Source organism: Phalacrocorax carbo, chromosome 8 (assembly GCF_963921805.1).
Source record: "Phalacrocorax carbo chromosome 8, bPhaCar2.1, whole genome shotgun sequence".
NCBI lineage: Eukaryota > Metazoa > Chordata > Aves > Suliformes > Phalacrocoracidae > Phalacrocorax > Phalacrocorax carbo.
In genome coordinates, this window is record NC_087520.1 from 29,702,573 (window position 1) to 29,846,751 (window position 144,179).

Consider the following 144,179-nt stretch of genomic DNA (forward strand, 5'->3'; position numbering starts at 1 on the left):
ACTCCTGCTTCCTAATGGCACATTGAGTATGCAAGGATGCCCTGGGCATGCACCGCACAGGAGTCCATACAGCACGCAGAGCAAGGATGGAATAAATAGCTCCAGACCCCGTGGTCATGGTTACCTATAAAGAACCATATCTATGACTTTAAAAGTCAGCACTGGCCGAGTGAGACCTTAATGCTAATTGCCATAGCATTTCACTGTTTATCTTAGTTGAACTACAGTTACCAGTCCTGGTTGTTAACAACCTCAAGTGGCACTTTATTCATCTATCAACAGTTTTATCCTGTGAACAAGCAAGTGAAGAACTATAAACACCCACTCCAAAGTCACTTTGTAGGTTTAAGCTAAAGCCCATAGAAAAAGACTATTCACAGAACTCCAGTGAGAACAGACAAAATACAACTTCCAAACCAACGTTTTAATCTACAAAGTTTTATTTGTCTTTTTAAACTTGTAAGCCATAAAAAGAGCTTATCAAATATCTGAAATTAGTACAAGAAAAAATGATGACTCATATAGCAAACGGCATTTGAAGGTCCAAATTCCAAGACATGCATGAGGCTCTTCTGGCTTCCATTTGTGAAGCTCAAGACAAATTTGGCCCAGTTTGTTAGGTGTTCTATTGGAAAATTCACAAAGCCTCAACACGCTATACTTCATGAACAGAACAGAATAGGAAGGATTAAGTGCAAGAATAAGTACTCAGCACCAGAAGGATCTGAACCCCATATCTTCATCCAAAGTACAGGCTCATCAAAACAGTATATCTCTTAGCTGGTAGCAATTACAGGCTAATTTGTCTATATGGACTAGGCACTCAAAGGAAGACACAAACGCTACTTCATAAGCATGTAATAAAAACCAGAAAGCACAGTGCACATAATTGCCAGTATTCCTGATATTGTTAATGTTTGCTCATTACCAAATCTATGAAGCCCCTTAACATAATGTCTTCAACATTCTCATGAAAATTCTGGAACTTCCTACTCTCAGACCCCGAAATGCTAGGCTGATGAGAAAACTGGTAGGTCTGGCCTGCCATTTCTTGTAATATAAATACTATTCTTTTTGTCAGTAGGTTTCACAGGCATAGTTAGTGCTTAGTGTTTAGAAAAATCAGAACAGATATTGAAGCTTTGGGCAACGTTTGATCAACTTATGCATGCCTGTAATCAAACAGAAAAAGAACTGATGCTACTATTCAAAACATATACTAAAGAATATAAAAAACATCTGTAGAAACACCTACGCTCTGAAAAATTTCCCTCGGCTTGGACAGGGACTCTGGAAACCAGGGCATCATTTCTTATTCTGCCAGAGCCCTAGTGGTGATTATTTACAGCTTTCCTTCCTTGCGCCTCCTGCTGCACACTGGAGATTGACCTCTTCTAGAAAGTGTTTCAAGCTTTCCCAGTGAAAAGCATTCTATGAACTACTGTTGCTGTTTTATGAGCAATAAATGTACCATAAGAGATTCAAAAAAGTAATATGAATATAGCTGCTCCATGCAGTATTTCCCTGCCCCTTGCCTGTTGCCCCTGCCCCTCTGTTGGACAGTTCTGTGCTATCCCTATGCTTCTCAAATCTTTCCATCCTTCCCTTGCTAGTCTTTCTTCAAAGCTCTAACCATCACCGTGATCCCTCACAGCTATTTTAAAACAAAGAAATTAGAAGACCTCATCCATATAATTTCTATAATTTTGGCTCAGTAGGATCAAATTATCTAGAATTATATAGAAATTTAAAAGTAAACTAAAGCATCATTGAAAACCTCATTATTTAATAACTATAATCCAAACTTCGAATAAGATGCAGTTCAATGACTACTGAATAATTTCAATATAAAGTTACTTGCTTTTCTACATCTGTTCCTTTTAGCCCATTTTGAGCATATTTTAAATGTACGCAAGCCAAAAAAAATCCCAAAACAGCCCCTTCCAAGTCAAATCAACAGAACGTCTGTCAAATATGCAAAGAAAATAAATCATTATATGATAAATTGGATAAATTGAGGCTGGTTTTGCTGCTAAGTGCATTAGAAAAGAAATCTTCCAGAATCTATTTAGGAAAAAAAAAAAAAAAGAGAGAAAGAAATCTGGCAACAAACAGGATGCTGAATATGACTTGGTTCCCAGCAAAACCATGAATAAGTCATGTTTAAAAACGTATTTTCAGATCTTGATGAATTGCATCAAGGTAATTAAAGGTGAGACTTGATTAGCTGACACATTTCCAAACAGGAACATTCTTGCCTATACTCCAGGCAAAAATTATGGTCAATGTTTTTGCAAATTTTCTAGCATGATGAATTTTTCTCAAGTATAATCTAGGCCCCAAGGGGCCTAACTTCCCTGTTAATTGGAATACAAATGAAATCTGTCATTCAGTAATTGAGGTACACAATGACATATGGAGAACAGTAAGCATTCATCATATCTGTGGCAACTTGTAGACTGTTCAGCATACACAGTACTTATCCCTTTATAAAAGATCACCTCTGACAGACTCCATCTTGTGCCATTCACTAACTTCTGCCAGAGGACACACACACACACAATATATACACACACACATACGTATACATGAACACACACGCTTATATACACACACCCACCCCCCTTTAAGGTACTTCTCCAGCTCTACTTTGCTGTTCTGTGCTGATGACGACTAGAGTAGGACGGCAGTTATAGAGGTCATGTATGTGGGCTTTTTAATTTGGTATGGCCTTAGGGGGCTTGTCTGCCAATATGCCAGGAGAACCTGTACTTCATCATCCAAGGGCAGAACTGGGTTTTAATGTCTAACAGTGACTAAATGATGTGTGGATGTTTCAAAGGCATTTAGAAATGCCTTGAGGACCTCCAATGACATGAGTATAAAGCACAGTATTTGCTGCTAATCTTAATTAATTTACCAGCTTGATCTCTTACAGTAAAACTTCCATTTAATATTAACTACTACAAAACCATCAGCAGTAAGATGTGTGAAAAATAAAAAATTAAATCAATACCTGCACATTACATAGACTTCAAACCCATATTCCTGGAATGAAATTATAGGCATCCTGAAGTGAGTGAGAATCTGGCAGTCTTGCCAGAGATTTCACTGGGAGACCGATTTTACTTCACTATCCTTAGCTTATTTTATTATTAGGTGGTCATGAAGTTGTGAGAAGAGCTTAGCAATCCTTTTCAAAAACCTGGCTTCCTAAAAATTACAGCTAGTAGAGCTGAGCAAAATTTTTCAGTTTACTTTTTTCCAGCAAATACTGCAAATTTTGGGATTGGCTTAATTTTGCTGAATTGCTTTGTGTAAAAACAGAAAAAGTAAGTTAAAAGGCTGGAGTTTTAATTTCAAATTACTGCATGCCACTCCATTTTACTTTTAAATAGTAATAATATACTCAACTCTTTTTTTTTTTCTTGGAAAGGAAATGCTTTGTTTAACCAGAAACTAATCTATTTTAAATTTTTATTCAGCCACAGTTTTGAGCAACTTAAAATAAGGTATATTTTTTAAAAGGTTTTCAGAATTAATAACAAACTGAAAAATCAGTTACTCAACTGATATAGCAGGGGACAAGAATTTTAACTTTGAAATTTGATAGTTTAAATATAAACCCAAAGCATACCCAGTCCATACCTTATGGCCTGATCCTGTTCCCAAAAATGTTAATGCAAGCTCTTTCATCAGTGGGATCTGCAGGCACTGACAACAATTGCAATAAGCCCCTGAAATCCACAACAAGAAGAAGGAAATATACTTTCTGAACTAGTAAAACTTTAATTAACAGGGGGTTCTCTTGGCACAGTTTTTGCTGTTAAATAAATAAAGCATTTAGTCAAAACCATCTATATTTACTATACAAAATACTGAAAAGCAAACGTTTTTAAAAGATACGGAAATATTTTGTTGTGTGAAAGGAAACTGTGCTACACATTATTCACAATTAATACACGTAACACAACTGCAACACAGTATTTAGATACTGTATGTTCATACATGGCCAGTGTAAAGTTGTAGTATGGGGATGCCACGTTATTAAAATGTATTTGTATTTCACAGAATCTGAGCAAGGTAGAATTTGTCTTGACTCACTAAATATAATAAACCAAAACAAATCAATGCAAGGTTGTAACCAATGGCCAGTTGTGTTATATTTTAGGTTCACTTGGCACAGTTAGTACTGCACACTTTTAAATCAGATGGGATTTTGTTATTGGTGCTGTTATCTTTTCCAGCAAAACATCTTTGGGTGAAAGAGCATTTATGTGCCTTTGCTGCCCTTTCTTAAAAAAGCACAGTTCTGAAAGCACTCTAGTTTTCCAGAATGTTTTCTGTTTTTCAGCAAGAATCTGCATTAAAAAAATTGACTCAGAAACAATTCCCACCTCCCAGTCTTGCAGGCATATGCTCTACTGAAAAGAGAACAGCTTTAATTATATCTTCAAAGCAAATAGCATGGCATCCCTTCTTAGATGGAATGTACACTTGTGTTTTTGCATGCGGTGTAATGTATGTCACTTGAATACATCAGACTTTGTTAACACTATAATATAAATAACTTTATTCCTTCTACTAGACATATAAATGCCTTTTGGGTTTTTTTTGTTGTTTTCTTTCAGTCCATAATTATATATACATTGAAAAAGAATGAGACACAAGCAGCAAAAAAGGCTTAGACTAGAACAACTCAGTGGTAACTAACCAAATTTGTGGCCTTTTCATATTTTCTATACAGAAAATTCTGCATATAAATATTTTTGGACTTTAGGAATTTTAAAAATAAACAGAACAGTATAGCTGTCACACAGATCAAACACATTTTAAAAACATTTTGTCAGCTTTAACAGAACATGCTGTTGACAGCTAAAAAAAAATAAAATAAACCAGATTTTTTAGAGGACAATAAGTCTAAACAACTGCTGATCCAGGGAGACAAGAGAGGGACCTAATTACCACAAAGCAGTGATTCTATTCCAATTCCAAAAGAAGGCAAGGTTTTCCACTTTTCTTTAAAAGTTGATATCTCCTTCAGAAAGTTCCTTAGAAAGAACAACATCTCTCTAAAACTGGTCAGCAGTAAGGTAATATCACATTTTGGACTGATCAAAACTCTAGACAGAAAAAAAATATCCTAATCATAAAGGGTTTCTAACAATGTGGGATAGTTACATTTTACTATATATACTATAGACAAAATACTACAACATTTAAAATAATTAAAACCAAAAGCAAATATGTTTATAGAACAATTATGTTTTTATGTGAGGAGTTCTCCACTTTAATGTTCCAATAGCAACACAGGTGTTCTTCAGTCACTTTCTACCTCCAAAATGGTGATCTATACAAAACCGAACTGAAGGTATCATAAATCTAGGCCCCACAGAAAGTAAAACTTGAATGTACTGACCCTTTTTTCACTTTTCCAATCTGCTTTTGACCTTCAAATTTCTCAGCAGCCAGTAAGGTCTTGTGAGCATGGTCTTAATCTCCTTCATGGAATGGAAGCCCTTTGATACAGAAAAAGTAGAAGAGGCCAGAATGATTGTGAATTATATTTTTTTTATGTGTTGAATTGTCTCTAGAATGGGAGAAGCACAAATTGGCAGGTGCTGGGGAAATTTAAATTGGAGGCACCTATAAAAATGCCATGGCATATATTTCTAAAAAGTCACTATTGTGGAGAAAAAAAATTATGTTAATATTCAAACCACAGATTTCTAAAACACAACAAAATGTACCTGAGAGTGTGCATATTTATAGATATTTATATTTATATTTATATTTTATATATATTTGCCAACATTTAAAGTGAGAAAGTATATTTTCCTCAATTCTTTCCCAAAACAAAGAACTGTGGATTTAAACAAAACCCCCAAACAACCCCTCTCCTTCTCAAAACCCCATGAATGATCTTATGGCCCAAGCATTAAAGTCTAGTGATGCTTTTGAAAACCCCATTTCACATCCTCCTCTTTTCAAATGGTTACCCCAAACAGAATGGTGAAAAAACAAAAATAAAAGTAGTATATTTAAATATTACTCAGTATATAACAGACTGTACTTGTGTCAGTGAAGAATCTCCAAGAAAATAAAGTATAAGTCATATCAATGTAGCTCTGTTGACAAATACAGCTAATATTTCCTTGTGATTATTAAGATAATTTGAAAGGATGTGAACACAAACAGGCTACATGAATGCAGTATATTAGAACTCCCCCCCCCCCCCCAGCGCATTACAATCAATAAAAGGAAAATAAAATCTGAATAATACTAGAGGTAGCAGCTGTTTGTATTTTCTGTTATTCTGAGTATCTCTGGAGTCCAACCCTTCGAACATTGCTCCCCTGATAAAAGGCTTGTGTGCAACCAGCCGACATACAGCAGAGTGGTAAGCTAGATGTCTACAACAGCATTCAAAGTATCTTTCCTACTACAGTGGAAGTAGTACTTGTAAAGAAGTGCGTTGACGACCTGTATTAAATCACAGCTCAAAAAGCTATGGCCGTTTGCTGTTTTACAAGCCACTTTAAAAAAACAATCCACAAGGAGTTTAAGCAAGCTATGCAGTTCCACAATGTATAAATAGGGTAAGTTTCAGGAGTTCCATATAAACTCTAAAATATATGCTAGCTGAATATTAATGGAGTAACGCTATTAATCATAGTAATGCCTTAGTTCTGGTATCACAAGAACACATTTCCTTCATATGGGATGATTCTTGGAGGACGGTGGGATTTCTTCTATGTCTGGTAGAAGTGATGGTAGTGGTGGTGGTGCTCATGGTGGTGGTGGTGTTCATGTCTTTGTATCATTTGTCCAACTTGGCCTTCATATAAAATGACTGTGGGCAGGTCTCTCACATGTTCCTTTTCCACAACTGTCCCTGGAGACTGTAAGGTTTTGCACATTTGGTGATTCTCCTTTGCCCTCTGCTTATGCTTCTTGTGAACCTGTTGAGATTGCAAGGGGAGGTAAGGAAGATTCTGGCCCACACGTGCACTTGGGGAAGCCATTGGCATGGGCACCCCTTGAAAAAGTTTATTTCTTACTGCCCTTCCAGGATGCACAGGGGCAACATTTTTGCCCTGGGCCTTGGGAGACCTCACAAAGTACTTGTTTGAGTCCTGGTTCCGGAGCCTCTGCTGGATTTCTGCAATCTTGGCATATGAACTCTCAGCTATATTTATGTGGCTCGCATCTACCACTTGAGATTTCCTATGGTGAGCATGGAAGGTTTCAGGTTCATGAGAACGGGATCTAGTCTGATTCATAACTCTGCTTGGTGGGTCATGTTTTTGAGCTGCTGGAGGAGATCCTAGGAAATAATGAGCCAAGTTAGTCATCTAGTATTTCAAAGTTTTAATTAGTAGCATGCACTTGGCAAGGATAGCATTAATCGGCAGAGTGAATTTTTCCTAAGGAAGTGAATGCAATTATAGCTGTCTAGTTTAATTACATTTAATAATTCTGACTAGTAAATAACACACACCCAAATATATGTACATATCTATATAAGAGAGCGTGTGTTTGCATGCACATGTGTGTGTGCACGCACGCGTATAAAAGTCTTTACACTACCTTCTTTTGGTCATCATCTATCTGAAATTCACCAAAATAACTGTAAGTGGAATAGTAAAATCTTGGCAGTGGACAAGGAAAGGGAGGAAATCCAAATCCCTTTAATTTGAGGACAGAAGCCAAAATTTGAGGTATGAACCTACATTCTCTAATTTTTGGGTCAGTAGGGAGTACAAAATATATGCTGCTATCATCTTGGGAACGAGCTCCAACATCCAAAAATCAGTCCTCACCTCACCCATAGACTAAACTTAATAATTTACATGTAAAGATTGTTCTCCTAGGCTCACCTCCAAGTTTAGCTACACAAACAAGTGCTTCAAAGCAGTCTTGTAGCACATTAGCCACTCCGTTGTGATACCACCTTCACGAGTAATTATCTTGCAGTATTCACACAGTCCTATTCCTTCCAGTAAGTCAGTACAGACAAATCACAGAGGTTCACAATTCACTGCCCCTGATGTGGAACATGCAACTGAAGAAAGAAAAAACAAAAAGATTGCAACATAAATTACCAAATTACCTGGGCCAAACTTTGATGTGTAGTTTTCTATTCCTGCAAGATCCAAATAGTGGTTTCTCCTTTCAATGTTCTCATCAACACAATGACGATAGCACCCACTTTGCTCTGGATTGTTCTCGCTCTGGTGATATCTGTCAGCAGGAAGCAAAATTACAATTCAGCAGAACTTCTTTAAAGTTGTTATCACCATCTGCAAACCAACAACTAATGGCCCCTTTGAAATGACAGGAGTTGCTCACAAAGAAGCAACAAACACTTGAAATTCTGGATGACTGGATTTGCTCAGTTGATAGGCCTGAACTGACCGTTCTTTCCCCTCACACAAATCAACCCCAATGTTGCAAAGCAAAGAAGGCTTTCAAATTGCATCACACTTGCAAAAACAAATAAGAATGCTCCTATGGTTTATTACATTCTGTCTTAGGGCCAAACCATCCAACTGATTTTCTAATTTGAACATGCCAAAGAAAACCTGCTGTTGGATTCATGACTGTTCCCACCACTATCACGAAGTGCTGGGGTGAGCCTCATGTCAGATAAACATTCATGTGTATCTACTTCAGAAAGACAGGCAACAGCACAGGTATAATAACTAGAGAGAGCCCGAGAAGTGAAGGTGTTGGTAGGACAGCCAGAGATAACTGCTGCTTTCCAAATTACAGTTAATAACATCAGATCAGCCGCTGGCTTCAGAATCTCAATTCCTTTTCCTGCTCAGCTTTGCAATTTTATTTATAGCAGAACTATTTCTTGCAAAAGAATGTTTGACATACCATTCATTTATGAGGCTGAAAAAAAAAATCAAGCAGATGTTTACAGTATTGTAGCCCACAATGCCAAACAATTTAATTTAGCAATTTAAATGGATGTCTGCAGATATTAACAATATTTTCAATATAACAAATAGGATAAGCAGAAAATTCTTGATTAAGTCACTGCCTGTCATTCAGATAGTTCAGTCTCCAAGACCACAAGATAGGCTTTGCTCTTTCTCTGCGTGATTGCACTGATGTCAACCTAAGACCAGAATTTGGCCTTGTATCCTACACCAATTGCTAAATATAAGCTCTGTACTGTACAGTGCCCAGTACTCTGCTTTTAGTCTATCAGCACATTTCCAGGTTTCCAGAGGCTGCTGATCCCACTGAGCTTTGGCACAAACTGCTTTCCTGGTCTAGGGTAGTACTGTTCAGGGACATCACAGAACTGAGTCCCCTGTGTCTCTGACAGACACAGGCCTACAGTTTCTTTGATAAAAGTCACAAGACTTGACCTACCTGGAAGATCATTTTTGCTCTACTTTGATAGAGGTAGAGTATCCTCAATGGAGGAGAGTCTGCCTGGAAAGCATGTAAGCTTTAAAGACTCTGAGTCAGCTTTGAACTCCAGAAGTGACACGGGGTACTGTCAAAACAGAGGGAATGTCCAGATATTCTTTATTTTTTTGGATACCTAGCCAACTCAGTATCTTTTGTGCCTCAGACACACCTTTACACGTTGTTACGCTTTAGCAGATCAATATAAAAGATCTCTGGGGCTAGGACCTGCCTAAATGAAGTTGCCAGGCATGAATTGCCCTCAGAAACCATTGGGACTTGCACACATGTGCTGATGACAATGCACAGTTAATGCAGAAAAAAACATCATTGGATTTGATTCAACACAATTACGCAATACTGTATATAGCGCTGTCCATTGAAAACTAAGTTAACAGGGAACCTGTTTTTTTATTACTGTAATAAATTCCACCTCTCATCAAGACAGTGAAGAAAATCTATGCCAGTATACTGCCACAGCACTGCATTCTAACAGCTTTCCTACGTGCAAGATGATGTTCAACAATATTCATGCAAATATACTCAGTGAAGCAATTATATACTGATAAGAAATGTGCTCCACTGTCAAAGTGAACTTTAAGTACTTCTGAGAACTGAACTGTCTGGCATCCAGCCCCACAAAGCTCTCCTGCATACACATGAGAAGACATTGGCATACATCAACTACGCATCAAGCACAGTGTGTAAAAATATACAGCGTTGTTACTCTTTTTTGGTTTGGTTTTTAATTAAAAAAGGCATCTGCTTAAGTGCTTGTGGAGAGTATGAAAGCCCTTTCTAAAATTCTCACACTGGAGTGTCACCCTGATGGTAATAAGCACACAGCAATACAGTAGGTAAAGGGAATAGAGGAGTGACAGGGTGCAGGTCAAAAATGCCAACATGAAGCTACGTTCACTGATAACAGAGTTTAAGCCAGTCAGGGAGAAATCACTTAAATGGGGTGGGGGGGGTGGGGGTGGGGGGAACAAGGGACCAGAGACAGAGAGAGGTGCGCATTATATTTTCCCTGTTGCACTAAACGAAATATAAACTGGACCGGCACAAAGATACTCAATGCACATGGTTGCCTGCCAGTGCTCTTTCACCATCCATTATGTACCACACACACCAGGCAAGCTAGCTATGAATCTCATTACTTGATCTTGACACTTGTATTAGCCCTACAGGTGAAAACTCCTGCCTGTAGCTTCCAGCAGATGAAAAATCTAACCCATCTATCTCCCACCTTCAGGATAAAAACATTTCTATCCATTTTATCTTGAATATTCATCACCTCTTGCCTAGAATTCCGAAGTGACTGAATTTGTGAAATGTGTGCACTTCTCACAAGTCCTCGTTGCTGTTTTCAAAGGGGAAGCCTCTGCATTAATATCATGAGATTCTGGTATGAGCCTCGGGGAGCCTTCCTGAGGTTTAGCAATTTGGCAAGAGTGCACAAACAACCCTACAACATACACAGTGTGAATAGGACATTCTTTGTCCTGTCCACATTTAATGAGATTAAGCAAAAACTGTCAGATGCTGACAGTTGTTTGATGCTGATCTGCTCAGCTCAAGGTACAGATTTGTTTTGTCTACGAAGCCTCTAACCAAAGGGATAAGACAAATGCAGCAGAGTCAAGATTCTACCCCAACATTTGATGCCTCTACAACTGTGAATTTAGTGGAAATGGCTGCTGTTCATAAAACCAATACATTTGCAAAACCAGGACTTTAAGGCAGATGGGAGGGGGACTTTAAACTGAAAGAGGATTTTTGCAATAGATTATCAAACAGAACCAGTCCACTGAATTCACACAGGGCAAACCTTTGCTAATGGGCAGAGTGAATCTGAACACCACACCTAGGCCAGCAAGCAAAACCACAGAGTATTCTTTAGTTCACAGAAGATTTTATACAGAGTTGCTAACAGAAGATTAGAAGTCATTTTAGTCATCTCTTAATCGGAAATTTCATTGTACTGGGATTTACTCACTGGGATAATTCACTAGCATTTTTACTCCATCCAAAATGGGGAGGCACTGTTCTGTTGTCATTTTTAATAAGATGGAATGCTCCTTCTCTGATAAATTTATTATGTATTTGGACAAATATCCCTAAATCCAAGGAAAGCCAAAAGTGAATTTTAATTTTTTTTTAAATTTGCAGCTGAAGAAACAAATGCAGCTAATGATTCAATGTCATTACTGTAGCATTTCAGCAAACACTTCCTCTGCCTTAGCGTGAAACATAAAATCCTAAACCAGATCAAACCTATACACCAAGATGACCCATTTGGAGCAACTGATCTACATTAAAATACAGCAGAATTATCTGCTTTTGATTTTTTTTCTATCCATTAAAATACCAAATTCAGAAAAAGAATAGCACACCTACATGTGACTAAGAGATTAACATTTGTCTTGGCTGTAAAACTTTTAATACTTGAAAAATACATTGCAAATGATTATCATATACAGAAACACAGAATCACAGAATGGTAGGGGTTGGGAGGGACCTCTGGAGATCATCTTGTCCAACCCCCCTGCTTCAGCAGGCATATCTAGAGCAGGGGGCACAGGACCATGTCCAGGCGGGTTTTGAATGTCTCCAGGGAAGGAGACTCCACAACCTCCCTGGGCAGCCTGTGCCACTGCTCTGGCACCCTCACGGTAAAGAAGTTTTTCCTCATATTGAGCTGGAACTTCCTGTGTTCCAACTTGTGCCCATTGCCCCTTGTCCTCTCATTGGGCGTTATTGAAGAGTCTGGCCCCATCGTCCTGACACCCACCCTTTCGATATTTATAGGTATTGATGAAATCCCCCCTCATTCTTCTCTTCTCCAGGCTGAACAAACCCAAGACTCTCAGCCTTTCCTCATAAGGGAGATGCTCCAATCCCCTGATCATCTTGGTAGCTCTCCGCTGGACTTGCTCAAGTAATTCCCTGTCCTTCTTAAACTGGGGGACCCAAAACTGGTCAAGGCACTCCAAATATGGTCTCACTAGGGCAGAGTAGAGGGAGAGAATAACCTCTCTTGACCTGCTGGCCACACTCCTTTTAATGCATCCCAGGATATTGTTGGCCTTCTTGGCCACAAGGGCACAGTGCTGGCTCATGGTCCACCAGCACTCCCAGGCCCTTCTGAACAGAGCCGCTTTCCAGTAGTTCAGCCCTCAACATGTACTGGTGTATGGGGTTGTTCCTCCCCAGGTGCAGGACCTTGTACTTGCTCTTGTTTAATTTCATGACGTTCCCCTCGGCCCAGCTCTCCAGCCTGTCCAGGTCTCGCTGGATGGCAGCACAGCCTTCTGGTGTATCAGTCACTGCTCCCAGCTTGGTATCGTCAGCAAACTCACCAAGGTTACACTCTATCCCATCATCCAGGTCATTGATGAATATGTCGAACAGGACTGGACACAGCGCAGACCCCTGGGGAACACCACTAGTGAAAGGCCTCCAACCAGACTCTGTTCCATTATCATGACCCTCTGAGCTCTGTTGTTCAGCCAGTTCTCTGTCCACCCTACTGTCCGCTCATCCAACCCACAACTCCTTAGTTTGCCTATGAGGATGCTATGGGAGACAGTGTTGAATACCTTACTGAAGTCAAGATCGACAAAATCCACTGCTCTCCCTTTGTCCACCCAGCCAGTCACACCATCGTAGAAGGCTATCAGGTTGGTCAAGCATGATCTTCCCTTGGTGAATCCACGTTGACTATTTCTGATAACCTTCTTGTCCTCTACATGCCTGGAGACGACCTCCAGGATGAACTGCTCCATCAGAGCAGAGGTGAAGCTGACTGGCCTATAGTTTCCCAGGTCCTCCTTCTTGCCCTTTTTGAAGACTGGAGTGACATTTGCTTTCCTCCAGTCCTTGGGCACCTCTCCTGTCCTCCATGACCTTTCAAAGATGATTATCGAAAACCTAAACACCTCATACCTAAAGACATGGGCCCTACTCCTAACACTCCTAGCCATATCATTCACCACAACCGAGTGTGGCTCATCAAGAACATCTGCCAGCTCCCTCAGCACTTGCAGGTGCATCCCATTGGGGTCCATGGATTTGCAAGGATCCAGTTTGCATAGGTGATCTCTGACTCAGTCCTCCTCAACCAAGGGTAAATCTTCCTCTCTTCAGATTTTTTCTCTCTTTTCTCGGGGCTGGGATGCCTGAGGGCCAGCCTTAGCAGTGAAGACCGAAGCAAAGGTGGCATTCAGTAACTGCCTTCTCTGCATCCTGCATTGCCCCTTCCTCGTTCAGCAGTGGGCCCACTGTATCCCCAGTCTTCCTTTTACTGATGTATTTAAAGAAGCCCTTCTTGTTATCCTTGACATCCCTCACCTGATTTAATTCCAAGTGGGCCTTGGCTTTCCTCATCACATCTCTGCATACCCGACAACATTCCTATATTCCTCTCAAGTGGCCAGTCCCTTTTTCCACATACTGTGAAACTCCTTCTTCCATTTGAGTTTCTCTAGAAGCTCTTTGCTCATCCATGTGGGTCTCCTGGCTCCTCTGCCTGGCTTCTTCCTCCTAGGGATGCACCGATCTTGAGCTCGGAGGAAGTGGTCCTTGAATACTGACCATCTCTCTTGGAACCCCCTGCCTTCTAGAGCCCTAGCCCATGGGATTCCTCCTAGCAGGTCTTCAAAGAGGCCAATGTTGGTCCTCTTGAAGTCCAAGGTTGTAACCTGACTTGTTGCCCTGCTTCTACCTCGCAGTATTATAAACTTGGCCATCTCATGGTCACTGCAGCCAAGGCTGCCCCCCACTCTCACAACCTCAGCCACCCCTTCCTTGTTTGTTAGGATAAGGTCGAGCAGCACATCTTGCCTCTTTGGCTCCTCCACCACCTGCATCAGAAAGTTGCCCTCAATGCTCTTCAGAAACCTTCTGGATTGTACATGGCTTGCTGTGTTGCTTTTCCAGCAAATATCAGGGTGGTTGAAGTCCCCCATGAGGACCAGGACCTGTGATTGTGAGGCTACTTCCGGCTGTCTGTAGAAGGCTTCATCAGCTTCCTCTTCTTGATCAGGTGGATACTCTGAAGTTCAGTGCAGGTAATGTCTATCAGGTAGGTAGAACTCATGATAACAGGATAGATATATATGATTACACATTTTCTGGGGAAAAAGGCCTGTTCTGGACTGGCATCCAAAATAATTAAAAGAACTAAACCCCTTTTTTTATCTAATCGGTAGATGGCTGCAAGTGTACCTGCAGCTCTTCATAAAAGAAACCACTGTGCTTCTGGTTTATTGGAAATGGATGCACTCTGAGTCACACAGGCTGGACTCCACTGAAAGACAACAGACAGGTATTCTTTCAAGTGGTGAAATATATTCTGAAACTTATAAAAAAAAGGTAAATTAAATTATCCCAATTTTCCTGCAAGATTACATTAAATATATTGGTTCTAAGCAAGAAGGCTAATTCCTACATGGGTTCTACCTAATAACCAATTCTGTAAGGCAGAAGTTGACCTAAAGCTAATGTGGCAGCAGGGAAGCACGGTTTCTGGCAGGTGGGAGCCAGCAGAGGTGGCCACTCTGCTAAGTCACTCTGAGGTAAGAAAGAGATGAATTTACTTCTCCTACCAAATGTACAAACAGACTTTGTAAGTGAAGTTGAGTCATCCCACACTTACTATAAGCCACAACCCCCTTCAGCAGAACAGAGCATGGAGCAGGTGTGTCTAAAAAGACACTGCATGTCCTCCAAAGAGCCAACAGAAAAAGAAAATTTTACTAATGAGTGCTACAGATTTGCTTTTTTGTTTTAGTATACAAAGTATCCACCCATGCAATCTGCTGATGGTTCCACAGTGAAAATCCTGTAACTCCTCTATTTTAACATGATTTTTAAAAATAAAGCAAGCAAGCAAAAAATCAGTGGTTGAGGTTTCCTCAGAGGTACCTAGTGCTTGTCAGGAGGCAGGGTTCTTTCCCCTTACCTGAGAGAAGCCCGCTGTTTTTTCTCAGAGCTTCTTACTTCTTCATTAGCTTTGCTTTCAGCTGTATGCCTCGCACTCTGCAAATCTGCCAACAAGAGAAAGTACATTATTCTCCCATTACTGTCCTTGCTGGTCAGCATAACTAACATGCTACATTGCAAATACTTTTTTTCTTGTTGGTAGATCAAGATGTAATATATCATTCCATGTAACCTTCTCAAAAGTGCTTTTGTCCACATGACAGATTTTAGGCAGCCATAACCTTGACTGTAGGACATTAGTCAGGGTTAGGCTGCAAGCCATGTGGCAGGTTAAATGGAGCCACATTCACACTGATATACTTGTCCCTCAGGAGGGCTTGGTATTTTGGAGCTCGATGCTGTACTAATGCATCACATAGCTCCCCAGCAGTGCAAATTTGACTATGGCTGCACTTGACTGAGTGGATATAAGTATTAAAACTGAGGTAACAAGGCTCTTTTTTTGGATAAGGTGCCCACATTTTCTACTGAAGTATTACTTTAAGTATTTTTTAAGTATTTTAATTTAGTACTACTTTATCTACTGAAGTAATTATGCTGATAAAACTCTTATTAGAGTGAATATAAGGTGAATAAGGCATCAGAATATAAGCTATTTTATAATGGCAGACTGCCAGTACGAAAAAATGTGCAATTTTTATGTAGAGATTCATAAAGGTTACTTAAGCTTAATTGTTTATTCTTACCCAGCAGCAGGGATAGCTATGCACCTGAAAAAAAACACATTTTATACCACTATACACCTGTTTCCACACAAACTGAGCACTGTAATACCAGCAGAGTTAAGGTGGTACAAGTTCAAAAGGCCTTAAATCTGCCTTGCAGTACACAAAGACAATTACACAACATATGGGTTATTGCTGCTGCCTAAAGAAAACAATCAGGAGACGGAACCCTCATTTGCCTAAGAGACACTGAAAGGGTAGTAGACAATTTTGCATCTGAGATCTTAAAACAGGTTCATGGGGTTTAAAATACCCACATAATTTGCTTTTATGTATATATTTATTTGTATTAACAAAATATGAAGACCGATTTTTAAAGGATCCTTGAAATTTTGGGGTATTTTTTCCAACGGCCAATTGCACATCCTTACCAGAATGATTTAACAAGATACCCTTTTTCTTCTGGCTGCCATCTGGTGCCACAGTAAGTTTCACTCGCAGAGTTTTGCTGGAACTAGGAGAATGGTTTACGGATGCATCAACTACCTCATAGATGGTATGAAGCAAGCTGGTAATATCCTGTAGTTGGGTTGAAACAAAAAAAAACCATACTATTGTGAAAATGGTATGAAATCTATGGCTTTGATACTTATAACTGTTTTAGACTTGGGACTATTAAATGCTGGGATATCCTCAGAAGTCACTGAATTTAAAAGAGGTGAACTTGCACAGAACCTTACAAGAAAGGATCCATTTGTCTCTTCTGTTAAACCCCATTTCTTCTAATATAAACTGTCATATAGCTCACATACACAGAAGAGAATGATTCAAGTAGATCCATATACTTCTTCATCAAATGCTGTAAGATTTGTGAAATGGGGCAAACCAGACCAAAACAATAATAAAAGCACAAGGCATTCAGGTTTCCCAAACTGTGAATCAGCAAAATTGTGTTCTGCCTTTTCTTTTCTTTGGTTTCAACAGAACCCAGGGATAACCATTCGTTCTGCACTAAAAATTGAGTTCACATGACCACAATAAATACAGAAATTGAAGAAAATCTTGGACATTACAGTCTTACTACTTCTTGGGTTTTTGTCTTTGGACTATTAACTAGTTGATTATATAGAGGAAAAACAGTAAGAGAACTGGCTAAACTGTAGACCTCAGGTCTGGACATAAATTATGTCTGAATGTTACTCCACCATATGCATATTGGGGTCTAGCTTATTTTGCAAAATTAAAACCAGCTCTAAACTTACATTTTATGAACCGCAGAGATTATCCAGTCAGGCCTATTACAGAACATTCTCCACATACCTCTTTGAAGGCAATGGGATATGAACAAATGCTTACATGTCTGCCTATATCAGAAAGAACAGTGGCCAATTTTAATAAGCCAGTTGTTTCAAACAGGAGAAACACTGTTTAGTAGCCGGTGATGCTCAGATGTCTTTCAGGTTGATCTAATCCAGCTAGGCTCAAATAGGGTACTACCTTAAATTTCCAGGATGAAAAGGACATCTCTTGGCTCACCGCTTTTGCCCAGAGGGATTTCATCAAAATTGATCTTGGGCACCAACCTAAGGCCAAAGCAGACTGATCATTGCAGGCTATAAAGATCCCATTCAATATGTATATATGAGAATTTATCCATGCTGGTCTTCCTATTCCTTGATCTATCCTAGTACCTAAGCTCTCTCTAGATGCCTGCAAACACCGATATCTAAATCATCCTTCTTTAAGTATAACTGGTTCTGAGAATTAAGACTCAGGTCTATAAAAATTCAATGCCTCTACAATTTTTCCTTTGCCCAGGGGTCATGCCCATAAAAAGGGCAGCTCAAGGTAGTATGCCTTAATGGGTCCCAGCATTTTAGTAGTCAATATGCAACACAGTCCTCATTATCTAACCAGCTTTAAAGGTGATACAGAAATACTAATTTCTACTCACACGAAATTTAGGGAAATACTGACCTTATGGGCAGGACAAATGATTTTACAGTAGGTGATTTTCCAGCTCAATAGGCAGAATGAATAACTAAATACTAGAGGGTCCAGACTTTGTCCCTCTATTTTTTCTGTGGAATTCTGTGGAATGTCTCCAGACTTGTGAGTTCAAGACAACATAGTCATAAAAAGAGAGCAGCATTTGCAATCTCTCTCTTATTTCCACACTGACATATTTTTTCTACCCTTGCTGCAAGAGTCTCTATATATGGGCTGTTACTACCATGTCAGTAGGTGCTTTCAATACTCTTGACAAGAATCACCGTCTAAAGCTTGAATAAGGGAAAAGACTGCTCAGTTACAATCTGGTGGACACCTCGTAGCTTTTTAACACATCTCACTTCTCACACTTCCACCCTAATCTGAAACCTAGCCAGACCTCTAAATAGACACAGCCATATCTAACAGCCAGCTTGAAAGGCTGGAATTTTATTTCATCTATGGGAAAAATCCAACCAAGCAAGAACACAGACAGACAAACAAAACATACCTGTTGTTTTATACGCCCTCCATAAATTATGTTCTTGGAGCCTTGTGCTATAATCCTACACCTCAATAAGCCAAACCTTCCCCTTCAGCAGAATATTTAAGCATCGTATTTATTCTTAACAGAGCTTCATGCACTCAGTACTTTGGTAAATGGAGCTTTTCCCATACATTCCTTAACAAGTGTTGGTTAGCCAACATGGCATCTTTCCATGCAAGGCTACTATCAAGAGGTTATTATCAACTCTTTCATTCACAATAATCTATCCTCCTTCCTTTTTTCAGCTATGCCAGATGTTTGTACAAGCTGAGCATCTAGTCTGTTTTAACTTCAATAGGCAAAGACAAAAAGTCTTTACTCCCACTGTCCTTTTACATGATTCTTTTCCAGTGATGAGGTCTAATTTGCTAACTGGCATACAATTTGCCCCCTGTGTTCTGTCAGGGTCTTCCTCAACAAGCCGCTTGACTCAGCAGTTTAAAAAGTACTCGAAAATGCTGTCAAGGAAGGCCAGATGCGACATTTGCGTGACCCATACTTGGTAACTCAGAAATATGTACATGCACATATCACATCAGGACGATTTACATCTCTCAGCCAAACAGGCCTGAATTAACCCAAATTAATGTCCAGGTACCAAGCAGTTAAAGAAGCTGCACAGAGGTATCAGGACACCTTGTGGCCTTATGCTCTGCTGCCTGTGCATTTTGTTACATGTTTAATACCCAGCTTCCTCCACAACGATCTGAACTGCTTTGCATTCTGGCACTGAATGAACATGGTCGTCAGACTGGATATATACCAAGATCGAGGTTAGGGATATCCATAAGTAACCGCTTAATGCTTATGCTGATCTTTTAAATACCGACAACAACATTTTTTATTATAGGATTCATTTACTTGTGGTCCTAATTTGGGGTTGGAAATTCTAGCAAACTGACAGTTCTGATTTGGTCAAACAAGTCTGCTTGGGTCATCCACTACTCTGTCACCTACCAAGGTCCTGCCTGAGTAGGTAACAGCTACAAGGCAGCCTGAACCTCCTGTTGCTTTCCAGTTGTTGCTTCACAATTATAACATACAAATTCTTGATGTGGTAGGAATGGTCTTCGTCAATAAGTTTTGAATGGTGACTACAACTACCTTCTCACAGCCCTTTTTTGGCAGCTAATATGGTAACAGCTTCTTGTCAAATTAGTAGCACTAGACTATTAAAATACATGTTATGAAATTTGTATTTTACAGTTATGTCTATATTTACCCCCAAAAGAATTTTCATCTTCCGGTAGACTGCCAGAAGTCTTGAGGCAATTTGTGTTCCTCTTGAAAGCTGTCCCACTGAACATTATCTGCATTTAAATTCCTTAAAGGACTGCCTAAAGCCATTGAGACAGCTTTACCTTCTACACACCAGCTTGTGCATTTCACTATCCTCAAGATATCTAGAATCAAAGATCAGGAATAAAAGCTAGTTAATTTTTCCCCTCTTCTGGTGCACCAACCAGCATGTCTCAGGGACCACCTACCAAAGAATCTAACTTTTCTGCACAATGGATTATGATTTTTACTAATCACATGATTTTGCAACTGCTTTGCTTAAGACCACTTGGCATTTCTTGCACAAAAAGTTTTATCCCACGTTTCTCAAACTTCCTCCATTTTTCAGTGAAAAATAAACAAGAAGAGATTTTTTCAGTGCTTCCCATTTTTCCAAAAATACTATTTGTTTGGTTTTTTTACTGAAATGTACTTACAAACCATTTCTAGTCAAAAATCATTGTGGGTTTTTAAATTATTCAATTAAATGGGTAAAGGAAAATAAGAATTAAAAAAAAAACCCACAAAACAAACCCAAATGATTTCTCTCCTTTACAGATTACATTTAGAGGGGAAGTAGGCTGCATTATTCTAACCTCTGAAGGGCTGCTAGTGTGCAGATTTTCTGCTGGGATAGGTGGTTCAATCAAGTAAGAAAACGGAAACTACTGTATTTTTCCTCGAAGAGGAAAACAAATGCTTGCTGGGTAGTATCTCAACAGCCAGCACATACCATACGCAGATTTATTTGTGTCTTTCTTATTGAACACTACAGTTGTTTTTTCCAGGGCTGAAGGATTTAACAGTGTTGATCTGTATGTTTTTCACACCCTATTTTATCAAGCAGCTAATACAACAAAGTATGTTAAAATAAGCAACTTTAATAGATTGCCAGAAATACTTGCATTAGAAAGTATTAGAAAGTAAAGCAAAGAGTTAAGGCCACACATGTATGGTGCACTCACACGTGTAACCACAGAATATTTTACAGATATCCAGTAGTAGATTAGCAGGAATTTAGAACATTCAGAGAAACTTAATGGGTCTGCAAAAAAGAACAAGAGAAAATTACATGAAGTATTCTTCATTCCTTACAGAATTCATGCAACTGAGAAAGTCCTTTTTTGCGGTATTAATTTTTTACTTCTAAGGAACATTAGTGGTACAGGGATGACCCTATATTTCCAGTATTAGCGTAGCTTATCATCATAGGACTAGTTAGCAAACTAGAGATTCTGTAAAGAAACTAAGAGGCTTTTCCAGTGGAATTAATTTAACAGAATGAGACATTTGCACGCACAAAAAAATATAATTAAACACCTCCCACCCCCACCACCCCCAAACCCCACTGAGTTTAATAACACTGAAAGAAAACATTCAGTTTGATTCTTTGTCACTTGTCTGCGAGAGATGTTTTTGGCTTCCCACAAAACCAAAAGAGAAAGTCATCTTTTCTCTTAATATTTCTCTCAGGCACAAATCCACCAAATCCAATGCCTGAAATGATGGTCCTCTGACACAGACAGGCACTATTCCTGTTTCTGTCGGTTCCACTGCTGCTTCTACACCATGAGTTAATACAATGTTGACAAACATAGTAAAACCCAGCACGATTCAAAATAAGGGTCAGGCTGATAAACAGTAGCCCCAGAAAAGCCAGTATCCTTCCCCACATCAAAGATTTGGTGCTGAGTTCTGAATGCAGGAATAACGCCAACCTCTTCACTCATTACAGACAATATAAGCAAAAATAACTAAAATAAAAAAAAAAAGAAAGGAAGCATAAGAGAAAAAAATGGGTGTTTAATGTAAGGTACAAAAAACATTTTTAGCATTAAAGAATGCATGAAGAGAAACATGAATATCATTACCTTTCCCTCAGAAAAAGGAAAGTTCTCATTTGTGCTTTGTTTGTAGTCTGATTTTTACATACAGCAGGATGATTTTACTGCAACATCAGCTTTGTTTGAACACATACGTCTTTGAATCATTCTCATTTGGGACCTGAAAGGAGCTTCACTTGCTATCCACTCAACAACTAGTGTAGAAGAAATTAACTTTTTTTACGCCTGGCGAGCAACTTTCTTATGTGCTTATTCCTGTGCAGTCACTCTACTAAGGAAACTCAATTTTCCAAGAAAGAACTGATTGAAAAAAAATAAAGCTAGTGTTTATGAAGTATAATTACATTCAGAGAGCTCAATATAAAACCTAATGGATCAAAACACATTAGTTCAATTATCCAAGTTTCAAGTCCAACTACAAATATCTGTGTGTGAAGATAATTACAGTGCAGCTGTCGGTTCTAAAAAAGCCTGTAGTACATAATGAATTGTCCTCTTGCGGCTTATGGAATGAAGAGAATCATTATTAGCCAAGTTTTGTAATATACATATTAGGGCAGGAAAAGTTATCTCCCGTTTCACCAAAAGGACTGAAAAATGGTTGTCTTCTGTGACAGAAAAAAGCAGTAGTTTAATAACACACAGTAATGCTAATTTTATAATTTGCCATCCCAATAATTATGCTTTCATAATGGGTGTATCTCCTCAAGAAGCATGACTAGATCTGAATTTCTAATTATAAGGACTACAGAATAAGTCATACAGACTCTAGGATGAAATCAAAGCAGTATTAAGCTCTGCAGATGTTGTTAAGATCCAGAAGAAATTTCACTAAGATGGAATTTGAATGCTCTTGCAGTGAGCTGTCATTGTGTAAAACCCAAGGGAAATTTTATCCAGTAATGAAATCCATATCTTATTTACAATTTTCAAACATTTTAATGAGAAAAACATTTAGTTCACTTGTAAAATTGCACCCCACCTACATGCCTCTTACAAACTTAAATTAACACTGTATTCCTTTGGAAACTCTCTGGACATGAAGTCCAATGTTTTAAGCACAATGACTTCGAATCAAATGAAATGGATATGGGTGGGCAAGTCACTTCCTTTTCCAGTGTCTCACTTTTCCAACATGAAAAACAAGAATGATAAGGCTGATGACTTTCTGTAAAGCACCTCAAGGCCTACAGATAGAAATCTGACTTAAGAAATTTCATCTCTGTTAAATCTGACTATAAATCCAGGAGACATTAAAGTGAAATTTTCAAAGAAGGAGAGAAGGTCTACACTAAGCCTTTCTCACCAGAACACTGGACGTTTGTTTACAAAAGCTGGCTGGTTCTAAAAGCATTTTCATGGACTCAGTAAATGGCACTGGTATAGATCAGCCATCTTCCTCAGACTGTCCATTCTGCCCCTGATCAAGCAATAAGCCTCACATACGTTTAACTCAAAGCATGTGTTCCATTGTTTTTAATTGAAACTATTCACACATTTAACGTTCACCATCGTTAAGTCCTTTGCTGGATCCAGAGCAGAGCTGTTTAACAAACGAGAGTATCAAGCCCACTGTGTTGACTGCAAGCCTCTCAGGGGCTAATAGAACAAGAAATTCTATGTCATACAAAGAGACTGAAATTCCTCTTTTGTGGCCAAGATTATCTATGAGCTGTTATCATTAGTCATTCTTGTACAAACAACTCTTAAATTGCATCTGGATTCAACAGAAGACAACCAACAAGATGGTTTATACAAATGGTACTGGAACAGCTTACAAAAGAAGTGTGATACCATAACTGGGAAACTGAAATGGTGCATACTATTTATTTCTATCTTTGGTCACATGTAAAGAGCTGAAAATTATCAACATATTTGGTCCCTTGGTTAAAAGAATTTTTTTTTGGCACAGGTTCAAGCCTGAATATAGCAACCTCCAGAGCTGAGAGTAGTATAATTTTCAATCCCTGCACAGATTGGGTTTCAGTTAAGCTGCAGTCTGCTATTGTGTCAGGGAGAGGTAGAATTTGGCTGTAACATATTCTCTAAGTACAATCAAATGAAGCTCTTTGGTGTACCACATAATTGCGAATAATAATTGTATACATACTTAAATGCATATTCTCATTACATTCAGCACATGGAACTCCCATCGACATTAATGGGAATTCCATGCCTGATTGTAAAGGACACCCATGTGTGTGGTTTGGGGTTTTGTGTGTTTTTCCCCTATTCTTTGAGAGTCATGAGAACCTTGTAATGAAGACTTAGACCTGGGTCTCTAAAGATCTGGGTTCAATCCACCACTAGGCTCTCGTGAGAATTCAGGCAAGTTATTTCATTTTTCTGGTCTCTGTTCCCCATACATTAACAAACACAATAGTACTTCCCCGCTCCACCTTGTCCTTGCCCTCTCTATGTATCTTGTCACAGAATCACACAGAATCACAGGTTGGAAGGGACCTCAGGGATCATCTAGTCCAGCCTTTCTGGGAAGAGCACAGGCTAGACAAGATGGCCCAGCACCCTGTCCAGATGACTCTTAAAGGTGTCCAACGTGGCCGAGTCAACCACTCCCCTGGGGAGATTATTCCAATGGTGACTGTCCTCACTGTGAAAAATTTTCCTCTCGTGTCTAATCGGAATCTCCCCAAGAGCAACTTGTGTCCCTTCCCCCTTGTCCTCTCCATGTGACTCCGTGTAAAAAAGGGAGTCTCCATCTTCTTTGTAGCTACCCCTTAAGTACTGGTACACAGTGATGAGATGCCCTCTGAGCCTCCTTTTCTCAAGGCTGAACTAACCCAGTTCTCCCAGCCTATCCTCATCTGGCAGGCTTCCCAGTCCTCTGATCATCTTGGTGGCCCTTCTCTGGACCCCTTCCACCCTGTCCACATCCTTTTTGTACAGCGGGGACCAGAACTGTACACAGTACTCCAGGTGTGGCCTGAAAAGCACTGAGTAGAGCAGGATGATGACTTCTTTCTCTCTGCTGGCGATGCCCTTTTTGATGCAACCCAGCATCCTGTTGGCCTTCTTGGCCACAGCAGCACACTGCTTGCTCATGTTGAGCTTTCTGTCCACCAGGACACCCAGGTCCCTTTCCACAGAGCTGCTCTCCAGCCAGGTGGATCCCAGTCTGTACTGACTCCTGGATTACGTTTTCCCAGGTGCATGACCTTATACTTGTCCTTGCTGAACTTCATAAGGTTCTTGCTGGCCCACTCTTCCAGCCTATCCAGATCTCCCTGCAGAGCAGCTCTCCCTTCTGGAGTGTCTACTTCCCCACTCAACTTGGTGTCATCAGCAAACTTCATCAGGCTACACTTGATGCCGTTATCCAGATCACTTATAAAGATGTTGAATAACATTGGGCCCAATATCGATCCCTGGGGGACTCCACTTGTGACAGGTTGCCAGTTTGAGAAAGAGCTATTTACCACCACCCTTTGGGTGCGGCCTGTCAGCCAGTTCCCCACCCACTGCAGAGACCACTTGTCTAGGCCATAACGTATTAATTTCTCCAGGAGGAGACTGTGGGGGACCGTATCGAAGGCCTTGGAGAAGTCCAGGTAGACAATGTCCACTGCCCGCCCCATGTCAACCAGGCCAGTCACGTTGTCATAGAAGGCCACCAGGTTTGTCAAGCATGATCTGCCTTTAGTGAAGCCGTGCTTGGCTTTTCCCAATTGCGTGCTTCATTTGACTTGTGATGGCCCCCAGGAGGATTCGTTCCATAACTTTCCCAGGGACTGAAGTAAGGCTGATGGGCCTATAGTTACCCGGATCCTCCCTCGAGCCCTTCTTGTAGATAGGGGCAACATTTGCCTTCCTCCAGTCCTCTGGGACAACCCCCGTCCTCCGTGACTTCTCAAAGATTATGGAGAGTGGCCTTGCGATGATGTCAGCCAGCTCTCTCAACACCCTTGGGTGGATGGCGTCAGGGCCCATTGATTTGTACGGGTCAAGCTCCTGTAGTAGTTCATATACTAACTCTTCCTTCACCAATGGTGGGTCAGTGTTTGGATCAATCGGCAATTTTGTTCCCAAAGCCTGGGACCCAACAGTGTTGGTAAAGACCGAGGTGAAGAAGGTGTTGAGGACCTCTGCCTTTTCTGCATCGTTGGTGATTGATTCTCCTTTTCTGTTTAACAGTGGGCCTATGTTTTCCTTCTTTTTCTCCTTATGGTTGACATACCTGAAGAACCCTTTCTTGTTATTTTTTATGTCTACAGCCAGTTTCAATTCAAACTGGGCTTTTGCTTTTCTAATTGCATCTAACTGCACGCTCTGGCAATGCCCTTGTAGCTCTCGACAGATAATCCTCCACTTCTCCATTTCTGGTGTGCTTCTCTTTTGGATTTGAGTAGACCCAGGAGGTCATGGTTGAGCCATGGGGTCGTCTTGCTCTGCTTACTTCCCTTTCCTTTGTAGGGGATAAATTGGCATTGTGCTTCCAATAGAGAGTTCTTGAAGGACTCCCAGCACTCACTAGCTCCTTTGTCTTCCACGGAAGATTCCCATCAAATCCCTCCCAATTGAGCCCTGAGTGCACTGAAGTTTGCTCTTCTAAAAATCCAGAACCCTTGTCTTAGAGCTGACTTTCAGCACACTCAGCAGGATCCTGAACTCCACAATATTGTGGTCACTGCAGCCAAGGCTATCAGTAACCGAGATATTACAAAGCAGGTTTTCTTGGTGTGTGAATACCAAGTCCAGCAGTGCCTCATTCCTGGTTGGCACACCTAACATTTGTATGAGGAAACAGTCCTCTATACATTCCAGGAACTTCGTGGATGACGTGAGCTGCCATATGTCTTCCCATTTGAAACGCTGGACTTGGCCTGTAATGTTTCATCTGCTTATTCTCTTACATGAGGTGCACAGATATCATCTGACTATTCCAAACACTATCAGAGTAGAGACAATTAAAAAAGCCTAATAATGATGTTCATGTACATGTCAAAAACCCTGAACAATGACCACATGTGGCAACTTGTTCATAAATGTCAAAAGATATTTGCTTCAGTCTTCTAGGAAAAATTTCTGCCCTCATTTGATGTCTAAGGCCACTACACTTTCAGTATTTACCCTATTCATTTCAATCTGTTCTTAGTAATTTTCACAGACACAAGCACAAGAGGCAAGAGAGACAAAACCTGTCAATTTTCAGCTGATTATCTGAAGGTGTGGGAGCCAGTAAACACACCTCACAAAAAAATCAATGTCAGCACATTGCAGTAAATCTCAGTAAAAGGCATTCTTCTAGAAGAAGCATAATTCAATTTGGATAGAAATAGTTCTGAAAAAGGACTGTACTGTAATCTATACATCCTCTTATTTGGCTTCTTATTTGCACAGGAAATACAACTTGAAGACATCCTGATAATAAAAAATAGAGACGGGTATGCTTTGACAGCTATTCACTATGGTCCTCCAGCAAGTATCATCAACGTTATTTCTACTTGGAGGGAGAAGGCAGAGATCAGCTTAATATTCATGAAAACAACAGAACAGTATAGTTAGACCTACTGGAAAGAATGTCAGAAAGCAACCTTGCTATTTGGTTAGCTTAATTCTGAAATGCAGGATAGAAGCCAGAACAATATACATTTGCAGGGGTTTATTTTGACAATGTGTTTAGTTGTTCATTTGTTTCAGATATTTTTCTGCCTCAAATGCCAGTACTATTTTTTTAAAGGCTAATCCCAGATATTAAACAACAACCAGCTTAAAAAGTGGTGCAGTACATCTGAAAACAGTAAACTACTGGTGGGATTGTTTCTAGGAGGGAAGGGTCCATGGAAACTGCTGTTTAAATTGGCAGGACACCTCTATTTCATAGAAGAAAAGAATGTTCCTGTTATAGAACACTTCTCTTGTTAGCAAACACTGCACACAAAGGGGTAGCTGTACTTTGCTTACCTCGCGTGTGACTCTTCCGTTGTTATCAAAGTCATACAGTGTGAAGGTCCATTCTTGCCTGTTATCTTCCTCTACTGACACATCACATTGCAATTCCTAAGAAACATGCAAAGAGCAGCTGATTACCTAAAGAAAAAGGCCCGTTTGCAGAGGAGGCTGTCCATAGAAGGTGGCTGCTTGCTTTCTTCCTTCCTCTCTCCCTTACAGGAGAGAAGCTTTCAGAATATGTGCCAGGGAGGCCTCTGTCCACCACAACGAAGGAATCTCATCACAGTCACATGATAATCCTAACTCCCTTGTGCTGGACTTTGCGGAATCTGCAAGATGCTTTCTACTCCATTGCAGAAAACACAAAAAGGTGCAAGAAAGCTACTCCCTGAAGCTCTTGAAATACAGTAAGATTTCCCACCAAAAAGTGAGAAGGAAAACTCTGCTTAACTCAGGAAGAGAAAGATTACCGGAGTAGACTCACAGAATGAGGTGGTACACTATATTGCCAGGAGCAGTCATTAATGCAAAGTGGATATATGGCACAAATTCCCACCAGTGAGACCTGCCCTTGACACAAATATTTGATACCTAAAGGTTGTCAGAGTTAGTGCAGTACAGCATCATGCCACTGAAGCTCTTGAAATGGAGCCCACCTAGGAACTGGCAGGTAAGAATGATGTGGGAGTAGTGCCTGGTCCTTATTTTAACTGTGCTTCTGTTAGTGGGAGTGTGATCTGTGGAAAGCCTGAAAGAATCAATTTCTTAAAGAGAAAAAAAATCCCCAAACCAAAACCAAGACTTCAGTCAAGAACAAAGGATGCACTTTGACTGACTCCAGTCACCTGGGTACAAATTGTTTGCTTTCTCTCAAGACCTGTGCAATCAGAATTATCCAGAGCCACAACAAGGCAAAACAGAAAAGTTACAGTGCAATTAAAATGAAAGCCACTGTATGCAAGTAAAGTAAACAGCTCCAAATAGCTTCAACATGATAGAGCTCAAAATACCTAGTTGATCTTCTGACTTGAAACCAATTCTCTACAGCAGTTACCAGTACTCCCTGTCCCCTGCTGAGTTCAAAGTCAGTCTTGTCTCAGTTGTAACAAGCCCGACTGAAAGCTGCCAAGTGCCCCGCACTCTATTGTGGAAACACAGTTTCATATTACATAAACATTCCCAGCACCTTTAAAAGCCAAATCACATCCACTTCAGATTTAGACCTCTTGCCTCATCACTTGCATTTCTGATTCTTTTATGCCTTTGAAATGTTTACCAGTCTGTTAGCTCCTAGCACACACAGGTGGAAAACTTTCATTTGTAGAACAAGGGAAAAAATATCAATACTTGGTTTCTTGCCACATATTAATATTTCCCTGTCCCACATTGCCTAACATATCCTCTTCATGCAAGGATGTGCTCTGCGTAGTTAAGAGCCATGGCAACCTTCCCTGCATTAGTCATGGTGCCTAGTACCAAGTGCTAACCTTTATGGCATGCCAAGAACTACTTGGGAACAAACACAGACTTTGCCAGTACAGTGGAGTTCCAGCTGCTCTAGCACAAACCATGTTGACAGGTGTCCTCCAACGTTCAAATATCAAGGCACTGCTAATTGCAATTTATCACGCCTTTCCTGTCTGCAAATGTCTGCTACTCAAGGTAGAATGTAAAATGTGCCCAGAAAAAGAGTTATTGCTGGGGGGGGAGAAGCAGGAAAAGTCTCATCCCCTCAGAAGGCACAAAAGCACCTAGCACACCTGAGCTGCCTATGGGAAAGATAACTCCTTTTAATCAGCCTCAAAACAGTAAAAAATAAATTGTACCAGACTACTAAATCTCCTCTAGAGAAGGAAACAAACATTTGAGCCATGCTGCAAGGTAGCTACATGGTCTTTTAAATAACAGTTGAGGAACAGAAAGCTCATTACTGTGACAGGCTGACAGCACTGAAAGGTCGAAGTTTGCCACATCTGCTGGAGTGTGGAGAGACGAAAATTCATGCTGTTTCTTACTGGTACCAGAGTATCTGCCTCCACCAAGACAGACAACCCTCTAGCTGGATGACAGCATGTTTCAATACTCATATTTATTAAAACACTCTCTGTATAAACAAAACCTGCCAACTACACACAATGTCTGGCAGTTTTATGATGTTTGTAAGTCTACAAGGAAATAGACCATCAGACTCATTGCCCTCTAGGCTTTTCTTCCTCCTGCCATGCAATGAAGTGGATTTCCCATGTTATTTCACTTCAGAGGCCCAGGCACAGAAGACCAATGGTTAAGGAAGCTTTCACAAACATCTTTTACACTAGGCCGATTTAATCAAGTGTCCATGAAAGTCAATCTAAAGATTTGATAACATGGTAGCTGGCATAATAAATAGCTAACACAAGGATCATAGATAAAGGGTTAAACCCAATGCCTCTTCTTACTATACATTTGAGATCCTACAAGGGCTCCTTTGATCCTCTCCAAACCCAGAAATAAATCTCACTAATCATCTCATAAGGAGCACCAATAATAAGACACTGACATGTGCCAATTCTGCTTCCTCCTGTACCCATCACAATAGTTGGGAGCTGTATACATGCATTAGAGGACACTATTTGGTCCACAGGTTATTTTTCTACCATAATTATGTCAGTACAGTGAAATTTTAAATTAGAGGGGACCTACTTCAAATTTCAGTTGCTTCTTGGAACCTGTGCGTGTGTCACTTTCTTTTTCTGCTTTCTTTTCATCTCCACTGCAAACTCCATCTGTCTTCTCCGGAGGCAAAGCCACTGCCAAAAATATATTTAAGAAAAAACGTTTATGGGGAAATGTTAAAGCAGTCTTATATTTGCAAATATGTCTTTATATTTAGGGTGAAATTGATTTCAGCAAAATCGTATGAGAGGATCATTATACTTGATTTGGTTTTGTGTTCACTACACATCTAGGACAATTTCAGCAGACAATCTACCAACAGCTTTTGGTACACAGCCTCTCCAATAAAAATCACTAGAATCACAGGAAGTTCAAACACAGTATTATGAGACTATAAATCAGAAGAAATGTTACTGTAAATAAGCTGAATAATTTGCAAAATATTGAAAGTTTGTAACATATTGCAAAAACACACTGCATTCGCCATCAGTGAATGAAGTAATGAAGCTGAAATGAAGTCCTCATTCTGTTCTGATTTCCCTCTTCAAATGCACACAAAGCTTACTACCTTCCAAAAGGGTAACACTACCTGCCAAAAAGGTTAAGCTGCATTTTTTCAAGTATGTATGACACAGAATCTTTCACCTAAGTTTCAGTTTAAAATGTTATGCACTTGCATAATTCAATAGCACTCAAAGAGCATCAATATTAACATCTATCAGACATGTATCACACGTATCATAACATAAGATATATAAAATATATGAGAGAGAGATATATATACACACTTCTCCTGTGAATTGAAAGACAAATGCCCAGGAACATAATAGCTGTGCCTTGGGTTCCTGCAGAGGCACTCAGCCTTGCACACGATGAAACCCTATATCTGAAGAGAATTAATTCTATATTCATCAGCTTCATGAAAACATACACAGTTTTTTTTTAACCCTACCCTCAAGCTTTTTAGATATTATTTTTTATACATCCTCATACCTTTGCCAACAATGTTCTGCATATATGTCATTAGGCATAGCAGTAATCCTGCCTACTCCCCAAAAACCAGAAGACACTGTGAGAATGTGGGTCTTAAAGTCAGTGTTTTTTCTCTTGCACTGCAGCATTTCCATTTACCCAAAGCCTTCATCCTAATGCTATGTAGGAAGCATTTCTTGGGGAAGCATTTGTAGGTAAGGTCTCATATAAGTGCCAGTTCAGTAAAGTCAGATTCCTTGCAGAAAAGGAGACATGATCCCTGCCAGTTCAGGATGACCCATTTCAAATTGAGTTTACTCTCTGGTTCTCCTGGTTTTTGGCATTACTGCGGTGTCTCCCAAGCATTCTCCCTGGAAAGTAAGTCATTAACATGCTAGAAATGAAGGTATTATATTAGCCATTTTTCAGCATTTTCTTTCACATTTAAAATAGAACAATTAGCTTTAAAAAACCCCAAACTACCCTTACCATAGATTTATACTTTCAGAAATTCCAAAAGCTAAGATGTCTGCCACAATATTCACATTGCTATACTGCAATATATATAACGTTTTCTAGTCTTACTTGTTTAAATTTAACACTTTCGCATGAGGGTTTTTTTGGTTTTCAAAACTGTAGTATACTATGAAAGATTCTGGATGTGCAGTAAAGAAAGGAGGAATGAGGCAGAAACCCAAACCTTTGGAATCTTCTGACTTTGATATTTATTTGCAGTTTTGACATTATGCTAACATCAGCTTCCCAACACGCACACGTAATTTGCATTGTACAAAAGCAAGTAGACATGGAGTTTATTATACACATACTCACACATTGATACACTTTGATTTCTACTTCAAGCCATGTTAGGATTCCCTACACCAAACATAAGCTAAGCAGGAAGGTCAAACAAAGGAAGAGAAAGCTCTTCCCTTCACAGCAGTTTCCTACCTTGTCCTTTTAACCTGGCATTACCAGACGAACAGGGACTGTTTATTAGGAGGTTTTTGTATAGTGTTTATCATAATGAAGGCACATATTAAGATAAATATTACTTACAGTACAGAATTTGAAGTATATCTGAAGATGGGTCATTTGCTTTGTACTCACTTTGTCCATAAATACAACTCCATATTCCTGGAAGTTCAAAACTAAGGCCACAAAAAGACCCCCATAAAACAAAAATACAACATTTGGTTGTCTACCTTAGTCCAGCCTTGTTGTTTCCTTCTAAAATCAACAAGAAATGAAAAGGTAGCATGGGCCTTCATAACAAGGGCAGTTATATAGATATACTTCTTCCTAACTATTAAATATGCCCCTACATTTTCAGTGGCTCATGTGTACCAGTGATCAGTTTCTTGCGAGAACAGTCCTAACTAAGCTGATAGAAACATTTGTACGAGGGGCTTTTGGAATCCCTCACAACCACACTTTAGGGAATGTGAAATAAATGAAAGCTGGGCTGGTATGATCCCTAGCTTTGTTGGAACAGTGGGCAGCCAAATGAAAAAAAATCTACCTGTTATCACACATACTTTTAAATGTATAAAGGTACATAATGCCCAAAAGACTTCTACAGTGGTCTCTTATCTGTTGAGGGACAGCATCCCAAATGACATTGGCATGGCAAACATAAGGCTGAGAGCACTGAGGAGCAGATCCTGCACACAGTGACTATTCCCTGCCCCAATGCTCTTTGCTGTTTTTTTTTTTGTCAAAACAAAGGGTCTTACAGAACATTCTATCTCTTCCACCACCGCGCTCTTGCACTGAGCTGAAAACTGTCGGCATGTGCAAAGAGCACCAAACTTCTCCAGTCCACAGAGTGCTTCAGAGAGGAATGGCACAGAGTTACCTTCTGGTTTCAGGAATAGTTCTTCCACTGGCAGGTTTAATAACCTTCCTGGATGTACAGTTTGTGTGTCCAGATAGGAAGCTTTCACTTTAACGTATCATTTATCTAACAGAGGAAAAAATATGCTCTGACAAATTAGTATTCTCAAAAAACAAGATTTCAACTATTAGGGAAGGAGGGGATACACTTGCAGTACACTCCTTGAGAGAGTTTAAATACTGTATGCCAGAAATTATCCTCTTTGAGCTTTGCTGACCTTTGATCTGAAGAACTCATTGGCCTTGCTGCTCCAGGGAATTATCCTTTGAAATCAGTTACTCATTTTGGAGCTCAGATGAAATGGGGAAATCTGGTGATCTCATCCTGATGTCAAGTTTCATTCAGCAAAGAAAAATGAAATCTAAATGAGGAAACTTTAAAGGCAAATATGGAAGTATTAAAATAATATTTATGAATGATCAAATAATGTGTCTGTGCATATATCCTCGTGTGCCTTAACCAAGCCCAATGAACATTTAAAAATACATACTGGAGTATGCCTATTTTGTCTGAAAAGAGAAGGATAAGTGTCTGGTATCTTGTTTCTATACTTAGTTTTGACTATTGACATGCGCTCAATTTCATGAAGGATACAAACACATGCTGAACCTACTTATAAATAAAATGAGAATGTCTGCTTGGGACAGTTAAAACTGGCAGCCTGTAAACAGAGATCCACCAGTGAACTGCATGCCAAGGTTCAGATATATTCACAACGTGAACTTCCTTTCAGCTTTGCCAATGATATTAAACTAGACCAGACAAGATTGCTATCTCAGAATGTGGAGAATTAATAGACTTGTGTTTCCAAAGTCTAGGTCATCAGAAATAGGTCCACGTACAATGTATCATCTGTGCAAAAATACTTACCTCCCCACTCAGATAACAAGTCCTGACAAAGAGAACGCTCTATATAGATGAATATACAGACAAACCTACCCTTCTTGTGGGAATCCACAACCGGAGAAAAAAAAAATATTTATTGCTTCTCATGGGAATAACCATATGCTCTCAAAAACAATGTTCCCTAGCAATGTTTCATGAATTGAAATACTGCATATGTTTTCTTTATGATGTTCTCTTTTCTTGTTCATTATTAATGGTCTTGTATTCACTTCTGTAACCTTAAGACACTATAAAAATGCGTCTGGACAATATTTGAAACTGGAAAGACAATAAAGGAAAAATATTAACTTGGAAATATTGTGAAATACCATTCTTTCATGAAAAACAAACTGACTGGCTTAAGTGTACTAGCAGATGTTTCTCTCCAAGATTGTTAATTACTACCACCCAATTGCTTGTAATTGAGGTGGGGGAGGAAGAGATGGAGAGAATGAACACCAGTTAAAAGGTATTAAGACTCTTCCCTGAAGAATTAAGTCTTTTTTTCAGGGATTTATTCATTCCTAAGAAAAGAAGGGGGTAATAATTACAACTGCTCCTTAGGAATCACCAAAAAAATCCCAGAAATGAGGTAAAACTGATTGCTGTTCTGCATGCATTGAATGAGCATAGAATACTAAGTTTCAGCCAGCCAAACCATTCTTCACTCACCTCCATCCTGCGGGGGGGGAAACAGAAAGCCAAAATACAGCTGTAGTCAGGCCAAAAAGTGACTGTTTAAACTTTCACCCTCACTCAGGTGGCTTATAATTTCAGAGGTCTCAAAGCCTCATTCAAGCACGGCACCATGATCTTTAACAAATTATTTTCCTTCTCAAAGTAAGGACAGTTCACTCTGCTTTTCAACAGTACTGAGCATTTGAATCAGATGGATTAAGAGGATCTTGTGGCCACAAACAAAAGTATGCAAGTCCTAAAGAATGTTCAGGTCTAAGTTACAGCTACCAAGCCCAAATTTGCACAGCAGCTAGGAGAACTCAGGCTAAAAATGAACTACTTCAGAGCCCCTTTTTGATGACAGCCATTCCAAAATGTATGTGATGCATCGCAGGGCCTTAACTCAGAAAGCAGAACTATGGGAGAAGCTATGCAATTCCACAGTAATAAATTATGACTGGACATTACTAGTGACTATTATCTTAATGCAGGGTCATTACTGTGTAATTTTTGAGAGAAAGCAGAGTAAAGGTACAATTGGAGAACCGACAAAAATGCCACCTATGAAAGTCAGCATCTGGCATACATGGAACCAAACCCTTTTAAGTGAAATATTATTAGCCTTTCCCTCAAGTTGGATAGACTGGATTCTTTAAAACTACTACCAGAAAAAAGGCAGAGAATTATCTGTACCTGGGGAAAAACAACAAGCCACACACTACAAACTGAGACTTGGGGGGGAGTAGGATAAAAGGAAAATTTAAAAATGCATAGACATATCAAGACAAGGAGATGAAGTCATAAGCACTTCTGTAACAGCTCAAAGTGAACTTTAGTAGCAATATTTTACTAGTGGAATTGAGCATCAAAGAGCTGGTCCAACCAAGCTCAGTAGTGAAATTCCTATTGACGTCAATAGGGCAAGGGTTTCACTTCCAATTTACAGATCCATCAGATGCAGCAGAACTTAAAGTCAGAAACTATGAGGACCAAAGGGATAGAAAAAGAATGAATTGTGTTGTTTTTCCTGATGTCTCTGATGTCTAAGTTATCTGGTTCTGTCAACATTTTTTTCATAGCAAATCAGGTTTGACAAACATAACTGACATCCTTCGCTGACTGCATGACAACAACCAGAGCAGTAATAACTATGTTTGAAAGTCCAAATTAAGCAGAAGTCCTTTAATTAACAATTACATTCACATTGAGATTTCACTTTTAAGTTCTCCTGGAGGCCATGGATTAAGAAATATCACCCCCACTAAGCACACATTTTGGTTTTATTCCACAGAGTTTATTCCACAGAGTTTATCCCTGACAGAGATAACTTTGCTTGAGCAAAGGTCGTCTTCTCCAGTGGCAAATGAATGTAGGCAGAATAGGACCAGGAAGGCAGTAACATCCCTGTTCCACAGCCACCAGAATAAGCGCATAGAAAAACAGGCTCGTCCTGGGTCATCTTTTGGCATGTATTCAACTTTCTCTGGCTGAAAGCTGAAGCTGATGAATTAGACACACCCTTCAAAACAACAAAGATCAAGCTGCCTTCTCTGAAGCTTACTGCAGGGAAATTAATCGTGCATTTTAAGTCCAGTGGGACAAGTCAAAACCAATTTAGCAAGAGCTATACTAGTAGTACTTTGTACTAGTCTGGGATGGGTATTTCAACCTGAAAATATGGAGAGGACTAATTTTCCTCTATTTCACTGTTTCCTGTTGATGGCCACAACACAAATTAAAGGTTCAACTGCACAGCAAGGAGTGTTAAAAAAAAAAAAAAAAAAAAGAAGAAGAAGATTCAAGATATAACAAGACCTACTGTCAGCACCCGACCAGGGGGAGACAGTTAGGCACAGGACAGAGGGGTAGTGACTCAGACTGTGTGATGGCTTGCAGAAAGCCCCCAAGAAAAATAGACATCCAAAATATGTTTTAAACATTCAGACATCAGATAATGATTCTAACTGACAAGTCACCACTAGGACATTTGGGAATTGCTAAACTGAAATTCACTCAAATGTTCAGGCAACATTTTCTCTCCTGAATAAAAAGAAAAACTCACAGGTCTGTGCAACACCATCTCCCTTAAAGCCTCAATTCCTTTTGCCAACACCAATAATTTGACACATATAAGTAGAAGTATTTCCAAGCTTTGATATAGAATCACAGGTTTCTGTCTAGGACTGACATCTTTTTTTTTTTGGCTGTTGAGGGGAAAAAATTTTTACTATCTGCTTACCAAAAAAAAAGATTTGTACTAAAAATGCAGATACAAAGGACAATACGGTCTCTCTCTGCTAGCTAGGGTGTAATGCATACATGCTTAAACACTAAACCCAGATTTCCCTATCTGGAGTGAGTTTGCTGAAGGGAGGGAGTCTGCTGAATTTTGCCAGATTATGATTCCCTTTTCCAATTAGTTCCTCAACTGGCTGTATTTCATCAACAGCAACTTCCAGATTAAACGCCTTACTTGACCATCTTCACCCAATACACTTTGATGTTCAGTTCTCAAGCTTCAAAATACCTTTTGGATGAAGATCAGACAGCACTAAACAGAATTACTAATTAATTAAGCAAAGTTAAATTTTAAACACTGCTTGTTGTGTTAGCCAAAAGCCTGAGCAGAACAGTCTTTTTTTCCCCTTCCTCATCGGAGATCAAAGAAGATAATTTCTCCCTCCCCTCCCCTATCTTAAAAAAAGGGGGGGGGCTAGGGGGACATGGGGGAGAGAATCTTAATAAACTTTGGTCAGAATAGTTCAGGATGTTACCTGAAGCAGCAAGGTTTGTGTTTGATCAGTGGGCATATCAAAAGCCACATTAACAGAATGCAATCTGCTATAACTATCTGTATCATTTAACATGACTAAGTACTTCTTAAGTGAAAACTGCCACTGTCACATGAACCACTTACCACTTTCTAACAGCATTATGTGTCCCTGGAGCTCTGAATGGGCCTGCAAAGTGTTGAATTCTATTGCTGAACAGTGACAGATGCAGACACCGACTGATCATTTGTAACTTCGAGCAAAAGAAGACAGACACCTTTTCTTTAAAGACGGCCATACACTGTTTTGGGTGGTAACTGGTAACAATTTTGCTTTTAAAAAAATCCCTTCTCAGTCCAAGTTGTAGATATGCATGTTCACACAGGATTTTCTGTCTTAAATTTTCCTTGTCTCTTCGGATTATTTTCCCCTGAGATTCTTAAGGGAAGAAAAAGAAGAAAAAACCTCAGCCACTACATAACCCTTTATTCAAATGAAGGGTGTGTAGGTAATGTTATTAATAATGTAGGCTTTGATATCAATGCGCTCCCATCTTAGACATTCAGTGGGAAAACTGTGTTTCTGCTAGCTTTGCTGTGATAACGGGGCATCGAAAGGTATCTGAACTGTGAGATTCATTTAATCAGAATTGCTTCCCATGAGGAAGAATGTTGCTCTGACCCTCACAAAGCTAGACTTTTACAGAGAGCAATGTTGTGAACCTGTACTGTAACGTTATTTTGGCTGTGATGAATCAGTTGCGTATCTGACAACTCTCTAATAGCTAATACACCGTGGCAGGTTCGGTGTTCCCATCCACAGAGCCCTACATCTTACTCTGAGAGGCAGGGGAGAATGGAAATTGATGCACAACACAACTGAAAAGTAATATAGTGACTAATAGTCCAGCATATATGTGTGTGTGCACAAGGATGCATGTCCTTCCCTTTTCATATTAATACATGGGTGAAGAATGGGTACTAAGGTTATACATCACATACTACAAAACATGCAGAGAAATAAAATTCATGAATACCTGAACCCACCACCTTATTTAAAGTCTAGAGAGCACACAGGCTCTCATCACAAGAAATTACTCCCATGGAGCAAACACAGGTACCTACTCACAATTATTAATAATTATAGTACAGCCTAAAGATCACAATCAGAGATGGAAGCCCGCTGTGCTATGTACCGCCCAAAATGCAGGAGACGAGACAGTTTGGAGCAGGCTTAAGGGAGGAGCCAGGCCTTCCTATTGCGCTAGACAGCCCATGTCTTTCACAACTCAAGAGTCACCTTCCCACTTGGAGCCACCCTTTTGGTGGAAAACCCTGCAATATCCTCCTAGACAGTGTAATTCAGAATTTTCATTCAAACGTAGCATCTTGAAATCTGGGTAGCGATCACTACTTGTTAGTGGGGCCTGGGCAGCCACCCCTGCAGGGTCACAGGCGGCCTGGGACAGGGCAGGTGGGTGCTCAGTGCAGCTCCCATAGTCCTGCAGCAGACACAGACAGCAGTCTTCACCAATTTGCCAAGAATATCATTCCATACCTGGATGGCTCCACTCTCTGTAAAGGCTCATTAAAATAACAAAACAAAACAAAAATGTCTGCAGCACCACACTTAAGCTTTGTGCCTCCAAATCCTTACAAGGGACTGTAACTCCCTCCTACGTAAATCTTTGGCGCACAGCGTTCGGGGCTGCCTTGGCTCCCCTTGCCACTCCCCTGCCTTTGCTGAGCCCTGCACGCAGCCCCAGCTGCAAGGCACACACAGCGAAGCTCTCTGCTTCTCCAGAGCCCTGTGAAAATTCCTCGGGTAGCAGCTCTTATACCTCTGGATTTATTTTTTTTTTTTTTTTACAACTGCTATTCCTTTCCTCTCTTTCTGTTACCTTCACAGTTTTAAATCCTTTTTGGTACAAAGTTGGGCACTTCATATGACATATTTTACTGGTGAAAGGACCTGGATTACTGGATCAGATTTATAAAGCAAGAAAAAAAACCTGATTACTGGTATTTTAATTTTTTGGTAGGCCGGGGGTTGGGACTTTCCATCTAACAAGAGCAGCTGGACTCCGCATTCTTTCAAAAGCAGAAATGTTGCTTCAGGTTCATTTCTACAACCCCATAGTGCTGCATTTATTATTTGCTTTTACTCACAAACTAGTTGGGGTTAGAAAAAAACCCACAACCCTCTTCAAAACAAATGACACTTTATCTTTTTCTCCACAGGAGAATAAGGTTGACTGCTACTTGTGCTTTGAGGTTTGAATATGATTGAGATGAAATATGTGTTAAGAAAAAAAAGGGGGGGAGGGACACAGACCTTTTTCTGCTAAAAATATCATGCCTTTTTTTTTTTCCCCTCAAACTTGAAACATGTGACGAAATTAAACTTTTAAAATATAACCCTGGAGCTACTTGAAACTATAAAAGTCTCCTCAGTATCTGAGGCAAGTCAGAATTTCCACTGTTCAAGCTGAGCTTTTATGAAGAGCAGACTTTAGAAAAAGCTGTAATCTATCTAGGTAACAAAGGGCACTTGTTCTGCCTGGTGAGGTAAAACTTTGGGTTTCTGTAGCTCCTGCAGCAGAAGTGGAGTTGAAGCACACAAAAGCACCCTGACTGATACACACTTTGAATTTGGAACAGCAACTGGCAAAAGCGATATGCTTTTCACAGAAATTGCCTCTGTAAATCTGCATGCACACGCTTGTGTATTTGTAAGGTTCAGCAGGATGACAGGTTGTTGCGTCTAAATTCTCCAGCCTGAAGGTTCAAGCATCTATCTAACTTTACATCTATCTAGCCGTCTCTATAACAAGATAGTTCCTAAATTCAGTCCCAGAAATGCAAGAACTATTTAACCCTGTCACAAACTGTATCTTTACATGAGAGACTCTGGGATATGAAAACCCTATGGGCAGGAGAGGAGGGCTTACAGGAGTGTGCACATGGGATCTAAACAAAAGCCTGTCACAGAAAGCTACCAAAAACCCAGCGAAAGGAACACTTTGAAACTTGGTTGCCTAGTCAAGGTCAAGTAAAATGTAAGAGAACTGGCAACTTTAGGAATATTCCGGAGTTGCAGCAGGACTTTTTGCCTATTAGATGCAGTATTCAAGGTTTCTAAAAATGAACGTAATGTTTAATATAAAGGGAAAGGATTTGAAACAAATATATTGTCTTCTGAACTAGCAAGGGCCAAAACTTCTTTCAATTACAAGAGCACATAACTGGAATAATTCCATGAACACCAGCATGAGAATATTATCTGGCTCCAAATCTTTGCCTGGAAATATGCTCTAGTTTCACATGGGTAAAAAAGAAAAAAAAAAAGAGAGGGAGTCACAAGAGAGTCAGAGAAGAATGGCATTTTGACTCACTTTTCAAAAACTTGTTTAATAAAACCTCCACGAACTGTGGTCAAAGCTACAAGAAAAATAACTGGTAATAATCATTGCTGGGAAATTAAAAGTAGAAAAAGGACCTTTGTTCTTAAAGTAGAATACATGAAACCACTGTTATTCATCATCTTTCCAGAGAGATTGTTTTCAAACTCCTGACTTGTTCCCATATTTCATTCTTTGTTCTTGGTGGTGGATGTCCTGGGGCAAAGTTTAAGTACATTTTTATACTGCTGCACATGTACAGTAATGCAGCTTTATCTCTGTACTGTACACACTAGATCAGCTGTCCCTCACAGGTATGCCGACTCCATCCGTTTGCCAGGCTATAACTGATGGTAAATCCTGCCTCCCAAATCAGTCACCACTGCAGAGGCAGAAGAGCAGGACACGCAGACAGACATGGCTAGCTGTAACCCAGCCATCCCTAGGTGGTGTTAAGGGTGTCACAGGTGTACCCACGCAGTGGGCAGCTACTGCAGAGATATACACCAGCCTGCATTCCTGCGCACTCAGTGTGATTGCTACCCAGCCTAAGCCAGATGAACAGCTCACCCAGATATGCCTACACATGCTACAGTGCCTTCCTCCTCTGAATCACAACGTTGACAGCCCAAGGAAAACACCAACAGCCAAGACTGATTTGGTGAGTCCTGATTACTGAGGCCCAGCCCTTTCAAACCTCATGCATGGAGCATGAGCTTCATGTCACTGGCACCCGTTTCTCACCCCTATGTCAGTCCTGCTATACGATAGCTTCCCTTAGGTTTCACTCACTGGTGTGAACAACTAGTTGGGTGCCACAGCCTGCTGCCTAAGCGCTGCTGTGATGCTTCACTCACCTTCAGGATGTGGAAGGCAAATGAGAGAGCCCTCCTCCCTTTGATAAGATCTCCCTAAGCTACATACTTTTGCCCTTTAATTGCCCTGCTTCCTACATGCACCCTGATCGTCTGCCTCTTACGTGCTACAAGAGAAGCAGCTTGAGAGATATGTAGATGTAGGTTTTCAACAGCTATATCCACAGATAACTTCTTGCCTCCTAGCAAACTAGTTCACAACTACCCCAGAGCTGAGAATAAATGAATATTCTTATTGTTGATATTTTTTTTTAATGACTACTCAGAAAGAGCATTAACTACTCTGTGAAAGAAGGAAAAGTTGCCAGTCTTAGGTAGAAGGAAAGAGTATGGAAAACCAATATTGTTATAAATACCAAGCATGCATATAATATTAAAGTTTTCAATGTTCAAGGTGTTCATAAGGATCAACTCTGCTCTTTGAGGCACTTGTTCACTTCCTTTTTCATTACCTTGGTTTTCTACTGAAAAATTTTATACATTACACACAATTAAATTAACATTTGACTTTCTTCAGCCACCATAAAGAAGAGACACACCTGTAAGTTTGGAAGGTTTTCTAGTGTGCTATACTTTGAAACCCTCTCTCTGTCATGTTATAAGGGACAGACATGGATACAGGAAATCTCACGCTCTGTTCTCAGCTTTGCTATTGTGTCCCTGAACGAAACATGCAACTTGCTTGTGTTCAGGAATAACAACTTTCCAGCAGTGTAGTAGAATGATCTGAACACAGAGATCAATGTGAAACTATTACTTCTATTACTCATCTTCTTGGTCTACTGCAGAGGAACCCAGAACAAAACTCTCAAATGGTACACAAAATACATCATCTATCAAAAACTTAGGCAGCATTGGTAGGAGCTGGTGGGTTGTCAGCTAATGACAGTGATAGCCCTATACGCAGGGAACAAGCACAGCACAGGCAGCAGAGCACATACCCTCCGCAGAGCAGCAGCTCAGTATGAGGAGGAAAGCTCACCCTCCAAGGTGACATAACAGCCCACTTTTCACTGCCTTTCTGTGCTCTGCTTGCCAACATGGGTGGGAGATGTTAGACACTTTAAAGGTCCATTTGGAAACATCTGGAGACCACTAACTCATTACACACAGGCCACGGACAACCATTGGATGGCAACAGTCTTTCATCACTACTGACCTGGTTGCACTTGAAACAGCAGCTCTAGAAGTAAAAGCTTGTGATCCAAATACCAACCCCCTTCAACTGGAACAGCTAATGTTAAAAATATAAAATTGTACAAGTGTTTCTTAAAAGAATTTTTTTAAAGTGCCTTATGCCATAAGATTTTCCTCCCACTCATGGCAAACAGCCTACCTGCTTCTTATAATTTCCTGGATCTGTGTATGACCACAGGAAAACTTCTGCTAATCCTACCAGTCTCATGTTCTTTGGTGACTTTTATTCTAACTGCCAAACTAAGCAGTTTTCTCTTGGAACTCTCCACTGCTCCTTCCCAGCCCCCCCTCTCCTCCCACCATGTTCTTTGGTACTCCTTCCAGTTCACAGTAACCAGTTTATCAGCTTCCAGCCTAGGCAGGGACTAGCTGTTTGTCAGATAACGGTGGCTGACGCCAGCAGGTCACCCTGAAGCTGAAGATATTTTTCAGAGTTGTTTCATGTCATATTGAGTAGTAGGAAAGGGTACAGCAGAAACCTCTTGACTGCCAAAAAAAATACAGCCAGTGAGCAAGTGATCACCAGTCTGAGGTGATCACATAGCATATACTTATACATAGCACATCCATGGTAAGTGTGTAGAATTAGCAACAAGCCATTAAAACACAGTGGCCCCATATACCGTCCCAGAAGGCTGACCACAAGAGCACTTTTAAGGTATAATTATTAGCATTCTGTTTGCAGTCAGTGATGAATAGGTATTTGGTTGAAGAACATGAGAGAGAAGGGACCTTCATTTTCTGCAAAGCACCAATCCTGCATCAATAGTACTAGGTAGGTAATAAAAAATGGTGCTGAGACAAAGAAACTTTGCCTGTGTGCAATATACAGTCTATGTCTTTTATATAAGTACACTGGAATTTCATGTACATAATATACAGAAAATTATTTAAGCTATAGAAAATAAATGAAATATCCATAACTGAAGGCATTAAATAGGAGCATGCAGTTTGAAATAACTGCCTTTTATCACCCATTCATAGCTTAGCCTAGCACAATATATTAATTTATTGCAGCTAAGAGATACCAAAGTATGATAAAGTGTCTCACAGGCAAATAGAAGATTAGCTAAAAGTATTTAAAATGCTTGTTCGAGTTTTCCTTTGCTGACAAGTTTATAAACAATTTGGGCCCATGTACCATACCTTGCCACCCTTCCTCTGAGTTGACAACTCAACAGATAATCCTTCCAATTACCAATTTTAGAACTAAAGTTGTCACTGATTTTTTCCTGAACCAAGACACAGAGGTGAAGGAACTATCTTGCAGTGCATGACAGCAGCCTTGTTGCAGGGTGCTGTGGGGGAGGCATGCTCTACCCTATGCCCTCCCCTGCAGGTACAGCCCTAGCAAGGGAGAAGCACGGACACCTTGGCACCACTTGGCAAAAGCCAATGTGCTCTCTCGTGTCTGGGTTGCATAAGGTGGGGGGAAGCATGTGCATCTGTGTGGGGGTCCCGGATGTTTGGCAGCATTGGGCATATGATCAGCAGCCTTAAAGCACTAGTTCATTCTTTACTATTGGTCCTTGTTTGCATATCAATTCTTATTAAAGCGAAAAATAACAACACAGCTCTTCGTGGTGGAAGTCTGTTAACGATGCCTCAGCTCCCACTTGACCAGAGATTCCCTGGATGCTGGATCAAGGAAGAAGAGATGAAAGACTGACTGGACATACTAGTAATATTATTATATGTTTTTCAGAATGTTAAGAATCTAATGAATTATTTTTCTCCTTTGATTAATACAGCATGCCTTACTTGAAGGTTTAGAAGTTCCATAATGTATTGTACATGTGTGAAAAGTGGTACAAGTAGCTCTTCTACAGATATGACAGATTTTTTTATTCTTTCAGCAACAACATGTGCTTGGAACTCTGCTGGAGGGCCCTCTAATATTTATGGGCAAGAAGATGGTGTGAATAATTTTGTCCTTTCTGGTACCAGATAAAGGGACATCTTACATCTAGGGATTTGAATACATGTGGTTTGGGAAACATCAAAAAATGGGTTTGTTGACTCAGGTAAAGCTCTGTCACTACTTTCAGCAGGACTCTGGATATCATGTTCAGATAAGGCACCAGGAAGGGTTGGATCTTCTCCAGTCTTCTGTTGAGAGAATAATAATCAAGATATCACCCTCAGCTGACAAATGGAACAGGGAACAGATTGCTATCAGTGTAAGAGGCAGCTCCTCTGACAGGTGCAGGACTAAACTGATCTCAGAGATGCAAGGTTTCTGGTTAGTAGAAACACTTAAGTCATATTTTCAGGAGAACTTTGACATGAGAAATCACATTATCACACAACCAATTGGGGTGATAGGTTAGGTGTCTTCTGAGCTTAAGGACTTTACCTTGAACTCCAAAAGGCAGCTGAAGTAGACTGATAACTATATCCTACTAGGCTCTAAAGAGCTTGTATTGAGACAAGTAGGAAATTGCCTCTTTTCCACAATCAGTCTGTGTCAGAGGGATATTTTCCTGCTTCTGGTCCAGATGACACAGGCAGGGAGAAAACAGGCTGCTCTGAAAAGCTTGTAAATATTCAAGTGATAAGATGGAGGAACACCAGTTCACTTCATAAGGACATGGAGTGCTCAAGATAAGAAAGCTCTCCTGGTCTACAGGCTTCAGCTGTGAAAATTACTTAAATGGTCCTGGGAAAGGAGGTAAAAAAAGTTCTGGAAAACAAGAGCAAGTCTCTTGAACAAGACATTAAAAAGCTTGCTTATGGCTTGAAGAGTAGAGAGAACTTGGATGTCATTATTGAACACACTAATAGCAGATACCTTTCTGAGCCACCTGCATGTCTCCATGACGGAAGAGTGACTTGCTGTTTGATGCTACATTCAATTCCTGCCTGCCATTTTAGCTTCCCCACTGAAATGAAATGAAAAATACATCCCAATGTCTGTGCTAGTTTTTGTGACTTCTTCAATAGCTACCTCCAGTTATTCAGTTCTGGGGACCTACTATTCTATCTAGATGAGGAAGAGAAAATGCAAGCTCTTTTATCCTAGATGTGAAAAGTGATAAAGCACATGATTCCTGTGCAGAAACAGCTGGATGAGAAAGTTCAAGCATGAGAAGTTCATACATAGCCACAGCAGATTGCACAAGTCCTCTTAAGTTTGGCAAGTGGAAGTCTCGGAAATGCAGTGGGAAAGCACTGCTAAACTTGGAATGAAAGTTGCAAATGGATCCACTACAGAACCTATATCGCATGCCCAATTGTTGATTTATTAATGAAAGAGTAAAGAGGGAAACAGAGTAAGAGTAATATAAGAGATGGAAGTTTCCACTGGTGTCTCTTATCTAAGGAAATGACTGACCACATAAGAGAAAATCCAAAAATTTCAATTTAGCTACTTGCCTAGCAGCAAAACCAAAGACAGGTGCTGGATATAATGGACAAAACTGGTCAAACTGTTTCTTTCTGCACAGCGCTCAGTAAACAGTCACCACTATTGAGTTCTAACCTCTTGTCATGCAGCAACATTGAGTCAACAATCCACTCTCATGACTTAAAGCTTTTGATGTTTACTTTGTTCTTTCTATAGTTAAAAAGAAAGCACTAATGCACCAGTCCTCTTACCAAATACAATCTTAATCCCAGAATCCCGAGCCTTTTGCTGTTGGCCAGTTAAGTCTGTTAAGACGAAAGGATTTGATCAAGCTTTACATAACAATACAGAAGTTAAATCCAGCAAAGAGAGTTCTTTTCATCTGTACTGCTCAGACAGCTAAGAGGGGGGAAAAAAAACTAGAGGAAGGAAAAACAAAAAAGGTAGTGACCTTGGCTATGTAAAACAAAATAAGGAATCCAAGTGGCAACTCTTATTGCCCATTTGTCATTTCAATGAAAGTCTTCTAAAGAACTCAGATTTATTCAACAAAGTCTCCAAGTGTGAAGGCTATAGCCTTCCCCTAACCCAGAAGAACTGTGGCACCTTTTCTGCCAGTCTGAGAAGTGTTGTTTCTTTTTTTTTCCCATCCCTAACGTGTATTTATGAAGATAGGATATAGTTCATTGATTTGACACTTGCCTGGTACTTTGTAGAGCTGGGTTCAAGTCTTTGTTTTGCCACTCACATCCTCTGTGAGCTTAGCCCAATCAAGCAGGTTTCAGTGTGTTACAGCTCCCTGTCTCTGAAACTAGTTATCAGTTATGTTGATGTTATCTTATGACACATGAATGTATAATCATGCAACATATATGTGTTACGGCAGTACATAAAAATTGTGAGGTAGCAAAATAAAGACAGACAACTATTTTAGATTGACAGATACTTTCTAGAATATTAATTACATTTTCACCCAAAACATTTCTATGCAGAAAAGAGCTACAACAGTGGTCATCTTTTACCTAAGCCACACAGAATTCAAGCCATGCCCTAGCAAAGGTCTCAAATAATGTTTTGGCTTAACTTCATGCTAATATCACAATTTTATGCTAGTACTATCACAATGATCCAAAAATATTATGCCAGTAAAAAGTACAAAGTTATACAAAAAGGGTGAAAGCATCCTGCTTTAACACAATGCTTCTAGTATCATCTGTTAATTATAAGAAGATTTTCAATATCCCATTCAAGAGGGAAGGGACTAACACTGTCTCCCAGCATGGAAAGCATAGCCTGGAGATCTGAGAGATGAAGGAGTGAGGACCAACCCTTGGCAATCTGCACGTTTGCCTGAGCACTGGGTGGGAACAGTTACCTGCCTCCCAACTGGAAAGACGCCACAGAACAGCTCTTCCCCAGTGGCAGCACACAAAGGAAGGACCACCTGCTGGTATCTAAATCTTGTCTTCACTACTCAGCTACTTCATAAGAAATGAGACACATCAGAACTAATAATGTAAAACTGCCGAAAGACTGCAATTACAGTAGCCTAGAAGGTTTTACACTCTAATAAAAAAATCCTGCTGCTGACTTGTTTGGAAATATTATATATTGGATGTTATGCTTGCTATGCAAGACAATTCTACACAACAAATTAAGAAATAATTAGAGGCAAAGAAAGGTAGAATGAGACACAGAAAAATGAAATTGTCCACCTTGCTGACATTTAATATCCTGTGTTAAGTAGATTCTCCTATAATTCTGAAAATTGAAAAAACACCTTTATTAGAGTTGTGTCCTACTATGAGCAGAAAGGAAAACTGTGGTGAAGTTAAATACTGAAACACTTTTAACAAACACTGACTCCATCATGGCAAGTATATCTTGCTTTTGTGTTTAACAGTAGCCTACAAGCACCAGCTGAAATTAAGGTCCTATGTTACAGGCACATATAAGGGAACATTCTTTGTAAACTACAGGCATGATACAAACATGGGAACCAAGAAACACAGTATATTAACATATTTCACAGGTAAGGAACTGGACAACAGACATTCTTAACATAAAGAATCTTTCAAATTCTGTTTAGACAGAAGCCTCTACCACCAGAAAAAAATGACTGGATTACGAAAGGACAGAAATTTCCAAGTTAAGCTTGACATGGTTCATTAGGCATATTGTTTCCACTAGCCTATAATATAAATTTAGTGCACAGCCCATGCAACCACTTGTTATACTAGAGAGTTTCCCAGAGAGTTTCTGAAGTCTCATTTCCTTGCTTTTCTTAAAAAGAATGAGCAACAACATCCTCTAATTGATCACTTCCATTCATCAACCCCCACTTGCCCAACTGAAGTTCAAGGTACCTCAGACATGTTCTCTTGCACACAGAATACATTGTCCATACTCAAGGTCCCCAAAGGCCCTTCCCACCACAACAATGATTTCATCTCCACTGCAAGGAAAGGCCTGATCACAGAGGAAGAGATGGGATGAGCCTTGGAACGAAGCAGTTATTTGAGGCAATAATGATTTCACTCACATTCAAGAAAAATGTATTGAGTAAGAGTCTCTGGTCTTTATTATAAATTAATGCAGGAGTTTCTGAGTCTGTCCTGTGTAACACAGAAGGGTGGGCAGCGTATCGCAAAACCCAGTGCTAACATTTTCAGCGATCGCATTTACCACCTCTGCTGGTGACGGTGATATTCACTACTGCTACCAGTGCCAAGAGAAGTACCTGGAAATAAAACCTGTGAGACCTTGAGTTAAAACACTTGGTCCCTATGATATTACTGGGTGACTATTTTTGATACTAGGAGGACAGTGGTAAGAGATACAGAAATAACACCCTATTCTCATCTTAACAGTTTTGTCAGGTAAATGACACATCAGTATACCAAGAACTGCACTCTCATATATGCATTCTCACACTGACTTGTTCACTGAATTACTCCAATATTCCTTAATATTAACCAAGAAATTTTGTTCTTTAAATACCTTCTAGATGAAAGTGTTCATTGCCAATAGTGTCTCTGTAGCCTTCCCCAGATAAATCCTGTTTAAAAAAAAATAAATAAAAATCAATGAAAAACATACTATATGCAAAGTGTTGAGGTGTTAAGGATATGCATTTATTATCGTCAGGATTAATTTAAAACACTAACAAAAGCACAGAAGTTTTTTTTCAGGAAAGAAGTCAATCACTTTATTAGTGGTAGTCAATGTGTTTGGTGCTATTTTACAATGCTCTAGACATACTTCAGGAGAAAAATTTAATGGAGCTGAATAGATTGTACAGGGAAAAGAAAAAATGTTCATATTCAAATCCTTTTACAAAGCAGATTAATATTTAGCATTTCAACATCCTGTCAATCAATCAAGATACAGAAAACTCCAAATGGGAACGATAAAAGAAAAATAAGCCCTTCGCTACACCCAGAGGAATGTTATCACTTGGTTCCACCAACAAACACAAAACTTTCATATGCCAGAGGTCACCCAAGAAAAGCAGATACTAGACTCTGAGGAGCTGCCTGATCCTTCAGTCCCAAAATTAATGAAATTTTGTCAGGCCCAGTACGTCTAGAGCAATACAGAAGCAGATGCCATAGATATGCAGATGATCTTATCTCAGACCTAAAAAACATTTCTCTAATGGTGCTGAAGTAGTAATAAAGGCCATCAGTGGGATTTGGAGCTAATCCCATTTACAAAGAGCTTGAAGAGCATTCTTATTCTCTTATTAGCAGAACCTTCCAGCTCCAACCCCCATCCCAGCTAAACCAGAAGCAATGACAGCTCCCCTCATGTTTTGCCGGCTCCCATTCATTCAGAAGGATAGCTGCTGGATAGCTAGCCCAGAGACTCTGAAAATATCGTTCAGTTCATGAGCAGATACCCTGAAATAAAGTTAGAACTCACAGGCCAAATGGCTTTGAGAAATGCTGTCAACCTGGCCCTGAATGCTAGGATTCTGCACAGCACAATGTTGTTATAAAGCTATCATTCTGGATTTAGCTTTCCAAGAAGCAAATCACAAAAACCATTTTGTTTCCTTGAGTTTTTGTTCCAGTAGAAAAGGTCTCTTCTTTTGAGCATGTGCTGATTATTATCAATCATTACGTTAAAAATTATGGAAGAAATGGACAGTGAACAGAAAGAAGCTATTAAACGTTGACATAACTTTTATTTCTGCAAGACGACAGTCTTTCCAGGGGCTTGTAGAAGTTTGTTTGATCAAATTTCGCCATGCCATCATTTTCCATGAAGCTCTAAGAGCACACATTTGACTGCTCTTATAGATAATGAGATACATCGAAGTGACTACATAGGCATACATGGCACCTCTGCTCTCTCCCACAACGCTAAATATTTAAGAACTGTTTTGTTTGCAGTTTTGTTTTGTTTGTTTTTTTTTAATTTTTGTTTTGTTTTGTTTTTTACTAAACTCCAAATTCTGCTCCCTCCTGCTTTCTTGGGAAAAAAAATATGTTGACCTGATCAGCAAATATGCAATGGGTAGGTATGATCTTACTTGTGATGTACCTCTGACAACAAGACTATCTAGCTGGTAGCCTCATCTCTTAAAATTTTAGCTAAGCAAGCAATACATCTGGGTATCAAATGTTGCCAGTTAAAGTGATGTCATTAATCACATCCTCTACACAACCCACAAGTCATTAATTTTTAAGATTTTTCAGAAGTTGTCACTTAAAAATGAGCATACATTTGTTGATGCAAAACGTCCCATCGAGTAACTCAATGGTAGAGTGGAAAACAGAAGCATGGAACAGCAGTAAAGCATTAATATTCCTTATTTTCTCACTTTTAATCATTACACAGGTCTTACGTACATATGTTTTATATTCTACTCTAGCTTCACTCATTCTCTAGCTCCTAGTTATTTAAGTTTAAGTAGTAACTTAGTGCAAGCAAATTTCCAGTAAGTGTTTCCACCTTAAACCAAATTATTATAAATTACCAAATTCTAGAAAAGTGTTCTTATGATGTGGAACCATAATATAACTGTTAGCACATAAATTGGCAATCCATCCTGAAACTGATGAGGGCATCATTTGAACATTTTAGTGACACATTTAAGCACAGTTCCTCAGCTTGCATTCAAACGTGCTCCTCTGTGTAAGATTATGAGATGTATTATCTTTGATAGACAGATGTGTATCTGCTAAAGCTGTGGGCAACTCTAAGATTTTACAGGAAAAAAATGAAGGGGGGAAAAAACCGAAAACTATATAATTCATCTTATCATCATTAATTCTTCTGTCAAAAAAACTGCAAGAGTTACCTGAATATTTTTAGCACCACTGAGACAGCTCTGTCACAACCTGGATAAATACCAAAATGCACCTGCTTGAGAAGAGGATTCTGCACAGTGTATGTAAACTCACATTCAACGGAGCGGTACAAAAGCTGAGCAAGCATCAGAGAAAACAATTATGACCGCAGCTCGTACTGCATAATGGAGTGTTCTCCTGTACAAATTGCCTTAATGTGAATGAAATAGTGCATCTACTCCCAGTGACCCAAATTCAGAAAATGGCCTAGAGCGAAAAAAAAGGGTAAATGTGTAAAATGTAACTTGCAGCTGAAGAAATTCTAGTGGGAAGCAAATGCTATAGCCAGGTAGGAATATTTGACACTGGGGAGAAGCATGTTTGAGCACAAAGGAAACACAGGCTTGAGGGGATGAAAAGACCAGCAGCAGCTCTGCTGTTTGGCCAGCCTCTGCAGCATGGGTCTCCCCACACCCCACGCAGTTGCAGGAGCCCGGCCCATGGCAGGAGCGGTGCCTGAAAGAGCAAAAGCAGCAACATTTAGGTCATAGGTAGTTGTATATCGCTGTACTGACATGATGTTTTAAATCTCAACGCTGCATTTTCAAACTTGAACACTGAGTCATGAAACAACCAAAACCAGATGTACCCTGTGAAATACTATATAAATGAGGTCAGCGAGCACTTGAAAGAACAAAGAAAAGAAACATTTATGTAGAAGGATTATTCCATCATGATATTTCTATAGGTTGCTAAACAGGCACCCATCTAGACTAGGTGTCTCTACCTCACCAGGAGTTTCCCAGATAAATAAGTTGGCCTCCGTTAGCTACCAACACAAATCACACAGAATGACTAAGATTCAGGCTCAAACATCTGCTTCAAAACTCTGAACAGCTGGCTGCCTGGTCCGGGTAGAGAGGACCTTATGTCCCATAGACCCTTTTCTGATAGATGTTGCTGTACTCAGCTCAGATTTAAGTGGGTGGGGGTGGAGAGAAGAGTTAATTAGCACAACTCCCTTAGAAATGCTGCTGGGTATATACATACACAAAGAAGAAAAACAATCTTTAAAAGCCCCCACACCCCAGGGATTCTATTCAGCTGGTTACAAGTCAGGCAATCATCACTCACTTCCCACCTTTGCCATGCAATCAGACTCTGATGAATTCTAACTTGCTGGGAATTTTATTTTTTTTAACTCCAACTTCAGCCCTAACCACCCTGTGCAGTTTTCTTACTGATACAAGTCTGGAGACTAAAGGCCAGGCACTCACTCTGGGGCTTCCAGCTATTGACTTCCTTTTCACCAGCTATCTGAAAATGCTGCCATCCAAATCCTCACCCATTGTTCTGCCTACATTGCTTTATTCCTCTGATTCCTTTGCTGGCTCTCTTTCTGCTTCTACATTGAGGTTAATCTCCCTGTCTTCACCTTCCAGGCTCCACACAGTTGTATGTGCATTCACACCTCCTAGCCCTACCTCCTAGCCCCTACACCAACCGATTCCTTTAATCTTGGTCATCTTGGACTCTTTCTACCTGCCCTGGTTCTGCCTTTTCATGCCATGCTCCATGACACCCAGCAGCCAGCACATAAGACCCAAAGCTACAGAATGCAAACAGATCATGTACTTTAGCAACCCACAATTGGACTAACATGGTGTTAAATACAGTTTTGCTTTTGGTGTAAGTAAAGACAGCTACATCCATAGATGTATTAGATATATCAAATAATAACCTTTGATTTAGGGAGGTTTTCGTGACAACAAGCATATTTTTAAAGTTTGGACCCCCCTACTCCCTGTATTACATCACATTATGTTAATTAATATTTTTCTATAAGGTGTTGCTCTTATCAAGTAGAAAGAAGTTTGCTTTACCTCTCCTCTCTCAAACATCTCATTAAAATTCTTTGATTCAGCCTTAAATACTCAATTTTCACAATTTTTTTGGCAGAAAATATGCACACATTTCCAGTTTTAGTGACGTTCTTATCAAGGTATCACATCCACCACTTTTCCCAAGTAAAATGCATGTAAAATAACAAACTGTCAACCAAGAAAACTCTCCTCCCTACTTTTAACCATCTGACTGAAACATGTATGGTTTTTTCCTCTCTCTTTATTCTCATATTGATGCAATAAAGTTCCAGTACTTTTGGAAAGAGCAAAGTTGAAGAAACGTGTTTCACAACAGGTCTGCAAGGGACAAGATATGTGGTAACTCTAACATCTTGTGGAGTAGATTTTATAATGGTTTTAAGGCAGCTGCCAAAAAGAATGGTATGACATCTATGCACAAACTTCCATTCTTGAAGTAGACAAAAAACAATCCCAAGAGGTTCATGAGAATTAGAATGCCCTTTGGCCTTTCACCCAAACGACTGAGGGCTTTGTCGACTGCTGGGTGGTTATTCTGAATGCTTCAGTCTCACTTGCAGGAAACAAGTTTCCAAAATAAGTCTGATTTTCATACAGCAAGTCCTTAGGAAATTTTGAAAATCTAGTCTCCTGAAGATGCTTCAGAAAACCCATACACAACCCAAAACAGTCATTATTACTGTTTTACTTGTCCAGATTTGAAAAGAAAGAGGTAAAAGACTTTTTCAAACAACAATTGATGGGAAGAACCTAGTACCTCTTTGGATATCTAAAATTTCCCATGGACTAGAAATATAGCCACATGTAACTATGATGAACTCAAACCCAGCCTTCACTACTAGCAAACCTATTCACACCTCAAAAAAGGTTACCATTTAATTTAGGATAATGCAGGTGAGAGCAGATATTCAGTTATCTGAGGTGATGGTAATTCTTTACAAATACAGCTTTACAGCCAGACTTAAAATTTGAAAATAAAATACATACATAAAACATTAAACTGCTTGTGGTCAGGCTTACTTGGTGATGACATTTGGCTAGGTTAGCAGCTTCCATGCATACAAACCCATGCAGTCAAATATACATAAAAGCGGATGTGTTTGCACACAATTTTGTGTGATCACTACTTAGAGGAAGAAGGTAAGGATGCATTTTGGGGATGCATTTGGCTCTCTCCATATTGGAAATGAAGACTTAATATTCTCCTTCAAAAATACTTGAAGATCCCCCTTGTAAGCCTTTTCAAAAAAACAATATGCTTCTGTATTACAGTGTCCTATTCAGGACAAGAGCTTCCTTTCCTTCCCTGTTCATAAGTAATCCATATACCTAGGACTGTACACAGAAAGTATATATTCCAAGCCTCAGTATAATGAAATTTGAAACCAGGCATATACAATTAAGAGTTAAAGCATATTCCATACAGAAAAACACTATAGAGCAATACACATTTCTGCCTTGGTTGAAGCCTAATATTGTTTTTCCTACAGCATATTTTACCTTCTCTTCTGCAACCATAAGGTTTTACTTTTTGTTTTCAAGTTTGCCATTCCGGATAATTTAACAATAAAGATAACTCACCAGGATTCAACTATCTGTAAAGAATGTGTAAAGCAGCTCACACTTAGAGAAGAAGTCACAGTGACTTTAACTTTTAGACCAACATTAAAATATATATTGCAACAACAATAATGCAGTTTGTTAAGCAGAAGCAGCAAGCTCAACTTCTGTAATGTTTTCTTTCTCTGAAATAAGAACCTGGTGCTCTGTGATACATTACAGATGGTTTTTTTCACCCTCCACCATGCGTGGAAGCTTCTCTGAGATAAAATTTCTTCATAACATAATCACAGCAGGTAGAGTTGTTAAGAAAACACATTTCTCCTCTAAGATCTCTGATAGATGATCTTGGACGGATTTTCCTGCTGCAGTTTGGGATTTTACTGCCTTTATCTGCCATGATGGCCTCTGTGTCCAAAGTTACAGACTTCCTAACAGAGACGTCAGAACACAATGGGTGTAGCACAACAGATACTGAAATTCATCCTTTGGTAACTTAGCACAAAGTTCCTGCTAGTATGCCAGCTCAAAATCTATGATGGTGAAGCACACAAATGCATTCCGTTCAGCTGCCTCTGCTCTAGGAGCAGTAACTCCCAGCCATCACAATATAATACTGTTTGAAATCACTGCATCTATATCTACCAATTTGTCAGAATTGGAGCCCCTGCAGTCCCATCTCACAGAAAGTGACTGTAGAGCAAGTCCAGCTGCTGGTAAAATACTGTGAAGATAAAGACAGGATAGCAAAAAAACCCAAACAAACCACAAAACACAAAAAACCAACCAAACAACAAAAAAATCACAAACAACCAAACAAAACCCCCCACCCAAACCGCTTACTCTCCAGTCACAAAGGATTGTGGACTATGAGAGGCTTATGAGGCAAAAAATATCCTCAGTATCTTTAGATGCCTGTTACAGACCCTTAAATGGGTACAAGGAGCAGCTGTATTACACGCCTTTGAGGATAACCCATCCATAGGAACATGAAGATGAGGTTGTTGAGGAAGTGAAAGTGCAAAGCAGATGGACACTTACATAAAGCCTTCATGATGAGCATCTGAATAAGTAAGAAAGGAAGCATGGTACTTTTTGTTTCAGGTTGCTTTCAACATGCAGCTGAACCTCTTTGTCCCTATCCAACACCTGGACCAGGCTTTCCAACAGTATAAAACACAAATCCTTTCTTCATTCTTCTGATATATTAAGCCTATGAAAATCGGATAGCAGCAATACTGAAACATGGTCTTTGCAAGTAGCTTTTTCATCTCTGCTGCAGTGGGTAAATAAGCATCCTCTTTTAGTGGTCAGTAACTGCAACATGCATTCAACAAAAGCTACCAACCTCCTCATTTAACTTGAATCATAAGATTCCTATGTGCTGTGGAAGACATGCATGCTCATAAATATACATTTATTTATATCCTGTATAAAAAAATCTATAGAAGAAAAAAACTACCCATAATAGCTTAAAATACTATGGACGTGCTTAATATTACTTGTAGCTAGCAAAAAAGCATTAGCAGATAAAATTATCCAACGTACATTAAGACCTGTAGAGAGTCAGAAGACCCATTTAGGGGACAGTTTTGTTTAGATCATTCCAGTTTCAAGACAGAACATTACTGTTTCTATGATGGTTTTACCATGGATTTCATGGATCTTTAGAAACTCCTGGTAGGTGTTGCCAAATGACATCTTCCATTAACACTATTATTGGAATTCTGGATCTATTATGGATTCTGCTTTTTAAGGTGATAGGGCAAGGCACAGTTTTTCAAGGACTTCTGCCAGATAAGAGATTATATAATTGAAAGCAACTATGAATTAGACGTATGGATTCAGCAGTTACTTTCCAACTGAAGGGTCCAACCATCTTGGACTAAAAATACCATCAGTCTTTGAGATTAAATAGTACTGAAACAAGAAATTACTGCTTTTTGCTATATTTAAATTCACTTTGAAGCTACTTCAGAAGGATAAATGAATTCACTCTACAGATTCAGCTATTTACCTTACTTTGTTCTTCTAGCTATCCTCTGATCTCTTTGCTGATTGCAAAATCAATTGTCCCATGTCCCCCAGGATCTTATCTCCAACACAGATTATACTGATGAACAAGTTTAAGTAAAAGGAAAAGGACAAATCTTTCAGCCTGGAGAAGCTCAATAACTCCTCCAAATTGCTTATTTTGGGCTTCTTCACCTCAGCAGACAGATGGGCATAGCTACATAATAAATCTGTTCAACTTTCTTTCCTGATAGGTTCGGTTATAAAGAAATTCTTTAACAGACAGACTTAAGTGTGCTGAGATGATGTTTTTTCACCCAGGCTGGGAAACAAGCATGCAAAAAATGACTACAGAGCTTGGCTACAGGATAACTTGTTCATTTAAGATGCGATCACTGAAATCAAGTGTACTCTTTCCACTGACTTCAGTGATCATTACAGCTTTAACATACTGCATTCTGAACCTTTCTTGTGATAATAGCCTGTGTCTTCCTACATGGCTCAGGTTCTCATACAGCGCAAGGGCTTAAAGGTCCCCTAGAATGATAATCAATGCTCCTCTATTATGTTTGTAGCTCTAAGTCTTTTCCTGCTCATGGATGACGTATATTTATGCAGCTGGAGGAAACCTGGATTCAATAACTGCTCCATCACAGACTCACTGTGTGTTGTAGGGTAAGTTACTTAAACTTCTCTATGATTTCATTTTTCAACTGTAAAATGGAATTCTTGATGCCCACCTTTGCAAAGAGCTCTGAATCCTCAGGACAAAAGCATACCCTGCCAAACAATATTACCTTGTTAGGGAGCACAGGTGTGTAACCCTGGACACACATGCTAATGTTGATCCATAAATCTGTCAACAGGAGGTGCTGGCAAAACAGATGGTTCACATTCCTTTTAAAACCACCTCTTTGTCCCCAAAGCCCAGGTATGCCAACTAATCATTTTATAACTGGTCGGGGTTTTAATGGGCAAGGAAGTCACAGAGAAACACAATGCCACCAGCGTTACGGCTAAAAATGAAGCCAACAAGAGGAAAAGATAGACATAGAGGTTTCTTTTACTCTTCTCTGCTCTGTGGCATGTAGGACAAACACTGTGAGGCTCTGCAGGAAAAGATAAAAGAAAAAGCAGAACCCATCCCCACACATTCCTGTAAGTAGTACAGCATCAGTGATAATGCCTGAATGCTGATTGATGCTGCATACGTAGAAACAGACACGTTTTTTAATTACAGGCAATAAAAAACCACAGACACACACCATTTAAAAATCTGATTTAGATGAACAGTTGCATGTTGACCCACAGGATCAGAAGGATTACAAGCAAATAAAAAGTTTGTTTCTAAACTTTTTTTTTTTGTTACTTAAGAGTTACCTTTATTACAGGAATTTTGATTCCCCATCTCAATAGCTGAAAACTGAGCACATGGCATTTTCCTTTAAAACGTTTCTGTAGCAACAAGGGCTGTGGCAAGGCTTAGGCAGGAGGCTGGGCAGGCTCCTGGGAGGGAGCGCCTGCGCGGGCGGCTGTGCGGGACCGTCTGCCACGCACATTCCCATTAAAGGAATCACAGGGCCAGAGGACCACATCAAAGCCTCGGAGTTTAGCAGATTTCCCCTTTCCCTCCCCCTGAGTCTTTGAGACGGAGACTTCATACTCTAGAATTTAATATCTTTTTCCTCCCTCCCCCCATCAGCGCCTTTGTCTGCATCTCTGTTCTCTAAGAGCTAACAGATGTTGATGCCATATAGTTTCAAAGAAAACTTTTGATGCCCACATAACTCATTACAGCTAATATATTCCAAGAATGCTTGTAGCTCAGGAAACACTGGGGTGAAAAAACAGAGGAGAGGGGGCAAATGGCTACGCTGAATAACCCTTGAGAGAAAATATAGTTCACTTCAAAGTCATCAGGGAATTCTTTGACAAGCTCTTTCTTCCGCAAAACACAGAACAAATTCAGTTGAGCCTAGAATTCCCAAAGGAAAAAAAAAATAAAACCAGAGCCTATATAAATGGCAAAGCAGAGGGAAGTATCAGAGAGGTTGCCCGGCTCACCCAGCAACAAAGCACAGGATTCTTGAGGTTTGATATTCCCAAGCAACCTGCACTGTGCCAGGGCACAAAAGCACTGCTGAAAAGCAGAGACTGTCAACAATACCAATACAGACAGCACTAAAAAAGCTAACCCCATCCCTCTGCACAGAATGAATGCAGACAGCGATGAGATGCTCAATTCATGAAGCACTTGAATTCAGCCTTACAACATAGCAGGAGGACATGTCACAAATGTTACAGTGATAGAGAAGAAACATTTGCTCATTTAGCAAAAGCAGGTGATTGCATTTTTCAGGGCAGGCAGGTCCCTATTCTTAGATGTTTTCTAGGGTTACAACTAGGATGCAACCCTTCACAAATTTCTCTAGCAGGTCGCCTCCCCTCCCCTGCTGCTTCAGCATGCAGCTGCATCATCCTTTCCATTTGGTGAGAAACCTCCAGGAGTCACAAGGAGTTGGTAGGGAGAAGGGTTGAGAAAAGGGGTGAGGGTGAGAATGCGATTACATCAATTTCCACAGCAGGAGGATCAGATTGCGTCATTGTACACAACTTGGGGCCCGCTCTTTTATCCCTGATTCAGGCAAATTTCCCATTGAAATCAGTGGGACATCTGTCTGTGCAAGGACTGCAGAACTGGGTATTCTGTGATCACAGAATTAGAAAGCAGTAGGAAGCCACACCTGGCAGCACCTCTCTCGGTGGTCAAATCAAAACAAACTAAAACCTAACAACGATGTTGAATTCCTTCTCGCCCTCATACACAAACTCCTAAAAAACAAGCACTCCAGTTATTGTATGAAAGTCTGTATAAAGTTCTTACCAGTGAACTGCAGGTTTCACACAAAACAAATAGCAATGAGAAAGAAAATACTATAGGCGGGGCAGAGGGAATCCATCCCACTACACAGTTGTAGGCATCTCTCATCTAACAGTTAAAATGTAAAGAGTTTAAAAGGTTTTAGACAAACAGGTGTGTTCTCCTGCTTGGTTTTTTTTCAGGGATTTAGATGGAAGAGGGGGAAAAAATACAAAAAGTCTACTTCTGCAGCGGCAGTAACACATGGTCTCTTTTTCAGAACAGTTCAAATACAAACCACAGTACTGTAGCACAATATGCAGAATTATTAGTTTTTCACTGCACCACATTTTGCATCCACTTTCATCTGCATAAAAATTTTCCTTGTAGCAGCCCAATAGTCTACCAACTTCAGCTGCCGCTACTCTTATGCACACCTTCTTTCCAGAATAATCATCCCCCAAACACACTGGCAAACAGCTTAGGAAAACAAGAACTAAAATCTTCTATCAGAGTTTTTCAGGATAAAATGTGATTCCTTGTAAAATGATTCCTTATTATCTCTCCTGCCTCACTGTTTGGGGATGCATCATGTTCTCTAGGGAAAAACAAGGAAGGCGTCCTCAAGCCTTTCAGCTTTATAAGAAAAATACCATGTTACTGAGGTCATCCACCACATTTCAGGATGGCAGAAAACTTCAGCAGAGAGCAGACAGCAGAGCTGCTCAGGCAACTCAAATCTATTCTGTGGACTTGGAGATTTCCACAGTGGCAGAGTGGGGCCGAGATGGAAGAAGTCAGGAGAGGAGACAGGGGTCAACACGGAAGTAGAAAACATAGAGTCCTTATTGCTCAAAGCACAGAATCAGAAGATTTCAAATTCTATTCCATATATTCAAAAGCTTACCAAACTCTCCAAATAGTGCACCTGTATGATCTGGGTTCTAAATATCCTCAAAACATCCCAACACATCCAGACTAAAAGGGCTGTTCAGTGTGCAGCAAGGCTGCGAAGCCCTACTGGAACCACTTGTGCCATACAGCTGTGGTGGCTGCACTGTGGCAACACTCATCTCCATCAAATGTCCAATTCTGAGTTACCGGGACACAGCACTTAGGCCAGGAACTGCCTTTGGAGTATATTGTGTGTTTTGCTCATGTTTTTTACAACTCTCAAATGGCATATTCCAGTACGGGCTAATTACACGCTCTGTCTCACATATACCAGAACAGAGTAAGTAAATATATAATATAAAATAAAGGCGATGATCCCGTTTTAGTTTCAGCTGAGTCCTGTTGGGACTATTTTTTGACAGCAAAATAATTTGTCCTTTAGGATGAAAAAATAGCAAATGATAATTAGAAAATAAAAAACAAAAACACAACAAAACCTTAGTAACTATTACTTAAAGTGGCTATTGGCAGCAAGAGCTAAGTTTCTCCAGCATAAGATGAAGCACAGCAGCAGCAGCAGCACGACTGAGGCTTTACATTAAAAAACAATAGGACTATGATCTGAGGTTCCTCCAAAAGCTGGTGATGCTTTGCCTAAATAAAGACTTAGAAATCTGCGCCTATAGCAATACTCTTGACTTTATACCATGTTTCTGCTTTCTATACTCAAAACATGAACTGGACAGAGGAACTGATACATTCAGCTTTAGTTACCTTGCTGGACTCTCTCAGCTGTTACTATACACTGAAAATTTACATCCAATAGGCTAATTGCTTGTATTCAAAGAATGAAAGAAAATTAACACAAACAACGTATCTCCTCTCTTCTCACTAGGCACAACTGTTAACTTCAGTCAGAAGAGTCTGTCAGGCAGCCCAGATTGCATCAACAGCTTCATAAGCTCATGACACACCAGCAACATACCACAAACTGTTGCCCAAGCCATCCTGGCAAGACATGCAAGCCTTGATTTTGATCCCATTTTTACCCTAGTTTCACATTTCTAGCTGCAGTGGAACAAAATCAGACTGGCTGGAAACAGAATTGTGCCTTTACCTCTTGCTGGAGCATTCAGGACCAAGTCATTTTAGAGTCAGCTATAGCATCAATATTTATATCAAAGTAGATATTTTAACTTAAGTTGAAATCTCCTTATGTTTCTTCCACAAGCAAAATATTAAGAACCCTGCCCCAGAGAAAGATGAAAGGAGCCAATATGCCCTTTAAATTACCAAGCAAGCCTGGGCCTTAACTCCTTTTGCAATGGGAAGTCAAAACGTCTGACTTCAATCAGTTTGTATAAACCAGCTTTTGTTTTCCCTTTTACCCAAATGACTCCACTCTTAAGGATTTATTGTAACTGGATTGCTTTTCTACCCAGCAGGGAGCTGTAGCACTAGCAAAGCTGTTCCACACAGTAGGTTTTCCGCTGATTGAATTTCTAGACTTTCAGCTCTTTGGAAATGTTTGCTCTTGTACAAGCTGTCAGAGGGAAATTGTGTGCAGTCGATTTTGTCTCAGCTGAAGCCAAATAGCGTTCCATATGCAGCTAGCCAATGCAGAACTGAAAGAAGGAGGATCAATCAAATTGCGAGGAAAAAAAAGGTCTCAGAACAAACAAAAAACCCTAAAGAAACAAACCACAGAACAAAAAAGGGCAGGGGGAAGCAGATGAGAAAACCACTTCTGCAAATAGGTGCCTTCAAAAGAACCAGTAACATCCTTTCTTAAAAGGGAAGCTTTTAAAAGTTTTAAAGGTCAGTACCATGGTCACATCACCCCACAGTGCAGCAGACCTGCCACAGCAAGCACTGGAGTAGCCAGGCCTTTTACACTCTCTACACGTGCTTCTGCCTGGCTTCTGTGTAGTCAGGAACACAGGCTGGGAAGATGTAGGAAGCCACTGAAAAGCACCTGGTAGAGGGTGATTTAACAAGAAGGATTTTTCAGCCATCATGTTCTGTGTATCTTATCAAGACTATACAGTCACCTCCACTTCGCATACATCACAGCCATTATCTTGCCACACACATGACCTAATGGTTCAAATTGCTGTCTGCACTTGAGGTTTTATTATTTAAAAATCTAATAAATAACAAGGCCAGAAGTGCAAACAGGGGCCAACATATCCAAAGAAATCAGAAGCAGCAAGCAGAGATTAAAACATCTGTATTAAAGATCCCATAAAAGGATCTTAGTATAAGCAACACTTGATCGTGGTCTGGTCTGTAATAGTTCATACTTCTAACTCAAATGCAAGGACAAATTTTGGTTCTAACTGCATTACAGGGAACAGAAATGCTTTTAGGCATAAGCCGATACTTCCAAATGACACAGTAACCAATGAATGTGACAGAACTGGTGAGTATTAGATTTGGAGCCTCTGCCCTGCCAGCCATGGGTAGATAAGACACAAGCTTTAAGTATACTATAATATGTCCAGGAGTAATTCCACTGACACCAGGCACACCATCTTGATTCAGTATGGAGGTGTACATTTTGATGACCCTGTGTTAGAAAAATTGTGCCAGTACCACCTGGTTTTCTTTTTAAAAAGTAATTACAGCTAGTGGCTCATTCTTTTTCGACATGCAGTGAAAATCACAAAACCACACAACAGGGTTTTTGTTTTTAAATTACCGAGCTTGACCTTAAAAGACTCTTTAGTGCTACTATTTTGTATTGTTCAGGACTCATCCTTATGTGTAAGTTCAGTGAGTGGCCAGACAGTGCAGCAGTATCCATAGTAATCACTAACTGTCTGCAAGGGCAGTCACTACCTGTGTTAAAGATATAATTGAGAAAAGCACCTTGCAAAAAGTCTCCCTTAGAGCATCCAAAGTGTCTGCAAGAGCAACTGGTGCAGAGTCTCAGTGAAGGCGCAAAAAGTGAACTTTCAGTTTACTGTGCACTGTCTTTCCTCAGAAGACACTTACTATGCAGTGAGAAGAGATGACATCTATCATGAAACAAATAATGATAATGAGGATTTTGCCACTATTATTCCCCAGTCAGCTGCCTTCTATTAACAATGGTTTTCTCTCTCAGTTCCCACCCTATTTCACCTGTTAAGTGTAGGTCAGTGATTTTCCTGCTGGGAGTCTGTTCAGACATGCTTTCCCAACTCAGTACACTGACAGCCTGACATTCGTGTTCCTATTCAACAGTGCACCTCAACAAAGCCCTGAAGATGAAAGGCAATATCCTGGCTCCAAAGTCTTCTGAAGGGCCACTTGACTGACGAAGGCATTTACACCATGTTTAATGAACCTCATTATCGAAACAGTCATCTGCTCATGCTAGTCACTAGAGTTTCCTCATTTTTTCTTTACCTCTTGGGAGGCTACAGTTCCTCTTTGACCATAAAGAAAAACATTGAAAAAAAAAAAAAAAAAGGCAGAGTAAGAAATTCCTGATACACAGGAAGGAAGCACAAGGCTGCAAATGACCTGAAACTTTGATCAGTCTTTCCTACTGATGCTATTAAGACATACTCCAGCTGTCCCAGCCACTAGTGTTAGCAGTGGACCTAGACCAGGGCTGTAACCACATCCAATGGCTAAATAAAGCGTTGCCTTAAGACAGAAGTTAATTCATATATCCCAACAAAGGTTATTGAAAGGTTATGATTCTCCAATTAAAGATATACTGGCATGTGGAACGAAATACAGATTTTACTTAGAGTGACACATAAGATTCAATATTGCAAATGTATAACCTTCAGTGTTCTATCGGAAAAGCAGAACAAACAGTGGTCAATTCTCCCCACATGGACTGATGAAGATTAGATTGCCTGAAAGATTTCTTATTTAATTATTGATTTCAATCAAGTCTTTTATTGTGCAGTTCAGTTTGTGGGCACAGGGTAATACAAAGTGCGAAGAATTAATCTGGAGCTGACAGATGTAACTGAAGCAAGGTAGGCACCGCTCCAACACAGCTTCTCACCAACACCTATTCCTAGCCAATTGCTTCATGTCTTACACATATTCCACTTTCAGGTCCTAAAAACCAGAGGACTACAATATGTGAACTGTCTGTCAAAGTTAGTGTTCTTCACTGTGACCTGGTGCCTTAGTGTTTTGCAGACGTTATTCTATTTACCTCCTTTGGATAAAAGCCTGCCTTCCTCTTCCTCTTATAAAAGAGAAATCTATGAGGGAGAAAGAGGAAAAGAAGAATGACTGAGTGCAGTAAGAGGACATTTGGGGGACTTTGGAAAAGAGGGAGCACAGCTTAGAACCACACTCTCCCAGCTGAGCCACCAGTAATCTTATCATACTAACTCACCTGTACTGGAAAATACATACCCTTCCTCAAAAGGTTAAAACCGAAGTTTGAAAGTCTGAGTCACTCTACTCTGATGTGTGTAATTATATGAAATAAACATTGTGGATTTGCTACTTCTCCTGTTTAAGTAAACTGAAGGTTTGCCATTGATTCTAATGGAAGGAGACCTTATTTCCAGTGGATAGCATAGGCCATCTGCAGATTAACATCCTAGACCATATGTCATACCTTGCAGGTCTCACTTAAGACTACAATTGTCTTTCATCCCAAACAAACCGCTGTCAATCTGCCTTTATTTGCTATAACAATTACCTTACTGGAAACTACCAACAGACTACTTCTGAAGGAGCAAAGCACTTTCACACAGAACCAGGATGGTGACAATGATGAAAGAATATGAAGTAAGAAATCTAGGGGAAGTGTTTTTTTTTTTCTTTTTTATATATATATAAAATTAAAAAAAAAAAAAACAACAAACAACCCAAACAAAAAAACCAACCCACAAAAAAAAGACATGGGGGTTGGGAGAAGGTAGAGGCAAGGCTTAGCAATGCAAGAAGACTGGAAAACAGATGCACAGAAGAAATTAAAGTCCTGGAAACCTTTGCACAAACACTAAAGCTTAGTCAGACGAATAGTTCTTTTGAAACCTATGTGACTACTCAGATGAGTAAATTTTACAGTTTGCAGAATCAAGCATCTAACATAAATGCTTAAAAACAATGAAAAAATATACAAGGTATCTGTAACAGAATAACATAAACATAACAAAATATCATATCACACTAATACTAATGTTAATTATCCCTCATTAAAAATAAACTTCAAAGTGTAACAAGAAACCTCAATGGTAATATAGGCAGGATTTAAAAGTGATGATAGAAATTAGGCTAAGGTATGTACTAGAATATGCAGTGAAGAGGGAGTAATCAGAAAGGCTGAAACAAGAACAAGGTAAAGAAGCAAGGATTACAGCAGGAAAGGAAGTGGGATGGGTGCAGAGAAAGAACATGCCCAGGTCTTTATTCCCTATCTATTCAGAGCCACAGCCTGCAAACACTTAACACCTGAAGACTAAAGCCATGGCCATTGCTGTGAATTTCAACAACCAGGGTCCAACTTTTAAAGACATTCCTAGGTTTGGAGTTGCAAGGGTTTCTCTTGTGAATGAGCACATACATGCATGTGCATATACATAGACATATATCTGCAGGATTCAGTCATTAGATCACAGCCCTTTCAGGGCTGCATTTTTCTTACGATATGCCTCCAACAGCCACAGCCTTGGCCAAGTGAGAACGGATTGCTGCGAGTGTGACAAGATGGAGTGCAATGCAGACAGATATCCAGTGGAGACTGGGATTTCTCAGAAGTTATGGACAAATTCTTCTGCGTACCTGACAGAAATGAGATCAGCTGCTGGCTGACACTTCAGAAAACATTGAGAATGCTGCCCCAGTGAGAAAAGTTTCTTTAACATGTAAATGAACTTTCCTTGGATCGTGCATATGTAAAATAAAGTTAGATATCAACACATATACATATACACAGAACTGCCTTGAAAAAAAAACAAGAATTCAGAAGAAAACCATGTATGAAGAAGATAATTCTGTGGATGATGTCTTTTAGTTAAGCTCTTCTACAACTCCGTACTATGGAAAAAAAGATGCAGACTAATTTCCATCTATTTTAACAAATTTCTGCAAACAGTGTCAACCCTGCTGAAGCAGTGTGGCCAGCTGACAGTGCAGTACCTCACCCATCACCAATCTCCCCTGTGCTGCCATGCACTATCTGTGCTACCTGAGCAACCATTTTAAAGCAATCCTGAAAGTTTCTACATGAGCTGCTCTTACATTGGTATTTATAGTACAGATATCCCCCTCAGATGTGTTGTATGAGGCAGAAGGGAGTAACTGTCTCTAATGACATTGCTCAAAGGCAATAAACTAAGGGATGCTAAAACCCAATAAAGCAAAGACCTGAGCAATTGGAAAAGCATATCGAGGCAGGCTAGGAAAACACATACCGTGATGGAAGTACAGGCCCTGAAAGTTACACCAAGTTTATGGAAAAATGCAATGTTCAGATGTGTATTGTAAACCTTATTTGTACAGTTTTTCCAGAGTCTCCAGGGCCAAATCAGAAGCCCCAGCAGCTTGAGGTAGAAGACAGTGTCCCTAAAAAGCCACCTGCTGCAGACTCATAAGCTCCGCAAACAAGGCACGGAGGGGTTCACAGCACACAGGAACAGAATTTTACACAACTTTCTGGTCCGTTTGGATTGATGAATATTGTAGACTCAAATATTGGAAGGAAGCCTAGAAGGAAAGTGTCTGTTAACATATGACAGCTTTTGACTTCAGGAAACATGAACATAACGTGGGTTAGGTCATAAAACACAGTGACTGTGATAATTTTAGCACACCAGTTCAAAAATTTGTCGTCTCAGCCCTAGGGTGGACTGAGGTGTTTCACATAGTCTGGCAGTATATGGATTTTGCACTGGAGTCTGAGACATTCTGCATTTGCTCACACTGTACTACTAAGAAACCGTTTTATTTCAAGTTTCTCAGCTTTTATGGCAAATAACTCTGCATATCCAATATTTACCAATTGTAATGTGGCAGCAGAATCCCAGTTAACAGCTTAACTTTGTGAATCTTTTACACAATGCCTGCAAAGCAAACTTTGCAGCTGCTGAGCTTGTTATGGGTTGGGTACTCCTTTGCATCCTGACTGAATCCTAAATGTGCCTAACAAAGCTCTGTTTATTTTAGCTAGGGATGTTTCCATAGCCTTGTTTTGATGGGCAGAGCTCCTTCTCCTCTGCTTTGGTGTCTTTGCCATTTAAAAGTAACAAACTTAAAAGATTTAAAAATAAATAAATAAAAAATGGAACAGGAAAATACCATAGCTTCAAGATCTCACTCTTTGGATAGAATTTAGGACAAGAGGCAATACTAACAAACACAATTTGTACCAGATTTTAAAGCCTACATGATCAAGCCAATGATCACACACATACACAAATCCATGCTGTGAATTCTCTTCTAAGTTTGCTGGAGATAACACACAAAAGCTTCTTTAGAGACCTATGCTCTTATTTTTCCTAATGTATTATTATTATCACTGTATTTATTTTTGTTATGCCCTTGCACATAGAGCCTTAGCTCTCTACTTACAGTGTGCATTCTGCATTTCTTACTGAAGCAGGAGGGGAACTGGAGAGAACACAAGTTTCCTAATTACACACAGAGCAAGTCACCACACTGTGACATTTAGAAGCAGTTGCGCAGCCCTCTATGATCAGGGCTGCCTTTAAGTCTTCTGATAACAGACTGGGTCAGGTAGGTATGTCACTCTGGACATATTATACTGTACTGACTGAAAACAGTAGCTCCTTTGAAGAGAGTTTGTGTGCACAGAGGTAACAAGGCTAGCTGTGTAGTTCAGTACAGGCAGCTGTCACAATCCCCCTTTACTGCTCGAGCTAGGGAAGAGCATAATGCAGCCAAGGAAAGAACACAGTTCAAAGGCCCAAAGCCTGACAGTAAATACTAGAAGAAAAAGAAAAGGAAAAATAAGAACAAAGAAGTCTTAAACTGGTTTGCCTGTTTTTCAGTTTCCCCAACTGTAAACAAATGCAGAGGTTTTTTAGTTTATAATGCTTTTTGTGGTCATGTAACTCAAATGTGAGCTTTGATTTAAAAATGGAATTTGGCAAGAAAGGAGTTTCAAAGCAACCTACTCACTTTCCCATTAAGAAGATTAAAAAAGAATTCAAAATATTTAACTTTGAGTAATAAGGTCTGTACTTGTGTAGCAACTAATCTTGTGCTCATGCACATCCCAATTTGGTACTGCACTTGCTTAACTTTAAGTATCCAAGTAATCTCACTGACTTCACACATACTTCAGTACATGCTAAGTACTTTGCTGAAATGGGGCCATGGTCAGATTTAAACAATGTTCTTTAATGAGGCTTTACACATTAGAATAAAGGGTCTCCAGGAAAGCCACTCAGTCTGTCAAAATCTAGCCATTCACCTTAACCAGCAACTTTTTATCTAACTTTGCCTTTAAATAAAGCTATCTTACATACAAGGAAGGAATCCACTAAGACTTATTTTAAACAAAACATTTCAAGTTCAGATAAATGTGGGAAAAATCAGGGCCTGGACTCTTAACCATATCCAGACTCGCTGTGCCTGTACGTAGAAGGCAGCAGCATATAATCCCTTGGTATACCACAGCCACTTGTGCATTCAGCCTTAACTCTGAACGTGCTGTCTTGCTTCTGTAATCCACCAGGCAACATCCGTATTTTCTGGCCAAATTCTTTTCAGCTATGATCTTTTCCAGATTGTCGTTACTTGTATGCAAAAGGAGTTGAATTCAAACCTTTATGCTACAATATGCTTCAATTGCATACACCATATAAACACTAATCATTCTCATGAGTAATAACCAAGAAATAACCTTACTTCACCTTAAAAATACAGGATACAGTTAGGAATAAAGAAAAAAGTTACTGAAGAAATACCACCTACTTCCCCATCTCCAGCTCAAAGAGAAGGCCAGTATTTTACTCTAAGAGCATCCATGATTTCCTTTAAAGCAGGGTTAGGTCCTTGTCACAATTACAATTATTCTGCCACTGCTTTAGCAATATATCTCCCGCTTGCAGGTGCTGCTGCAGAAAAAGTCTTTAATTCACAATAAATTACTCTAAAGAAGAAATTACGTCATCCCACATCCAGACGTAGCACTGACCATCCATTTACCTGTTTAGAAAACTATAAGCAAAGCCACAGAGCTGCAGCTATTCTAGCCAGTACAGATTTAAATTTCCCAATGGCAACAGGGGAGGGTTTTTCTTGAGCTGATACATCTGCTCTGCTCAGAGGAACTGCTCTGGCGTTACTCCCACAGCATTACACGTGGTACGGGCTTGTCTGCAAAAGAAAGCTTTGTTGGATTTAAACTGGAGACTTAGCTTTAAACTGAATTAAAGTGCAAAAAGCTGTGTGGACATTTATTTTGTGGGGTTTACTTTTACTTGGCCTATTTGACTCAGAACCATTTTGAGCCAAACAAAAAAGATAGCCAGAATCCTTAATGCCCACAATAGAGTCCTCACCATTCAATCCAAATTAAAGTAGCAGTTTGTTTAAACTAAAGGTGTGCCACTCTTGCGTGTGGACATGGGCAAAGCTAATCAGGTGTTCTCTCACCACAATTCCAGCAAATAGTCTGAGCAGAAATAATGGAAGGCTCTGCTTCCTGCCACAGCAATTAGCAATGAGTGAGAGAGGCTCTGCCAGGCCAGAGCTCTACCAGCAGCAATTTGGGGTGTAGAGGGAAGAGGGGGGTCCCTGCTAGACAGGGCTGCCAAATTTATTTCTGCACCAAAGAAACAATCCCCTCAACGTCCCTCCAGTGTGTTGTCTAACCTGACCTGTGTGAAATTTGAGAATGGCTATAAATCAAAGGGAGAAAAAGTAATAAAAAGCTCCCAGCAGACCTGATGACATGTTGATAATGTTCTCATCCTGGAGTCAGGGTGACACCAGCCCAAAGATGATATATAGAACTAAGCCCACATACCGACGATTTACTGGCCTAACAACAGTTTTCATTGATCAGAGGCCAACAATTACTGGATTCCTTCCCACTGCCTATTTCAGTATCAGGCTCTGGCGTACAATCAAAACACTAGCCCTGTTTCTCCACGATTCATGTGCCAACTTTGCAGTGGATGCTCAAGCCAAGCAAGAATGATATGCAAATCTGGCAGGTGTTTGGGGCATACCAGTGCTGCTCAAAAGCCCAACCATAAAAAAAGGAAACAGCAGGAAGGCTAGGGGAGTCCCGATCTGCTGCAGAAAGGCTGCAGGCTCTGTACAGTAGGCAGTAAACAGGTCCCAAAAACAGGAGACATGGCTTTCAGGCAGCAACAGAAAAGCTCAATTATTTTTGCCTGGTATGAACAAAGCACATTCTTTATATCCCCTCCAGATAGTCTAAAGGCCTCTTTTGCCACTAAAGCTTATTGCAGAAAGAACAAGAACTTACAAATAGAGCAACAAGTGCTGGTACCAAACACATAGCATTCCTTTGTTTTTTGTTTTGCTTTGGATGTTAAAGTAGGGAACCAGTAGAAAGAGCTTTCCTTCCCAAGTGTATGGAAAATGGATGTGTCAAACTGAATAAATATCTGCAATGGCACATTCAAATGGCCATAATTAAGCTGCTGGAATGAGATGAATCAATGTGGGAAAGGTGCTGTCAAAATAATATTTTTTCCAGTATATTACTGTCTCTTACAGACAGGCAAGTCCATGTAATATGTCTTGGTCTATCAGGATTTACCTATCTGTTCCACAGTCAGCACAGGGGAATGCTGTAAATGTCCAAAAGCTTCTATTCACCTTCTTTGGGACCCAAAGAAAAGTTGGGAAACGCTCCAAAGAAGCAGCTCCTGTTAAACAAAGTAATTAATAGATTCCTTTCCGTACGCTCATGAGATAGACACATTTCGAAACTACACAGGAGTATGGACTACACAAAGACTGACACAACAGCATCTTTGTACAACCCTCTTAAAACTAGTGATAACACTGAATGTTTTCCTTCTCTCTTGATTCTACCCTTATTTCTGTTAACCTTTCTCTTAAATCTGATTTGGCCAAGTTTTTCAGCAGAAACAAAAGCAGCTCAAGAGTTCAGCAAGGAAAATAGCATTTTTAGGAGCAGAGAAAATAGAAAATATCTTCTTAAGACCAGATGTCGTTTGAAAAAAATACTTCCTGCAATTTCAGGAGACTTCAGAGTTGGGTGACTACTTTTAGGGGAAATACAGGCAGAAATACAACATGGTTCTGAAGAAAATCAAAAGGTTGGGGTTTTTTGTTATTTTAAATAGTATCTGTGTAAAAATTGAGCTATCATTAGAAATATTGTCAACGTCCTGGGAGAATAATAGCAACCACCCAGGCCAACGTGAAATTTGCACACTTCTAACCACATGTTCTTTTCTAAAAAAATATTAATAACACACTTAAAACATTTAACCTTCTTCCACAAAAGAGGAAAGGATGTAACTACAAAGGAAAAATGAGGAGACTGGGTATCCAGAAGATGCTACTAGCATATATTCTGAAAAGAAAGGGAGTTTTCCTCTCTTCAAGCTTCCCAAGAGCAGAGCTTTTAACAGAAGAGTCCAAAAGGTTCAAACACAAGTAGATTTTTATAGAGAGACTATTAAACTTCTATATAAACATATTGCATAAAGGAAGACCCCCTGAAAGTAGGTGAGATAGATGGCCTTTATGTGCTCCCCTATGCAGTACTGGCTGTAGAGCTCTTCCTTGCTGCCTCTGTTTCAAACTTCAGTTAATATGGCATTTTAGCCTCCATGTCTATTTACTCTTGAAACGTGATAGGCCAGTAACAATAATTATTTACATTGCAACCATGCCTATGTGCCCTGGCGATGAGCTGGAACCCTCTCGCACTAAGCACTGAACTACCACATAAATGAGCCTGTGAGCGTTGACTAGGCTCCTGGCTGTCCTGTGTGCAAACGACTCCTTGTCATCCCACACAAAAAGCATTCCCCTATGAATCAGCACCACTTTGCCTCAAATGCACCAGATCATCTCAGAGAGGAGCAGCTCTACATGAGGCTTCCTAGAGACAAGCCACTGCCAGGGCAGTGCAAGTAATAAAAATACATTTATTTTTTGCCTAATGCAGACAGGTTACTAGAAAGAGCTTCTCTATCTTTTCCATACTAAAGGAATAAATAGAGAATGGAGAGAACAGCAGCAGAGCCTGGGGAATATGCTTTTGTTTTCCTTCATAAGAAAGGGGTGAGAATTATTTGATGGGTCCCCATGGAATATATACTACTTTCAGCCTCTTCTCCATTCAGTTGCAGAACTCATCTGGATCCTAAGCCTCTCCTGCAACTGCTGAAGCCACCCATCTTTAGCAACAATATTGACAAAACAAAGTTAGCTCCTTTACCTCTATTTTTTTAAAGTCCTAGAGAGGCATTATTTCAACAGCAGTATTTCAGTGTGGAGGGAGGAGCTGACATTGGTAAACACTTTTCCATCTGCAACTGATACTGAGGTTCATTAATTTGAGCTCAGAAATTGAAGAAATTGTGGCTTTCAGCCCCACCTGAAACATTGGATCTGCCTGCCTGTATCACACATCTACTGGGAGGAAATACAGGACAGAGCTCACCAAGAGGAGTGCCACCTCTGTGTTATGAGTGTTTGAGCAATTCTCAGCATAGTTTGACCATGTACACAGAGGCCACAGAGGTTTTTTAGAGTATGTTTTCCCCCACCCTTTCACATCACTGTTCTTTCCTTCTTTTGCTAGTATTTAGACAGTCTGGTGTTCATCAATATGCCCTCCTAGTCAGGAAGGCATCTGCTTCAGCTTCAAGTGGTCTGGTGGTGGGGGAAGCTCCTATGTTCAAAGACGCCAAATTATTACCTGAAGAAGGTCCCCAGATCAGAACATCTGCATGCAGTAAGTACATGTGTTTCTAAATATCAGATTTTTGGAGAAGAGATGAAATAATGTACAGATACAAAGGTGAAAGATTTATTCTTACCACATACTTCAAATACTAACCCTACCAGTCAAGGTTAAAGAGTTCCTTTTCAGATATATCTCTTTCCCAAGGAACCTGCTTTATAATTACAAGTACATTGTAACCATATGCCATTCACTATACACTGAATGCAATGATAGGATCAAATGACACTATAGCAACATATTTTTGTATCTGTACAGAGATAATATCATGGTAAATAATCAACCTTCTCTTCCTCACTTGCTGGAGGTGCCACACTCCCAGAGGTGCACTGTCTCTGGCAGTTTTTCAGGGTCTCCCGTCTTGGATTCATTTGCTGTATTTGATTGATCTTCGATGAATCTCAATTATGACAGTAGACTATTGTATTGCATTGTGTGTCAAAATCTGTTCAGCACTAAGTTTACTTTACACCTTTAGTGACATATGAAGGATTTATAAATTTCTCCTAAGCAGCAGAAGACTGTTTGATGCCGTTCCAAACTGCCCTGGACACCTACTGCTCACACTTCTGAAATGTTAGAGTACTGTGGCAGCAACAAGAAGCACTGGTGTTACCTGCAGACTAAGGCAGATATTAGGACATCACACTCAGCGGTACTCTGTCCAAAACTGGAAGGTTAAGTTAACTTTGCAGTCAGGGAAAGGAAGTTTATATTGATCATACCTATCAAAAATTCCACAATAGTACTCTTCCTCTTCTTCAGTTCAGGCTTTTTTTTGGCTGATGCAAGCAAAACTTTTCAGGCTTTATTTATTTACACTTAGTGTAAGTGTGTGGAGTAAAAGCACTCCAAAAGCTAGCTGTCAGCCTTCAGAATTGGTTTCTGCATCTTTAATTTGGCTAGCCTCTCCCCTCTCTCCTCTTACCCACTGTTTCTAGTTCTCATTTCAGATCTTACCCTTTTCACTGGAGTAGCTTCTCCTTTTTTGGACAGTTGGTGGCTTATGTCTATACATAGAAGTCAGCATAGATCAAAATCTTCCAACCTGCCAAATCTCACAGAGCTAAAACTTATGCCTAAACTGAGGAACACAAGAAATATAATTGCAGATTTAAACTTTAGTTTAAAGGAGCTGGACACACTAGTCCAGCTCCTTTAACTTCACCTTCATTGTCCCTTTCAGCTGATGCCAATAGTTTACAATAACATAACACAAAAATAGGTCTGTGTGGAACGGTAGTAAATATAAAACTAAAATGAAGGACAGCTGAAACATGGGGTCACTGTGCACTATTCTATTAGGATCATTTAATTTTCGCATTATTTCACTAAGTGAAGATGGCACATGGGCCGATCTCTGCCAGTAGCTGTGAAGTAAAAAAGCAATTTTCAAGTATTTCTGCTCTGTCCAAGTAATAACTGAGTAAAAGGTATATAAAATCTTTCTTGTTCACAACTTGTCAACATCTGACAGAGCAAGTTTCTCTGTACTGCTATATTGAAAAAATAAAAAAATCAAAGCAATTCTCCTCTTACTAAGAGCCTGTGCCACCAGAGAGCACAGCTGGCAGATATTCTGGATCCGCTGCACCCTACCTGCCCAAATGGAATTTCTTCCCTTTATTAATCTTTCTGGCAAGTGGTGTGGCTGCTGCTATATTTAGCCAGCTCACGCAGGACTGGCTCCTGCTGTCTTTAATAGGCATATCAGGTGCTGATGCCTATTTTTAAACAGGACATCTAAAGATTCCCAAGTGTGGTGACCCATGAGTTTGGACATTCTGTTTTTAATCAAGTGAGTTAATTACCTAAAGGGCTCTAAAGGAAAAAAAGGCATCAAAGAGGAAGACCAGGCTACAGTAAAGCAGCTCAAGGTCTGAGGGATAGGAGCTCCTCCAACTTCAAGCACAAGTATTCAGGGAAGGAATTTCTTTTTCCCTTCCCCTTATCTATGCCACTAAAATACAGGCAAGGCTTCTTCCTTCCTGCGAGAGGCTGACACCATCTTTTGTTCAAGAAAGTCTCAAGCACTGGTATTACTCACTCTCAGGTGAAAGGTTATTCAGCAGACAAAATCTTGTCCCTAAATACCATGCCACTGGGAAGGTATTAAGAAATTATTGAAAGCCATGACTCAAGTACAAACTGCTTTACGGACATTAACAGAACCTTGTAAAACAAGCATGACAACTAGCTGTGGTAGTGAGCAGTGACGGCAGGTGGCAGGATGGTATGGGATGCAATGGGGGCTGAAAAAATACTTTAAAGGTATTTTCAAGACAGATAAAGAATGGCACACAGAAGTTAATGAGCTCAAGAGGACCAATCAAAGAACCCAGGACTACTTATAACCTCACCTACTTTGTAACTATTGGCCAGTAATCCTTCCAAAGCACAGTGACAGGGTTATTAGTTTTGTTATAACATTTGCTAGTTATACATATGGTGAAAAAGGTATTCCATATTTTGAACAATTTTTGAAGAAAAAAGTGTACAGCTTAAAGTTGTTTCAGTTATTTACACACACTTCTTCCTACTGGTGTACATCTCACCTCTAACATAATGGAGCTGTTCCTTGCTTTTTCCCCAGCAGCAGAGGTCAAAGTATTTTCTCAGTCTGTCCAATTTAAAAAGCAGATACAGAGAGATATGGGATAATTCATAGTCCTATCACAAGGCTGAGAAGTACTGTGAGGGCTTATCCAATTCTGTGACACACAGGCAAACGCTGGAGACACAGAAAACAAGATCATCAATGGACAAGACCCTTCTATCTGTAGGGGAGATGCACCCACTGTTGATAGTGGGTGTCATGTTCTGGTTCTGTAAAGATAAGTCCCTGGGCCTGTTTTCTCTCTCTCTGACAAATGCACCCACAAACACACTCTCCCTTAAACACCCACACTTAACAAAGTGCAAAAGAGGCCAAGCTTTGCAGCCAAAGGTTCCTAAATCCACCCCTTTTCACATATGTTAGATTAATGCTTGCATGTTGCTGCTGACATTCCAGTTTGCTCTCCAGTTTAATGGCCTTCCTTAAAGCAGTGATGAATAAAGAAAGGGCAGCTGGCAGCTTTTCTTTCTCCTTTTTCTTTCATCTGCTCTTCTCCCTTCACACATACACATATCCTCTCTCCCAGATTTTTATTGCAGTGTTTCTTCTGGTAGGTTTCTTCCTTCTCAACCACTGAACATGGTTGGGTTTTTTGTTTTCCCCGAGAGAAGGTGACAGTTTTGGACGCAGCAGTGACTTCCAGCACACACAGTGGACATGAGTCTATCCATGGAAACCTGATATATCTCCTCTGGTTAACATAGCACAACTAATTGTAAAATTTCAAAGCTGCTAGACACTGAGCAGCTAATCCTACCTCACTTACCTCCTGCTATACGTTCAAAAATAACAACGTTCTCAATGATATAAGAAAATTCTCATCCATGGTCTATATAACAGTACCACCCAGAGGAGCCAGCCAGAGATGAGGTCTCATTCTGCTCTGCGTAATGCAAACAGCAAAATAAACATTCCTGCTCACGTGGCCTACCAGAACCAGTCACAAGTGTTAAAACTGATCTCACTTAAGTTTCTGTTTCTTTCCACTGATGCAAGGAGACAGCATGACTAGCTCAGATGCCAACGTTTACCTTGTAGACATCTAAAGTTAGCTGAGATGAACTGAGCTCAAGACATGACAAGAAGTACAGGGTACTTGCACAGTGCCTCAGCAGTTGCAACGAAGGGTGCTAGCAAGACAAAGGGTAACCATAAATTAAAAGCAGATTCTGCATGAGAGTAGTATAAAGTATAAAATCTGGGAGTTTTCCTATGCCCATTTTATTTAAATAAGATAACAAAAACTATTACCAAATTAGGAATGAACTTCCTATTTGTAGAAGCTGAAAGTCTTAGAATAAAGATATCTAGCAATTTATCCAAGAAGGCACTGCAGGTTTTGACCCCAATTCTACTAAGTTGAGCATTTGAAACTTTCCCAGCTTAGTTATAATTCAGAAAATTTTTGATAGCTCAAGTCATTAATGAATCCAGAATAATTTTCTGTATTGTGCCATATGCAGCACATTTGTCTTCTGCTTCGAAAAATACTCATAACATCCCCATTGCAATGAGGTCTGCTTCTCCCAGACAGCTTTTGCTGATGATATTGTATGTTAAGCTCTGTTTAATAGCCTAGTCCTAAGGTACAAGTCATCAACTCATTTTGGTCAGCCTCATTTCTGAGCAATCAAGTCAGCTATTTACACAATATGCTTCCGCTCCTCATCTTCAAGGTAAATTACTTCATGGGAAAGCAGAGTATAGTTAGCAGCATCTGCTGTGGTTAAATTAAAGGCAGGAGTCAAATTATCTCTCGCTGTTTTACAAACATTGAGTAAGTATTTTGAGCTAACAAGAAGCCTGAAAATTTCTTATATAACTTCGGAAGAAAAATCTTTAATTAAGCAAAAAAGGAAAAACAACTCTCATCCCTATTTGGTTGGATGTACGCTCAGGCACTACATGTGTCCTGGCACACCCTGGACTTGCAGTAAGATAACAGAGTTCAGAGGCTAGCTCACCATTCAGCATAAAAACTAAAACAAACCAGCCAGCCTGATTTTTACATTCATCCCTCAAACCTCGAACTTCAAAATAAGGGTGAACTCACACACATCTGGTAACCTGTAGAACTCTTTTACAGCCTAATTTTCTTCTGGGCAACAGCTCTTCTCAACATTTATGATACTCATTCCATTCATGGTTTAAAACAGAAGATCTGCATCTAGCAAATTTAGTCATAGGAAAAGGCCGTAACAGACAAATCTATGTCCCCATTCAGCAAAATACCTTCCTAAATGAAAATTAATAAAAAATGCAATTCTTAATTCACTTTATAATGTATTTGTGATCTTCATTTCTGTTTTGAGTTTTCGTTGTGTTAATCATGCAAGCAATCAGATGTTCCCATTAAAAATTATTAAGCAGAGCAACATATATGATAAAAGCAAATTCTGGAAAACACACAAGAAAAGATTTTTTTTTTAAATGTATTTATAAAATGTTGGACACATTTGTATACAAACAAGGGAAACTGAAGTTGCAGAGGAACGTCTCGCAATGGGTATAATCCTGAGCTCTCAGCCTGGGTGTCATGTAGGATATGGACTCTTGGTAGACATTGCTCTAGGATAAATCTGTAGCCTTTTCCACTGGTACTTATAATTCTCCCATGTGATATCAAATGGTATGTGAGCAGATTTGGGCAGACAGCCCTAGTTAAACCTTAGGAAGGCAAGAATGGGTTTTTAAGTGAGGGCCAGATTGTATTTGGTTAGCAGGTTTTTAAAAGCATGTATGTAAATGGATACTGCTGCAAAGGAAGTAACCCAGCTTCAACTCCCATTAACCCTTGACAGGTATGACTTAAAGCTGAAATCTCACACCCTCCCTTGTTTAGCTCTTAAGTGCTCAGATATGTACAAAGATAATTCTCAGATTCCCAGGATTTAGTTCCCAGCTCCATCTAATGAAGAAATTTCCTTGCAGTGTTTATTTTTTGAACACACTAGCAAGCCTTCCTGTCTCTTAAGCCTCTGAATGCCCATTTCAGCAGGCTACCAGTTCATGTCACTGTAATGAGCGTGAAATCTAACTATAAACCACATTTGGCCAAATTCATATTAACAGAGACAGGGGAAGTAAGATAGGCAGATGGGAAACCCACTTCACAGCTGTGAAGATCGTAACTAAAGTGTACATACAAGAACAAGATTACATTTCCTACCAAATTCCATAGGGATTAAATCATCAAAATATTTCTGGTAAGGAGGACAGTTAATTCCATTAAACAAATCTGATATATACAAAAGGGAGTCTATTTCCTCTAAAATGAACAGAACATATGAGAGATTCATTTATGAGTATCATTTAAGAGTATCATTTATGGCTAAGACAACAGAGACATTTATGAACATAGAAATGCAGTTGATTACACAATTAAGCAAACTTTGAAAACATCAGTTGCATTTTGGAAGTGTCTAAAAAAATCCAAATAATATTCAGATTCTAAATACAAGCAGAAGATATATCCTGCCCTACACAGTCTTAATGGGTGAGAGACATAAGTAAACACAGTAGTGGATAAAAGATCCAGAAGTTAAACTACTTATTCCCAGTCACGTAAGGGTTCAATAGAAGACCGAAAATAGCATGGATGTCCCTCCATACCATGTTCCTGAATGATGAATGACGACCCTGAGGCTGTATATAACTGCAGAAGTATGATAAAATGTTCCATATAATACTAGCTTTGTCACCCTTCTTGAATGGACACAGACACAATACCAGGCAGTTTTAGTATTATTCAAAGAGAAGTTAAACTTTCATTCTTTCCCACATCTCTATATTGGATATTTTATGCCTATGAGGAAGAGAGAAAAGGCAGACTCAGGTTGAGCTTCGGTGGTGCTGAAGCAGAAATCTTTTATAGTATAATTTTGCTCTAGGACACAGAAGAAATTCTGCTGTTTTTCAGAGAGCAGAGATGTGGACAAAGATGACCATAGAAAGAAAGAGCAGACATGGAAGAGGAAGTGAAAAAGGAATGTCCAAGCCAGGCTGAGGTTAGAGGCTGAGTTGGAAAAAAGAAGAACTAGAAAAAGTGGAGAGAGATAGGAAAGGGAAATACCAGTTCAAAGACTTAATATAGCTAAACAAAAGTATTAGCCCTTGGCTTTAGAAGAACTTCTCTTCTTAACACTAGGCTCCCAAAACAACTTCAGCCAGGCATTTCCTTTTCTGTGGCACATTTTTCAATGATACGCCAGTAACACCAGGTTGCTTTATGAACCAACTCTGAATTAAGCATAGTCAGGAATGAGGTCTTACAGTAATTGAGCTGATGGAGAGACCTGGTGCTGTAGAGCTATGTATAGTGTTTTACTGTAGTGGGGGGGAAGGAATAAGAGCATGAAAACCCCGGGGAAACAGGCCCAGCTCCAATTCATTCTCTCTCCATGGAAAGTGGTGGTTTACCTTAGAAAAGCCAGGATGGCATACAAGTGTATGCTGGCCTGTTCTGACCACAATTTTACCCATTCAAATAATATTTTGTTTGCCAGACACAGAAGCATTCTAATCATCCATACCACTCACAGTTTCAGGCTACCATGCCAAATACCATCCTACCAACAAATTAACATGAGCTTCTGCCTCAACGTGGACATCACACACCTTAGCAACAACAATTAGCATAACCTAATAATGCAATAACCATATTTTACATAAAATGTAGATCATCTGATGTATCCACTTTTTCCATCAATCACATGGTGCTAGTCTTTGACAGGAAATGAGAGCCTCATTCGTTGCCTCCAAGAGCTACAGTCTCATCCCAAGGCAACATTTAATAAATACACTAATACATCCATTATGCAAAGATCTCCCTTGTAGAAGGACAAGCACTGTGATTGTGTTAGGTCTCATATTCACAAAGTTTGGTTGCCTGTTAAAACTTACTCCCTCCCCCAAAAAAAAAGGAATCAAAGATTATGAACAGGAAAGGTGTAAGTAAACAAAAGACTTATTAGAGGTCAAATTAAACCAACAACCCATTATCTTTTTTGATGTTTGATGTGAAAAGAAAAATTAATTCAGGATGAAATAGATAAACCTTATCCGCAAAATTGTTTCTCAATGCTGTCAATTTAGACAAAGCAAAGACATGCAAAACCAGCCCATCAGACTGGCAGGATGACAGTTGTGCTATCTTGCTACAGTCTCAAAAGCAACAACTCTTCCCTGACACAAAATGAAAGGGTTAAAAATTTGAGCAGCAACAGCAGCCTCACAAAGCTTCAGACTGCTAACTCACGGCAGTAATCTGCCAAGCCATCTGGGGGAATGGTGTGGTTTCTTCTTGGTAAAAAAGAAAAACAGAATTTGAGTAAAACACACCACAGTCTTGAAAAGTGCTGCCAGAGAAACAACATGAAGAAAAAGCTGGAATCTGAAACAATGCCAGCGCTTGGGCTGAGTTCTTGCCCCAGGAAGAACCAGGAGGACTATGACTGACATGGAAGAGGAGTTAAGACGACAGGTCCACGAGTCAAGAATAAGGGCAAATACTGCCCTTGAACATGACTGAAGGGTTCTCCGAGAGCTGAGTATTTTGAGTTCCCACTGTTTAGATAAACCAAGACCATGGCTACGGTTTTCTGAGGGAGCAGCTTCTGAAGTTCATTTGGAGTTTCAGATTGGCCTAGACTGAGAGCTCCAAGCCAAACTCAACACTTGAGAAAAAACTCGCTTTCATCAAACACACAGAAACACAGCTAAACACCCTAGTAAAGCTATACCCAGGAAAAGGTAATGATCAGTCAGCATCTCTACAGGGTAGGATCTCCATGGAGAGGTGCTGGGCATGGCTGTAAAGTGTTCATGTGTGGCAAACCAAATATGCATTCTTGGCTTCCCTCTCTGCTTCCCAGCTGGTAGCCTGCATCCAGCTCCCTCCAAGTGGTGAACCACCACAGTGACCGGCAGCTACAGCCCCTAGCATAGCAGTCCAAACTCTGCGTTGTCACTCCAGCAGCTTCTTGCTCCATAAGCAAAAAGAAAAGATGACAGGAAGGAAAAATTAGAAGTAGAGAGGAAAAAAAGAAAGATCTGGGGAAAGGCAGGTATTGGGACACGGGGACACCCCCCCCCCCCCAGTAAACCCCAAATCAGGATGAAGACATACTACACAGCCACAATGAAGGAAAACAACTAGTCCAGATGGGATGGAGAGGGAAGGGGAAGGCATTTGAGTGAATACACAAACACTGAAAACAAACAGTAACAGCAGCCCTCTTTTGCTACATAGGGCTCTCTGTAGAGATGCACAGGGAAAAATTTTGCCTCTAATTAGAATGAACTACTTCCATTCACCTCCATAGAGAATCAGCTCCCAAGTTTCTATCTTATTTTCATCTTTCCACTTAATTTCCCATATCTGTGTGCTATGTAGCAACGCTGGCATGGAAGTTCAGCCAAGTTACAAGTTCAGCAACCTGCAGCCTCCCCACTGCACTCAGCAGTGCTGCTGGGAGCCGTCTACGGCCGCCAGCTAGAAAGTGATGCATTTTAGACCAATGGGAACGGTTGGGTTTTGGCCCTTTTGAAAGGGATTTTTCACCTGGTATCACAGCAGATGTCACAGTCTATTACACAGATCTCGGATACAACAATACAAGTGTATTCATTTCTATTATAAAGAAATTGCCATGTTCATTTGGACATGCATATTAAGTCTTAAGAAAAAAAAATAGATTTGAGCAACTGCCAATTTTAAAGCCTCGTGTTTGATAATAATTATTTTTTTCCCCAAGTAACATAATGGGCCTAATCCATATTGTGGGCAAGTATTCTGTAAAATTTAATTAAAAGCCCAAAGCTGGTATATACAGTGATATTATGACACCAGAAATACAACAGGGATTTGCAAGGTTTCAATGTAACTCTGGTCACAGGTGGTTCCTTGTATGTGATCCCATACCCATTTGCAGTAACTACCAACTGTACTTTTTTTGTATGTCGTAGTTGGGCTGAGGCCCCTAAACAAATCCTGGAGCAGGAGATTAAATCTATCTTGCTGTACCCTAGCCTTCACTAAACAAAAAAATATTTCCATTTACATCCTTTGGGATTTCATATGCCCTGAAGTTTGATGGGTAAGGCTACCATACTAAGTACTAAGCCAGATCATAAAAAAGGTTCAGGCTTTTCTCCAGGGAAATGTTATGCTGTGATCTCACTGTTTTTCCAGATAAATTTCATTGCATTGTTTCTTTTGAGCAGTTTTAGGCCAATGTGAATGCCATAGCCAACACCAGACATGCCTCCACGCACTTGAAAAAGAGCTCTGAACAAAGAAAAACCAGGAGAGCTAGAGTACTGCTTAATGAGAACAGCCCTGGGACAAAGCTTTAATAGTTTAACTAAAATTACATTTAAAAACTTAATTAGCAGAAGCTCTGAACTTATAAGCCATGGCCCACGAGCTCTAATACACTAATTAGCTAAGACACCCTTTAAAGCCAAGTATAGCTAAACCTTCTTGAAGAGCTATCACACAAGTCCTCAGGTCTGAGGCAACATTTGTGTGGCACATGGGAAGTTTGGCATTATTTCACTACAGTGCTGTTGCATATACAATTATTGTAGGTCCCAATTATTTGCGGTAACAAAAAAACTATAAAATGTTCATAGCATATAGTTCTATACACAATGAAAGATCAAAGCATATTGTAAGCATGGACTTCCATACAGTAATGTGAGCCAAAACCTCAGAGAGCTGGATAATAATTTTTAAAAATTCAAAAAAATTAAATATCTTAATCAAGGATAAAAAAAGTCTGGGGTGACATACTCTTTTTTTTCTAAAAATCTTCCTGGTTCAATCAAATCATCCAGAGATTTATAGATAATTTTCAAACAGTTCTGTTTCAATTTCTATCTTCTCTGCTTGTTTATTTGCAAAAATGAAGTATCTGAAAATTGCTCAAACATTAGAAATAAAGATTCATTTCAAACATAAAAATCAAGATATTTCAGCAATTTTTAATAAAATGTGACTTTTTGAAATTAAGCTTTATCATACTGTGTGTCTATTTTGACAAATCATATTGTCTTAGAATCCTACTGTGAATTTTATTTCCCAACAAGCTTTGGGTTGTCCCACTATCTTTACTGATATTATTTAAGCAAGATTACCTGTTTCAGTAGGAAATTTGGTTAAGTCCAGACTTCAGGATATGAAGCATTACTGCAGGTACTGCAGGACCTCACAAGAAACACATACAGATTTTTTTACTGTTAATTTATCCCTTCCACAAAAACCCGGGAAAGGTTCAAAATACCTTTGTTATGTTGACACAAGTGCATGTATTTCAGCTGTTACAACAGAGTTTTTAAATTCTTATTTCGCACTTGAATTACCACAGCATACCAGCATGGAAGTGTCTGACATACACCATTTAGTGAACTGATGAATCAGTTTAGTGCATTATACAGTGGAGAATGGGAAAGAGAAAATTTAAATCAAGGACAACATGACAATTGGTATTTATTAAGGAGACTATCCTATTGGCTTAAAGAAGCTGAACAAGAGGAAATTTTACCTTTCCTATGACAGATTTGCAGCCAGTGAAATCCGTGGTGCTTAATTTATTTACCTTTGAATGACAAACACAGACATTGCCAGGATTTGGATCTGTCATGCCAGGGCATTTCAGTGGTTGAAACCTGATGCTTCTATGAACCAGCCATTAGTTTTCCTCCTCTGAGGCCTTGGTTTTGCTGCTAAAAAGGCATGTTTCTATATTTCAGGATAACAAATTGATGCTAAAATTAGACATAGATTCCAACAAAAAGGTTAGGCAACCAAACACCTTTTCAACAGGAAAAATGGGGCAATCTCCTCTTCCCCTGTACCCCCAAACAAACAATCAAAAACCCTGGAGAGTTGTTGGGTTATTTTATTTTAATGGGTTTTGGCCAGTTTATAAGTGTGCTTATACAGCATGGCTGCCTGTAACCATAGGGGATAACCTTGACAACCCAGAGGATTATTACAGCCCTTTGCCTCATTTTTTTCTAATGCATATCAGACATCCTAGATGGAGACACAGGTTTTTAAACACATGGCAAGCTAGATACAGTCACCCCCCAGCTGCTGCTGACCTTGCATTGCCAACTCTCTGGTAAAGCTGAAGCGCCTTGTCTTCACTGTGCTCTTACTTCAAGATAGCTCATACAACTTAGTATGCTGAATTTAAAACAAAAATACACTTCTGCAGGAGTGAAGTCCACTATATCCCACCTGCCAAGACCCAGATTTACACTCAGATAATAAAATGACTAGCAACAGAGTACAGTGCGCAGTAGTAACTACGCACTACATCCACACAGTCTGAAAACTGGAGTCCTGGTACTGTATGTGATCAGAGACCCATCAAGTCTAATTCAACACATGGAGCAACAGCTCAGCCCACCCCTGCAAAATGGACACTGGGCGTCCATTCTGCTTTTACCAAACACAGCAATGAATACCAGGCAAATATCAAATATTACATATTGCAATAATCCTGTCACATGATGACTACTGGTTTATACATGGAACCATATACAACTCACACTGACACAAATCCATAGCTTATAGCTGTTGAGATGGTTACCATCTACAAGAAGTGTCCTTCTTTCTATTTTTATATAACATATATGAGATCCACAAAACATCAAGGGAAATCTTAATGAGGAGTGCAGAAAAACTTACTCCCAACAGGTTGAAACTAATAAAAAAAAAAAAAAAAGAGTACATCAAAGTACAGTATTTAGTTCTGCTTGTATGTGTAAAGCACTAAGTCTTCCCTTGAGGATACGGAGTTGTGATGTTTGCTCCTGCACTGTGCTGCTTCCATTAAACCCATAGAAAGAGTTCAGGCCTCATGATAACTTTGCAACTGCTGATCCAATAAGCCGCTTAAAAGACTCTTGATCTCTCAAAGCAAATTTTTTGCTTCCAGTTTCAAGTCACATTCCCTATTTCAAATGACTGAAAAAAAGGAAGAATCAAGGGAAAAGGAAAAAAGAAATGAAGAAAATTTCAAATAAGGCATGCAGGCTCTTCACAGAAATCAACCAGCAAGAATTAAACAGCACGCTATTCAGATTTCAATCCATCCTGTTCAAGGTAGTATGTGAGCGGCAAAATGAGGTTAATCTTCTCCCTTTCTCCTATAAGTAAATGTAGAAAGGAGACTAGCTGGATCTGCAACACAAAAATGAGTTGCAGTTGTATCCACAGGACTGACTGCTGCTCTGCAGTCCTAAACAAAAGCTTCATATCACACTGGCAGGAAGAGATCAAAGAAAACCCATGAGATTCATCACTCTGGCTCCCTTCCAAATCTTCTTTAGCCCCAAAGAAGAGATAATGCAATCTGAAGTTAGTTTAGATTTTCCATCAACTGTCTAGGAGGACTGTCCCAACCAAGAGGATACTCTACAGAGGAGATGGTGAGCTATCAGGAGCCAAAGCTGGGGCAGCATCCTAGCATCTCTATGGCTACAAACAGTTCCTGGCTTTGTTCTGTTTCAGAAAATAATTCACATAAACCAAGAAGTTCACTAGAAAGATATCTAAGATTTTTTTCCTCTTTCCATGCTAAGTTTCCAATGAATTTCCCACAGATGGAGAAAATCTGATCTTGTGCCCTGAATCTCCAGTTTGTTTGTAGAACTGTTTGTTCTGTAGACTATGTCATGAACAACACACTCTCCAAGCTAAATACAAAGTAAATTTATTAGTGGCTTTTATTGTGGCCCTCTTGTAATTTCATTTATGTAATTTACATTTTCCTTTAGTAATTTTCAGTGAGACAGAGTTGAAACAATACTAGTTATTACTGCCAATTATCTCATTCCTGCATATTATGTGACTAACAGCACTGCTTCCTAATAATCAAATTTGTTTTGTCATTAATGTAGTTAGAATTCACAAAAATTGCATAAGTTGCATGAAGAGGAATGAGACATAGAAGCCTCAGGCATTTTGAAACAAATCTCTCATTTTCACACATTCACTCCCAAAGTGAGACACTGTTTGTGTAAACATGAAAAGAATTTAGCTCATTTTCACTTTATTTAGGCCATCGGAGAACAGGAGGTTGCAACATTTGGGTACTACTGTCATGTTGAAATGATGAGCGTCTGGAGGGAAAAGACAACTGTAAATAAAATATATAAATGATTGAAGTCAATGGGAACTGCATATATGCATCCAAGGACTGTATTTGGCCGATAAAATGGAAAACCAGCATCAGCTATATCCACAACAGAAATAGATATAATTTGTCAGATCCAAATGGAAGAATGCAAATGGAAATGACAGAGCCAGAAAACCTCAAAGAGGATCTGCAATAGACATGAAAACATTTCCAGAAATTAATGAGAAACATCCTTGAAGATAAATAATTGCATATAAGCCTGTTAATATAATTAAATCCTTCAGTGCAGGAAAGGTAAAATAGAGATTTATGCTTCTGCTTAAAAGCAAAACAAAAACCCAAAACACCCCCCAACACCCAAACCATATTTGAATTAATGGTAACCTGGTAACATTCTACTGCCACCTCCCCAGCACATGCTCGTACCAGGAACAACTTCATACCTCTCCAGGCACTAAAGCCAATGATATTTCTGCTGTACACAAATCCAGGAGGTTACCATGCCAGCTAGATTAACTAGTGATGTCCCCTTGATTGCACCAGCCATGTACTTTTATGCAAACTATGACTTAGAAAGCATGCAGCGTGTGGAATGAATCAATAGTTGAGTTAATTCTGCTCTCTCATTAATAGTTTTCAAATTTCTGTGTGAAGCAAAGCATAAGCACAGTCCTTTAGCAGCAGACAAAACACCACTGAAATTGATGCTGCCAGGGTAGAAGTATTTAAACTATAGTGCAGGCAGAACTTCATCTTTCTCCTTAAACTGGGGCCTTAAAGCAAGGCTTGTTCCTGGATTACACTTTTGAAAGCAGTGGTTACAGTAAACAAACTTATAGCTGTCTTGCTGTCAGCACTTGATGACCTCCTGTTGGAGATAAAGATGCTCCTGCAAAAAAGAGGCAGAATTAGTCTCTTCTGAGAAATGGAGGTGTAGGGAATCACCACTTCTAGATCTCATGTTACAAATTGCCTTTGCAACACTAAAGTCTCAAGACAAATACTATGTCACCTTAGTAAGGTCTAGTAGTTACCCTTCCACCTTCAGATCTCAAAATATCTCTGGGTATAGGATGGCTGCCTCTGTCCACCAAGAACTCTGTCAGTCTATCAAATACTGAAGACTTTCTATTATATGACTCTCAGCAATGATGTACACAATATTTTTATTTCAACCCCTCTTTCAAGAAGGTATTCTGCCAGGTATCAGAGCTCTCCTCTTTCTTGTGTAAGGGACTCAGGTCTGGAAAGAAAAATTTGCTGGGATTAATACTGCCTTCTTGTTTTTCTGAAGCTTTTGGTATTTTGTCATTATCTTTCATGTGTGATGATTTGAATATCACCATTCTGACAAACGTATCATTTCCCTTCTTACAAAAGTTACCATTACCCTTTTTACTTAGAACAGATCATCATTCTTACTTATATGCAACATTTCAACTGGCAGGTTATCTAAAAAGACAATCAAGGCTCCTTTTCCTACATTTTCTTGTCACTTGGTAACCTGTAATACTCAAGGGCTTCTCTTCCAGAACTTCTTTGTGTTACAGCTCCTCATTGACTTCTGGAAGGCTCGGGATTGGATTAAACTTCTTATATTGCTTCCTGTTACAATCTTAAAAGGTCTCTTTTTTGTCTTACATTACTTGTTTTCCATTCTTCATATTCTTATTTGTCATTTGCATTTCAGCAGCACTTGAAGGTCCCAATGAAACTGTAGACAATAGTTTGCACATTACAGCAATGAAATAGAGTGACTCTGCCCCAGGAGTTAAAAATTGAAAGAAACGAAGATAATTATCCTTTGAGGGAAGGATGAACAACATGTAAAATACAGAAACAAGACTTGTGCAAGCTTACAAGTAAGCCTCTGAAAGATATGGAAAGTGAGGCCAGATCTCTTAAAACTGAAAGGCTTCCTATCTCCTCTTTCTGATATGCTATTTTCCAGGGCATTTGTGCCCACCTGGTCTAATCAGTTATGCAAGGACAATCTATAAATGGCCTCTGCAGGCTCAAAAAATGTGTTTTTCCAACTGCCAAAGATGGAGTTGCAGTAGACCAAAAGCACTCTATCTAGAAAAATGATTGAAGGGAGTTAATAGGAACGTATGATCCCCATTTCCATACAGCAGCACACCAAGGTACTGAGTGGACTAAAATGACAGTCAAAGAAATTTTATATTAAATATTAAATCAAGAAAACACATGCTGTAAAGCACAGAACAACACTTCTAAGTAAAGATGAAATATTATTTTTCACAAAAATACATTTATTGCTGCATGTCTTATATCTTAAAAAAATCTCCAAGAACCTCAGCCTGGAGCATATAATGGTTTATGCAACAAATACTTGTGAAATGCCTACTTAAAAAGTTAAACCCCCTGGAGGGCTTGTGAATCTTTTAGTTGTAATGTACCCCTGGAGGATTTTATTTTGTATCCGCCTCGCCTGAAGTTAAAGAGTACTGTTTGAACATGTTTGCTTTACTTGAAGCTAAAATCTGGGTTACTTGGGGGAGGGCAGTGGAGAGTCTAATAAATCTTACAATATACTTCTTGGCAAGAAAACTACTTACTGGTGTCATGAAGAAACAACTTTACTGCTCTCTAAAGAAATACTGGTTTCAGAAGTTACTATTGTATTCAAGACACATGGAAGCTGCATTAAATCAAGTTGTGAAATATACTGGGGTTATACATGTTGCTTTTTTTTAAAAAAGTTAAATCCTGAAAGAGATCCTAAATATATAGATATTAAAAAAAAGAGGAAAGTTTTGAGGCTTCCATAAATTTTGAAGGGAAGAAGTTTAAAACTTCAGTGTTCCTCTCCTTAAATCACATTCCACAAGGAAACAGCTTGATTTTATGTGTATACTTTCACCATTCAAACTTCAGTGGGTTTTTTTTCAACTTTATTTTCACTGTTTAAAATTGTGTATATGTGTGCACAATAAGCATGAAGAGGAAGCACTCTTGCTCTGAAAATATCAGCTACTGTATATTTTCTTATTCATATTTGGGCAAGAGCCCTAACTGTTGGCTCACAACACTCCCAGTTACTTTCTTCCCCAAACACTGCATCCACGAATGGATCAGCTAATTAATCTAAACACAGTTAATTAAAGGCCACCAGCAGCAGAACTCTGCCAGTTGCCTATGCATCTGGATCTCTTCCCACAAGCTGCCCAGAGGAAAAAACTGGAAGGCCCAATCACTACAGAAAATCAACTGTAAAGAGAGTAAAGTGAATTTAGACCCCTTGAAAGAAAGCAGATCGAGTAGTCAATTTGTCCTCAGAACAGATTCAGCTCAGGCAAGAGCAAGGTTACGTTCTTCCATGCTGCCATGTTCAATTCCATACTTGAGGGACCATCAGAACAAAGGAAACAAGGTGAATTCGAAGTCCCAGAATTTCTATGCTTTCTGTTTGAAGATGCCTACGAGAATGTGAAGTGAGAGCAGGTGCCACAACTATTCTTCTCTGACATATTTGGGAGACACTTTAAAAAAATGTGTTTCCTAGGAAGTGGCAATTGTAGCTATATAGCTGGCTATGAAACCAGAGACTTCGAGTTCTCCTTCCTCACATTATTTATTCTGGCCTAAAGAAGTTAACTAAGTAAAATAAAGACAATAATTATTTAAAAAATTGTAAAAATCTGCATATGAGTTAGACTTTGATGCTTCCAGTCTATGTTTCTTAATTCCAAAATACACCTCCTTTCCCAAGCCTGGATATAGAAGACACTGCCTGAGCCTTTCACTAATTTTGGATTGTTAATCTTCTGAATGCAGAGTATATTGCCACTTCTAGACTAGAACTGGAACATATAGCTCCTGAGATATGCAGAATAATTTGCAAATGAGGATCCTTTTCCTCAACGTGACTGGATTCAAACTTATGTAAAAGAATATTTTCAACTTATTCATTTCATGCAGCAAAGATTCCTTAAGTGGGAAGAATGTTTCCCATTTTAGCCTGCTGTTTTGCTTTCTCCCTCAGCATTCCCATGGCACCATGTCCAGCAAAAAGGAGGTGGTAAGAAAAAAAACAAAAGGGGGGGGGGGGGGGAAGAAAAAAAATAGAGAAAACACTCAAAACCCCAATGCCTGCCTTTCAGTTTGTCCCATTGTTTCATGTGCCACAAAGGGCACTGAAGAGTTTCCACAAGCTTTCCAAAACATCTCACTTCCAATGCATGTGAGCTGTAAACCTCCTTACTGGCTACTGTAGAATGAAATTAAGCAAGTGGCATATTTTTAAAGCTTCAAAGTCCAAAGTGAAGTTTATCAGGAACTTCAATATAATAGTCTCAACTCTGCAAATTAGGATGAATATTTAATGTTATAATGCTACCACCACAAAAGGCCTACTTCTTTTGATAAAGACACTGATTTATCTCAAAGCACCCTGGGAAGGTGAGGCTGAAATATTGCTAGAGAAGCTGGCTTCGATCTAGGTTTCAAAAATGACAAAAATTATCAACCCTCCATTCTTAACTGCCTTACATTACTCTTCAAAGATAAAAGGGGGATTAAAAACATCACCAATTAAAGCAAGAAAATATCAGACATACTGGGTTTCAAACACAGTCCAATTTTATCTCCTAATTATTTAAAATGCAAGCTGCCAAGTGCACTATTATGACAAAAAAAATCTGATCCAACTTTGCAACAACAACAAAAAAATGTTTTTCTGAGGCTTAAACCACAGACTCATTTTGTAAACTTGGAAGCAGTTCCAGAGATAGTGCCATACATCTCAAAGGAAAAGATAAACTCTCACTCACATTTTTATATAACAAAAACAACAAGTATAAATGGATCAACAGTCTTCATGCAAAAAAATTTCAAAGCCTTCACAGTCAAAGCCACAAGACTTCAACAATGACTACTTCTTATCAGGGACATTTCCGCTAACATAAGTGCAAGTAAAATTCTTGGCAGAAGTGTCCTGACTCGTGTGTGTCGAGCAAGAAACCAAGCCAGTTCTCAAGGGCTCAGATCACTCGCTTGCTCCTTACAAGAAAGGAAAGCACTTGCCTGCTTCAGGAAGTGTCTTGTAGGACAAGGGTTTCGTGACCTTCTGAATCATCTCTGGTTTCCAAGAATTTTGTGTGGAAAGTGAAGCCAAATTTGAAAACTGAAGACTGAACAGTGAACTGAAGGCTTAAACACTGCATTTGAGAACAGGACACAGGCAAACACATTTGAAGAGGCAGGGAAATTTCATATTCTTACCCTCCACACATTTTTTTCAATGCTGCTGGAGGACAAGCTGGCTCAGCAAATCAGAAAGGGAAACAGTCTTTCAGTAACAGGCTGCTGTTTCAAATCCAGTCCAGTCTTATGGTGACTCAAAGTTATTATCCAATAGGTGGCCAATGTTAAATGAAATCGTGATTTCACTTCCAGTTTCTGTTAAGTAGATGTCTGCAACACAATGGGCAGTTTCACCAGATGGGCCAAGCTCTGGCTCTCCAAGCCATGACCGAGGCATGCTGGCAGCACAGAATGGTGGTTTACACCTGTTTTGTGGCAAAGAACTTAATTTACCAGTGCTGTTAAATATGAACCAGGAGCACACGCGTGTTTTTAAAAGAAAGATGAAGGGGAGAATTCTACATACATTACTTTTTCCGGATTAATTTCAGCAACAGCATATATATATAATCTAGCATGCTTACACTAGGTAAATTATTATTCATCAAATTAAACTTGATACATAATGCTTAAATTTTGTTCTAAGCTGTAAGCGAGGAGCTGTAGGACTTCGCCATCTGATACAGCTCTGCTATCATGGTTTACAGAGCAAATGACTAAGAGCTAGGAAATTTTACTGGATGAACCTCAGCAAAGCGCTTTGGGCTAGTTTCTCAACATTAGGACATCTGAGAGTATGGCTACATGGCAGGCATTCTATGGTAATAGCTTGTGTCAACACTTCCACTGGGGTAAATAAAGGCATAAGCTGCCTCAAATTACCTTGTATTTACCATGGAGTATAAGGGAATGCAGACAGGACTCCATGGAGCAGCAAGTTATTGGTGTGTCCACAGCCCTGCTTACCCAAAGACCATCTGCCCCAAAAATGCAACTAAACTCCCATATCAGCCTTCAAGGTACTTGATCCTAAGATGTCGACACCCTAGCCAGCCAAGCTAGATTTGCTGCACAGATAAGGTGGAATGAAGTAGGGTTTAACTCTTCCAGCACTCTGCCTGGTTGCCAATACATCCTCAGAGCAGAAAACCTATTCCAAGCTTCCACTGACATTTGGTTGTCCCTCTAAGCTTAAAGGGAAAAGCAAACCACCAACCGAAAGAACAGCCCCCAGGAGGAGTCAAATAATTAGCAACACGTGTTTTGGTACAGAAAGGTGCAGGGAACATGGCTTCCCCTTTCAGTGTACATGAAGGAAAAATCTTGGAAAAGCAGAGAACTAGACACTGTTTTTCCAGCAATATTTAGTCTAACTCAGCCCCCACATAAGTTAACTTTTGCACTGAAAGAAGTACACTGTGTAAACTTTTTAAGAGTTGGGGGTTTTTTTGCTTTATATCTAGTGTCTTCTCTAAAGATTATTCAAAAAAGCTGAAAAAGGGCAGTGTGTCCTCAAGTCACTCTACAATAACAAGTGTCTCCTGAGTCACAAGAGTTAGAATCACTCTGCTATTTCCACCTGTGTGTTATCGATGACACAATAGAAAACAGAATAAACCCTACAAGGTTACGACTGTGACACACTATATATACACACACTTATATACATTCAGGAAAAAGAAGGTAAATTTATAACAAGTATTTCAATAATTAGTGAGTGTTACAAAATAATATTTTTCCTTCTAAATGCATGGATAAAGAACCTTTTGCTAGTCTCTGAATTTGGCTTTCACAGCTACATCATCAAGCAACGTCCTACCCAATAAAAATATTTCTGCAGAATTTAATAACTGCATCTATAGCACCTTGTCTGAGATTCAAAAGCCTTGGAAATTAAAATATGGCAAGAGCAGAATTTATGACAACTCCATGAAGTAATGTCTATACATACATTCACTCTTAATGTCATGATTAATCTACTGCTAGGTCTATACTGTAATGACCTTATTTTTAAGTTACTGGTTCTCCCCCAAAACAATATCCACCCACAGAAGGCAAGCTATTGGCCCCTGTGCCTGCTGAGCTGTTTTCTGCCTACTAAAAGATGGCAACCAGAATAAGTCAACAATGCTCAGACATGTTAAAAGCTTCAAGCTCTTTGCAGCCCTCCCCATAAGCCATAAGCAAATGTGATATTGCAAAATGGCTTGTCATCACCCTCTTCCTGCCCTTCCCAACACATATATTCCTAGTGAAGGCATCTTTTCTCTCCAGTAGCACCTTTGAAATACTGAAACCTTACTGCTCTAGTATTTTACTTCTGCTCTATTATAGGAAATAGCAGGGGAAGAAGTCTGCTGTTACACAAACAATTCTATTTATGAATTGAAAATTACTTGCAGGGTTGGCATTTCCAATATATTTATTATTTCAAGGTTCATTAATCTTTATAATGGACAGAGCTTTGAGTTACAACTAACTGCTGTCAGCATAATCTGCTAAAGCTGTGCCTAAAGTAACAGCACTTCTGTGTTGAATGGTATAATGTACAAGATATTTACTGAAAGGCAGAGAAATCCCATAAATCTCAATTTTGCTGACGTAGATGAACATGATAGGGGGCACAGCTAAGACAGCTGATTCAAACTGGCCAAAGGGATATTCCGTATCGTGTAACGTCATGCCCAGTATGTTAACTGGGAGGAGCTGGCTGGGGGAGGGAGGCAGAAATCGCAGCTCAGGGACAGGGAGTGTTGGTCGGCGGGTGGTAAATGGTTGTATCATTTGCGTTTCTGGTTGTTTCCCTTTTTCCCTTTTCCTTTTTATTATATTATCACTATTTTTATTACTATAATCATAATCATTATTTTATTTTAATTATTACACTGTTCTTATCTCAACCCACAAGGTGGTTTTTTTTGCTTTTGCTCTTCCAATTCTCTCCCCCATCCCAGAGGGGTGGGGGGAGTAAGCGAGTGGCAGCGTGGTGTTTAGTTGCCGACTGAGGCTGAACCACAACAGTTGTTTTTGGATTCTATGTTTTCAGTAAAAGAAACTGAAATGGACTGAGTTCAATGGAAAATGGTCTTCAAAATTGAGTCCATTATGTACTTGAGAAAGTTAGAGATGCAAACTGTGCACTTTTAACAATTCGGAGAGAAAATAAAACCTGTATCATTTTCCAAGAATTATTCCACATTCAAACAGACCTCCATTCCTATGTCTTTATATCCAATTTTTCCTAAGTTCCTCCATTGCAATTCCTAATCATACTCCTTTCACAGTTCTCAATAAACTCTTTTTAAGCTTCAAACAGTATAGACTAAATTCTCATGCAGTCATTACTTCAGTAGTATTTACTAGTATGTTTACATATGAAAAATGATTACAATAGGTATTCCAGAATAGCTGCTGAGCAAACACTCTGTATCACAATAAAAGTCTGTATAAGTAAGCACATAAATTACTGATGAATAAAAGTAGTTCCATTCTTTCACTGTATATCAAGAGCTCTTATTATCAGTTTCCCTAAGTACACAAGCAAAAAGTATTTGCTTTTTCAGTCGTCTTAGTTCAACCACCTTTATAACTTCTATGAATTTCTTCAAGTTTGCCCAATATCTTTTTGGGGTTTCTCTGGGAACAAACGGATATTGCAGTGGTGGTAGAGAACCATATACTGCATACTGCTTGAACGATAAGATATCTACATGCATGCAGAATGCTGCCAGACTTGGATTGGCCTCAGCATCTATGCTGAAACATGCATAAGTTCACCACATGCTTTTACCCACAGATATAATAAGGCTAACAGAGGAATACTTGCAAATTCAATGAGGAATGAGAAACAGGGAAGAGTAACAATACCATAGGTCTATGCTAGCTTCTGAAGAAGTTATGTCCTCTGCAATGCTCCAAAAGGAACAGCAAGTGACAACACAGCTGGGGTTGTACCCTGAACTCCCTGAAGTTTCTTACTGATTTTCAATAAATTCCTAATGGTGGTTCAAAAAGTCAGCAAAAGGAAAGAGGATTTCTCTAAAGGTCACATTTAAATGCTTCTAAACAAGTGATTATTTTCAATTGCAATCTCTTTGGTATCAACTGGAACTTTGCCTGGGAAAATGGTTTCAGGACTCTGCCCACTGGTTTGTTTGTACAGTGGTACAGGAAATATGTAAATAGATTAAGTTTACGACAAACTGCCAAGCGTTTGAGAACCCTGTATACCGTTTCTGCAATATTCTCTGCTCCACAATTATGACTGCCAGAGCTTAACTCTACAGAAGTCAGCACTAAAATCCCCTCTGAAAACAGACACCATGCAGTGTCTGATGGGCTTGCTTGCCATAATCTCAGGACCATCACATGTGTTCACACATTATCAGCCTTTGCTCAAAACGAAGCCAGTCTGAAATTACATGAAGTGCCACACACCAGGCTACAGATACAATGGGAGACAGCCCAGGAGAAAGCATGTTCAATGCCTAGCTTATTTGTTCTGTTCACATTTGTGAAATAATTTCTCTCTGCCATTCAAAAATTATGTCTTCTGACAGGAATTCAAATGTTGAGCCCTAACCTCCCACTCTGTGCTTAACAGATATGAGCAGACATCTCTTTTACCCAAAGTGAAAGTTGTTATTGCAATTGCATTTAGGCCCAAAGGAAAAAAAAATCAGCTCACTACAGGATCTAATTCTTACTGTTCATCATTCTTAAAGTTCTCCAAAACCAAGGAACCAAAGATATTTATTATTCAGTTTAAACCTTTTCCCATCTATCAATGAGTTTCATTTGGTTGAGCAATGAAATACAACAAGCCATCAAAGCTGGAACAAAGAAACAAACAAATAAAAGCTCTGGAAAAGATAACGTGATAGGACGTTTACTTTCTTCTCTGTAAGGGCACACAAACTTGAGTTTTCACTTTGAGATAATTTATGAGAGAAACATTATTTTTCATAGTGGATTAACACTTTACATTTGCAGCTCCACTAGGACCAGTCAAGTTGTCTTTATTTGCCAGAATATTCAGAGTTTGCCCAGTAAAAGAAGGGATCTGACTCTAGCAGAAAGAAATATTTTCTAAAATAAAGATGCGCTGAAAACTTACACTACTTACACTACTTACACAGCACAGCTTTCAAGCCACATGGGTAAATTTTAACATTTATAACCCTGCTAACTAGAGACAGGTTCAAACCAAAACCGCAAATATGGAGAAAGTCTGAACCTGGATCAGACTTTTATAGCTCACACCCCAACTCTTCTCTTAACAATGGCTGGAAAAATGCTTTTCAAAACTCCTACAATATTTGTTCCATACACAGGAAATGAGTTTAATAGTATATCCTCAGAGATTAGCTTCATTTAGCTGTCCAAGCCTTTAATTCAAAGTCTGGAGATAGTATTACTTCAGCTGTTACACAGAAACATACATATGTCCTGATGGGATGCCTCCCTTGCTCACATGGTCATTCACCTTAATCCCTGTTAACTTTATAGGACGCTATACTGCACATATCTTTGGCTGTAAAAGAAGTCCTTTATACATGTTTCTTGGTCTTCCTCTATTTACAGTATGAAAGTGGTGAAGATAAATATACTGCTGAAGTATGGGAATAGGGAAGTTGGATAAAAAGCATTACATTCTTACAGAGGAATTCTGCATTTCTAGACAACGTAAAGCAGCTCTCAAGGATGAGTTTACTGTTTTTCTGCTTCAGCATAGTGGGCTGTGTTACGACCCTATAATCCACTGCAAGCAAGGCAGCAGCTGAGAGCTGCACTGCCCCTGGAGCTGTCTGAGAGATGACTATGATTCACTGAATCACAGCTTCCTTTCCAATTTCCCCACTGCTTCAGGGAAGGCAGCAAGCACTGCCTCTGCACTATCCTCTTCCCAAAACAATTCTGCTCCTGAGCTGGGCTATGCTCCACTGTATTTCCACTCACAACAGGCAAGTAAGGAAGTAGGAGATGTGAGGAGAAATTCTTTAAGCTCCAAAAATACATATAGGATACACATGGCTTTTGTTAGCAATCTGTACAGTGGGTATGGTATGGTTAGGCAGTATGTATGGTACATACTTGCCTCAAATGTTATAGTATGGTGTGCTAGCTAATGCAGGATGGCAAAAGGATTCTTGATGCTCCACACCCAGATGTACACCCTGCTAGTTAGACCACCATGTGGCTTTGTTCTCCACCAAGATTTAGTTTCTGAACAATGTAGCATGTAAATCAAGCTAAAGCAAAGGCAAGAGCTGTTAAAATAGAAGTATCTAACACATAGTGTTGAGACCTGAGGAACTGGGAGGGAAAGAAAGGACAGGGCAACTGCTGAGAAAGTGTAATCTGTTGGCAGTAGGTGGCAAAGAAAAATTCAAATCTCCAAAGGGAGAGGAAAAAAACCCAACAACAAATGCCTATATCTAACACACAGACTAAAGTACAATGATTCCAGACTGACCAAATGCTCCAAAACTACATAGCCGCTAGATTGAAACAATCCTTACAATTCAATATCCAAAGGAATCATCCTTAAATACATAGACATGGGTTGTGAGAGGCCATTAAATCCTCTTTAGACAGGCAGAATTTGTCTGCATTCTCTTCATATTTATAAGGAGGCTGGAGCAGGGAAGCTACAGGCCGGGATGCGCCTGGCTGCATACAGCTGTAGGGGTGTGCTCACTACTGCCAGGCTAACAGGACAGTAAGTGTCTCTTCAGCACCACACATTTTTCTGTGCTCTCTATTGTTTAAAAGAACAAATTACATTTGCAGCAGAGAATCCAGTGGCAACAACTAAAAAGCTTGGGAGTATCCATCACTAACCATCAGTCACCGCTTCTAAACATGACCATGGGCGATACATCGCTGCCAGCACCACAGGGAGGTGGGAAGAGGTGTTAATTAACCTGTAAACATGCTCCACTTTGTGCTTTGTGCCCACCAGAATAGGAGGCTTAGTTCACCCTCATTATAGCGCGCTCCATTACGAAGACAGTGCAAACAAAAGCCTACTGCTTTGACTCACCACTCCAGTTCACTGTAAACATTTTGACATGCATTTCACTCCTGTATAAACTCCGCTGCTCCAAAGAATAACCTTCAAGTGAGGGTCATTTCATTATTCAAGCAAACACCAGAAAAAAATCTCATCTCCCTAGAAAGCTTCAAGTCTAGTTGGTGCTCATCTTCAGTACAATTTCTAACAAACGTTTTCCTTTGCCCTTTACATATGTCTGTGTAGTCCATTTCATCTAGTCACAGTGGTAGAAGTCTGGCATTCTCCTCATCCTATATTATTTACCTATTATGATTTATACATATGCTAGCCATATGCCCTATCACTACATTCCTACTAATCTTGCACTGAATTTATGTGCATTACCAAAAGCAAGGTAGAGCAATAAGCAAGAAGTCTACATCACTTGAATGCACGTGTCCTTGGACAGGCCTCCACAAGGAGTGGAAATTCAGCTCACAAATTAAAGACACGTCCCTTCCACCACCTTCTAACCTTGTCCAAACTCTTGCTCGGATGAGGGGGAAGAAAAACGTCTTTTTTCTCCATGTGTTAAAACTGCTTTGATTAATACAAACTTCTTAGAATGAGACGTCTTGGGCCACTGGATTGTGATGAGAGCTGGACAGTTCAGAAAGGCCCCTTTCCAAAAGGATTTCAGGAAGATTACTGTAGAGCAAAAGAAGAAACAATGTAAGAGGGTTTTTTTTTGTTTTTTTTTTTTTTGCAAAGGGGTATTATATAAACTCCAAGGGGAATTCAAACATTCTTTTCCATTCTTATTTTCTCACTTTGCTCAGGGAAGTAGGTAATAAATACCTGGCTTATTCATAAAAACATATCAAGGAATTAAGTGTACAGATGGCATTGAAGCTCTTCCTGAACTTTAAATATTTTTCTGTCTACCTCAACAGCCTAGGTAGGTAAAAGGATAAAACCTATCCCCACTTCCCTGATGGGGAAGTGGGAAAAAGTGGATAAAACTGGTAGTTTCGAAGAGAAGACAAACGAGACTAAATGAGTGGCAAGTGGTCAGCTATCTTTGGTCTCTGAAGATTCACATTTGAGCAACTTGAGAAAGGATATACAGCTAAAGCTAGGGTCTAGACTAGAATCCTGTATCTCATTCTTAAGCCATAAATTCAGAGTTTCAAAGACCAGATAGCACCACAGCAATGGCTATCCATGTCTGACCACACACAGCCCAAACACCTCCCAACTTCACATCCAAGCCCACAGACCAGCCTTGTAATCTCAGATGATTTCAAAGCCTACCTACCTTGTGATTCAGAGTGCTTAAGAAAGCTGTTTTTAACGTATTACCCTATCTCCTTAGGTACAGCAGGACTGACATCCTACCCATGGAAATCCCAACCACTAAGCAGAGACCCAAGGGTCTCCGCTAGTCAGCCCAGTTAGCAAAGGCACACCCTGTTACCAGAGATGCAAGGACTGCGTGGTAAGACTGTGAACCAGTGAGAGCTTTAGCTTAGGAGGGATCTTTCTCCCATATATACCCCTACATAGAATATGGTCTAGCACCACTTGTTTATGTATAAATTGAAAAAGTGCTGCACAAAATAAAGATACAAACAAAAATTATTTTATGATTGAAGAAAAAAGGATTAAGGGCACAGCCCAGATAACCCATCTGTACCGCCTGTACTTCTGATATGCCCATTCTCACCACTTCCCCTTAGTCAAGAATTTCTTTTTTCATCCCATGCACGTGCATCCTACATTCATTTCTTTGACTGTTTCCCCAATACCAAATGAACCCTAATTTTGCCCTTTGCATCCTTTAACAAGCCTGTTTACATAAGCGGAAGAAACACTCCATCCTCTGCCTACTTGCTTTTTTCAGGCCTCCTTTCAGAAGAAAGGTCTAGCCTTTCCTCTAACCAGCCGCCCCCTCACCTTCTTTCTTAAGAGCGCATTTTCACCGAGTCTGACAGGACTGCATTTTGCTCATTCCTGTTTGATACATTTATTGTGAGACAGGATCATATGAGACTGAAGGCCCAGAAAACTCCATGCTGTGTACCTTGCATAAAACGTACTTTCTCTTACACTGAAAAAAGCTTACATGACATATATTTTTTTATAAATATATACCTATGGAATTTTGAAAGTAGGCAAAAAACATTATACTATCATAAGGTGGCAAGGAATACAAAGGAAGAAGAAACCCACAGTGAACAGAATCCTTTTTTATGAAAAACAAAACCATGCGTAACACAAACTCCTTCATGAATGCTCTTTGTAATTCCAGTGACAGGAATTCACCGTTCTGCTGATGCTACTGAAAAAGTCACCCAAGAAGGCTCATTTTAAAATAAAATTTTACAAGGAGAGGAAATTGGGATTTGTAAAAGAACATTTTCTTCTACATAATCACAGCATTGTTACTGTGGTGGTATGAAGTCCACTCGGTCTCTTTAATTGATTTAATGATGAAGACATAACATTTTTGGATAACTGCCACAAAGACATCCAGTTAAGAGAAAAATCTTAATTTCTAGTTACCCCCAAGAAAACCCAGACATTTTTTAATACAAACAAACATGAGATTCCTGCAGTAACCCTGTGTTTCTAATATTGCTATTAATTTTTAATACTACATTCAGATTCTATTCACTTCAGTCACTGAGGAATTCTTAAGTATTTACAATCATCAGTCAAAACAAGGAACCTTTTTAGCTCTTAGCCCTTAGAATCATGAGGTATAAACTGTCAACTACCATACAGAAGATATTTTTAAAATGAAGAGTGCATTTCCCAGAATAATGATGCTCTAATGCCAAACAGCAGCTCAGTTATTTTGTGCTAAGAAACCAAAGCCCTTCTTACACAATTTCAAAGCAGCAGCTGTGACTTTGAAACTAAGAATTCATCCTGACCACCTGCTTTAAAACTAGCCAAAATAAATGTGGTTGGATGGTTCCTGTCGATAACCATCGGATGGCAGGGTAGCACAGGTTGTTTGCTGTTAGGGCTTAGGTCCTGGAGACCATGAACTTCTCCAGGATCTCATCTGGATGAGGACTTTGGAATCAAGCTGCATCTGAAAGTTGGATTCATAATTAAGTGCTAGATTTCAGGACTGTTACTCATGAGGAGCAAAACTTCATTGCACAGCTGAGTTATATTGTTCACGGCCTGCCATTCACAGTATGATGTTTTATTCCCACAGCAGACTCAATCACTCAGCAAACAAAGTATTACAGTCTAGCCTGTAAGATATTGTTGTCTTAGAAGAGAGGGTTTGGTTTATTTTTAATACACTCAAAAAGATCCATAATAGTAATAACAGTAAACTACAAATGATGACTTTAAAACTTCAAACTAGGTTCACTTTTCTAGCCTTAATGAATGCATAAACACTGCAAAAGCCAGTGCCCACCAATGCAACTTAGTGGAGCACGAGATCTTCCCAGATTCACAGCCATAGCTAACATAGCATAGAGCACCTCAGGAGATATTTCAAGGCCTAATCCTGCTCTCAGAAAAGTTAGTGGACTTCGACAGTAAAATAATTTGGCCTACTAAGACTCAGTCATTTCTAATTCTCAGCATTAAAGAGAAAGTATATTTTGCATCAACATGAAAATAAACGCCTTTAGAAAACTATACTACAGAAGAAAGAGAAACCTTTAATATTTAAAAACATAAAGATTTATTCCTAAAAGTTTATTTTAATATAACTGCTAAATAAGGGGGAAGGGAGGGGGAATCAGGTCACTGATAAGCGGCCTAGGTTGTTTCCACTTTCTACTCGTTTTTGCCTTGCTTTCCCCCTTTGCACACCCCTTGTGCAGAGGCACATTTCAGGCAAAGTAACCAACTCTAACACTAGCACTGCCAAGGTGGAAATATGCTCTTCTCTTTATGGCCAAAGGACCCACACCTTGATCTTCAAGGAAAAGCCTCTGGATGGTGCAACTCGAAAGGCTGCTGCAAATTTATTTCATCTTTCTCTCCTCCCCATAAATTACTCCTCCTTGTTATGTCCGTTCTTGCTCTTAAAAAAAAAAAACCAACAATCACATCAGGTTAAGATGAAAACTGCCCACATGACAAGTTTGTGTTTACAAGCTTAAGAGCAAGTTTCACTTGAACACAGGTCAATCCCACTTTAAGAAAACATCATATACCAAAAAAAAAAAAAAATCACACATGGTTAGAATACATCGTGAGCAGAGAGGAATTGTGGACTCAGTCTGTGAGGCACTGAGCCAGTCTGAGAAGCCCTTTGAAGTTAGAAAAACATCCTCTGGTCAGAGCACATTTGTGAAACCGTGGGACAGGCGCTTTAAACAACATTCACTCCGAGATCACCTGCGGTGTGCCAGTGGATTGGCGCCTGTATAACTTCAACAACGTAACCCTTTATATTCCACAAAGATCCCTCACTCCAAAATCTGTCCTATCAATAGCACACAGTCAAAAAATCTGCATGACAAAACCTGCATCATTTCACACACTGTACCACACAGGCAGGCGGTTCCAACAGGCATGTGAAGTTTTGGTAGACCCTGCTGTATGCAGAACTTGGTCAACGGAAGAAAGGGCACTTTACCTGGACAAAGCAGCACTGATACAGAGGCAGGCATCACCCTGCAAGAAGGGCCACTGCAAACAAGTGTTGCGTAACACTTACAATATAGTTTGGTGTGCAGCCGGGTATGACACAAAGTACTCACTGTTTATCACCATCATCATGAGAAGAAAGATTTTTGGCTTTGGATGGCTAAGTCCAGGTAACACACATTTCCCCCCTCCCCCACCATTTACAGACAGATGAGACCAAACATTAGAAGACTGCTTTTTCAGCTGAGTTACCTCCCTCCACCCAGTTCTGATGTCAGCTACTAGCACCCAGCCCACTGGAATCAGTGAGCTGTGCCAACACAATTTAAAGCCAAACCCTACCCCTGATCTGGCCTGTCTCTCTCAGACTGGCACGCCTCTCAGAAGAGAGTCTCTGTACGTATTTCTAACTGAAGGCAAAACTGGTTATCCATTCCTAATGCTACTGGATATTGGAACTGATACGCAGTAACAGCAGATTTTGAATAGACCCCATGACCATTGAGAGTGTGGAAGGAGGAAGCCTCACTCTGTCTTTGGGTAGGGCTCCTGCTGATATTAGGAGACACTCTGACTGTACAGCAGGCCAGGACTCTTTCGTTGCTTAAAACATATCCCTAAAGGCATGACATTAGCATTTTTCTTGTCTAACCATTCTGTTTTTCTGATTTGACAAGCTTTCCTATCTTCCCCAGTGGTGGTGAAATTCTCCTTTTTGAGGAGACCAGGGCTGCTGGTGTTGCCATCAGAAACACAAATGAGGGGCGGGCAGATTACTGTTGCAGAGCTAGTAAGGGACCTCACAGCCTTTTTGCTACTCTCACAGGACATTACTCATTGTCTGTTATTAATTTACTGGCAAATCTAGGGGGCTTCCCACAGCAGTATCTTTGTTTTCTGTCTTTCCAAAATGGGGAAAATCAGAGGTTGCCACAGATTACGGGTAAATTGTTTTAGCACAGGTTTGTTCTGTGTTCAAACAGCACATGTATGTTCACTGACTAAGCATGGGCAACACCTGCATGCTGCAGTCTAGCTAGTCCTTCCTGGATAACAGCAAATGTCCGACGACATTGAACTACTTCAACATGCCCTACTTTTGACTTTAATCACACAATTCTCACAAAAATATATTTCATTAATTTTTTTTTTCTAAATTCCATTTTTAAAAAAATCAAACAGCACATCTGGAAGAGAGTGCCATGGTAAGGTGATGACCAAATTCCCATGAAGTCTATGTAGCATCAATGAATAAAATACTTCCTTTGCAAATGCTGGGGTTGTTTTTCTTTCTTTTCTGTTAACATCACCATGTTTTAATCCAAGAGTGACTGCCTTTCAGAGAAAATACCTGTACAATAGCTTAGACAGGAAGAGATCTCGTTTACTTCTTTATGCTGTGCATTAGTCCAGAGTTAAAGACTTTGTGTGCTTCCTATTGGTCATAAATAAAAAATTAAAATCAGCCTTAGAGTAGATGGAAAAGAAAGAAAGGAAAAAAAAAGAATGAAATTGTGATGCAATATTTTAACAAACCAACTAATTAGATAAAAAACACCTTCACGCAATTAAAATGTGGTATTTTAATGGGTATTAAGCAGTGCTGTGGGAATAGCCTCTCTCAAAGCATGCTTTTTAAACTTATCTGCAAAATTACATTGCAAATTACAAATGGGAATTTAAGTGGCAGTACAACTGGGAAAAACTTTTGTGAACCTGTCATAAAATGATCAGCTAAACTGCATCTGCAGGGGAAAATACATTACCATTTTACCAGCAAAGTAGCTGCTAGACAAAAAAAAAAAACTATTGGTCTCACCACTTGAACCTTCCCCCATCTTCTGCTGATGTGGCAGAGAACCCAACACAAAACCACTGAAAGCAATGAGAAGTTTCCCCTCTATTACAGCAGGGCTTTCAGATCAAAACATAACAGGGAAAAATTGCAGAATTTTTCAAGATGATAAAAGCAGACTTACCTAACTGCACTGAGTTAGTTAAAAATATACCTTTAAAAGTAATTTTTTATGGTATTCTGAAAAATTCCTTTTACATGCATATCCACATCTGGAACAAGACCCTGCACATAAGCTTTGCATAAATAAAAATGTCTTTAACTGAGATAACCTATGAAGTTTGTCCTGAAAATAAAAGTAAATATTCAGGATGGCTAAATGAGGCACACTTTTTCCATGGGAAAATATCAAAGTATTATTTATTTTTCTGTAAGTACTTGTTTTGAAAAGCCTTGCCTCCCCACCTGGGCTTCAGCTAAAAGCCACAACCTACATTTAAACAGTGTGTACGCTTTAGAAAACTATCAACCATCTTTTTTTAAAGCAGAAGCATATGAAATTATTTGATCCACTTTTCATATAGAAAGTCTAGAGCTGACCATAAAGAAATAGGCAGGCTCCCAGTATAAACTTACCAGGATTACATCAAAGACCTTCCTCTAGGATCAGAAGATTGATTTCTTCAATGCTTTTTAGAATTTCTTCCAGGATATTTTGGGTTATTGCCTTAGACCTTTGCTCAGCTGGAATGACAGATATTCTGTTTGCTAGACTATGATGTTCTCTCTTTATAGGGGAATGAGTGTCTGTAGTTGATACAGACGTATGTTATGTGAACGCAAAAAGAACTTGGAAAGTTCACAAGCAAAATTATTATTTATTGTTTCAGAAAGAGTAGTTTATTACAGAAACACTGATACAGACTTAACCACAGCATCTTATGCAATACAGAGGCTGCTTGTTATTCTGTGAGCTCAGGACTGGGGCACTCTATCCTCAGGGAAGATTCACGCTCCTCCAAACAGGCATTTGTTCTTGATACGCTTTTAATATAAGGCTTAGCTCTACAGCTACTACCTTCTTTACCTAGCTCTCTTGAAACTAACTGTCCTGGAATTATAAAAGATTTTTAAGATAGGACAACAAGAAACGGCTTAGTCCTTACTTACCACTATAAAATCTTTGGGGAATCAGACAGCAAACTGTCTCCAAGGGCAATGTGACACACTACCCACCATTCTCCTTCCTCCTCCAAGACAAATCTGTCACCTCCATACCACTTATCATTCACATCAGAGTATGGATCAAAAGATCCGAGGCTGCTCCCAAATCCCATTTCTCCTGCAAGAGAGTACTTTGTTCTGTCACTTCCCTACTGAGTCTATCCCCTTATTTTATGCCTCACAGAGCATGCGTGGCTGCACCCCAAGATCAAACACCCATGCATGATTTTATTTCACAGATCTTGAATCACAATGTTATACTTTAATAGCAACCTCAATATACTTAAACCTTTTAACGCTGCCACAGTGATGCCCCCAAATGCATTAAATTCCACCCTAATTGCAAAACAAAGTATTTCTCTCGATGGACGGTGCATAGACTGTTCTGACCACATGCCAGTCCATCTCTGAGCTAAAGCAACATACACTGCCTGCATTTGTTAGGTCTGAAGCCCAAGTATACATGGCTGAAAATTACAGGCACCTTGAAAGTTCTCTGCTGCAAATTTTGCTTAAAACACAACTGATCTCCTCCCACATTTTAACAGGGATTTAAAAAAACACATTCTCAAGGGATTCTCACTGCAAATGATATAAAGGACCCGTGCCACCGAGCCTGCATTTAAATCCAAATCCATTACAAGCGAAAACAAGACTGGTAGATGGCACTTTTCAAGGTATAAGTAAGACACCCCTTCACAGTCAGCTCAATGAGTTTCCACTGAATTTTCAGACCGAGAAGGGTTATTGGAAAAAGTTATCAAACTCAGAGCTTTGACAAAAAGCAAAAAAACTGCTTGCCTGATAACTCTTGTGAACAAGTTTTATTAACAACAGCTTCAGATTTAAGGAACAACTCTTTCTCATGTACCTTTGGCAGGGACCTTGGTTTGAAGCAGGGAACCACAGTATCCTCCGTTATCCCTGCCAAGGAGTTAGTGTGGTGGCATCTTTTAGGTGTATTTTTACAGGGCTCTTCTTAGCCACTGATGGTGTTTCAGTCTCCTGTGGCCAAAATCTGGTCTTCTGAGGAGCAAAAGGATTTACTCCAGCAAAAGTTTTATAGACTAAAACAATAGGATCATTTATTGCTCTATAACATACAATGGGCCACACCACACAAACAAAATCAGTGGTACTCAATTTCACAGTTATTATAGGACCTCCCAACACGAGACTGCAGCATTCCCTTCCTCAAACAATTAGATTCTGTATGTCTAAACCAGAAGTATTTCTCACATATGATGGGCATATACCAGGTCATGTGAGATGCACACATATATGTATGTAGGAGTCTGGCCGAACACTTACTTGCAGATGTAAGTCTATTTGAGTGACAACTCTCATGACAAGGCGAAGGACTGGTCCTTATTAAACAGTGGACATGCAGTTACGTGACAGCAGTCTGTTTGCAAGACACTAACTATAGAGGATTTTCCAACTCGAAAACAGATGTCTCACACATTCACAAGTGTCATCTCTATTCTGCAGATTACAAGAAAAAAATATATGCCATATTGCTCTGATGACAATAAATCCAGAAGTTTACAAAATGCAAATGCACTGTACAGCTGTACCCCTTGCGGAGAGACCAGGACAGCAATAGCTGGACCTCCACAAGTCATTTCCCCTCTCTCTTAGATTACGCTGTAGTAAAAGTATCTGTGCCAGCACAGCCCTTTCACCACAGCTAACACCACTGGCGTTCCACCACTGCAAGACAAATGTCATGAGATATTCCAACACAAACACACTTTGCTGGCTCAGAAATCAGACACAATGAAGATTTTGCATTTGGAACTTGGTTAATAATTCTTGAATGGAATACAGTCCAACTCAGTCTCCCATGGCTATAGTTACTCTGTAGGAGTAAATACAAGCTCAGTTTTGCTGCCAATGTTGGCAGATATGACTAAATAAATTCACAGAGAAAGTCTATTCGACCATTTCTTCACATTAATTTTTTGAACTAAAACTATACCTCATTTTCCATGAAAAATATCTATAAATATCACATAGTCTGAAAACTCCCGAGTATTCAGAAAAACTAGTATATTAACTAGAAAAGTGGTTTAGTTACAAAAGAACACTTCAAGTATTTTGTGCATTTCAACATCTACCCTTTACTTTCCAACCAGGTTTTGGTGCTGACATTCATGAAGCAAAATCCATCCACAAGGATTTCTATAAAGGCCAACATCTGCAGCACAGGGAGTAATGTTCCATTTTGATTGAAATATCATCACTGAACAATTATTTCCCCAGCTTTGGAAAAACTCTTACAAAGTTTCAATACTCAAGAGACTTCTCTTTTCTCTGTTCATGACCCAATTCAAAAGAAACCATTCCAGTCAACTAAGATCTTCTTCTGTAGGGTGCCTACAAATAGCCACTTGCCAAGCTCCTCCTGGGTCTTATTATAGATCACAAAATACAGAAAACCCTTCTGCTAATGAATGCTGCTGTAAAGAACATTCCCATATGTCAACAATCATGCTACAAATTTCCCATTTTGTTTATAACCAAAGTTTTAGTGTAAAGCCTGGACTATGTTATTTACATTTAAGTCATTAAAGAATATAACATACTGTTGTTACTTTTCATCCCAACTTACAGCAGAAAACATACTCCATAGAATGGTTTGGGTTGGAAGGGACCTTAAAGATTATCTAGGTCCAACGCCCTTGCCATGGGCAGGGACGCCTTCCACTAGACCAGGTTGCTCAAAGCCCCATCCAGCCTGGCCTTGAACGCTTCCAGGGATGGGGCATCCACAGCTTCTCTGGGCACCTGTTCCGGTGCCTCACCACTCTCACAGCAAAGAATGTCTTCCTTATATCTAATCTAAATCTATTCTCTTTCAGTTTAAACCCATTACCTCTTGTCCTATCACTACATGCCCTTGTAAAAAGCTTTCTTGCAGGCCTGTTTCATGTATTAGGAGCAGGCTATAAGGTCTCCCTGCAGCCTTCTCTTCTCCAGGCTGAACAACCCCAACTCTCTCAGCCTGTCTTCACAGGAGAGGTGCTCCAGCCCTCTGAGCATCTTTGTGGCCCTCCTCTGGACTCGCTTCAACAGGTTCATGTCCTGTTCTTATGTTGGGGGCCCCAGAGCTGAATGCCATACTCCAGGTGAGGTCTCACGAGAGCGGAATAGAGGGGGAGAATCACCTCCCTTGACCTGCTGGCCATGCTTCTTTTGATGCAGCCCAGTATACAGTTGGCTTTCTCAGCTACAAGCACACATTGCTGGGTCACGTTGAGCTTCTTATCAACCAACACTCCATAACCAAGGCCTTCTCATTCAGAATTGTTTCACTAAGCCAAGAGGGACTATCAGTAGCCTAAGAAATATGGCTTGTATCACTCAGGTGAGGACTTCACCCCGCTACTACACAGAATATGCTTCTTTCTTAGAAAATCAACCTAAGTAACTCCACTTTAGACGGGGTGGGAGAAAGTGGATTGTTATAGATCCAAAAAAAGTTACTTTAACAAGATTGTTTGCAGAAGCTTCACAGGCCATTCAGCTTTCCAATCAACTTGCCAAATTAAAAGTGTACCACATTAAATCTGAAACACCTATAAAACAAGCCCTGATGAAATAGAGTCTTCCATCAACCTCCTCCATATGGCTCAAGCAAAGTCAACTTTTAATTTCGTAACACAAAATATTTAATTTATGCTTTTCTTCATATGTCAATTTAACCTCCAGCACATAGCTTTTAAACTATATAAAGATGCCTAACACTTTCCATATGTCAACTGAATTGTGGCTTTTAACTGCACCAACTGGTATCATTCAAGGATAATTCCCCTGGAATCCAGCTTTCTGCTACAGTATTGGCCAATTCACTAATCTCATCACCATGGCACTAATACTTCCAGAGACTCTTTGATTGTTAATATTCATATTATAATTTTCACAAACCAGAGCTGTCAAGATACACTATGTGCACAACTAATTAAATTATCTTGGTTTGTTGGCACCAAATTTCAACACTAAATAAGATTCTGCTTCTCTCTTTCAATACAAAGTTTGGCAATTTTATTTTAAATGCCATACGCAATATTTTGTACACCAAAATACTTTTTTCGTCATACCAATATGCCAACAGGCACTGTGAGCCTGTTGTCTCTTTTAATCCTCAGAGTCAATTCAAATAATTACCTATACAATAGTGACACTAGTGTACTTAAAAATATTTCAGTTTAAAAGATCACTTCAAGCAGTCACACAAGGTAGCTCCCATGGAAATTTTAGTTGCTCTTTTAACCATATCAGTAAGAAGGCAGTCTTTCAAATGTCATTCTACCCATGAGATGACCTCAAAGTAGTGCTACAATTAAATCTTCCAATTCAACAGCCTTTAAGCCACAGTATATAAGGACAACTAAAAAAGTCTCTTTTCTGTTTATTATTTTCATTTTGGAGGAATGACCTACCCAGCTGTGTCTTCCATAAGGCTATGTATTTTTATATGCATGCACACACATGCTATTTAACAGTGGGGGACTGGGAAGGGCTTTTTTTTTTTTTTTTTTGCTTTAACTTAAGAAAGAATGTGCTAGAGGAGCAGTGAAGGTGACACTGGTGTAGTCTCCTCTCAGCCATGCAAGGTATGCCCATTAATGTCACTGGCAGTTACAGGCACAGAACAAATGAAGAACAAGCCCCACCTCTGAAGCAGTGATGTGCCTCAGCATTTCATACTGTGTTATTCCCAGACCAGATACTCAACTCTAATTAATATCAATTAGGGTTGAACACGAGAATCACTAGCACTACAGAGCCCAGCAGAAGTAGTAAGCTAAAGTCTTTTCTATTTTACCTAAAATGATTACTTATAACTTGGGTCACTGTGAGCTGGTTTGAAAATTAATTTAAAATGAGATTTTTTCCAATCCAAGCACAGATCTCAATGAGGTATGCAAGAAACTAGTAAAATTTCTTATGGCTTTGAAGATAAAAGTAAATTGAACTAAGCAAATGTCATATTTAATATTTCCCCCTCTAGCAGAGAACTACTCAGTTAAATAAATAAATACAGGAATACTTGCAAACAATGATCTCCAAAAATCGTTTGTAAAAGTAAACACACCGAATAATTTTAAACTTAAGAATTACACAGGATAATCCACAGTGTCAGAAAACCTTTCTGGGCACAAGTTAACTCACTCATAAAGCAGCAGCCGAAGTGTATTCCCTTGCTCTAATAGATTTACAGCCCCAGTGCTTTCCAATTAGCTTTGAAACTAGAAGATGACTCTGGACGTCATACTTTTAAGGGATGCAACAAAATTAATTTTTTTTCTTTAATTCTACATTATGTGGAATGCTGCAGCCCAGCCCTCAGCCTCCACAGTAATCAAAACATTTAGAGCAGAGCAACCCCTGCTGGGCAGGTGGCAATGGTTTAATGAGATCAGAGCTCTCAGCCCAGAACAGAAAGCTATATACACACCAGAAGCACATATTTCAGATACGCTCCCCTTCCCTGGGCTCACGTCTTCACCCAACAATTTACCATGAGAACCTTCTCAGGTGACTGATGGATTTGGCAATAGCTGGACACTCATTATTGTTTTTCCAGTGAGCTGGGGAAGGAAGACACAAATGGACAAGACATGACATGGACAGGACTTCAGCTGAGGGAAGTCTGCTCTAACCAAGAAACCCTTAAAACTTCAGTTCAGGAAGAGAAAAGGTGTATTCTTGAACCCTCCTTGTGTCAAACACCCCTTGAGTGAACTGACGTAACGACCTCCCCTCCTCAACTGTTATAAATTCAATCATTCTAGAGAGGAGCACAAATGACATTTTATTGCTTTCCTGCATTAGTCACTCATTCCTCTTGTAAAATGCTGCATGAATCCCTCTGAACTTCAGTGTCATCTCCCCTGGATGACTGACTTTAGCAAACAATTCAGTGTCTCTGTTATTGAGGAAAACAGTCTTCCAACTACAACCAAGACAGAATTATTGGCTTATAGAGAGCAATGTAAGTCAAATTTCACTACTGCATTTGAGTTCTAATCAAAATGTTCCAAATCTTTGAAGTTTCAGACTTGAAAGCAACTGAGAGCTCTCCTCTCCCATCAACAGGTCTTTGGAAGTACACTGGATTTCACCAAATAGGGCCCTACATATTAATGAAAGCACCATCAGCAAAACTCTGGTTAAGGACTCCTAGGAGGAAAATTATATCTAGGACCATTATTATTTTTAAACTCAACTGGATGTTTCTCTGAACACAGACATTTTCATTTGTGATCTAACTTTCTGCCATAAGTCACAAATGCAGCGATTAGGCCCTATTTCAGGGGAAAAATCATGTTTTAATGAGAAGCCGAAGTTTCAGCTGTGATACAACAAAGCCTTGTAAACTAACTGAACATTTTAGGAGGATTTTTTAAAGTAGTAAGGAGAAAAGCCCTTGGTCGATTGAAGTGCAACAGTACTACATTATTGGGAATACACAACTGTCCCACACAATCCCATGTGGCTAACCATTAGTCAGAGCAACTGGCATTTCAATACCTTGAGGTGAATGAAGAGCTAAGAGGTTAGGATACAATTTGCTTTGTATCTTGGTATAATTATACAAGAGATCAGAGATCTCAGAAGAGAAAGACATGCAATCTCAGTAATGGAGTCAATAGCTGGGACTCCATAATCCTTGTCAAAAAGACTGTGCATATGGCACATCTGGTTCCAATGTAGGATTAGAAATGCATCCTACCATACTACCAAAAGTTCATATTTTAAAGGAACTTTAATGTAGCTGTCACAGTGTGCTTGTGACAGGATGACAATTAAACTAAATGAATTAGCAGGCTATATATATATGCATACAGATACTACCAAATATATTAGGCAACTGCAAATATTTTCAAGCATTCTGAAACAGCTCTATCAGGATGATAGTTAAAAGCCTCATGGGAACAGTGCTTTTAAATTTACTTCAACCTATTTACAGTTTTATAATGTAGTAAAACTATAGACTAATTTTTAGTTAATGGTTTGCTAATTACTGAGCTATCACGAGGATGACACCGTGAGTAAGAAGAGAAATACTGTTCTACTGTCATTCCAGCTGAGCAGAACTCATGGAACTGAGAACTGAAGAGTTTTGTGGATAGCAAAGTATCTCTGACAAAAGATTTTTTTCTTCCTTTTCAGAAAGCAAATAGTTTTTGTGGAAGAAAATACATTTCACAAAGCTGAAGTCAGAGGTTTTGACTTTTAACTCTTGTATTTTAAACCCATGTTTAGTTGGGTGAGTTGAGCTTCTTTCCTAGAAAATATAGATGTGAAAGGTAGAGCATATCTAAACAGCTTGACTCACAAAAATGGGCATAACGAAAAATAATGAAAAGCACGTGTTTACTCTTTGCATCTGCAGCATACAGGTATGTACCATTATTAGTAAGAACTTCTATTCTTTGGATATATTGTCTCCAAGTAAAGCACAGTAAAAATCACTCCAACCAACCATACCTGCAAGCTGAACATGAATGATTATGCTCATCAATTACAAACACTTGGATCAATATCTTACCCCTTCACCTAACTCTAGTGACTCCCAAAAAATTTATCCTCCTCTAAATATACCACCAGTGGAATCTAAAAAGCCAACATTAGCTTTTCCCATTCTACACATCTTCTACACACTTTGAAACCACACCTAAAATGATGTATTCTCCACTTGCAAGTTAATTTTTCCTGAGGAGCCTGCAGCTGGTTTGATGGCCCTGCTCTTGTTACGCTTTCAGAGTCACATTCCTTGCTGGGAAGCACAGATTCCAATCTCCCCATCTCTCAGGTTACTTTTCCACTGATGAAGCTTTTAGGGCTTGATCCAAAGCTCACAGAGGTCAATGGGAGTCTTTCAGTAAACATCAATAAGCTTTGGATCATTCCCAAACACTACGAGGACCATATCTAAGAACTGTTAAGTTTGTTTACCTCCCATTATGCCTTGTCTAAGGGGACAACATTTTTTTTTTTAAAAAAAAAAGTAGGTAGGGCAACGTAAACATTTCCTCCAGCCCAGCCTTACCTGGTAGGACTGAAGGAAAGAGAAAGGGTAGAAAGCGACCAGTGCGGACCAGTGTGGTTACAGCCAGGACAAGTAATGTGCAGTAACTCTTACGGAGAAAGTCAGCCAGAAATTATTAGCAAAGAGCAAATGAATAACACACTCTTTGGGGACTTCTACTTTCCTGAATTCCTCTGCCAAAATGTCACAAACTTGTGCACCAATCAGATTCTCTGTTCCTGTTTGTGAAGGGTTTTGTTCTAATCGTCCTGCCCAGACATCAGCGGACAGGTCCCCTTAACTCCTCTGACGTTTGCACGAGCACCAAGTTCCCTCTGCAGCTCCTAACTTCACCGAAGGACTGAAGGAAACCACCCACGGGGCAGACCCTTGCACAACCGGCTCTTGGGAGGGAGAGAGGGATGTAGAAAATATTTTGGTTTTCCTTATTTCAAAAAGAAGAGGCGGGGGGGTGGGGTGCGGGCGGCAGCGAGGAAGCTGACATACCCTGGCGCTGGAGAGCCTGCAAACAGCCCGGTGCTGGCAGCCTTGATGGAGTCCCGAGCTGCTGCTGCTGCCCCCGAAGTATTTCTGCTTCACCATCCAGTCCTCCAGCCCTTTGCGAGCCAGAGAGGCGTTCACCGCAAAACTATCACCTAGAAAAGAAGAGAAAATGCCACCGCTGAGCCGCCCGCAGAGCCCGCCCGGCCCCCGCGGCCACCCCCGGGGCCGGGGGCCGCCACCACCGCGGCCACCCCCGGGGCCGGGTCGGGCAGAGCGCAAACCGCGACGGAAAGTTGAGGGGGCAGGGGGACGGGGGCAGCCGCAAGGACCGGGGGAAGGCGCTCAAAGTTGCTGGCAGTAAGAAGCCATCCCTACCTTCTGGACTTTCTCTGGGTTTACAAACGGCAGCTAGGCAGATCCGGAGGAAAGTGTGTGGGGGAAATAATAAAGGAAGATCATTAGACACCAGTATAAATTCACAGCGACAAGCCGAGCAAAATCCGAATAAGGGGAAAGGGCTAAGGAATTAGCAAGTGAAAGGAACTAACCATGTTTCGAGTGAAGTTTCCCCATCTCTCTGCATTGATCTGCAATTACGATTCATTTGACTGCTTTCAGTAGGGTCAGGTTCGTTCGTTGTTATTTGTGTAGATATATAAAATCCCAGCGTGTGTAGAAATCCATGTGCTCCTCTTCTCCCTGCTAGCGCACAAACGAGATCAAATCTCAGTTCCTCTCCCGCAGCACGGGCCGGCGTCCCCCTCTCCGCTCCAGTCTTCCTCCTCTCTTTCCCAAAGACAGAGGCGGTTACAAAAGACCTTACTTCACCCACCAGGGAACATGATTGACACCTCATTGCGATTAGACCACTTGCAGACAGCCTCCGCCTTCCCATTGGGCCGCGGCGGCAGATGAAAGGGTCGAGTAAGCCTTTTGGAGGCTGGAAAAAAAAAAAAAAAAAAAAAAAAAAAAAGGAGCAGCCGGGGCGTGATTCATTTCCAGCCAGGCACGGGCGGCGGGGCCGGCCCCGCTCCGCTCCCCACGCAGCCCCGGGGGTGCCGGGCGGACAATGCGCCACGCTGGCCCCGGCCCCCGGCTCGCCCCCCGCGGAGCCGGCCCCGGACAGGGCTGCTGCCGCCGGCGGCCCCGGCCCTGCTCGGCTCGGCCCGGCCGGGGGCTCCCGGGGCCGCCCCGCTGGGCAGCAGCGCCCCCCGCCGCTGCGCGGAGCCCCGGGGGCAGCCGGCGCTGGGGGGTGCCGCTCCCCGCGCCCCACCACCTGCGGGGGCCTGCCCCGTTACTGGCGGAAGAGCAGCTTTTCCCCATGGGCCGAAGGGTCTGTCTCCCTCCCTCCCAGCCGCCACTTGCTCTCGATCCGTCGCCCCCGAAGGGGGTGCGGGGGAACCCGAGCGCTGGGCCGCCCGCAACCGGCTGTGGTGTTAGTGAAGTGCCTCCGTCACGCCCGGTGGTCGGATGCGGTGCCGGGGCGCTCTCGAGCCCCTCGCGTCCCTACTTAGGAGGATCTCCACTGAGAATAAAGCCAGCGTGTCTGGAACAGCAGTCGTTCCATTGACTTAGTCTTGCAAACTGTGTTTCACGGGCATCTCTGCGCACACAAGTGATCCTGCTGGTTAACGCCAAAATGCAGTTTTCAGAGTCAGATACAGAACCTTTCTCAGTGATTCAGCATGTTGGCAGCAGGAGGACAAAGTCTCTATCAGCTTTTTAAAATTATTGTTATTAATTGCATAGATGAGATTTAAAAAGAATCTCCCCTTCTACTCTAGTTTATGAATGGTAGACTTTTTACATATAGAATAAACTAAAAGGAAACTTGCTGTTTCATAGAGACAATTCTCACAGACATTAAAAATTTGTTTCCTTCCTCTGGCTGGTCGTTATTTTTCTGTTTATGAAAACCACATTTCCCTTGAGATCCTTATAGTTCAACAAGGAGAGATAAAAGAGAGTATGTAGTAGATTCAGAACAGGGGAAAATGAAGGCTTCTGAGAATTCTACTCAAGAAACTACTAGTCAAACTGTGTAGGAGTTGACCCAGATGGGCCTGGTCCAAACACTTCAAGGCCGCATTTGTGCTTTCAAATCCATACATTTCAAGCCCAGTGAGGAAGGAGTTACACTTAGGAGCTCATCTGAAAAAAAGATTCAAAGCATATGTAGTAACACTTCTGCAGGGAATTGGGACGGAGAGAGGAGGGTCAGGCTTGGAGCTCGTTTGTAGAAGGAATTCCAAGGCACATGGATGTGGTGAAGGTCTGGTATGAAACGATTGCACAGCACAGCCAGTAGAAAGCCATTAAATGAACGATTTAAAGCCAAATTGTTCTTTGGATGACTGCAAAGTCATTTCTCACATTATTTCAACTATTTATCTGTCTAGAAAAGAAAACACTTGCGTGTGAAACAGCATTGCAACAGCATCAATTGCTTGTCAAATAGCTAATAACATGCATCTTTTTTGAATCTCTTTTTTTATGTATTTTAATAATTTATTTTTGTTGTGTATTTAAAGTGACACATTTGTTCCTTTGAAGATTGCCTCTTGTTTTGGGGAGGAGAAAGAGGGGAAGAGTGATTTAGATGAAGCAGACTCCTTGGGGCATGAGCCTCACCTAGACTGTGAAAACTTGTAAAAACTCTCTAACACATATCAAGAAATTTGTAATTGTAATACTAATTTTAATTTCTCTTCAGCTCAGCATATACTCAAGTACCCCTTTTTAACTTCATCAGCAAATGTTTTATTTGGGATGTCACTTATCTTCATCGTTTACAAGAACTAGAGCACACCTTAGAGGAAGGACCCCCCAAATCGTATGGATTTATTCATTTATTTTGCTAAGTGGTGCCCCCATCATTCAGCTTTTGGGAACAGGAACAAAACGAGGCCTTAGAAATGTCATGAGTTCAGCAGGGCTGAACAAGCAACTGGGGAAACAAGCCCTCACTTTCACAGCAGATTACAGAGGTCCACGTGTGTCACAGTTATGGAGACGAAGGGACTTGCATTTGTAACACAGTCACTGTTGTCCAGTATTGTTTTCACATATGCAACACTTGTTAGAGTTTAAAGCAAGCTCTTTTTAATCGCAGTCAATGACACACCCTGCAAAACCAAGGTTTTCACAGGAGAGCAAATCTGACAAAAGAATCCCAAATGTCAGTAATTGACTCTGCATACAGTGGGATTCGTGACTGCAGTGCTTGGGCACAGCAGTCACTCAGGTACAAACTGGTTACACAGCACTGAGTAGGAATCACAACTGCAGCTACTTCTTCCTCTGCCTGGGAGAGAGAAAGTTTTAGCTACTCTTAGAGGGTTGAATCTTGAGATTCTTAGCGTGGTTTTGCTCAGACAAACGCCCGTTGTTTTCAGGAGGATTTAGCATGGTATAACAGCCAAATGGGGACCTCAGGATTGGACTCAGTAGAATTATAATGATCTTCAAAACTACAGGGACTTTGAGGCACACAAAGCCTTTTGGTTTTCCTTCCATGGAGCCAGAAGTGTGTTAAGTAGTGACATCTAGTAAAATATCAGAGTAAAGCACACCATTCATAAAACCGTACTAATGATTAAAGGGTCTCTAATTCAACCCAGTGACCCCAGTGGAATTCTTAAAGTTTGAAAGCCATGGTGTACAGTATTATTCATTGCCCTTTCATTAACGCTGATTACTCCCTACTTTTTCAGAGGACAGAAAACCCTTTTGAACCTTGATATAATGTAAACTATTTGACGGTAGGAAATAAATATAGCTTAGCCAAAGAAAAAGTGAATAAGACCACTCTGGGAATTAATTTTCAATATTCACTAGCATAGAAAATTAATAACAACACTTGCAATAGCAAGAGTTATATCATCAGTTATATTGAGAAGAACCCTGCATGTACCATTGAAGGTTGTTCTCATATCCCAACAGAGTGGAGTACCTCTACGCAATATCAGCCAAAACAACAAGTCTAGTTTGATGCTGTATTTGCACATTAGCTACAGAACAGTGGGCAAAAATAAATGCTAGCCTAGTGTATGGTAAAGTAAACCAGCATTGAAAAGGTTCAGGTTCAACACAAAGATAACTAAACATGGCATAATGCTGCATGAAGCAAGTTTCCTAAAAAACAGTTGTTTAGAGGCCAGGGTAGAAATGCTACGTATGCTACACACCAATGGCATACCCGACTTTAGACTGGTAAATTTAGTCAGAGATTACATAAGACATAGACCTACAGGGCAGTCTATCATGGCAAACATAAATAGCTGCTGGGATTCCCCTCCCTGTTACGCAGGCTTCGATGACATACTCAGAAAGTCCATACGGCCAGTGGAGAAGGCCCAGCCCTGCACAGCACACAAGCCACGTGCCAGAACTGACACCCACCACAGAGTGGGGCTCTGCTTGGTGCCCAAGGCAAGATGGAAGCAATGCACCCCCTCCACCAGGCTGCTGCTTCCTACATGTAGGAGATGAGGGAGGACAGCAAATACGCATCACAGATGAAAGAATCACACTGATTTTCCTGTCTGGGTAATGGGATAGGTGGTAAGATACTGCTTTCCTGTTCTTCAGCTTTATCTCCTTCCTTTTCTTCCCCTCTCCTGCCATGTTCCCTTCCAGCTGAAGATGAAAGAAGTCTGGCATTGGCTTCCCAAGGTCTCAGATGGGTGCTATTCTCTTCCACCTGGAAGTGGCACACAGGTCATGCAACCACCTCCAGCAGAAGTGAGGGTTAAACTGTGCTTTTTAAAGTGGAAAAAATACGTAATTCTCTGAAAATTGTACACATAGAGGCAGAATCTTGCAAATCATGCTGCTCCTCTGCATTAAATAATCTGTCTATATTTACAGAGGTGTTATAAGAAAAGGCTGCTTAGTTGTGAAAGAAAAAATACATATAATTTCATGTTTCTAGAGATGCTTCTGGTGCTCTCAGCACTGTTGTCAGGATCGATTTGAAATGTATCTAAGCTCTGAAGATTTCCAGGACCCAGCTGATACAAAATCTTGAAACCCGTCCCTCTCAAAATCACAAAGAGGGGCACAAACCATACGCAACCTCCATTTCAAACACCTTCCAATCAAATCCCTTTTACTCCATCAACAAATAACTGCCCACAGCAACGATACCTCTTCAACAATTGCTTCAATTACTATCTTGCTGATGCATTCAGGGTCACAATCCTGGTCTTGCAGGTATGACTGATCCTTTTAATAACATTTAAATTTTGCTTTGGGGATTATATGAGTGCTTTGATTGCTCAGTCCCAAGACACACAAATAGGATGCTTGTCACAACACACTGTTTCAGCGTTTGGGTCTTTGGTTTTGGTATCTATGGTCTTGGCAGTTTTTTCAGCATTTTTCCCTCAGGCATTTTTGCAATCTGGCATGTCAGCACCTACTAGCTTTAGCAACTTTGCAGCCTTGGCTTATTACCGCAAAGTTTTGGCATGAGTCGGTACTGTGGCATCCTTTCAACTCCCAACTTACTTCGCAGGTTTTCTTTGTTTTTTCTCAGGATGCCAGCAACGGCCCTGACCCTATTGGGGGAAGAAAGGCTGATCAGCAAGTTCAGACAGTGTCTATGCAGCAGAAAGATGCCTATCACAAATGAGCACATTCACTACAGCACCTGCCCTTCTGTGTAAGCGTGCCAGATATTGCACAAGCTCAGGTACCACGAGAAATTTTTCTAGGCCTTCTTCAAGATTATCCCTGTACTTCTGAGAGCCTGTGATGATGGGCTGCAGAAAACCCTGGCAAACTTCATAGTCCCAGATTGTTAAAACACTATGTCTCCATGTTCCAGTGGATATAGTTTCCGTCATCAAAGTATTTTCTCTTTCACCTCTCTTCAAAGCCAAGAAAACCCATCCTGTGGAGATAGCTGTTGGGTTTCAGGAGTGGTGGTTCAGGGTGACAAGTGCTGATTCGGCAGATGAGCTGCTTCCCACAACGATACCAGGAGACGGCTAGGTGTCCTTTGTACTGCCTCCATTAAAATACTCCTTTTCAGGTAGTATCACATCTTCTTTGCATTGTATTCAGGGAAATTAATCTAAAGTGGAAGAATCCACGATGGTGATGATTTAGACTCATGCCAGGTTAATATTTGTTCTCACCTTCTGTAACTCTGGAAGTCCACCTCAAGGACTACCTTCAGCTAGGGCTTGAGTTCTGGTGCAGCGGGAAGTCTGCTTTGTTAGAAATGCTTTGTTGTTGTGAACTGCTAATTGTCACCTGTTTTGTCCTGCATTTTTTCTCTCAAAGGACTTTGCATAACCAATGCAATAATGCAGACTTCAGCTCACCAGAACAGTTGGAAAAGGTGAAAACAACCATAGATGATGCCTAAAAACAAGTGAGAGACTCTTGCTATAGCCAAGGAGCTGGACCAGGGCTTTCCCAGCAATTTAGAAGCAACTGCCTCTTTCAGTAGATTTTAATGAATCTGACTGCAGAGCCACCAGAAAGAATTCAGAGATCATACAGAATTACCAGGAATTTTTCTGTCAACGTTTCTCCAAGTAAAAACAGTTCTTTCCCAAATAAAATGAACTTGCAGTTTATTTACAAATCCAAAACACTGGGGATGTCCTTCATAAAAAAGACATTTCTTGAGATATTTTAAAGTGTGATTTTTCCAGGAGTTTTGTTTGCTAACAACTATAAGAATGTGCAGAAAAAGAGGAAAAATACCTTCTGCTGACATCATGTACAGTGTGCTACACATAAAAAGAAAAGCAGCAAAGTAAAAACTAGTGCCATGACTTCAATAATCAGAACCTTTCCTTTAGCATCTAAGAAATGACAAGTAAGGAAGTTTTAATATAGGGGAGGATTTTTATTTGCATTTCTTAACAATAAGGGTGGTTTATACTCCACCTGGTGTCTTTTCTCACATAATCTTTTATGGGCTTCTCTCAGTGACAAGTACCTTTGTACAAAGGTTCCCCCCACTTCTCCCCCTTCTCTGGTTCTAAGGCTCTAGCAGGCTTCAGCATACAAACACAATAGGAGCATTGAAAGGAAGACAGTGGGACACCTCCTTTGATCTTGTGTTCTAATAACTTGTGTATGTTTGTGTCCAAAAACAATGTTCCAAGGCTTTTCTCATGAGGGCTGCTGCCAAATGAAAAGAATACTCATCACAGGAGTGGTGGAATAGTTAAACTGTGTTCATGAGAGTAAAGTACTGGCCAATAATGTAAACAGCAGACTGTAAACTCTGCTAAATGCTTTGAGGACTGAACAGAGCCCCACTCCTGAGAGCTGACAACACGGAAACATAGGTCTGTTCAAAGCATGGCACTGAGGGTCACCATTAAATCGTATAATTCCCCATTACTTTTCATATCCATTCTAAAGGATACTTACTGCATGTGGACAAAAGAAACATGTCTTGTGTTAAAGCAAACGGCTACTGTCAGATAAGCCAGCTGAGCTCCTCCACTCTACTGCTGCTTGTTCAGTGTTGCTGGAGTTTTTTTAAACTACAAGAAGCTGGATTTTTGTTTTAATTTTTCATTATGTAAATTGCTGTTGCTTTTCTTTCTGGAAAAATAACTGGCATAAGAACAGAATAAGACCAGTCAGACCTAACACACAGAGCACACTGCCTGTGTAAAGTAACTTCTGACGAAGTGGCAACCCACAGTGAGGAGTGGAGAAAGAAGATAGTTGCTTGATCACCCTCCTGTTACTTACAGCTATGGCCTGGTAAAGTCTTACACACTCAGTTATACTGTCACATGTTGACAAAGCTGTGAACTTTGGAAAGAGAATGTACGAATCAAGATCTGCATAGATATTTTGTGTGTAAGAACCAGCAGATTTGAAACTACAGAGTTTGACAGACACCCGGGCCTGGTTTTCCATATGATGGCCTTTGCAAAACTCTCATGGAACGTGAAAGGCTTGAATTCAATGTGTGCTGGTTCAGCACAGCACTTCTGTGTTGGGTTTGCTTGTTTTTTTTTTAAAATAAGCGTGAAGTTTGTTGAAGTTCTGTTGCTACACTAAGCAGAGTTGGTGCTGTGCTTACAAGTAAGTATAATAAGTGTTTAACTTAATAGGTATCTGAAAAGGATAAAAAATGTTAGTAAAAGTATCTCTTAAGGTCTATGTGAATTATAACAATTCCAAACTGTTTTGGCAAACTCACTTATAAACATATCATACTGGGAAAGAAAACTTTACTCCAAAAAGTAAGCCTGGGCCACCATATCACTGTACAAATCTGGCACCAGTAACTTGGCACAAGCATTTTGTCATTCTGAAATAAACTTGGCTATAAAAGAATGTCTCCTTCTGAACATTAAGATATGGCAAAATAAACCTTCAGGTCTATTTTTAAATTGCTTACATATGGAATCTTTGGTTACTACTGATTTTCCCCACAGATACTCTGTTTACACTGAGGAATGGTGTTGATGCTTGTGATGCAGCAGGCATATAGCAACTGACAGAGGTAAGGAACAGTGGCAAAGCAACAGCCATTCTCCATTTCACTATGCGTGTTTGTGCTCCACTGGACACAGAGCAGACCCTGGCTGCCTGTAGCCTACAGACAGTCTTGGTGATGAATTACACAAGACTTAAACAGAAAAGATCCAGACTGTTAACTAGAGGTTCTCTGTAACTTCATCCAAGGGGCACAGAAAGCATGGTTCTGGCTCAATGCTCAGCATTTGTACAGTTTACCACAGTTGTTGAATCAGTAATAGACTCATTTCAGACATGGTCCTAGGGAGGTGGAGGGATGCAGCACCAGTAAGGGCCCATTAGCACAGCCCAGCACCACACACACATACCACACACACTCCAGGTGATGAGACACAGACTGAGCCCTGCATGCACTGAATTCCTTGCAGGGAAAATGGAAGCCACTAGCACAATGCAACCATATTGGTGCAATCAGCACAGCACAAACAGCTTGATCTAAATAGCCCTTGTTGTTTACCTGTATTCTCTAAATTTTGCTGTGTAAAGCAGTTTTATTTTTAAAATTCACTTCGTTTTTTCTTTAAAAATGCATCCAATGCAACCACAAGAGTGGCTCATACAGATAAGACACTATCTTAAATGAGCTTAAAACCAAAATCTTCACTCCTACAAAGAAAATTCTGAAGTCCTGGCAGGTGGGCAGATATGAAATGACCAAGTAAACTCTGAAATTTTATTTTATACTTCTCTGATTTTCTTTTACCATGAACTGTCAGTGTTGCAAGACCTTGCACCTACCCAGCACACTGCACATAGATTTGTGTGCTGTATATGTGGCCTCTTCACTGTACTTCTGCAACATTTCCTTATGGCGTTAATGACATAATTATTGTATTCAGACAATTGAATGAAGTGAACATAACCCCTGAAGCTCCACTTTGCCGCTCTGTTCCACACTCTGTGTCCTTTTGCATTGTGTATTTTCACATACATGACAGAAGCTACAGGAATTCTATGATTTGCATAAAACTAACAAGCCCCCAGTTCTTCTCCTGGTGTTCAGTAATTTTGCCATGGTGGTTTTGAACTAGTGCCAGACCATGTCTAACCAACGCAGCATTTCTGTCAGCATCCTGCAAAGACAAGGTGCATCATAGCAGGCTTTCCCTTTTGTCTCTGTTCTGTCAGCAGTAGGTCAGACAGGTGAAAGACCTCTGGCACATTAACCACACACCCTGCGCTTCCTCGCAGCATTACTTACTGCCCTCACTTGTGGGAGTTTCTTGCAATGTCTTAAGGGAATCTTTCCTTATGGGACTCCAGTATTTTGAGGCAGTTATAGGACTGTGGGCTGGATCACTGAGGCTAATACTGCTTCATGCAATTTATTAATTCAAATTTAGATTTTAAAAATACAAATTCCTGAAAACATACTAGGTAGAATTCATCTCCTCTATAGTCTATGGAGAGAAATAGGTGGTTCATGTGACCTATTTTATATGTCTATATTAAGTTGAGATGAATCATTTTCTAAAAGTACCTATTAGGACATGATTTGTTTCATCTTAATATAGACATTTAAAATAAGTCAGATGAAATGGCTATTCCCCTTGCTTGGCTATAAGGGGAGATTGGGTGACTAGATCAAGTGAAGACACTGTAGCCAGCTAAAGCTGGGTGAGATGCATTCCACTCCCTGTACATGGTGTAAGACTTAAGGTTCCTTTTCCCTCTGGTCTTGGAGGGAAAGATGATCTTTTTTAAAGACAAAAAAAATACTCATGCATGCTACACGCTGCAAAATATCTAGGAGATCAGAGGGAAAAAATTGCTACTAAGCTGAACAAGGCTCAAGTAAGAAAATATAAAAGCCTGAGAGATCACACCTTTGTCATCATACAGAAGACATTCGATGTGTAAATTTTATATGCGTTAAACAGATTCCTGTATGTGTACTTGTGGCTGTTGTATAACGTTTTAAAGTGTATTTTCTGTTTCTGCAAGGAGTAAGAATGTCACCACGGAAACTTTGAACAGCATAAAACCCACTGTCTTATTAGAAGCTTTTGTAACTGCTCTGATCTTAGGGTCTGCTCTAATCAGCCCTCCTGTGCAAATGGGAGTGGCACTGTTCAGTGACCAGACCAACCATTCCCATCAACCTCCAGCAGAAAAAATACATGAAAGAACTGCTATGCCATCTCTAGTCCTCTGACATTCCTAACCAACTAAACAGTGGGAGTACCCTGGCTTACAGACTCAAGGAAAGATTGGGCAAACCAGCATAAGGGAAATCCACTGACAGTTTCTAAGTACATAGAAGCCATCTCAAGCTCAAGAACTACCTGAATAACAACTTGTTAGAGACCAAGAGATGATTGAGTTGAAGTATCACCATATGTTAACCCTATCATTATGTTCTTCCCCAGGCATCTGCTTTTGGTCACCGTTAGAGACCAGCATCCTGGACAGCAATTCTTAAACTACCTACCACAAAAAATAAAGTGGATCATGAGCATTTGAGATGAACTGAAGAAGTTCAATTAGCATTGTTGCCATGGAGGAGAGAAAGAAAATTTCTGCACCAAGTTCTACTAAGCCACTGAGCTGGTCTGGAGACTCCATACTGATTTCAAGAGACCCACAAGGTACAATTCATTCTCCTTATGTCTGAGTCGCTGTACAACAATATCCACATTATTACAATAAAATCTTGTTTCATAAGACAGTTTCCTCATATGTTCTGAGTATTTCCTACTGAGAGTGGGAAAGTATTAATAAAACTGGATTTAAAATTCTACAAATCAGCATAAATCTCTGTGGAAAAAGAATATACTTCAGCTCTTCCCCACTGTTGGATTATTGTTGAATACCCTGTGGTCCTCCACAAATTCTCTTCTGTAGCACAAACCCATGAGACGGATAACGTAACTTTTGTTTATAAATCCTACATTCTCTTTACTAAAGTCTCATATTTTAATAGCTTATCTTTCACACAGTTTAAATATATACTCAGAATTATGGGACTCTGACAAATAAATAGCGAAGGAGTTTAAATACATCAGTCTTAAATCAAGTAAAAAAGGATTAACAACCTAAAAGATAACATAGCCTCATCCTGGTCATTAATGAAGATGTTAAACAGTATTTGGCTCCTGCATTGGTTCCTTGGGTACACCACTGGTGACTGGCCTCCCACTGGACTTCATACTGCTGATCAAAAGACTCTGAGCCCAGCAGTTCAGCCACTTTTCCATCTACCTCTCTGTCTACTCATCTAGACCATACTTCATCTGTTTGTCCGTAAGGATGTTATGTGAGACAGTGTCAAAAGTCTTACTAAAGTCAAGATAAACAATATTGACTGTAACATCACCTTTCATTATAGAAGGCTACCCGGTTTGTCAGGGATGATTCCCCCACTTCATAAATCAGTGCTGACCACTCCCAGTCACCTTCTGTCCTTAGCATGCTTGGAAATGGTTTCCAGGGTTATTTGCTCCACCACCTTCCCTGGGATCAAGGTGAAGCTGACTGGCCTGTAATTTCTCAGATCCTCCTTTTTACCCTCCTTGAAGACAGGAGTAGCATTTGCTTTATTTCAGTCCTCAGGAACCTCCCCCAAGAGCCATGACCTTTCAAGGGATAATTGAGAGTAGCCTCACTGTGATACCAGTCAGCTCCCTTGTGAATGCATCCCATCAGTTCCCATGGACTTGTGTACACCCAGTTTCTTTAAATATTACCTAACCTGACACTATTCCACAGAGGGTGAGTCTTCATTGCTACAGACTTTTTCACTGGACTCAGGAACCTGGGACTGCTGAAGGTTGGTCTTACTAGTAGAGACCGAGCTGAAGAGGACACTGAGTACCTTGGCCTTCTCCATGTCCTCTTTCACCAGGCCAACCATCCCATTAAGCAGCAGACCCACATTTTCCCTGCTGATACACTTGCAGAAGCCCTTCTTGTTGCCCTTCACATCCCTTGCCAGATTCAACTCCAGGGGGGCTTTGGCTTTCCCAGACCCATTCCCACTTCGATATGGGTTGCCAGAGGCTACCCTGTGGAACACGCCTGGAGTTTGTGTCCAGAGTCAATTATAAATGTATTGTACCAATGTCAGAAGTAAACATTAAATGGTCTTTTGTGTACAAACTGGCAGGAGAGACTGATTTTGCAAAGACCACAAAAGAACCCAGCCATCCTAATTTTCACATTAGCAATTAAATGAATCCAGATGTGATTCCCTGCATCCATTTGAAATAAATACTACATGCAAATATAAGAGTTTAAAACTGCTACAGTGGTCCAAGCCTTCGTCAAGCTTATTGCTGGGATCAGATCTGTGCAGAAAGTAGATTTTCTGCTTTGTTCCACAAATATTTTTTTAATCACTCTGAAAGAGGAAAAACCCCTTGAAATTGTTGTAATTTTTTAAACGTTCTCTTTGGATTGAAACTGATCATTCTGTTTTTAGGCTTTTTCTATTACAAAGCACAGTTTATCTTCTTAATTTTAAACAACGGGCTAAAAAGCTACTTCACAAGGTCAGAATGTTCTATTCCGAAAATATAAAGAACTTCTGTTTCAAGTCTATTCAAATATCCTGCTCCAATATTTTTAATACATAGGAAATTGTCAAAAGTGAAACATTTATATGGATTGCCATTTTGCAATGAAAAGCTGTTCCACAATAAATTTTCTGACCAGTTCCAATTTGAAACATGAGAGAATACAGGGATTATATTTACAAGTGGTTTTGTATCTGCAATGGTATTACTCATCCCTTTCATCTCCTAAGGGCAAAGATGACTCAGAAAATCGTGATTGAAAGTTCAGGCCCTAGATACAACAAATATAATAACTATCTTTATTATTTCATCATATTTTAAAGATTTAAGATATAATCTGAAATAAATACTTTCCAATTCTGATTCATCTGACTATTTATTTACCAAAGTTCATCTTCCCAGTGATGTTAGTGAGGAAGGTACACTTTAATTTTAGAAATACTCCAGGGTGCCACCGATTTTGCTAAACGTTTTGGCTAGCTAAAGCCAGTTGACTGTATTTTATGTATTTTTACACTGAAAATGTTCACAGTTGCTTTGTTAGAACACCAGGACTTTTTCCCCACGAGATGCAAAAGTTAATAATACTTTGTTTGCTTATACTGAGTTAACAGTTACAATGTACAGCATCCAGACTAACTCTGAACAAGAACTCTGTCCCCATCAGATACTACAAATAATACAGACATAATCCTGTTAAAAAGATAAAATAATAGAAGAGAAAACAAAACAAAAGGAATCTTAAGTATGTTTATTTCTCTTTTGGCTTTACAACTGTACGGTCCCTCTCACGACATCACATTTCATTACAGTGGAGCTTTTTGGTCCAGCCTCACTTATAGAAAAGGTGTCTGCATATCCTTGAGTTCTCCCTAACTGTATTTGGCATAGATCTTGAGTATAGGATGAGCATCTGACCTTCAAAACAATCTTAAATTCAGAATATATGAAACAGGCTGCTTAGCCATTCTTCTTATTTCTAAAGGAGATTAAATGCAGTTGAAGAAACTACACTGTATTCAGAAACATTTTCTCAAAAAGTCCACAGACTAGGACTTTTCAACTGTTTCAGTATAAAAGAGCTAAATATAAAGAGCAGGAAACCATTCTGTACTTTCAGAATAATGTGAAAAAAACAACCCAAGAGAGCTTTAATACCTGAAATGCTCTTAAATCCTAAAGAAAAACTTTTTGTAATACTGTATCAAAAGGGGAAAGGGAAATAGCCCAGCACAGTGCTTTCCTTTTTTCAGCATGATATGGATGCAGAAAGTATGTTAATTCCTGTACTCTCAAAGGAAAACAAATAGCATAAACAGACAGGAGAGGAGGAGAGCAGTATGCTTAAAATAATAGAGATACCCACCACTCATTTAAGCTGTTAGCTCTGGGAAGGCTCAGGCTGTGTGTCCAATCACAGGACCTACAGTTTATGCCAAGACTTGTTTCAGACGCATTCTGCACCAACTCCACTGAATGCAAACACAATTAGAGCATTCAGCATCAGACAGTAGGAGATCCCCTTTGATGCTGGGATAAAATGAGGATATGCATGGTTTTGTCCAAAATGACAACCATCCCTGGTTTACTAATGGGTATCTAATAGAAAAAGAGAACTTTATGATGCTCATTAATTACCAAACTGTCATGTGCTTCTGGCAGAAAGAAAGTAATCCTCTTCTCCAGATTAGACAGCCACCACAAAGGACTTCAAAGAACTTTCAGTCCCCTCCCCTGAGAGCTGCCTTGCATAAACCTCACAGCACTAACCATGCAAATTAAAAGAAGGGAGCAGTTGACAAACCCCTCCTGATACATGCGCAGTTTATTGCTGTTGGCGGTTCAGACACGAGCCCTTATTCTGCTGGCAGATGTGAACTTTCTCCATACATAAAATGTGCTCTAAAATTTACACAAAACTTTACAAATTCTCAGTAAACAATGCTTTCCATTCTTACTTTCAAGCCTGGAGATATTTGTGCTGAAGATTCTTTGGTGGCAATAAAAATTCTTTTTTATGAACATGAAAATGTAGAAGAAATACAGCTGAAGGTCTAGTTCTCAGAGATTTTCCTCAGATGTTTTTCTTAATGACGAGCAGCTAAAGTATGCCTTTTTCTGGCAATTCGCCACAATGGGTACAAAGGGCTATGGAGTTCATCCAATATGAGAATGGATGTGTTAGGGAGTGTGAGGCACTTACAGTGATTCCCCCAGTTTTAAATGGTCAGACATTTACCGAGTTGGGGATTCTGCTTTCAACACAAATTCCTTCCCCTGCTCCTAACATTTCTTTAAACTCTTTATAAATTACCTTTTTTTTTCTGAGACTGAACTCCACAGACTTCAAAGTATGCAATACAGTTCACATATTTATGATTGTCACCCAGATGCATGTATTTATGGTTGTTTTCACAAAGGTCTGGAATAGTGATAAAGTCTGAATTGTCTCTCAGTAGGAGTGGAGGGACAGGTACACTTCTGACGTTTGGATGTCACACAAATTCTAGATGACAGGGTTGTGTTCTTGAACATATTTGCCTTGTTGTTTTTTATTTACTCATGTAGATTGAAATCACTTTACTGACAAGGTGAAAGACAATGAGCCCCATTATGTTTTGAAATCTGAATATTCTCATTCAAAGGCCTTCCCAAGCAGCAGTTGGTTGAAGTTGTGTGCCTTGGTCTTACTGGGCAGACCAAGTTTTTAATAGGTCCCCCACAAATTTTAAATTTAAATAGGGGCTCTCTCCAACCAATTTGACACATTTCTTAGTACAAAATGATTGCCAGAGGCATATTACTGTCCAAAACAGAACTGGTTTTATGTTTACCAAGAAGATAAGAGTCCAGGGGAAGCAGTGCTGAATCACAAATGGTATTAAGAGTTCAGGGGGAAAGTAAATAATCATAGGGACCATCAAAAATTGTTCCTTTGCTCATAGCACTTTTCAGATAGCACCCCTTTAGTATGTCATGGTGAACGTGTTCAAAACCCTAAACTGGTTGAAAGACTCTCTCCTTCCCAAGTGATGCATGTGCTGCTTCTCAGTTTGACTTTTCAGTAGCAACAAAATACCTGATAGAAAAAAGATTTAATTTTCATCTTTTTATGAGTAATTTAACATTCTTGAAAACTCTAGGGTTGCATCAGAAATGTCATGTATTCTGAACATGTGACCATCCTAGGTTGTGCCTACATATGTAAAATACTACATAAGGCTGGTTGAAATTTGTTATTCAACCTTTTTAGTGAAAAAATTCCTCTTTTTTGGGTAAAAAACCCAAACATTTCCATAGAAATTTTTTGTTCATGGTATAGAAAGATCAAGAACTTAGAAAATAATGTCAGCACAAAACTTAAAAAGATGGAATTTTGCCTGAGAATTCATTCTCTTTTCAGCTTCCACTGATTTTATTTTAGGATCAAAAATGTATTTCCTGATCATCTCTATAGTTAAGCCCTTCATTGTCTCTTTTGCTCACTAAAGATGTTCCTTTTTAGTGTATTTTTTAAAATTAATAATTACTAAGAGGCTCAACGCTTCCAAACTGCCACGAGCAGGGCTCTGGCCTTCCTATCAGCTCTCCAGGAACAGCATTTCTAATGGACCCCATTATAACTGATGAAATAAGAATTTAATATTTGAACATGAGACAGTCTATGTTTGGTCAGTCACAAGGAAGTTACCTCATACCTACCGGCTCCAGCTCTAGACCATGGAAATAAACAAGTGCCCTACACTGAGGGAAAGACAAGCACCAAGAAGTCAAATAAAATATGATCATAACCACTAAAGTATTAGAGTTGTATTGTGCTATAGAAACTTTCCTATTGCAGATTCTTTCATTCCCAGCAGAACCTTTAAAAAATAGCTCTTAATAATATATCATGTGCTCTTGATGCCTCTAATTCTGTGTAATCTGCTATTTTGAAACCATCACAAATTATTTTAAATTATTAATAAAGACAGATACAGACCAAGTATCTTGATCAGTTTTTAAGTTTGCTAGAGATGACCAGAACTTGTATGCTGAACAGTCGCAGAACTTTTTTTTCCAACCCTTTTTAGAGGTTATCCACTACAGCTGAAAATCCAATGCCCATCTTCACTTTGTACTTGCAATTCAGCTGATGCAAAAAAGCAGGACATAGTCTTTGACACAACATCCTCTGTAAGAACATCCTCCTCCACCCTATCCCCCAAACGCTAAAACACAGCCATAAACATTCAGTCAAGAGTAAGTCACTTCCAATTCAGTTTCATAGGCCTGCATTTCTGAGGTTAAGTCCTTTCTCAGGCAGATGAACAAAAGAGATGCACCATGCTACTAAACTGAAGTAATGCATTCATTCTACTTCCACCTCCATAAATTCGTCTATAACTCCTTTCATCACAGTAAGACCAAAATCACAGCAAATTCCTAAACGGGTAAGTTTCTGCAGACATGCACCAACTTCCAGGATGTACCCATAGAAATGTGACTCCATTTGTTAGCTGTTTGCTCTAGTGAATGTCAATGGAGAATTCTTGCTTCAAAATAGTCTGGTTGGCATGAGACAAACAAGTCATTCTACTGAATGTGAGATAATTTCCATTAGTTTTCTTTTGGTTAAGTGACAGCTGAAAGAAAAGAAGCCCTGGAAAAACTTGGGAATGGGCTCATCCTTGCAGGCAGAAATTGAATTGGGGTTCAATTTAAAAATGCAGTGACAGAGGGTTTTGTACTGAATTTGTGTGCTGCATCTTTGCACATTGAAAGAAGTGCAAGAACAAATGAAAGCAGCAAAAAGAAATTCAAAGCAAACAGAGGCGACATGATCGGAGAAGAGTTAAGAAAAAGAGTTTTAGCGTAGAGGGCTGGCTGGACGAAGGCCTGGATCTCCAAGTCCTCTTGTTAATCCCAGCTGTGCTCAGGCAAACAGGCCCCAGTGCATATTCTTTGTAACTAAACAGATTTGTCCCAGAGAAATACTTCACTCCATAGTCAACTTCTCCTCCCAACAGGAACAAGCTAAAATTGGCGAGCCCCTTAGGTCAAAAAGGGATTAGTGGTGTTAGCAATGAGATCTGAAGTATAAGCACAGAAATTTCAAGTTGCTAACCCTGCTAAACCAAAGTGCAAGCTCTGGCATTTTTTCAGCTCAACGTCAAACTCAAATGAATGGTTTACAAGATGGTCAGAAAGGGCAGCAGTTTTTTAGCAGCCAGCTAGTCTGATCTAGCACCAACAATGTTGTAAAATTTTTTTCCCCTCCAAAAAACTGAATCATTCCTATCCATGACCAGTCCTTGATATGCTTAAACCGACCAGCACAGGGCACAGCTGGCCACAGCACGACTAAGAGGTAGAAGTCAGGAGGGAAGGAAGAGACCCCACTTGAACTGGCAAAGGACTTGAGGAAACTTGTACTTTTGGCATATGCAAGTACTTGTAAGGTCTTCCAGGATAAACAAGCAATGAAATAGTTTATACACACTCAGATGCATCTGGATTTGCAGATCAAGATCAGGGGAGAAAAAAGAAGCAAAAGTCATTCCAAGAGGCTGTGGATTTGCCCATAGAACTTGAATATTTCTCCTTCCCTTTCGGCAGCCGACTGAACAGGAAGGCAACTGGAGCTGAAAAAAGATGCCAAGTGATGGCTGTGAGCTGACGCAGCACAACTCAGAGCTTTATCTGTATTTTGGGAAAGAGGAAGTCTGAGGTATTTTAAGATATTTTTTGTGCAATTAGCAAAAGCAATCAGTGCAGTTTGCAGAAAAAAAAGTAAATAGGAACAACTGAAACATTAAATGAAGCCGTTGAACCTGGTAGCATGAAAAAAATTGCCCCTGTAAAGAATTGGCCAAGTCCCTAGATGATCATAGATACACAGAGCTTCGAAGGGTATAGGAGACTTATTTGTGAGTTTGTCAGTATGTGAAAATTTCAGCATAGATTGGATGAGAAAGAGAAACACTTCTAGTGGTCAGCAAATTGTAATCTGGCAGTTTTAAGGGTTCATTAATCCCTTCCATACACATTTACATACAAATACACACATGCACACACAAAAGGCTGCTCCTTTTCTAGCCTACCCATGATTCAAAGTTTTTAGAGATTGAACCCAGAGTCTAGTGATGGAGGGTGAGCATGCAACAGAACTAAGAGTGGTGCTTTAGTAGAGGTAATGTTTATGTTCCATAGTAGTGTACCTCCTGGCAACAGATTTTAGATCAGTAGGGCATTTCTACTTGAATTTTCAGGAGATCAACTTTATAATCTAGACAAACCATGCATTGCTGCCATAGCTTTATAGATTTAAACCACAAACAGGCTCACACGTAAGAATGGTAATAATGCTTTGTCCACTACCATTAGATTGAAAAATTAACAGCAAATGCTACCCCAACCAGCGCAATTACCAGGTAAGGTCATCAAAACAAAACTACATAAGACAAAACCCAGATTGCTCCTTGTGCCTCTGTTAACTCCTGTTAATATCTAGGGTAAATATACCCAAAATAATTAGCTCATCAAAAAGCATGAGTACACCCAGAATTTACACAGCTGACAACGTTCCCAGTTCATTGACTGGAACAATGGATTTGTTCTTTCAAGGATAGCCTTTAGAGTGCTACAACACTTACCTAAGAGGGATGCCATATCAGAACAATACACCACAGTAAAATCATCTGGTAAATGAAGCACTCCACTCCAACATGCAGTTTGTCTTCTGATAATCATGGTTAATGCTTTTTCCATCACAGAAGGAAAGTGTGGTGTTTCAAACTGAAATAAAGGTGCAGGATATGGAACTATGTATGATTGGTTACTACTGGGCATTTTAAAAAACTGAAATACTCTGGTTAAAGCCTTGCTGTTAAGAATCTGCTGAAGCTGGCAAGCTGATGAACATCTATTTTGTGTGTCAGTTTGGATGATGACCTTTTTAGTCTTACTAAAGACCCTGATCATAAATTTTTCGAAATGACCAACAATTAATGTTTCATTATATCTCTTTTGAAGCTGTTTGTTCATCCTAATATGTGATTAGTAAACAAAGATAGACCTGTAGAAAAAATAAGATATTATCTCCTTTCACAAAGGAGAAGGAAAAACAGATTTCAATTCTGAACTTCCAACTTCCAAAACAGAGTGGAGTGGAAGCACCCCTGATTTGCTAGTCCCGGATCTAGGACACACACTTCTAGGACACTTGAACACTTCTGTGTCTTTGAGACATCCATTTGCACAGCTTAGACATCAAAATGCTGCTACAAAATCCCTTTATCAAGGGACCTATGAGCTAACACCTCCCGATATCTGCTTTCCAGTCAAGTCACCTCCATTTCCTTATTTTCAAAGCCTTCCCAAAAGTCTTAGCCATATAAAAGGGAAACAGCAATTCAGAGATCCAATTCTGTAGGTCCTGTTTTCATCACAGGCCTGACACACCCGTTTAACACAGCTCACAGTATCCGCACAAAATTAATTTTCCTGCCGCAATGCCATTTCGCCCTGCCTACATTTACTATATTCCTCAAATGCATTAACATCTATGAATCCTAACAAAGCCTAGATATTATTCCAAATAGCCTCTACTAACAAAATATGGAGAATGCCACAAAGTGTGGTGGGAAGAAAAGAAAAGCCAGTTGGAGGCAAATGGTAAGGAATAGTTGCCTGTATTGAAGAACTGTGTTGTAAGATAATCTCAACTGACTGTGTTACAGTCTTATTTAGGAAGAAGGTCTCAACAAATGCTGATGTTATGTGGAAGAGATTGTTAAAGTTGCTTAAGCCAGTTAAGAGCCTAGAACACATTAGGGTGAAGTTACTATACTGGGTTCAGGCATAACATGCATGGGATGAAACACATTATCATTGTCAGACACTTACGAAGCTTGAAAGCAATCCAGCAACTATGCAAAACGTTGACACCCACAAAACATTAATACTCTAGATGTCATGGTTTTAGCTGGGATAGAGTTAATTTTCTTCACTCTAGCTGGTATAGTGCTGTGCTTTGAAATTAGCATGGAAAAAAAAACCTGTTGAGATAACACACAGATGTTTAGGCTGTTGCTGGGCAGCGCTTATACTAGTCAAGGACATGTCTACCTTCCCATGCTCTGCTGGGTGCACAGGAAGCTGGGAGGGGAGGGGGCACAGCTAAGAGAGCGGATTCAAACTGACCAAAGGGATATTCCATATCATGTAACGTCATGCCCAGTATGCTACCTGGGAGGGGCTGGCCAGGGGAGGGAGGAAACAATCGCGGCTCGGGGACGGGCAGTGTCGGTCGGCGGGTGGTGAGCGGTTGTATCGTTTGTGTTTCTGTGGTTTGTTTTTTTTCCTGTTTTCCCCTTCCCTTCCTTTTCCCTTTTATTATATTAACATTATTGTCATTATTATCATAATCATTTATCATTATCATTTTATTGTAATCATTAAACTATGTTTATCTCAACCCACAAGTTCTTTTGCTCGTCCTATTCTCTTCCCCATCCCACAGGGGTGGGGGGGGTGAGCAAGCGGCTGCGTGGTGTTCAGTTGCCAGCTGAGGCTGAACCACGACACTAGATGAGTCTCTAGTGTACCTAGCCAATGACAGCCCATGACTATGGGGGGATAATAACTGATGTTGAGAGGATGATCAAAGCAGATAAACTCATTGCCAGATTATGTTTGATGACATAAAGATAATGAAATGGGTAAATAGCGCTATTCACTCCGAAGGCTCTTCTGAGGGTGTTTGCATGTTGAAAATAATCTCAATGTTAATGCAGAATTTTGAGTGTGTTTTCTATTAAAAAAATAATCAGTATAATAGCTGTTAAGAAGATCTATCTGATGATCCTGTTGTGGGTCAGAACAGCTTATCTGTTCTTAGAATCATAAAGATAATATTAATCATGCAAAGAAGCAGCTATGGATCTAGACAAAGCTGCTCAGTAAATCAAAGGGCTCCCCTGCTATGTTACACAGCACACAACTAGCTTTACCTCCTGGTATACATACACTGGCAGCTACTCACATGAATGTTAACACTAGGACACAACATTAAGATGATATTTTCAGAGCAGTATTTTTTCATTCTGATGTCCCCCACTCTCTGGCAGCCCACGCTGGGTTACCAAATTCTACGCTTCAGAAGAAGGCAGAAATGCTAGAACATTCTGACAATGAGGTCAGAACAGTTAAAACTGGAGTTTGCACCTTGGGCCGTGGAAGAGCTCAGAACTTCACTGGTACAGGAGAAGACCATCACATGGTGAGTGACTAGAACAAACCTAAAGCCTAAAGCAATCTATAAAATAAGTCTCCAATTTAACCCTCCTCTTGAAATCTCAAGGTGAATATCACAAAGAAATAGTTAGATTTGGAGGACATACACTTCAAATCAAAAGCTCTCTTTATGCCTCTAATGCAGGAATGTCAGGTTTCAGCTCTCTGAACGTGAACTGATAACCCAGTTAAAGAATGGCACAAGCAGCAGTACAGCAACTGCTCAACTCTGTCATTTTCCAACCAGCTTCTCTTCTCCTACTCTAGAGTAAACATAGTTGACAAGGCCAAATGTGTAGAAGGTGACCGAAAAAAAACCAACCCACCCCAAACAACAACTCAAAACAAAAACAGTGGCTCCATACCCACAGGGGAGAGCCACAGTCTGTTCTCTTGCAGCCAAACCTGGTTGTGAAACCAATTCCTGTGAAGGCAAATTGCTGTGAGAAGTGCTGCATGCAACAGGCAGGGAGCTCTGTCATGGCTAGGCTGCAGGAAGGGTGAACGTTATTAGGGTCACTTCTTTTCATTTGGGAAATGACAGACTAGTCAAAGGGCTCAATTGCTCATCGGGAAGAGTATTAAATCAACCAGAAATCAGCAAGAGGAGGACTGAGCAGATGTAAAAAGTTAAGACTGATGTGTTCTTGTGACTTGAAGTAGAGATCACAAGATCTAAGACTTTCAAAATAAAAACTTTATGAACTAATGTGCTACAAATAGATTTCTGTATTTTCTGAATTACCATAAGGTGATGAGCCAGGTAAAAGAAAAACGCTTCTAACATTTAGATTGTATTTTAATTAAATATTCCTTTCAAGGGAACACCTCTATAATACATCCATATTGCACATGCTAGAATAATGGCTATTTAAAAAAATTTTTTCTAAAGTGAAATATTTCAGGGGTGAACTATACTAAAGAAACCAATGAGCGTAAATTATGCTTGAAAAGTGGGGAGATATACTGAAAATACATGAAATACATATGACATTCACATAACATTTTGGGTTCTGCAAACCATAGCGCAGCTTTAAGACTAAGAATGAAAAAAACCCTACTGTTTTCTTGATGTTTTTTCCCCATGGATAAACACATGTTTTGATGTTTGCACTTTTGCAGAGCCTTGATAGCTCTATCAGCAAAGCAGAGCAGAGTTCACCCAGCTGTCTAATGAGGTAAGAGTGAGTGCTGTGAGGGAGGATTCGCGGGCAGGACTGGATCCTCAGTTTGGTAGTCTGGGAACAGACAGCATAATGAATGGAAAAGGAATTTAGTTACAATATTCATGAACAGACAAAGCAAGGAAGCTAATGAAAAGGTCCTAATATCTTTCTGGTATGCTTACTGAAGTCTAATTTAGGCAAAGATACGCAGTTAGAAATCTCTCAGTTGACACACTGTCATAAACTGCTTTTACTGTTAAGTTACTGGAGGGAAGAGAGAGGTCTCCTCAGTCAGGGAATCCCCGGCTATGTGGGTCAAAGGACACTAGCTCTAGATTGATGGTATCTGGTCCTTAGTCCTATGTGAAGAGGAAACCAGTGAGATACAACAGCCATTTAAATTACACAGACTAGACCCTACCCAGAAGAGGAAAGGACCAGTGCATAGAAGCTGAAGATGGAAAGCTCCCTAGATATTTTTTTCCCACTGACCCTGCCAATTATTTTGAAGAGGGAATTTGATCGACTTGTGAAAGAGTCTGGAGAGACAGAAAGGAGATATTTCCTCCAATAGCAGTGATTTGGGCATACTGCCAAGATCCTTCCAATTTGATAATCACAGAATTATTTAATAATGTAGATTGGAAGGGGGTCTGGAGGTCATCTAGTCCAAACCCCTGCAAATTTTTTTACCCTTATACCTGTTCAGAATTTCTCTTGGTGCAACCTGTGACCACTGCTTCTCAAACTTTCAATGTGCACCTCTAGGAGGGGTCTCATGAGTATTAAAAAGTGTAGGATCTGCAACACTGTCAAGTTAATGATTCAATATCATGTTCTAAGTACCACAAGCTGATAAGGAAAGAACAAGGCATGCACAGGTCTATCTTCATCATCCTTCCTGATTTCAACAAGTGGAAATTTAGGAACTCCTTGAGTTAGAGTCTGCCACCCAGCAGTGGTTCTTAATTAGATAGGTGTAATCCTTTCTTGAATCTATTTTGTTTCCACAAAATTCTGTGGTGGTTAAGTGCTGTAGTTGAATTATGAATTACGAAGAAGTGCTTCCTTCACTTGAAGTGGAACAAACCAAGCTCTCTCAGTTTTAACAATACTGTATTGGAAGCAAGCAAGACTAAGATGCATGACTTTGCTAGCTGATATAAGCAACTTCAGTGGCAACAGATTTCAAGGATGTTTTCAAACTTTCCAGTTCAGGGAAACTGTTGAGATAGCAAATGTTAGCATCCTCTGAGAATTTCTCTGCATGATCAAGTTTACCATCGGGACTATTCCAGTGAAGTTTTTCCACTAGACTTCCAGTATTGTAATTTCTCATCTGAAGACACTACAGAATAGGCCATTTCACCCAGGATTTACAGCCATATGGCTATCATAACATATTATAGATTGGCTGGTAAATCTATACATGTACATAAGCATTGACTGCAATGAAAGATATTTGGAAATAGAGATTTTTTTTTCTCTCTAAAACACTTCTTCCCACTTTTAAGATCAAAGGCAAACTGCAAAGACATTATCAAGAGAAACATATCTGTGTCAGTCCAAAACAAGAAATTAAATACTGTGGTGTTACCACTAGTCACTTTAAAATGCTGTATCTATATTCCTGCCCAAATCACCGTTGGCCAGAACACTGAACCTTAAAATAGAAAATCACTCCTTTTAAAATTATGCTTTTACTTATGCTGACTTTAACTACCATGGCTGCTTTCCATTCGGTCTGATGCCACCATCCCTCCGTCCCTTTCCGAGAGTAGAAGCGTAGTCATAAGAGTGAGTAAAAGAATAATCATCAGATTTTAGTCAAAATAGCAGGCATTTTACCAGCTTAGTATGTTCCAGAAAAAGAAATCTATACTAACTGTTCATGCCTGTGCTGAACTGACTCTTATCCTCTTTTTAACTTTCTCTTCCTTCTACAGACTTTCCAATAAATGCCTTTAAAACTCACCACTGTGATCCCTACCTCCACTTCTGTTTCAGTGCTGAGTCATTCTATTTATTTGACTCTCTTTGTAGTAGCAAACTGCCCTTTGTATAAACCAAACCTGGTTAAGAATTCCCTTTTGCTGCAAATCCGAATGGAATTCTTGGCAGTATCTAATGCCATACACCATTCCAGGGTGTTTGCTCCTATATCTCACTCAAAGGCACAGGGCTTTGTTCTAATGTACACACTTCAAAGATGATCAGAATCAGGACAACAGTTCCTGTCAAAAAAGCATACAAACTGAAAGGCAAAGAAGATAAAGCAGACTCACTCCAAGAGATTCAGAGAATGGAAGTAGCATAAAGCTTTTGACTTTTTCTGTTATAGCAGGGAGTGATGCTAGCCTGTGAGAAGCATCCACAGGCCCTGTGCAATCAGGGGCATTTCCAGAGGTATTAGATAGGAAAGTAGAAAGATAAATGAACTGGTGAAACAGATAAGAATTAAAACTTTAAAATATGTCACCTTGCATCAAAGAAGGTAGCTTTGCTCATATTTCATGGTGCAATCGTGCTCTTATTTAGAGACCTTGGAACTACTCTTTTTGTACATAAAAGTTAAGAGTCTGCAGAACAGTTGACCAGATAACAACTCCCTAGATTTAGTTGTCATTACTGTTGCATCTGTCCTTCTGACATATATCTTCCCTTTGGTAATTGACTGTACAGAAACTAAGGCAAGAAGCATTCAAAACTTGCAGTGCAATCTGCTTCCAAACACAGCTGTGAGGTGACTGGAGGCAGTTTCCCTCCCACCTTGCTCTTGTAAGGATAGGGAACAATGTTTTGTGGACAGCAAGTTGGGCTCTTGCCTAGCCCTGTTGCATCTTGAACTCAGCAACTCCCATCCTAAAGAATTCCCCCCAATAGCTTTTTTGCCCTTACCCTTCATATAATCTGTCACAGTGCATGGCCACAAAGTCAGCCTTGCTGATTTTTCTATATGCATTTTCAAGGCTTGGCCTATCCCAGGTTCATAGCAAAAACCTCATGCCCATGTTAACAGACTGTCTCAGCCCAAACTCTGTACTTTTGGGAGTCACGAGAAAAAGTAATGTCTGAGCAGGTTATACAGCAATAGTAAATCAGTTCTAAGATCATTAGCTTTGTTTGATAGTAAAAGCAAGGAAAATAAAAGGCAGGTATCAGAGCAGGAAACAGTGCCTATAGTTGCTGAAGCATGCCTGGTATTTTAGCATGGGCCCAAGCCTTTGTTCATAAATCTGGATGGACCAGACACAAGCAATCCATACATGCTACAAAATAGGCTGCCAAGACATAACACAAGCCAACTCTTCCTGAATATGTAATTGCTCTAAGTCAAAACTGCAGCTGGGCTAATAGTCATTGGGAAATAAAGCATGAGTCATAGGGTTCAGTACACTTTAACAACTCTTCATCTCACAGGGTACACGATCCCACAATCTCACTGTGCAGTTCCTAGACAGCCAAAGAAAGACTTTGGAGAGAAATCTGATATGCTTCCTTTCCAAAAGCCAAGGCCCCACTCCTTTAACCCATCTCTCCAGGCAACGGAAAGAATCACCATCTGATCGTGGTTCACATAGTCAGAACTATTGTAAATAAGCTGTACCTACACTGCAGGATAAGGGCACTCTAGAGTGGGACCATACACATACCTTACAAGGATGTACTCTGGCTCCAAGGGAAGACAAAACAAAAATGCGCACCATGCTATGGAATTGCTGGGCCTTACTGGGACACTCGTACCACCAGGACTGAGGTGTACAGAATGGAATTCTCATGCTCCACAGTGTGGCACAAATTTAGTAGAATAACTAAAAAGTTACATCTAATTTTGGTTCATAGGATGTTATTTCTTACTCTGTCTGAAAACTGTGTTTTACTTCCTTTGCTTTCACCAAGAAATGAAGGTTGCATTGTATCTCAAAATAACTAGATTTACTCCATGGCAGAATGATGGAGAATGTATAGACATTACTTGTTCTTATACCTCCAAATGGCTTCTTTTTCCAGATGCAAATCACATACTTTTTTCAAAGCAACATGTATTGTACGACATAAAGCATGCCAAGTTTCATTAAAACCTAAGCATGTTTATGAAGTAAGAGTTGGATGATACTCATACATTAAAAGTTGATCATTGAAGTTACTTTCTGTTTATTTCTGGTGATTATGTTCACCCTGAAGTGTTTTTGTGGTATTAATTGAAATTGATTGCAATGAAGTGTTTACTAAACTACAGTACCTCTTTCTGTATGAATCAATTACACAGTTTTTCTAATTTTCACAAACAGGAGAAAAAATTTATATATAATGTCTCATAGCCTACTGTTTAGTTTCAGAGTGACTCTGAATAACACAAGTCATAGACTCATCACCTTACAGTGGAGGAAGACATTGTCATCTCATGTTCTGCATGTGTAGATACTGCCAGATAAGTTCAACTGCTTTTTAGATGATGTATTGTCCTGCAGCCTTTGGGTTTGGTTTGGTTTTCAAACATAGGCAGTGTTCCACTGCCAGCAAGCAGGCCCCTGGGTATTTTGCCTTCAGTTAAGATTTTGTTAGTCCTACTTTACAAGGGCTAATATGTTGGATTTTTCCAAACATGCCGGATATAAATAAGCCAAGTGTTTTGGAGAGGGATCCAGAAGTATTTAATCAGGCAAAACTTCCATTGATTTCCATGCGAGTCTTGTCAGAGTAAGAACTGAGTCAAGACTTCAAGACTTGGCACATTATCAATCCCAGCAAGTGACGGGAAAGAGTTGATGCCTAACGCATGTTCTAGGGAGGAAACAACTTGGCTCAGGGACCATGTTTAGAACATCACATACTGTAGTTGAAGCTTTGTAAGAAATGTGAAGAA

The 144,179-nt window shown here is 39.9% G+C and overlaps 1 protein-coding gene and 1 long non-coding RNA gene across 3 annotated transcripts in view; one reads left to right on the forward strand and one right to left on the reverse strand.

The window, feature by feature from the left end:
* Positions 1–4,545: 4,545 nt before the first annotated feature.
* On the reverse strand, positions 4,546–116,747 carry NKD1 (NKD inhibitor of WNT signaling pathway 1). Of its 2 annotated transcripts, XM_064459412.1 has the most exons (10): positions 116,379–116,747; positions 116,206–116,238; positions 115,834–115,982; positions 49,345–49,402; positions 30,351–30,457; positions 27,681–27,776; positions 16,532–16,679; positions 15,395–15,479; positions 8,114–8,244; positions 4,546–7,327 (listed from the first exon to the last, which is right to left on the reverse strand). In XM_064459412.1, the coding sequence occupies exons 1-10, from the start codon at positions 116,401–116,403 to the stop codon at positions 6,753–6,755; spliced, it is 1,407 nt and encodes a 468-aa protein (XP_064315482.1). In that variant the 5' UTR covers positions 116,404–116,747; the 3' UTR covers positions 4,546–6,752. The 2 variants fall into 2 exon arrangements, with proteins under 2 accessions (XP_064315482.1, XP_064315483.1); XM_064459413.1 differs by lacking the exons at positions 116,206–116,238; positions 116,379–116,747 and adding an exon at positions 100,172–100,345 and having other exon boundaries at positions 115,834–115,951.
* Positions 116,748–137,403: 20,656 nt separating this feature from the next.
* Positions 137,404–144,179, forward strand: part of LOC135314583 (uncharacterized) — a 64,835-nt gene continuing 58,059 nt past the window's right edge. The window contains exon 1 of the long non-coding RNA XR_010374093.1: positions 137,404–137,445. This is a non-coding gene — a long non-coding RNA (uncharacterized LOC135314583). The remainder of the gene's footprint in view (positions 137,446–144,179) is intronic.

Coding starts and splice junctions, on each gene's coding strand:
- NKD1 (XM_064459412.1), bottom strand. CDS start 116,403: ATGGGGAAACTTCACTCGAAACATG. Junction 30,458..49,344: donor TGAACACTTTCATCTAGAAG/GTATTTAAAGAA, acceptor TATTTTTGGCAG/TGGCTTTGCCTCCGGAGAAG. Junction 27,777..30,350: donor AGAAGCAACTGAAATTTGAA/GTAGGTCCCCTC, acceptor CATGTTTCTTAG/GAATTGCAATGTGATGTGTC.